This window comes from Ammospiza caudacuta, chromosome 13 (assembly GCF_027887145.1).
Source record: "Ammospiza caudacuta isolate bAmmCau1 chromosome 13, bAmmCau1.pri, whole genome shotgun sequence".
NCBI lineage: Eukaryota > Metazoa > Chordata > Aves > Passeriformes > Passerellidae > Ammospiza > Ammospiza caudacuta.
Window position 1 is genome coordinate 8,976,158 of NC_080605.1, and position 144,179 is coordinate 9,120,336.

The window sequence follows — 144,179 nt, forward strand, 5'->3', positions numbered from 1 at the left end:
GTAGTACTTCCATGAGGAGTACATATTGCACAGTTTATTTCAGGTTATTAGAGGCAAATCCAGCAGTAGAAGGAAAATACATCCCAAAGATGATTGTGCTTTGGAGAGCACATGGATTCAACCAAGGGCATGTTGGATCCTCAGGCTTCCACCTATGACAGGATTCTGACAGGCCACAAACTCACATCTGAAATAGACTTGACTGCAGCTAAACATGTGCTGCTCTGCAGAATTTTTAAGAAACATAAGTGTGTGAAAGAAATCCTGAGACACAAAGTAGGCTATGTTTGAAGACTTTTCTTCTTAGGGTTAATTTTATTAATAAATTCCTACGATAAGATTGTTCCTACAACACAGTTTTGGTTCTCTTCACTTAAAAAATTATAAGCAATTTGAAATCTAGTCTTTCTCTTTTATTTTTTCTCCCTTTTTCTTAAATGGCAGCATAATTGGATGCATTTTAGTATGAATTGTAATATTTCAGTTTTAGCTCCATGAGGAAGAATTTCCATACCTAACTCTAGGTTGTATATAGACCACATGATTGTATCAGAAAGTATGACTTCAGTATTTCTTATTTTTCCCCATCTGAATAAAATTTAGTGCATTTTTAATTGTAGTATGTGTGCTCTGAACCATACAGCTCCTTGACTAAGGTTCAGTCCTTCATCTTGCTTTGATGTGTTTTTTGTAAAATTGCAGCTGTTTCCTACTGTGAGACCTGTGGTATTCTCTTTAGTTCTAAAATTACAGATTGTATGAGAAGAGATAAATTGTTACACTTTCTAGCTTACATTTTGGACAAGCAGCACTCTTTGAAATTTTGAGCATTTACAAACCAGCAAGTTATTGACTTGACATAAGCTTTTACTTAGTATATACAAGGTACAGGATTTTTTTTCCTGTAATAAGCCAGTTTGCCCTAACAGTGGGGTTACAGATTTATCAGGTGGATTATTTGCCTTTTTCATCCCATTTTCACAGTCACTGTTGCCTTTAATAGTTATCTTAAGCCAACATGGGCATGGCAGCCAGTTCTATATGTCCCATAAAACTGGATCTCCTTATCTGTCTTTCTATCAGCATTTCAAGATTGATGCTTATTAGGGAAATTGGAATGAGTTTAAAAAACTGCATGAAAAGTTACTTGGATAATAAGGGAATAATTTATGAGAAAAGATTGAGTTAAATACGTGTGACTTAAAGAAAGATCTGAGTTTTTCATAAAGGTCTACATATCTTTAACAGCAAAGAGATTGTGAGTAGAATTATTAAGGCACTATCAGTCACTTCATTAGAATAAGGAAAAGGAGCAGATTTGGGAGTTTTATAAGTATCTCAAAATCAGAGAGAAAATAATGGTACAAATAATAAAAGTCTTTACAGACTTTAAAGGTCAGCACCTTTAGTATGCTCCAAGATCAGTTACAAAATTCAAAGTCTCTGAAGAACCATGTGATTTTGAGACTATTATTTGTGTGTCATGGTCGTTAAGACAGAGTCTGGATTTTAAAATGGTTGGAATTATGAATATAAAGAGTTTAGGTGCTTGGAACATTTGAACTGGATGTGAATCAGGTACCAGATGTCAGGGAAAAGCATGCACTGAGAATGCATTAGCAAAACTTGGTTTTCTTTTTAGGTATTGTTTGGTTTCATTTTGTTACAAAACTGTAACAGATTTTAAAAGGCCCCCAGTGATTTAGGAAAACTAAATTTGGAGGAATAGGACTGTGAAAAGAAATCTGAATCTCCAGATATGTTACAGAGGCCTTCTGTTCCACTGGGATGGAGCAAAAAAAATACTACACTCTTGAGATTATTTCTGATGTTTTGTTGTCTTTGTCTTTTATTAGGAAAAAGATCTCAGAAGAGGAATATATAAAGATCCTTCTTTATAAAATGTTTCAGAAACTACATTAATTCACCTTGTTTTTGTGAACTGATATTGGAAAAAACCCACAATTATAGTTGTGTTCACTATTTGAATCACAGTTTTTTATGCCTTAGGTGGTTGTTTCAAAAGCTGTTTCCCAATAGTACATTGTAATCAATTTAGTGCATGTTAAAATCTCATTCTTTATTTGGGTACACTTAGCAGTTAATGAAATTGCCACTCATTGAAATTCAATTGTGAATTTAGCCATCTTCATCTGCAATCAAGCTGTAAAAGCCTTATATCCTTATACTAAAATATCTGAGAAAAAATTAACATAAAAAAGATAATTGGTCATGAGTGTTACAAAGTAGAAATGTAATGAACCTTGTGTCACACTTTGAAAAGTGGTATTTGTGATACCTCATTTTACGCATATTTTTCCAAGCATATATGCTCTAAATTTAACCAATGAATATTTGTTTGCTACTGTGACTTCTATTACATTTTATTTTTTCTTACAGGTCAATTTTGCTCACTAAGAAATAGTCAAGTTTCCCTTTTTGTAATCATTGCAGTATGTAAGTGAAGGAACGTGGGGAAGAAAGCTTTAGGACGTAAAAAGTCTTGTTTATTGACAGAGCTGCATATTAATAACTACTTGTTGAGGAATATAAATGTAATTTATATATTTATGAAATATATTTAACATTCCTAAGATATATAGATATAGATATAGACAAACCTACAGAAAGAGAACTACTGAAATATGAAGGGATTATTTCCAATAAAAGTTCTGCTGTATGTTCTAGGATTTCCTTGGGATTTTATGCTACATGTTATGAGTTGTTAGGGACGGCAGCAATAGAGGCACTAGAAGGTGCCTGCAGGACTCTCAGGTCGGTGGATGGCAGGTGCTGCGTGCCCTGCCTGCAGCAGAGGCAGGGCCAAGGGCCATGGCCAGGCTGTGCCCTTGGGCTCCATGGCCAGGCTGTGCCGTTGGCTTCCATGGCCTGTGACATCACGGAGGCCAAGCCATGGAACCGTCGCCGGGAGCTCCAGGACAGCAGCCGGCAGCACTGACTCAGTGCGGCTCGAGGCAGCGGTGAGTGCGGCAGCAGGAGGAAGGCTCTGCTGGACAAGGCCTGGGCCGGCAGCAGCGGCTGCCATGGGGGGCTTTGGGGCTGGGCTGAGGGTGCAGGGGCCACCTTGGGCAGAGCGGGTGCCAGCTGCAGTGGGGCCGCAGGGACGTGGCCCAAGCTTTCCCTTGAGCTCCCTCTGCCATCCATTGCCAGGGCCCTGCATGTCCTGCCCGACTAGCCCAGGAGCCATGTCCCTGGCAGCCCTGCTGAGCCCCTTCTGTCCCTCTTCCTGCAGACCATGGCTGGGATCTTCACCCAAATCACGGCGCTGCTGAGCGTGTTCCAGTTCCTGGTGCAGACGAATGACCCGAGCATGCAGGTGACCGAGGAGCTCCTGCAGCAGCACGAGGTGCAGCACAGACAGGAGATGTCCCTGGTGCTGGAGCTCCTGCGGCAGCAAGAGGAGCAGCAAAGCCGGGAGATGGCCCTGGTGCTGGAGATGCTGCACCGCGAGGAGCAGCGCAGCCAGGAGATGGCCCTGCGGCTGGAGATGCTGCAGCGCAGCCAGGAGGAGCCCGAAAGCGCCCAGGAGAGCCTGTGGCTCTCGGCCTGCCAGCACTGGTGGTTCTGGGTTTCTGCAGAGATGCTGCTCGTGCTCTTTGCCGCCTACTGGCTGCCCAGGCACGGCGACCCTGGCTACGACGATGGCTCAGACGGCGGAGAAACTCCACCAGAGCCCGGAAGGAAGAGAAGGAGGAGGAGGAAGAGGAAGAGGAGGAGGAGGAGGAGGAGAAGAAGGAGGATGCAGACTACGGTGACAGGCTGGATGACGTTAGGCCTCCGGATCCGTGTCTCGTTCTGAAGGAGACGCAGAATTCAGAGGACACGGGATTGAAGGGACGGTCAATGCATCTGCCAAGCCCTTCCCACAAGAAACTTTGGGACAGAACTGCATCCAGGGAATGCACTGGATGTATTCATTCCCAGGCTTTATGTTTTTACCTTCCCAGAACCAGATTGTGTTTTAGACGTTTAGGAAGTTTTTATTTTATGTATAGAGAATAGGAATATAAGAAAAATAGTACAGGAATAGAAGTAAAATTTTTCGTAAATAGGAAGAAGTTCAATAAAAGTAGCAAATGTAATGCTGTGTCAAGGTGCACAGGTTTATTCTAGGCCATAGAGTAGTATTCATTGTTAGACTAGATATTTTACCTTTCCAAATGCAGATGGTATCTAGATGTTTAAGAAGTTTTCCTTTTAAGAATAGAATATAAGAATATTGTAAAGAATATTGTGAAGAATATCTTCATGAAATAAGAATATTAGTAAAGCTGTTCATCAATAGCATGTAGAACATGGAGCTATGAAAGTAGAAAATGTAATGCTATCTAAATGTGCTATGATATCCACTAAAGGTCTTGTTCTTTGTAATCTCCATAGTACTTTACTCAATTAAAATGTTTTTACTCAATTAAACCTTAGTTTTGTTTCAATGTTTGCAAGCTGTACTTTTTTAAGATGCTAGAATCTGTAAATAAATCAATAAAAAAGTTTTATTGATTTCAAAAGTAACATATTGATGGACTTTTCGGTGTAAGACATTTTTACAGGAAACAAATGAAGAAATAAAATGTATTTCTTGCACTGTCAGCTAGTTTATTGGAGGCCGTCTTTAGCAGTAACACGGAGAGCACATTTTCCCAGAGCCGCACGTTATGCACTGAGTGCCGATGCTCTCTCAGGCCCCAGGCTGCGCCCTCCCACCTTTGCCTGGTGGCGGCAGAGCCCTGGCTTCCCCCCTGGCCGGGGCTCGCTCTGGGCGTGCTTTGGATGGCAGCAGCGGCGGCCGAGCAGCGGCACTGCCGGCTGAATTTCACAAGGCCTGTGGGCAGGACGGGGCCCGAGCTGTCGGGGCCCTTTGGGTGCCTGCTGAGAGCCGTTCTTCCCCCCGCAGCCCAAGGGCCCGGGAACGGCCACAGCGGCAGCGATGGAGCCCGCGCGGGGCTGCAGGGGGCAGCGGGCGGCAGCACCGACCCCGCACAGACAGCGCCGTGGCTCCGGGCGAGCCCCACGCCGAGGGGCCGCAGCTCCCAGGCTGTGCCACAGATTCCCGCCTGCTGCTCCACAAGTGCTGCAGCAGCTCCGGCAGCTGCCCGGTTTTGTGTTCGGGCAAAGGTTGAGCCCAGGGGGGGTTTGTCCGCCATTGCCCCTCTGCCTCCCCACACGCGGGCGCCATTTTGGGAGGGCTTCGGCGCCGCTTTTGTTCCCCTGGGTCCTGGGCAGCCCGGCAGGGTTCAGCAACTTTGTAGCTCCTCATCATCAGTTAGTTTTTTGCCTCTTGCCGTCGGGCCTAAACATTTTCTTGGCAACACGCTGACCCACTTAAAAAAAAGCTAAGACATTTTCATAATATTGCAGCTAATGACATTTCATCTGTTTGTTTCTGCATTTAATTTTTCACTTACTGATGCAACTTAGTTTGCTTTGGTGGGGGTAGGAGTCACCGTTTTTAAACTAGGTTCATATTTCTGAAGAGCAGAGCCCTTACATGTCCATCTGCCTTACGTGGTGCTGAATTAGTCATTCTGTTAATATTCCATTTCCAGAGCTTCTTGCTCAGATTATTCTTTGGAGCAAAAATGGGAAAAACTTTAGAAGTACCTCTAAAGGGATTTTTTCCTGCCATGAAAATGTTATCTTTGGAGATAAATACAGAAAATGTTCCAACAGAATATATGCATGTGTGTGTATATTCATTGCACCTTGGCTTACATCAGGGGGTTAGAGGCCACAGTAAAGGGAATGTTTCTAGAGATTTCTGGTTTGGAGAGTGACAAGGCCACAGTAAAGGGAATGTTTCTAGATATTTCTGGTTTGGAGAACAACAAGGCTCCAGTAAAGGGAATGTTTCTAGAGATTTCTGGTTTGGAGAACAACAAGGCCCCAGTAAAGGGAATGTTTCTAGAGATTTCTGGTTTGGAGAACGATGATTGTAGCACAGGAGCATGGAATTATTCAGCTCAAAGTTGAGCTAACTCTGCAGTTCAAACGCTGCTGGGTCTGGGTCATGGTCTTTGAGTAGTTTGGAACATAAAATATCGTGGGGATTTTATGCTACATGTTATGAGTTGTTAGGGACGGCAGCAATAGAGGCACTAGAAGGTGCCTGCAGGACTCTCAGGTCGGTGGATGGCAGGTGCTGCGTGCCCTGCCTGCAGCAGAGGCAGGGCCAAGGGCCATGGCCAGGCTGTGCCCTTGGGCTCCATGGCCAGGCTGTGCCGTTGGCTTCCATGGCCTGTGACATCACGGAGGCCAAGCCATGGAACCGTCGCCGGGAGCTCCAGGACAGCAGCCGGCAGCACTGACTCTCAGTGCGGCTCGAGGCAGCGGTGAGTGCGGCAGCAGGAGGAAGGCTCTGCTGGACAAGGCCTGGGCCGGCAGCAGCGGCTGCCATGGGGGGCTTTGGGGCTGGGCTGAGGGTGCAGGGGCCACCTTGGGCAGAGCGGGTGCCAGCTGCAGTGGGGCCGCAGGGATGTGGCCCGAGCTTTCCCTTGAGCTCCCTCTGCCATCCATTGCCAGGGCCCTGCATGTCCTGCCTGACTAGCCCAGGAGCCATGTCCCTGGCAGCCCTGCTGAGCCCCTTCTGTCCCTCTTCCTGCAGACCATGGCTGGGATCTTCACCCAAATCACGGCGCTGCTGAGCGTGTTCCAGTTCCTGGTGCAGACGAATAACCAGGGCGTGCAGGTGACCGAGGAGCTCCTGCAGCAGCACGAGGTGCAGCACAGACAGGAGATGTCCCTGGTGCTGGAGCTCCTGTGGCGGAACGAGGAGCAGCACAGCCAGGAGATGGCCCTGGTGCTGGAGAGGCTGCACCGCGAGGAGCAGCGCAGCCAGGAGATGGCCCTGCGGCTGGAGATGCTGCAGCGCAGCCAGGAGGAGCCCGAAAGCGCCCAGGAGAGCCCGTGGCTCTCGGCCTGCCAGCACTGGTGGTTCTGGGTCCCTGCAGAGATGCTGCTCGTGCTCTTTGCTGCCTACTGGCTTTCCAGGCACGGCGACCCTGGCTACGACGATGGCTCAGACGGCGGAGAAACTCCACCAGAGCCCGGAAGGAGGAGGAGGAGGAGGAGGAAGAGGATGCAGACTACGGTGACAGGCTGGATGACGCCAGGCCTCCGGATCCGTGTCTCGTTCTGAAGGAGACGCAGAATTCAGAGGACACGGGATTGAAGGGATGGTCAATGCATCTGCCAAGCCCTTCCCACAAGAAACTTTGGGACAGAACTGCATCCAGGGGATACACTGGATGTATTCATTCCCAGGCTGGATGTTTTTACCATCCCAGAACCAGATTGTGTTTTAGACGTTTAGGAAGTTTTTATTTTATGTATAGAGAATAGGAATATAAGAAAAATAGTACAGGAATAGAAGTAAAATTTTTCGTAAATAGGAAGAAGTTCAATAAAAGTAGCAAATGTAATGCTGTGTCAAGGTGCACAGGTTTATTCTAGGCCATAGAGTAGTATTCATTGTTAGACTAGATATTTTACCTTTCCAAATGCAGATGGTATCTAGATGTTTAAGAAGTTTTCCATTTTAGAATAGAATATAAGAATATTGTAAAGAATATTGTAAAGAATATCTTCATGAAATAAGAATATTAGTAAAATTGTTTATCAATAGCACATAGAACTTGGAGCTATGAAAGTAGAAAATGTAATGCTATCTAAATGTGCTATGATATCCACTAAAGGTCTTGTTCTTTGTAATCTCCATAGTACTTTACTCAATTAAAATGTTTTTACTCAATTAAACCTTAGTTTTGTTTCAATGTTTGCAAGCTGTACTTTTTTAAGATGCTAGAATCTGTAAATAAATCAATAAAAAAGTTTTATTGATTTCAAAAGTAACATACTTGATGGACTTTTCGGTGTAAGACATTTTTGTAGGAAACAAATGAAGAAATAAAATGTATTTCTTGCACTGTCAGCTAGTTTATTGGAGGCCGTCTTTAGCAGTAACACGGAGAGCACATTTTCCCAGAGCCGCACGTTATGCACTGAGTGCCGATGCTCTCTCAGGCCCCAGGCTGCGCCCTCCCACCTTTGCCTGGTGGCGGCAGAGCCCTGGCTTCCCCCCTGGCCGGGGCTCGCTCTGGGCGTGCTTTGGATGGCAGCAGCGGCGGCCGAGCAGCGGCACTGCCGGCTGAATTTCACAAGGCCTGTGGGCAGGACGGGGCCCGAGCTGTCGGGGCCCTTTGGGTGCCTGCTGAGAGCCGTTCTTCCCCCCGCAGCCCAAGGGCCCGGGAACGGCCACAGCGGCAGCGATGGAGCCCGCGCGGGGCTGCAGGGGGCAGCGGGCGGCAGCACCGACCCCGCACAGACAGCGCCGTGGCTCCGGGCGAGCCCCACGCCGAGGGGCCGCAGCTCCCAGGCTGTGCCACAGATTCCCGCCTGCTGCTCCACAAGTGCTGCAGCAGCTCCGGCAGCTGCCCGGTTTTGTGTTCGGGCAAAGGTTGAGCCCAGGGGGGGTTTGTCCGCCATTGCCCCTCTGCCTCCCCACACGCGGGCGCCATTTTGGGAGGGCTTCGGCGCCGCTTTTGTTCCCCTGGGTCCTGGGCAGCCCGGCAGGGTTCAGCAACTTTGTAGCTCCTCATCATCAGTTAGTTTTTTGCCTCTTGCCGTCGGGCCTAAACATTTTCTTGGCAACACGCTGACCCACTTAAAAAAAAGCTAAGACATTTTCATAATATTGCAGCTAATGACATTTCATCTGTTTGTTTCTGCATTTAATTTTTCACTTACTGATGCAACTTAGTTTGCTTTGGTGGGGGTAGGAGTCACCGTTTTTAAACTAGGTTCATATTTCTGAAGAGCAGAGCCCTTACATGTCCATCTGCCTTACGTGGTGCTGAATTAGTCATTCTGTTAATATTCCATTTCCAGAGCTTCTTGCTCAGATTATTCTTTGGAGCAAAAATGGGAAAAACTTTAGAAGTACCTCTAAAGGGATTTTTTCCTGCCATGAAAATGTTATCTTTGGAGATAAATACAGAAAATGTTCCAACAGAATATATGCATGTGTGTGTATATTCATTGCACCTTGGCTTACATCAGGGGGTTAGAGGCCACAGTAAAGGGAATGTTTCTAGAGATTTCTGGTTTGGAGAGTGACAAGGCCACAGTAAAGGGAATGTTTCTAGATATTTCTGGTTTGGAGAACAACAAGGCTCCAGTAAAGGGAATGTTTCTAGAGATTTCTGGTTTGGAGAACAACAAGGCCCCAGTAAAGGGAATGTTTCTAGAGATTTCTGGTTTGGAGAACGATGATTGTAGCACAGGAGCATGGAATTATTCAGCTCAAAGCTGAGCTTACTCTGCAGTTCAAACGCTGCTCGGTTTGGATCATGGTCTTTGAGTAGTTTGGAACATAAAATATCGTGGGGATTTTATGCTACATGTTATGAGTTGTTAGGGACGGCAGCAATAGAGGCACTAGAAGGTGCCTGCAGGACTCTCAGGTCGGTGGATGGCAGGTGCTGCGTGCCCTGCCTGCAGCAGAGGCAGGGCCAAGGGCCATGGCCAGGCTGTGCCCTTGGGCTCCATGGCCAGGCTGTGCCGTTGGCTTCCATGGCCTGTGACATCACGGAGGCCAAGCCATGGAACCGTCGCCGGGAGCTCCAGGACAGCAGCCGGCAGCACTGACTCTCAGTGCGGCTCGAGGCAGCGGTGAGTGCGGCAGCAGGAGGAAGGCTCTGCTGGACAAGGCCTGGGCCGGCAGCAGCGGCTGCCATGGGGGGCTTTGGGGCTGGGCTGAGGGTGCAGGGGCCACCTTGGGCAGAGCGGGTGCCAGCTGCAGTGGGGCCGCAGGGATGTGGCCCGAGCTTTCCCTTGAGCTCCCTCTGCCATCCATTGCCAGGGCCCTGCATGTCCTGCCCGACTAGCCCAGGAGCCATGTCCCTGGCAGCCCTGCTGAGCCCCTTCTGTCCCTCTTCCTGCAGACCATGGCTGGGATCTTCACCCAAATCACGGCGCTGCTGAGCGTGTTCCAGTTCCTGGTGCAGACGAATGACCCGAGCATGCAGGTGACCGAGGAGCTCCTGCAGCAGCACGAGGTGCAGCACAGACAGGAGATGTCCCTGGTGCTGGAGCTCCTGCGGCAGCAAGAGGAGCAGCAAAGCCGGGAGATGGCCCTGGTGCTGGAGATGCTGCACCGCGAGGAGCAGCGCAGCCAGGAGATGGCCCTGCGGCTGGAGATGCTGCAGCGCAGCCTGGAGGAGCCCGAAAGCGCCCAGGAGAGCCTGTGGCTCTCGGCCTGCCAGCACTGGTGGTTCTGGGTTTCTGCAGAGATGCTGCTCGTGCTCTTTGCCGCCTACTGGCTGCCCAGGCACGGCGACCCTGGCTACGACGATGGCTCAGACGGCGGAGAAACTCCACCAGAGCCCGGAAGGAAGAGAAGGAGGAGGAGGAAGAGGAAGAGGAGGAGGAGGAGGAGGAGAAGAAGGAGGATGCAGACTACGGTGACAGGCTGGATGACGTTAGGCCTCCGGATCCGTGTCTCGTTCTGAAGGAGACGCAGAATTCAGAGGACACGGGATTGAAGGGACGGTCAATGCATCTGCCAAGCCCTTCCCACAAGAAACTTTGGGACAGAACTGCATCCAGGGAATGCACTGGATGTATTCATTCCCAGGCTTTATGTTTTTACCTTCCCAGAACCAGATTGTGTTTTAGACGTTTAGGAAGTTTTTATTTTATGTATAGAGAATAGGAATATAAGAAAAATAGTACAGGAATAGAAGTAAAATTTTTCGTAAATAGGAAGAAGTTCAATAAAAGTAGCAAATGTAATGCTGTGTCAAGGTGCACAGGTTTATTCTAGGCCATAGAGTAGTATTCATTGTTAGACTAGATATTTTACCTTTCCAAATGCAGATGGTATCTAGATGTTTAAGAAGTTTTCCTTTTAAGAATAGAATATAAGAATATTGTAAAGAATATTGTGAAGAATATCTTCATGAAATAAGAATATTAGTAAAGCTGTTCATCAATAGCATGTAGAACATGGAGCTATGAAAGTAGAAAATGTAATGCTATCTAAATGTGCTATGATATCCACCAAAGGTCTTGTTCTTTGTAATCTCCATAGTACTTTACTCAATTAAAATGTTTTTACTCAATTAAACCTTAGTTTTGTTTCAATGTTTGCAAGCTGTACTTTTTTAAGATGCTAGAATCTGTAAATAAATCAATAAAAAAGTTTTATTGATTTCAAAAGTAACATACTTGATGGACTTTTTGGTGTAAGACATTTTTACAGGGAACAAATGAAGAAATAAAATGTATTTCTTGCACTGTCAGCTAGTTTATTGGAGGCCGTCTTTAGCAGTAACACGGAGAGCACATTTTCCCAGAGCCGCACGTTATGCACTGAGTGCCGATGCTCTCTCAGGCCCCAGGCTGCGCCCTCCCACCTTTGCCTGGTGGCGGCAGAGCCCTGGCTTCCCCCCTGGCCGGGGCTCGCTCTGGGCGTGCTTTGGATGGCAGCAGCGGCGGCCGAGCAGCGGCACTGCCGGCTGAATTTCACAAGGCCTGTGGGCAGGACGGGGCCCGAGCTGTCGGGGCCCTTTGGGTGCCTGCTGAGAGCCGTTCTTCCCCCCGCAGCCCAAGGGCCCGGGAACGGCCACAGCGGCAGCGATGGAGCCCGCGCGGGGCTGCAGGGGGCAGCGGGCGGCAGCACCGACCCCGCACAGACAGCGCCGTGGCTCCGGGCGAGCCCCACGCCGAGGGGCCGCAGCTCCCAGGCTGTGCCACAGATTCCCGCCTGCTGCTCCACAAGTGCTGCAGCAGCCCCGGCAGCTGCCCGGTTTTGTGTTCGGGCAAAGGTTGAGCCCAGGGGGGGTTTGTCCGCCATTGCCCCTCTGCCTCCCCACACGCGGGCGCCATTTTGGGAGGGCTTCGGCGCCGCTTTTGTTCCCCTGGGTCCTGGGCAGCCCGGCAGGGTTCAGCAACTCTTGAAACAGATGAGGTTGAAGACAATATTCCCTGTATTTGCAATAAAACAGTCAGGCTTTTCTTCTATTTCTATGTGCAAGCTATTTTAAAAAAATCCAATATAAATTCTAGACATTTTGTACAAAAACTACAAACAATAAACAAGTGTTGGTAGGAAACAGAGATATTAATCTGTGTCTAAATTTTAAAAAACTAGCTATATGTCCATTATTCGACATTTCTATTTAGCAGCAATGTCTTGGTTCTCAGTGGCTGCTGCAAGGCAGGCAGTGCTGAGTGCGTTCTCAGTGCTGTGCCCCTTGCATTGCTGTGGAATGTGCATGGCACAGCCATTCCTGCTGCTATGGACTGGGTGCATGAGAACAAAGCCATTGCTGCCATTCATATTCGCATGCCCGAATTGAAGCTGCTGGGCTTTCTTCAGTGCAGTGGACAGATATGTGCTCCTCCCTTCTCAAACAGCTTCTAAATGAACACAAAAAGCCCAGCATTGCTCTTTCTTTTCTTCTGCATTTCCATAATTCAGGGGAAAATTCCTTAAGTGGAAAGGAACCTGCTTGACATATTTTCACTCTATCAATATTAATGCTTTCCAGAGGTGACTAGATAAATCAACAGAGATTGTTTGTCTCTCTGGCAAAAGTGGCCATAAAAGCAAATTACTGTGAGGAGAACAAAGTGGAGTAAAATGTCAAGTTTTATCCAGAGGTGAGGGGGAATCAAGACTGTTTTTTCATCTCCTAATTTGTAGTCCATTTTGAAATGCATCTAGTATTTTGTTTTCTTCTTCCTATCATGAAGAAATAATCCCAAAATAAATGATTGAATTAGAGACAGAAGTCATGTTGGTAACTTGTCTTGCTGTCTCGGATGGTACCAGAGAAACTGCTAATTAAATGGAAGGCTCTTCACTGAGGCCAGTTCTGAAGTGTGCTTCATCATGAAGCTGCAATATCTGTCCAGTTTAAGAATATTATACACATCACAGTGACTCAGTAAATCTCATATTTATAAATCACAAAACATTCTCAGCTATTTATTATAGACTTTATAATGTTGATGATTCCTGTCTTTCTTTTATCTCTATTTTTATTTACAGCAGTTTTTGGCAAGACTCCCGGGATTTTTGGAACTGATAAGGACTTTTAGTTTTTATAATATGTACTGAAAATAAGTTTGTACACATGAACGTTTTACAAAGAGGCAATAGGTAAAAACAAATGTACCTTTATCTGCCACGTTTTGTATTTTCTCTATCACAATATTCTACAAGAGGGTCAACAGGGGAAAAATGTTGAACTGTGGATGCTCTTGTGCTTAGCTAATGCAATAATTTCTATGAAAAATGTGGTTGGTTTAACTTGATTTATGTACATTAGAGGAATCAGCACAGAGCAGCAATGTTGTTGCCATGTACACATTAAACGTTTGTGCTCTGGAGATCTCAGAATTTCAGACAATGAGGTCAGTGGCTACGTGACCTGAATTTCCACAACTATATTAGAGAGGAAATTGGTTCTAGTACATAATTTCCTGGAACATCCTCAGGGAGTACACAGTTATGATTACTTAGTGGCTTTAAATCAATGCAGTGGCTGGAACAATATTTATAACATTTGGCATCTTAACAATATTTGTGAGATGAAATGATGGAAAGCATTTTGTCTAATGACTCCCTTCATTTGTATTGTGGTCAAACTGGCACTGAGGGGTTGGGTGACTGTGTAACACAGCCCTGCCAAAAGGCAGAGTGCAGGTACAACAGCAAAGAATGAGAAGGATTATTTTGCTAATTCAGACATAGGTAATTGCTTCTATTAACTTTAATTTTTAAGGGTTTCACCTCTGAACAATTGAGTAACGTTGATAAAATTTGTTTGAGTAACTGAAATCGGAGCAGGTCATGGTTCATGTAGAGAATCATTATCCTGCAGATTTGAAAGGAATCAGGTAGGAAAACATCCTTGAATTGATTGACCTACAGTCTGCAGTTAATATCCTCTCAAGCTGTTGGAAACTCAGAAGAGTAACTAAATTCAGACCAGGCAGCCTATTTCCCAAACTTTACTGTGCTTATGTCTATGGAATAATTCTGGGCTCCATCCCACAGTCTGTGTGGACTTTCTGTAAGGTCAAACCCTAAAATTACTTCAGAACATTTGCATGCATTTTTAGGTGTCAGTCAGCAAATTTCATTGGAATAATGGGAAAGAAAATGCTCCCTTGGGTAAGAAAGACATAAAAATGTGATTCTGCAGCTCCTTCAAACTGTTGCTTCACGAAAATATTGACTACAAATATGACTGAGTTTGACTTGGAAGAGTATTTATTTCAATAAGCTGTGGCAGTAACTCCACTATTTTCCATATTTCTCATCTTTGGTGGCAAAATTTTTTCCACTTTATGAGGTTAAAAAACCGGAGGGTTAGGCTTACAAAACCGTACCAAATATATCTGAGCCTCAAATGTAGCGTGTTCACCTCTTTCATTCAGTTGCATTATACTAAGGGAACATATTTTTATCTCTTACTAGCAGTTCTCTAAAAAGGCTGATTTGGCAGTATGCAGATTAAAGAGAAAAAAATAAATATATTCCGGGTAGTATGGTATTGTGTGCAGCAAAACTAAGTGTGAATGAAATTCCTTTTCAATTCCTTCAGCTGTATCCTCACCAGCACAGCTCTACTGATGGCATTGCTTTAATTTCCCATGGATATTTTCTGTCCTTTAGAAGTTCCTCTGATTCCTTATTTTTTTGTGGTATGGATATATCTGGTGTGAAAATCTGGTTAGGCAAGGCAGGTGAGAACTCTCTCTGCCCCATGCTATTCTAGCTCAAATTTCAATTTTTAACAGCAATTTGAATTCCTCTTCCTGTGTACCTCCCCCTGTCCCTTTCTTGGAGTTCACTCATACCTTTGAATAAAAGATTAAGCCTTTAAGTTCAGCTGCTCTGGTGAGGTCTGTTAGCACTTACTCCTAAAACACATTTTACAGTTGCCATAAAGAATCCTCCACAGAGCTCCAGCAATGCCTGAAAGGTCTCTCACTCTGTTAGTCAGTAAAGTGCTGCCAGCAGCTCCTGGTGTGTGCTCCATGTGCTGTTCTTACGTAACCAACTGGAGCTTTTTAATCAATCAGGATCTGAAAAAACCAAATTCTTTTGTGCAAAGGAGGAATGATTGAGGGTACAAATAATAACAAAGACTACATTTAAAAACCAAATTTTAAAAATTCCACTTCAACCTTACACTTAGAAAAGCTGGACATTAAAATAAATGCACTTTAAAATGCAGTTCAGTTACATCCTTTCAGTAGCCTTACATAAACCTCCTTCCTAATTATGTTATTTTAAAAATATTTGAGGTATTTGGGATGCAGGCCAAGATGGTAGGAAGCATCTGGGTTGGAGGAAATATTATTGAGGAAAATACTCTAATGAACAGAGAAGTTATGAAGTCCACCTGTGCACAGACCATGCATCCATATAATCTCTCACCTCAGAATTCACAAAATGCATGTTTTATCATAACAAGCATTTCAAAACCCTGACAGTTAATTCTTCATATTGCACCAAGCTTGTATAGTTCTTATTGGATATCTCATATTAACTGATGTATAGAAACAGACCTAGAGTCACTTCAAAGCATATTTTCACAGCATCTTTAAGAAATATTGTTTTGTTGGATTTAGAGCCAGATTATGTAATTGTTAAGAGAGGCTCTTAAGTTTTCACACAGTATAGAGAAAGAATTTGAAAAGAAAATGGGAAAACTTTTTTTTCTCTTTGATTTATAGATATAGCAGTTGAGACTGGAGAGAAGTAGTTCCTAAAGAACATCACTGCATCAAACAATTTGTGAGAATGAAATAGAAGCAGTATGAGAAAGGGAAAGTCTGATGACAGACTGAGAATCTTGTTTTATAAAATAGCTGCAGAGGGCTTGAGAGCTTTAAAGAGTGCCAGTGAGGGGGCAGAGGAGAAGTGTGTGCACATCTTAGGAGAAAATTACTGAGCTTTAATCTCAGACATATTAAGCTCAAGTCTTCACTGTGAGGCAGCTTGGTCTTGGTTTTTGGAAATACTGAGCTCTCTTTTCTGTTTGTGTAAACAGAAGAAATAATGCAGAGCTGGGGGGAGAGGAAAATGTATATGAGTTTTACAGGCATAAAATATAGATATCTGTGAATTGCAATCCTTTTTAAAGAACTAGGTCTTGAGAAGATCATTTTTGCAAAATCCTTAGTATGGTGTTCCAACGAGCTCAGGAAGAGCATGGCTGTGCTGTCAGTCTCTGGAGCACATGAAATGAATACCACTAGTTACATGCTTAACTGGGACCTAAACCAGAGCCCAGCTGTTCTACCAATGAAAATTCTGTGGGCTCCAGCTGTTGTGTCAGCCCAGCTTCAGAGAGAGGAAGCAGGGGACCCTGCAGGACACAGATTTATGAACTGGGGAGCACAGGTGCCCTGCAGCATCTGCTAGAGTGGTCCCTGTCACCCATCTCCTTCAGCCAGGCTTGTGCTGCACCCAGACCAAAGCAGGACCACCTGAGCTGTGTGAAATGGGGCTGCAGCCAAACAACCTTCACACAGGATTTCACAGGCAGGGAACATTGAATGCAAACACTAAGAGGGTATTATATGGCATTTATATAACATCTGCAAGATGATTGCTGCAGTTATAGGCTACCCACATTTTAAGGAGGATGAGACTTTATTTAAAAACTGAGAAAGAGAAGCTCAAAGTTAAGCCATGACTCAATCATGGAGCACTGGTTGTGGTCACTGAGGAATGATATTTATTATAGGAGGCAACTCTTCAGTCTGTTGGGTACAACAGAGGCCAGTCTCTGGAAGCCAGGAGTACAAGTAAAATTTGCAAGGTGCAGATTTTAACCAGGTAATCAACTACTGAACAGCACACCCATAGAGGTGGCAGGTGCTCTCTTGCAGTCACTCATAACCAAGGCTGAATGCCTTTGAGACACTGTGGAAGTCAAAAACCATGGACTTGATGCAGAAGTTGCTGGTGAGAGTTAGAGGAGGTCAGACCCTGTGGCAATTGTCCCTTTTAATCTTATATTCCCCAAGTTGGAGGCTTAACTTAATACTTACTGCTACACTGCTTCAGGTGTCAAGAAATGTTCAGCTAGCCTAGAAAAACATTCTGAAAGGTTGTTGCTCAAATGTGATCTATTTGTATTTAAGCAAAATACAATTTGGGGGATCCAGTACTATCTTGACATCATAATCAGGATGTGACCCTGTAGTATTGCTTAGTACACACAGTAAAACACAGCCCTGGGTTTAAGAGTTGCTCAGGAGAAACGGAAAGGAATTTAAAATTAATTATAATAATTGAGATTTTTTGATATAGCTCCAGAATTAATTAAGAAACTATTGTTAATGACAACAGTCATCTCTGAAGGAAGTAGAAAACGGTAGTCTGCAGAATAAACATGATACCATTTGTAGATTCTTTTTAATCAAAATACTCAAACTAAGAAAATGACTCAATAAACATGATGAGCAAATATTTAACCTTTAGGTTTAGTTTGTGTTTGTATTCCAAACAAATATAGTTAGAGATGCTTAAACATTTGTAAGTGTTGAACATATGTTTACAGAGTAATTATATGTAACATTGGGAAATTCACAAAACACTTTCCGCATGTGTTATGCGCCCTTTTATATTAATGTTTTCTAAATGTCATGTTGAATAGTACATTAAATTCCAGCTTCTTTCTAAGGTACCTGAGGTGGTAGCTTTAGAAGATATTTTTCTCAGCTGTAATAACTTCTTGCATTTAAATATATTGGTGGTATTTCCATATTACTGTGTATTTTCCAGTGAACCAACAGATGAAGGTTTTAATAAACCCCATGATTATAAGCAAGGTTTTAACTGCAGCTATCCTTTTGCATTTCAAATTGTCAGTTTGCTGCTGCTGTGATTTCCCCTCTGTACAGGATTACCTTTGTTCAGCAGGAGTCATGCAAGGCAGTGATTAACAAGAGATTGGCTAACCTAGTTCACTGCGTTATGCAATTTTGATATTGCACCTCATTTACCAACGGGGGGAAAATCAAAAAGGAAAGTTTCTAAACCCTACATTTTTGTCTGAACTCTCCATAGGGCCTCAGTGCTTGGAGCCCTTTCACCTGCGCACCTCAAACCCACCGGGGGCGTTCCTGTGCCAGCTGCGCCAGGTGAGCCTGCCTTGGCAGGGGCTGGGACTGGGTGATCTCCAGAGCTCCTTCCAGCCCGATCCAGGATGCTGAGCCCTTCGACCCGGAGCGCGGATGCAGGAGAGCAGATGTGTGTAAAAACCGACAAAAAGGGGGATTTCACCTCGTAGCCGTCCCACTTAAAAACCGATTTGTCACACGCTCCCTCTCCAGTGTCGGAGCCCTTAGCACTCCTCAGAGCGCTCAGCCCACAGCCATTGCCAGTGCCAGCCTGACACCTGCCGGCGGCCCAGCGGCCTCGGCGGGACTGAAGGGCACCTGTTCGGTTCGCTGTTTGCAAGGACACCGGACCCGAGAGGCCCCGAGAGCGGCAGTAGGAGCGGCGGGAGCGCCTCGGGAGCGGCCGGACCGATTCTGGAGCGATGGGGGCGATTCGAGGCCAGGCCCGGGCCGGGGGCAGCACGGCCGCCGCCACCAGAGGGCGCAGCGGGCGGGGCGGGAGCGGCCGGTCCCTGCCGGCGCCCGTAGGGGGCGGGGCCGCGGCGCGTGACGGGCCGGACTGCCATGGCGGCGGGGCCGGCGTGAGGGGCGCAGGCAGGGTGAGAGTGGCGAGCAGCCATGGCGGCGGGCAGCGCTATCCAGATCCCCAGCCGGCTGCCGCTGCTGCTCACGCACGAGAGCGTGCTGCTGCCCGGCTCCACCATGCGCACCAGCGTGGACTCGCCGCGCAACATGCAGCTGGTGCGCAGCCGGCTGCTGAAGGGCACCTCTCTCCGGAGCACCATCATCGGCGTCATCCCCAACACCAGCGACCCCACGTCCGACTGCGACGACCTGCCCAACCTGCACAGGTGCGCCTCGATCCGGCTCTCCTGCCGCCCTCGCGGCCTGCGGGACCCCGGAGCCCGGCCCGGCCTCCCCGGCCGGGGCTCGCCGTGGGGTCCTCCCGCGGGGCCGCCCCGCTCCGCCGGCCCCGGGAGACGCCTCTGCCCTCCCCGAAACCCGGTCACAAACCGACCCAGCGGGCGAGGTGCCGGGGACGGGCTGGCCGGAGGGGAACTTTGAAAAGAGGCTGAGGTGGCCGGGCAAAATAAGACGAAAGAACGCAGCTCTAGGGCTGTCGCAGTTGTTAACCATAGGATTTTTCACCTAATAGGTAACACAGCTGTTGGCTTAGTTCACATAAAATAAAAACAATTATATTTCTGTCTGGTGAAACTAACATGATGTAACCCTTACTCTCCGAACTTTATCGTATCATGGACTTAGGCAGATGTTGCAAGAAGATAACTTCTGTTGTAAATCTGCTTCAATAGGTCCGATGATCTAAAATATTGATTCAGTTCAAGGCTGGGAAGAGCTGTCATTTACAGACACTCCCATTTCCCAGTGTATATTGCTTCAGCAGAAATGTCAGTGTGCCTCTCCACAGCCAGATCCGTTATGAAAAACTTACATATGTTTCTAAATTGTGTAACTGATATTACAGTACCTTATTTTGTTTTTAACTCATTTGAGTTCAGGTTTTAGGGTTTGGTTTTGTAGTCTGTGTTACAAAGGGAATTGGATAATTTGATTTTATTTCACAATAGGAACTATGACCCATCAGGGTCTTGCAAACTACAGCTTGGTTGCTTCTGATAGGGAGCACTCAAAATGTTCTATGGAAGGTGGCAGATAATACAAGATCTGATCTGTTTCTAGGATTGGCACTGCTGCCCTGGCAGTTCAGGTGGTTGGTAGCAACTGGCCCAAGCCCCATTACACGTTGCTGGTGACAGGCCTGTGCCGGTTCCAGGTCCTGCAGCTGCTGAAGGAGAAGCCCTATCCCGTTGCTGAGGTGCAGCAGTTGGATCGACTGGAGCAGTTCACTAATGGCCATAAATCTGAGGAGGAGCTTGGAGAGCTGTCAGAGCAATTCTACAAGTATGCAGTACAGGTAATTTGTTTTATTCTTATGTGTCACATAACCTGTGGGTGTACTTGGGCTCTTTATTTCTTTCCTATCTGCCCTTCTGTTTCTCCAGTTCCTATATTTTTCAACAACTAGTAGAGTTTCAGTATTTCTGCTACAAAATAAATGCTGCTGTTACAGGTTGAGGTTTCTGTGCCAAGTTCCAGGGTGTCTGCCCAGCTCATTGCAGCTGAATCTTGTGCAACTGCTTGTGTTGGTGCTATGATAAGTTGGTGTTTCATATATAGCAACACTATAGATACATTCTAGTAAAAGATTTGATCAATTTTTACAGAGAGATAAGAAAATATATATGATAGAAGTATAGTGAATCAGAATTTAAAGGATGTATTGAAAAAGAGTGACGGGGAAGTTTTTAATCTGGGTATGTGGGGGAAATAGGAGATCTATATATTGAAAAAAATGCTGCAAACAACAATGATACTTTTGAACTTCTGAAACAAGCAGAAAGCTCAAAGTCTTGGCACTCTATGCTGAGTTAGTGCCTCATCTGTGAACCTTTGGTGAACTTCTTTCAGTAGCTTTTTGGCAAACTACCTGGACATGCTTCACGCTGAAAGACGCAGTTGTGTTTAGGTCAGAGAGGCACTGAGATCGTCCCAGAAGGAGCCCAGCAGCCATCAGTGTTGTTCCTTGTGTGTTGTAGCTGGTTGAGATGCTGGACATGTCCGTGCCTGCAGTGGCAAAGCTCCGGCGCCTCCTGGACAATCTGCCCAGGGAAGCTCTGCCAGATATCCTGACCTCCATCATCCGAACTACCAACCAGGAGAAGCTGCAGGTATTGTCTTCTGCTTCAGCACTTTCACTGCTAGTTAGGTGTGCTGCCTTTTAGAGTCACTCACTTTTAGGTAATTTTGGAATTGCTTACACTTGTGACTGTACAGTGATAACATTATGCCAGCGGGGTTTTGTGTTACAGCTGAGCATGAGTGCTTGCAAAATGGTTGGATGGTGTTGTTAAAGTGTTTATATGCATGTGGGAGAGCTCTCTTAAGGTAAATAGATCTAGTTGGGAAATCTTGGAAATTGTTCACTTTATTAAACTTAATTAAGTAGAGCATGAAGTTCTCATAGTAAAGGTGATAAATCTTTCTTCAGGTTGTGTTGAAACTTTTCTTATTTATCCCAGCTGACTGATCAGTATACGTATCTTAATACTAATAACTTCAGAATTAAAATACTTTTAGTATTAGATTTAAATATTTTAAAAAACATCTTGAAGTCTGGGTTTCTTTAAACACTGAGACAGTGGTTAAATTTATATCATATATCAAAATAAATCTGTGCAAAAATTATCTTTATGGCTTGGTGCTTATTCATCTGATTTCTGTATTTGCTTGCTGTGTTTTCGAAGTTGTTCCTTTTCTTCTATAACTACTTATGCTGGACCTGGAATTGAAAGTGTTTTAGGTTTTTTCAAAGCACCACAAGTAGAAATTAATGCAGTATAATGTGAAGGGAAGGTGTGTACTATAGCTGAATATCCTGCTGGAGGAAGGTATGTTAGGTATTGGTGTGTCACTTTTTAATTTTTAGAAGTTCTAAAGAAAAGAGCAGCTGGTGGAAGCTGTGGAAATACAGAGGAGCAGAATTCTACCCATTTCCACGCATTAACTTCATTTAATATGAAAATGAAATTGTGTACAAAATATTAAAAAGACAAAATAAACAAAAAAATCTCTGAATGAAAACCTTAAGGCACAAGGTGATTTTTTTCCCCTGGGTTACCCAAGGAGATGATGCTGTAACTTTTTTAACAGGGCCATCTCTTTGCTGAGGGCCAGTAATTGAAAAATAGAACATTGATAGATGTTTGCCACAGAAAATGCAACTGAAATATTAAGATGTTTTAAAACTAGGCAGCGTAAGAGAATTTTCTCTAGTTTGAAGTACTTTGTAGTTCAGGCATCCATACCCTCGAGGGCTAGATTTTGTGTGCTGTATTCTCCTTGCTTTTCTTGCTACCTGTTTTCCTCCATCCATCTTTTCTGTACCTCTGGCCAAAAGACAGTAGCAGTACCTCCCTTTCCCCAGAGTGAGGATCCATCACTGTGAACTTGTTGGCTGCTTACAATTCCCTGCTCTCAGATTTTAGATGCTGTTAGGCTGGAAGAGCGGTTCAAGATGACCATACCATTGCTTGTTAGACAGATTGAAGGCCTGAAGCTGCTTCAGAAAACAAGAAAGTCCAAACAGGATGATGATAAAAGGGTATGGAGCTTTAAATGTGGAATACTTAAACATTCTAAATAAGTACTAAGATGCACTTTTAAACAGGCTAATGAATGCATGATTTTAATCTGTGTATTTTTAATGTGTAGCCACAGCTGGCAACTTTGGCTATGTCGATACACAAAATACAGAATATTTGTTTAAAACTGCCTAGGCTTTATTTTAATGTTTTTTTAATTTAATTTTCATTTTAATCTGAGCACTTTGTGACATTAAATCAATGCTCAGATTCCTCAGTTCATGTGCATGGTATGCAGCCAGTGAGTTCTGGCCTGTGCAGTGAAAGGTGTATTGTTTACTGAGGGCATTGCAGATGAGTGGCAGCTTTTGAACTACAGATAAAGAATGGGTGTTATAAAATGGAGCAAGAGAGATTTACCCATTTTTCTGCTTAATATGATGGGCTGCAGTGCTTGAAATATCAAAATAGCTCCTTTCAGTTTTGTTCTTGTTTTGTGCTGTTTGAGAGTTTAGGCTCTACAATAAATTTACTTAGAAAATTTATAAAGAACTGTAACTTTTTAAAGTAGCACCAATAACACTTTTTGAAGTTAATTTCTGGAGTTAAAACTTTCTGGATTTCTGAATTCTTCTGTGCACCTTACCTGTTTTTGCCATGATTTTCATTCAGAGCCAAAGTCCATAGCTTATTTAAAACCCAAGACTGGTGCAATTCTGTGGCTCTGTTTCCATTGCACAGGTTGTAGCTATTCGTCCTAATAGAAGAATCAGTCATGGAAGCATTACAGAAGATGAGGAGGAAGAAGAAGATCATGATGATGTTGTCATGCTAGAAAAAAAGATTAGAACATCCAGTATGTCAGAACAAGCTCTTAAAGTTTGTCTTAAAGAAATCAAAAGGTAGGAGGCTTTTAAATGGTGGTTTCTTTAAAATTTAGAACAAATCCTGCAGACTTTTTCCTGTTTGGTATATGTTTGTGTTGGTTGTGTTCTTGAAGTGATTTTAAACCTCAGGCGGCAATTGCTGCCTTGCAGTGCAGTATAGGCTTCCTTTGCATTTAATTTCTGGTTGGCCTTTTGAATTCTGTACTTACATTTCCAGATTAAAGAAGATGCCTCAGTCAATGCCAGAATATGCTTTGACAAGAAATTACTTGGAACTGATGGTAGAATTGCCATGGAACAAGAGTACAAAAGGTAAACCCTTCTCTTAGTGGTGATTCTTGTGCACTAACGTTTTAGGACAAGTAAATATCGTGTAAACACCGTGAATTAGTTCAGTCTTGTGAAAACATTGTTGGTAAGTTACTGTAAGCCAGGTAAACCATTAGACTTCACTGAGGGCTGTACACTGAGTAGCCTGTGTAGTTCAGTTGTATATCTAAGAATGTTGATTTAAACAGTGTTAAGAATAGTTTCATTAAAAAATGAAGGTGTTACTAATTACAGTTTGTGCCAGTATGTATCAAAGAAATGAGCATCTAATTATTTTTTATATGTCAGACAAAAAGCCCCTTTGGGAATTTCTGTAACGTTGGTCTTTCTGAAGAAGATTCTGGTTTATCTTAAGCAAGTGTGGTAAGAAACCAAAGGATAAAAAAGCACAACTGTAGTTAATTTTAATAATTACAGCTTGGGGAGTAGTAAAAAACAGTGTCTGCTTCATACCATAATTTTTGGAGTTGTGAGTAGAGGGTGATACTGTTAATACAGATACAGTGTGCAAAAATGGAGAGTGAAGGAAGAGTAGGAAACCAAACATGACCAACAGACATCTGACCAGCACAAGTAGATTAAATGGGCAAAATTACTTTGCACAAGGTGGACTTAGCACATCTGCATGTCCATCTCTACCCTTCTGGTGGTACTTGTAGTGATGAATTGTTGCTGGTTTGAAATAGAGCCCTGAGTGTTTACAAATTTTGTAAATATTTTCTTTAATCATGAAATTATAAAAAGATCTGCCTACATGTACTTTGCAGTATTATTCAAAGAATCCCCAAACAAGTAAAATGTTTCTTGACAGCCATGTCCTAGCAGAATGTTTTTTTGGTGGAAGTTGCTCTTTGATCTTTTAAAATTATGCTGTGTCATGTGAAGATTGGTGTTTTTACTTTAAGCAATGTTGGTGAGTGTGACCCATGTGATTGCTACTTTGAACTCTGTAGCAACAGTGAATAAAAACACACATGAATACAGAAATAGAAAATCATGATAATGACATCCAAGGCTAAAATAATTATCAGTACTGTGTCATTTTCAGTACTATAATCTAGCTAAAAAGGAGATTAAAGAAGACTTTAGTACCTTGTTTTAGAGAAGCACCGTGTGTGAGCTGGGGGGTTGCCCTGCTGAGGGGATCTGTTCCTCTGTAGGATCAGTTGTCCCCATTTCCAAGGCAGACGTGCTGATTGATCCCTGTGCTGTGTCCGTCCCAGACCGCCTGGAGATCCGCGCCGCTCGCATCGTCCTGGACAACGACCATTACGCCATGGAGAAACTGAAGAAGAGAGTGTTGGAGTACTTGGCTGTGCGACAGCTGAAAAACAACCTCAAGGGACCCATTCTTTGTTTTGTGGGGCCCCCAGGAGTTGGTAAAACCAGTGTTGGAAGATCAATTGCAAAGACTCTGGGTCGAGAATTCCACAGGATTGCTTTAGGAGGAGTCTGTGATCAGTCTGATATTCGAGGCCACAGGTAATTACTTCTTCTTTTCCTAATTGCATTTTTTCTTTGCAGAATGTATTGATTGTTTTCACTGTTCAGCCAATACAGAGAATTTTTGCTTCTATGAAACAATGGTAGGTATTTATTGATTTTCCTTGGTATTCAGTGGTGTTACTTAGGAGAGAATGGATGTTTAGTGCTGTTGTACAGCCTTTATTCTTTCCTTTCGCTGCTGCTTTCTATTTTCGTAGGGAATGGATTTCATCTCCAGTTATTTTAGCACTTTGAAGTAAAATTCTGTAGGAAGTTTAATGCAAAGTCTTGATTTTTTTGCTTTTTAAGACAGATGTAAAGATTTAATTATCCAGTGTTACCTGTGGTAGCAATACGTTCCTTCATAACCATGTTTGCTGCTAAAAGTCAAGAGGAAACTTGGAGTGATACATGCAAGTTACTAGAGGATAGCAATGGACTTGTTTTTGCATTGTTTTCCTATATCAAAAGTATATTTATGCAAGAACACCTAAGCTGGCAGGTTTCAAAGGAGATTTTTTGGATGACATTCCTTAGGACTGTTTTTGATATTGGGCTCTTTATGTATCTACTGTTTAGTCTTTTAAATTTGTATTAGTCCATTCCTCCATCCTTGCACCTGGAGGCATAATGAATGGGTAGTAGACAAGTAACTGCCAAACATCACTGCAGCATTTTTGTTTCCATTACACATATTTTATGCTTATTGCATTCAGTGTAGAAAATCTGGAATAATGAATTTTAGTCACGTTTTCTTTAAGTCATGTTATTGAATAAAATTTCTCCTTACAGCAGTAGGTGAATACTGTAAATTAAAAGCTATCAGTTATTTTTTTGATGCCGTCTAACAGTTAATTTTGCCCATGGCTATGCAGCTACTCTCAGTAGGATACACCTAAAATAGAATGTCCTAAAAACAACTTAAAATGTGACTCAACAACATGTGCTATTTGAAGTGAAGCCACTAGAGGCTGTGGAATACTCAGCATTATGGAAAGTAACTTTTCCAGAGCAGAGCAGGACTCAATCCTTTGTAACAGGGAAACCACATCTTGAGCTTGAAGTCAAATTTCCTGTCTTGTGCTTAGACCTCATAAAGAGTAAAGACAGGGAGAGTCATATGAGAGAGCCTCTAAAAAACTTTTTAATTCTGGTGTTTGTGGCTGTCACACATTTTTGAGGGCATGATTAAGTTATTAATTCATCTTAGAGGCTAACTTATAAATTTCATATTTAAAAATGTATTAAATTAGCCAGTGCGAAATATTTGCTAAGAGATTTTATTTTTCACCAGCAAAGGAAAATGTAATCTAGAATTAGCAAGAATACTGTGTGGTTACTGTTCAACAAGCAAGTGTATAGTTTAAAGATGAACTTCAGAGCAGTTGGTAGCAAGAGTCCTTTGTAGCCAACTGCTTTTTCCAGTTTTTTTATAACTAAAATCAAGCCCACCTGTTGCATACTGGATTTTAAATTCTCCTTTGGTTGGTTTTCCTCTTTCTCAGAATAAGAAATAATCAGATTAGAACTACAGCTTTTCTGTAGAGCTCTGTAGTGTCCTTTTGTGTGAATAAATCCTTCAAGTTACTCGCAGTCAGGTGAATCCACGTTGGCAGTCTGGTGGCAGTCAGAGGGAGGTGGTCTGGAGGTGCAGCAGACACAGACTGCTGTTTTCTGAGTTTCACTGTTGAGCAGGCTGATTTTCTAATATTACACCTTAAAGACTTAAGTTTTTTTTCTTCTAAAAGCTCCTTATTAGGCTTTGGGGCTTAAGTTAAGGATTCCATTAACATTGCAGGAGAACAGTACTGTATGTGCCTACTGATGTACTGAACGTGTAGAAAAATGTACCCAATGTACTGGAACATTCAAAAGGAACTGCTGCAGCTTGACTTGCAAGCAAACAGTGCCTGAAATAGCTTTCACTTGTTCATGTTGGGGAAAGGTGCAGAGTGAGAGATTGAGCAGACCAGGCTGTGGGAGAGCAGCAGGCTGGGCTGTGCTGTGCCAGTAACTGTGCTGTCCCACCTGATGTGGCAGTGTGGCAATTGGAGCTGCCCAGGTTTGGCCATTTCACTGGGGATCCTGTGGGATCCAGCTTGGGAATCCTTCAGTGGTTGAGTGAAGAGTGGGCAGGCATTGCTCCGCATTCCCAGAATGAAATCATCCTCTTGGTACCAAACCAGAACTCCTTGATCAGACATCTTTCAGCTGTTGTCTGTATTTACCCCTCATCTATATCATGTGTTAAAGTATGTTGGTTTACATTTGTCATTTACTTGTATTAAAAAAAAAAAGAAAAAAAACCCACAAACCACTCTCCTCTGAAGAATGACAGAGAACTTTCTTCCAAGAAGCTCATTGCTTTTAAAATCTCCTGGGTATTGATATTTTGTATCACACAGGAAATGTATGATCTTCTCTGTTGTGTGTTTTTTCTGTTTCTGAAAAGGGAAGATGTAATTGTGCCATTTATTTATAGTGGTGCTGGTGAGGTAAGTGTGAAGCTCTGTTTCTCACCTTCATGTGGAGCACTCCTTCCTGTTTTACCACTGCTTTGCAGTTTCAGAAGCTTGGACAGTTCACTTCTGCCTTTGCTGAAGCCTTGTTCAGGTGCAGCTGTTTGAGCACAGATGGATTCCTCACCAGGACAGCTGTGCTGGCAGAACTTCCCTCACAGCCCTTCTTGCACCAGAGAGAAACAAACTTCAAACAGCTTCACCCAGGAGAGGAATGGGCTTTGTTAGACAAGTACAATCAGAGATAGATTTGTAAAACCCTTGAGTGGATGCAATCTCTGGCCTTGCACAAAAAAAACCAAAAAGGCTGTGACCTTGTGCAAGGACTTTCAGAAACAGTAATGTTACCTTTGTTATCCTTTTCTAGCCCTGCAGTTAAAAATTATTTAAAACTACTTGTCTTGAGATCACTATGAAGAAAGTGAGTCTTGTTTCTTTCTTTGAATAAATCTACCACTGCTTTAAGGCTTCTATTTCATAGGCTTTCCCAGTTTTCTTTGGGAGAACCAAGAAGGTTGGATTTCCCACCTGTTTTTTTACATTTGCTAGGATACACAGTGCCTGATGATATACTATACCACTCTAGTGTTTTGTTTAAAGGCACTTTTTCACTGTATATAAAAGATACTAAGTTGCAGACCTCTGCCTGGAGCTCTCAAGGGGTTGGGTTTTTTAAGTGTTGCTACACAAGTGAGGTAAGTAGGAAATCTGCTCTGTGCTTCCTGTTTTGAGTGAGGAAAGCTGACTGTCATCTGGGTTTAATGCAGGGAAAAAAACTGCATCAAAAAATGAACAAAGCAATGTAGGATATTGTTTAACCTCCTTTCAACCCCAGCAAAAATAATGAAATCAGCATCACATTCAGTGATAGTGTTCCTAAACATTAGCATTTAGTTTCACATCTTAGAAGGCAAAGGTTAACAGCCAGACAGATAAATGACCATATCTGCTTATAATATATTCTGGCTGGTTTTATATGTAAATACCTGCAGGGCCTGCCTTACCAAGGATTCTTTTGTTGAGGTGTGTTCCCCTAATAACTTTGGAGAGCTCAAGCATTTGATTATTAGTATAATAAAATAGCTATTGGTCCATGTCTAGTAAATGAAGAGGTACTACAGATTTAGACTATTGCATCTGTTTGCCTTCATTTAGTTTACAAACCAGCCTCTTCCATAAAACTCAATGGAACATGGATAGCTCAAATCTTTATGGGATTCAAAGGACCAAGTAAAACTGTGTATCTAAAAACACAAACATGCATTTAAAAAGTGTAATGTTTTAAAGCATGCACTTGAGAATAATTTAGCAAGCAAGAACAAAGAATGTTTGATGTTTACCTAATTAAGTTACCCTATTACTACCATAAGCAAAATACTGAAACAGTTGGGCTGCATTGTCTCTGAAGCATATAAAATTATTCTCAAGTGCAGGGAGTTTCTTGTGGTAAAAACAATCCAGAGGAGAACAAAATTACCACCATCAAACAAAACCCAAAACCACAAAAAGAAAAGAACCCAAACCCATAACTGAAAAAACCCCAAATCCCCCCAAAACCAAAGGAATTCCCAAACTGCTACAGTGACACATTTATTTACACTGGTAGGTGATTCACTTGTGTGACCTGCAGCTGTGACTGAGTCTCCTCATTCAGAATGCACTCTGTGGGATGCTTTCCCTGTCCTGGCAGGGCTGTGGGTGTGCACATGGAGGAGGAGGAGGAGGCTGGCTGTGTGAGAGCTGCCCATGCAGAGTGCTGATCTGTAATGAACGTTCCACAGCTCAGCCTCCTGACAGAATCCCCTCCTTTCTGCACACTGAGACTGCACAAAAGCACTGAGGGGAGGAACTCTTGCCTGCTGCCTGCTTCAGTCTTTAGCAGCTGCCTCAGGAAGGGGTAACAGGCAAACTGAATTTCTCCTGCACTGCTGGCTGTTTAGAAGATCTTAAAACCTTTTATTTTTTGTCAGATCTAGAATTAAATTAAAATTAAATTTTATTTACTGCAGTTTGTTTCCTCAGTGGTTAAATATTACATGGAACTGACATCATTGCTGTGTGGTTTGGATTCTGTTTTTGTTGGGTTTTGGGGTTTTTTATATATCTAAAGTCATCTCTAGTATTTTTTGAAATTAGTCCTGTGGTATTTTTGGTTTAATGTTTGTAAATGTCATCCTGTTTATTTTGGACAGTAGTGAACCAGATCGTATGGCAAAGCAGGCCTGTTCTGCTTGTCTGCTTTGGGAGGGTCATGAGCCAGATCTGTAATTCAGCACTTAGTGTATCTCTTTCTTCTCAGAATTACATGCTCTTAATTATAGTGCTTTGAGTAGTTATGGCACAGGCAGAAATGAGTGTATAAATGCAGCAAACAGGGGTTATATACATCTGTAAAATGTAGTTGTGCTCTGTGTGTGCTATGGAAAAAAAAAGTTACCGATTTGCTAAATAAATTCAAACTCATCATTTTTTGTTCCATTGCAGTGTTCAGCTTTTCATTTCATATTGAAATGACAGTAAATACTGTTCTTTTTGGTGGGTGTTTATTAAACCATAAACTGTCAAGGGGACATTGACAGTTCAGAATAATTGGAATTTTGCTCTCTTTTGTAACATGCTGTGTGAACTTGTTGTGATAACAAAATCCCAGCATTGTAATTATGAAAATGTTTTTATTAATAAGGTTCCCAAATCTGCTTCTGCTTGTTCTTACAGTACAATGATGCTGGTCCTGGAACTTGTTAAGATGTCCACAATCTATAAAGATTGAATACACTTTAATGCAAATTATAATCTTTGCAAACCAGCTCATTCACCATGGAACTCAAATTTTCATCTGCTATTACAATTGCTTGTATAGCACTGTTGTATATCCCATGTTTTTATCAAGTATTCTGCAAATTTTTGCAAAAAAAGCAAGAATTGTTGAAGTGCTCCTTGTTCTTCTATTTTGCCTGGAGTTTTATTTGTGATATCTTTGATGTTGCTGCTCCTGTTCCCTGTGTCACCCCTGTTCCCCATCCCCTTTTCTTTCCAGGCGCACCTACGTGGGCAGCATGCCTGGCAGGATCATCAATGGGCTGAAGACCGTGGGGGTGAACAATCCTGTTTTCCTCTTGGATGAGGTGGATAAGCTGGCAAAGAGCTTGCAGGGGGATCCTGCAGCAGCCTTGCTTGAGGTAAGAGGTGTTAAACTGCAAGCATTGTTTCATTTGATTTTAAAAGAATTAAACTGGACTCAGAAGATTCACTGGACAAAAGAAGGTCTAAGTGTGCCAGCTCTGTTATTCCAATATCAGCTGCTGAGTTCTGACATGGGTGGGTTTCTGTCAGTTCCTTGGGCACAGTGCAGATGCTGTTACACAGTGGCTAATTAACAGAAATCTCAGTGAGCTGTACTGGAACACAAGGATAGATTTTGGGGTGGTTTCTGTATTTAAATAGCGTTCAAGCCCTGAACATCACTATTTGGGGACTTCAAGACATTGATTTTTAATAATCTATATTGTTAGCTAAGAAAGACCTGTAGAGGACCTAGACTAGACTTCTTCAAGTTTTCCCTTTCTTTATTGGAACAACTTTAATATATTTTCGAAGCTTTTGATGGTACCAGCTTATATTGGAGTTAAGCAGTTTACCCAGTGCATAATATGGACTAGATGCATGTTCTTTTAGGAGCATTTCTTTAATTAGTGTTGCAATTAACTTTCTGAACTTGGATTTTTCATGTAAGTCACAGATTCCCACTCCTTGACTGATTATAGTGTGATGAGTGTTTGGCTGATTATGGTGTGGTGAGTGTTAGCTTTCCATCAGAGTCAGGTTTTCCATGAGTGCATTTTTTCTGAACTTCTGGCACTCAGATATGAATTCTCCTGATTTTGAAGCACATATTACAGTTATTTTATCACTAAGGTTTTAGAGTTGTCAAAGTTGATTGCCTAAAGACAGAACATTCCAGAGATTCAATTGATGACTTTCATGAATGAGATACTGTTGGAATATTTTGTAAATCTCATCAAGTGTTGAGATATTATTAATTAGGTTAGTTGGGCTTTCAGGAGGCCAAAACTGGAGTGATCATGAGGAAGATAAATTGAGACCTGTGCCTTGCAAGCTTCATTCATCATGTAGCAGACAGCAGTAAGGAGTTGTCAGAACCTTCATCCCAGTTTCCATTTTCTGGAGTGTGACGTGATATCCCATTACAATTCCCTTTTCCACTGATTCATGCACGTTCAGTGCTTTTATTCTGGCAGTTTGCAGGAGAGAGGAAGGAGCATGTCCTCAGGTGTGGGGAAGAGACAAAGCATTGCCCTTCCCTGGGCAGAAGAAGGCTGTGTCCATCTTCCTGTGCCAGCAGGGATGGCAGAGGAGAGAATGAGGGAGGTGCTGGCCCAGAGGGGCTGGGCCAGGCTGAATTGTTGAGGCTGCCAGGGCAGATGCAGCACTGGTGCATGTGATGGTTTTAGTATTGTGCATGCTTAGAGATTCCTTGTACTGCTGTAGTTTTACACTCTGCCTTCTCTTTTGTGTTCTCTCTGCCCCAGGGGCTGCCATGTTCCCTCTGTTGCAGCTGCACTGCTTCTGGCATGGCTCTGTACCTGTTTCAGCCTAAAGGAGAGGCATTAGTAAAGAATACCCACGTTATTTGAGCTAGCCTGGCTTGCTGTCACAGAAGTGACTGAGGGCATAATCCCAGCAGCATCTCACTTGTCAGACCTGAGGTGTGGTAGCTTTAGTAGGTGGGGGTGAAAGTGGTTCTGATAGTATTTGCCTACAGAGTCATTCTAATGACTCTCTTGACTGACAGTGCTTAATGCAGTGATTTAAATATGAAAAATGCTACTTAAATTAAGGTGTCATGAGCTCATCTGGATGCTGTATGACATTCTGCAAATGAAGTGTCAATTGACTTCCTACAAACGTCATTATTTTCTTCCTGCTAGATAGTGGAAAATTACTGTTTTGACAGGGCCAAGGAGTTCTTTGAAAATCAGTGTATGAACAGGCTGTGGTTTGAGAGCTCTGTTTTGATCTTTGCATGTTAACACGAACTAGTAGTAATTTAAATGTACTAGAAAATAGCGTGGCTTCACTTCTTTTAAAAATGACAGTTATGGTCTTTTACCTGTGCATTTACCAAGAGTGTAGTACACTTTTTTAGGGTGCATGAAGGGCCTCAAAGTGCAAAGAAAACAAGCAGAGAAGTGTAATAAATACATTGTTCCTTGTGCTGTTCCTCTGAGGGATTTTATTTACACTTTGTTGAAAGTGTAATGCTTTCTGTTTCTGAGTTTGCTGATACTGCTCCTGTCATTTGTCTTTTAGATACTTGAACTAAGCTGTCCTAATTCTAGTCAATGAATGGATAAAAATACCTGAAAATCAAATTTTTCTATTTAGCTGGCTGTTGTTTGCTATGCAGACACAATGATTTGGGATTTCTTGGAGTGTTCCAATCATGAATCTAGATCTGTATATTAATATTGGTAATTTTATTCAACCTTTGCTGGGTTTATAATTTTTTTTTCATTCCCTGCCCTTCACTAGAGAACAATTATGGTTTTCTCTTGTGTCATTTTTGAAGGCAAACAAATTTAATTAATACCTGTTTAATTGGTTGTGTTGGAATTCTGGTACTTTGTTACTGCTTTGAGATGTTTCTGTTTTCCATCTTTTAAAACCATATTCTCAGGGATATTCAGCTCTGCTCCTGTCATGGATTTTTCCAGCTAAACCTCATAAGGTTCACTTCCCACTGCCTGCCTGGGCTGCAGGGTTTATGTAAGCCCTGCTAATTGCCCATTAGTTGCATCTGGAGAAGTAATTGCTCTATTAACCATGGCTGGGCTGCTCCCCTGTGAGATCTTTGTATCTCACTACTGCTGGCTAAACATCCCGAAGCAGGTGCTTTACCTCTTCTAATGGACAGATGTCTCATGGCTGGACATAATAGCTTCATTTTCTTCTGCTTCTCGTGGTTTGTGTGGTTGGAAGGTCCATCTGGAGGGAGCAGAAGTGGGGTTATGCTGGAGAGCAAACAGTAGTCAGTGGTCACCTAACTGCTGCATCTGCTGTTCACACTGCTGCCTGTCTGCTAAGTGCCACCATTAAGTGTGAAAGGCACATCCTTTATTCCTTAATGTGTAGGTGTGTTAAATTCTTGCTGTCCACAACAGGCACATTCAGGAAGAAAATTGCCATCCCTGTGAGCTTGGGAGCAAAGCTTGGTGCTTTCTAATTGCTGCATATGTGCTTAGTTCTAATGCTTCTGCAGAGCTGTTGCTTCAGCAAGACAGAATGTCTTCATTTCCAGTTACTGTTCATTAACAAAGGAATATTTTAGTCTAAATTTAGATGACCTCTGTTAAAACCAGAAGAAAACAGAAATGGATCCAAGTGCCTGATACTGACTATTTGTATGCAGGGAAATTAGACCAGGAGCATAGCCAGGCAATTAAATGTTCGTGGAATTTATTCTGGATTTTGTGGTAATAAAAGACTGTTACAGAGAAGCCTTTGTATGCATGTGAGCTATCTGTCATAAATTAGCCAAGATATTTTGTGCACTGAATGTTCTTTTTGTACTTCATATTTCTGTATTAGTTGAGTATCTTGGAAAACTTTTGAGCTTGAACTTCAGCACAGATACCTCACTGAAGAACAGTTCTGTTTGCTTTGGAAAGTCTGTTTGAAATACAGAGGCAGGACATTGCTTTGTATCTTATTCTAAAAAACAGTTACCATGACAAGGAATTATGAGTCCAGAGGATCTCCAGCTCCTGTAAAAAACTCTCAGATAATTCACATTTTTAGATATAATCCGAGTTGGTTTGGATTACCGTTTCCATTATCTTTATTGGATGGTATTTTTTGCATCAATATTTTATATATCTTCATAAATAACATTCTCATCACCAGCTTGGCACTTAGCAGGTTTGTATGGATTTCTAGTTGCAGACTAGAAGGAGAGAGAAACATGCATGTAAATAAATGTGTCAAAATGCCAATTTGGTCTGTTAGAATACATTGTTTTTCAGCAGCTTTGGAATTGCAAACACTTCAGCAGATAGACTAGAATTCTGTGGAGATATTGGTATTAAAAAAAAAAAGTAAGTTGAATTAGGATTAGCTATTTAAAACAGTTTAGAAAAATTTGCAAGAGTAGACTTTGTGTGGGAAGCTAATATTTGGTATAGACCTGCTTGTTTTGAAGCCAGTTTGTGGCTGCTGTGCTTGCATTCCCTGCCTGTTGTTGTGTCTCCCTGTGGTTCAGGGCTGGGCTGGGGGCTGGCTGAGGTAAGGCACAGCTCTGAATTATGTATCAGTGGACTTGGCTTGTCAGGATTCTTCAAGGCCTTTGCCTTGGTTTGTAAAGAAGGGAGTAAATGACAGCAGCTTCTTGCTGAAGAGAAGCTTTTGAGTAGCTTAGAGCCAGTGCACAATGGCATTCACTGAGTTCAGCCCTAGGTTCAGAATTGGAGCATATGCTTCAGTATGTTTTAAGATTTCACTATTAAGGGGAATGTGTAACTGCTCTTAAATCTGTGCAGCACTTCAAAATAGAATCCAAATTTATTCTCTTTTTTAGGAAAGTCAGCTGTGAATCTGGCATTCTCTAATAGAAGAATTTTTTAAGTTTGTTCTGATCATTAATTTTTTGAAAAGATTTTTCATTTTTCAAAGCCTGAGGAGAATTGAAGAGTAATGAAAATTCAGAATTGTTTATTTTATAACTATCAAACAAGTCCCCAAATTCAGTTGTTTTTTTTTTAATTATCACCACTGTTCTTGGCTATAATTCAGGTTGTGTGCATTCATTTGAGTGTAGGCAGATAAGTTATTTTGACAGTGGAGTGCTGTTTCTCAGGAGATGCATGGGTCCCATTATTTGTGACATGAGAATTATTTGTGTGGGTGTAGCATTGATCATGTGGGAAGGAAGAGTGTGGCTGCACTTCAAGGGGATGTGAGGCAAAGGTGGTTCTCAGGTGATACAGGAGCCAGGAGTACATTGCTGTGTACAATGAACTTCCCATTTGTGGCACTGTTAAAAAATCTACAAGACAGCATCTTAACACCCTTGTGCTCCACATATGGATTGAATATTTATCACCTAATCTTAAATTTAGGCAGGTGTTGCATTAGCACACATAAGTTCTACTAAAACCAATAGGAAGACAACACAGTTATTGAAGCTCTATTGTAATCAGTAGATTTTTGAGCTTGGTCAGACTGTGCTTTTGGTCTGCAGTGCTTGTTCAGTTTTGTCTCAGTTGTTTTGGAACAAAAAGAAAAACAATTGTGTTGTGAAGGCCAAGGCTCACCAAGGGTCAGAGCTTGCCTGGCATGTTGTGGGCAGTAAGAACTTGTACTGCTCCTTTAGTAATAAACCTGGACAAAGCAGAAAGAGTGGGGCAGGTGATTTTGTGACAGCAGCTAAGGCTGGGATTGTGTTCTCCCCCATGGTCTCACAAGGGAGATCTCATGGGCTGGTGTAGGAGTAAGAGGTAAGCTTAGAGTAAGAGCTGCCAGCAGCAGGTGAGGGCTGGAGTCAGGGATTACTTGGGAGAATTCTCCTTGTTCTGTGGGACCACGTGGGCTGCTTTTCCAAGGTTGCTGTGAGTCCTTCAAGGGACACTGCCATGTGTGAAGGGTCATGGAGATGCAGCTTAGGGGAGGTGCTTGATGGCTGGGGAAACGCTGCAGCACCTCTAGAAAAGGGCAGCCACAACTCAGGGAAGTGGCTTTTTGAGCTGTACCTGTGATGTGACATGTAGTCAGAGAGTAATCCAGGCAAGGCCAGGGTTTAGTGATATCCATAATGTATTTCATTACTGTAAAGTCAGATGGGACAGATTCAAATGGAATATAATAAAAATGTGCATATTTTATTTACTTCTGAATAAACAATTGTGTAACTTTTTTGTGTTCACTCTTGTTAAGGTCTTGGATCCAGAACAAAATCACAGTTTCACTGATCACTACCTAAATGTAGCCTTTGACCTGTCCCAAGTGCTTTTCATAGCCACAGCCAACACCACAGCCACAATCCCACCTGCCCTGCTGGACAGAATGGAAGTTATCCAGGTGCCAGGTAACACTGCAGTGCCTCCACTGCATGGCTGCTGCAGGTCCTTAAACAAGTTTGGGGTGTTCTTGCTGAAATGAAAGGCAGCTCCTTAAGGAAAGCCTGCCAGGAATCTGGAGTGCATGGCTGGGGTCATTAAAAGGGACAAGGCAGGATGCCTCTGTCACAAGAATAGTATTTACCATTGCATTAGCACTCAAGAAAATGATTTTAAAGCATTTAGCACTCAGGAAAATTCAGTTCCAGGTCTGTGGTGATACATGGATACATTCTGTAATGATGTTTTCCTTCATTGATTAGTTTGTATTCTGATGGTCACTTGGCTGATGCATCTTTTTAAGATTCCAGTGGAGAAAAACGTCTTTGAAAAGCTAAAATTCTCTTCTTGTTTGCATGAAGTTATGAATAGCCACAAAAGATCATACCAACAGCCTTGTAAATTATAGCTGGGGGAGGTTTTTTCTTAAATTCAATCATTGTAAAAGATTTGTAAAAGATAAGAGATTTGATTATATTGTAGTATGTAAGCAAAAAGATCATAAATAAATAAATGCCTTTTTTTTTTTTTGAAGGATACACACAAGAAGAAAAAATTGAAATTGCACATAGACACTTAATTCCTAAACAGCTTGAACTACATGGGCTGACTCCACAGCAAATACAGATTCCCCAAGTAACCACTTTGGGCATAATTACCAGGTAAATCTGTTTATTGCTTTCAGTGTAAATACCTTCTTTTATAAATCAGTTTATAAAGTGGTAATACAAATATATCTTAATATGTATTGTCCTTAATAGCTTCAGCAGTTCAAGAGTTGGTAGCTTATGGAATTGCTCTTTCCCCAGCTCTTGCCTCCTCTAGAGAACATCCTTTCTGTAGACAATTCCTTGCTCCTGCTCTCCAGGTGTGGCTCGCAGTCACTTGTGCTGACACAATTGCCAAGGCCCTGAATAAACAGGGACACCTGAGGCTGGTGTGGCTGCACTGTGTGAAGCCATGGCCCTGGCAGCAGATAACATGTAGTTTAAAGAACCATGTTATATTTCTATCATTTTCATACAAAAAATGGAAATTAGGCTTCCTTTTTTCCCTTGTGACTTGATGGGTACATTTGTTTAGATTTTGAATTAGGTTTAAAAAACTAAAATACAGGGTTTTTAAATAGCTTCTATTCATTAGAACTGGGGTTTTTGTTAGACATGACAGCAAATGTATTGATCAAAACATCTTTGGAACTTGAAACCAGCTCATTTCCAATGGAAAAAGTGTACTGATTCAATGAATTGAAGTATTTTATGAGCAGTATTTTGGCTATTTTGTGTAGTGTTACTGCCTGGTGCTTCCTTTTAGTTCATAGACTAAAACAAAATGTTTTTTCATGGCCAGCTCCTCAACTTCCAGTGAGCTGTATATTTTAAGTTTTAAAATAATTCTTCCTTTCAATTTTTGTGCATCAGGAGGAGCTCATTGGTTAGCATTTCATGAATGTTTGGCACCAGCTGTTAGTCATGTCTTCCCGCTCAGTAATTTATTTACAACTTTATCAGCAACCACAATTATTTTGATAAAAACAAATTCTTTTTTACCTATGTACTGGAGTAGCCCAAGGTTTTGATCCATTTGCCATCCATTTGTGTGGCTGTGTGTTTGGTGAGGAGTGTGTTCCTTGCAGAGCTGTGTCCTGCAGAGCCCAGCCCAGCTGTTCTCTCCCGCAGGTACACGCGCGAGGCAGGAGTGCGCGCCCTGGATCGGAAGCTGGGAGCCATCTGCAGGGCAGTGGCTGTGAAGGTGGCAGAAGGGCAGCACAAAGAGGCAAAGCCAGATCGTGCTGAGCTGGGGGAAGGAGAAGGTGTGTATCTTTGGCATGTTTTGTTAAAAAGGGAACTTCTAATGTAGCAACTTTTTCTCCTGTTTTATTCTTCTTTAAGGACTCTTGTTTTCAAAAGCCTGGCAGATAGTGTGACAATATTATTATGTACAGTTTTAGTGCTGAATTATGACTTAGGACATAATTTGAGTAGTTTCAGCCTGCTGAGTTAGGTGATTGACGAGTTCAGTGCATCTGGTTTATGTCTTAGGGATGCAGCTATGATTTGTGTATGTCTTCCTAGGTTTTTTAATGCAAATCTTTCACTTCTTCTCTAAGCATGGCTGTAGTTCCTGCTAGCTCAGAACTCAATCTGGTTATTTGGTTGTACACTAAAAAAATTGTCTACATGAAGGGTTGTGAAATTAGGATTGTTTTATGTGCCAATTAAGACCATGCTTATTCAAAGTCTCTCAAAGCTTTGGTAACTTCTCAGCCACAGTTAGTCTGCTCTTGTTTCCCATGTGTACAGACAGTGTTTTATCATTTCCAGTCATCAAACAGACTGAAAGAAAACTAAGCACAAAACTCTCAAACAGCAAAAATACCCAGGTAACTGCTTCACCAGTAAAGGCAGGTCTCTTTCTAGTCTGGAAATAGGAGAGGGAAGGATGAAGTGAGTTGAGTGTTCTAGGATCACTGTAATGTCTGTGACAACTGTAATATAAGAACATTGAGTTTGGCAGTGTTTGCTGAAGCAGGTTCAGCTTGGTTTTCTCTGAGTGTTTGGCTTGAAGGCAGTGAGCTCTCACAGCAGCAGCACTGAATCCATGAGCCATCCTGCAGTTTAAATCATCCCATCTACACTAAAAGGCAGAGCTTTTAAGACATCTACCAATGCTTTCCTTTCAGTATTGTGTGTGTATTCTGTACCTTCTGTGCTCTGATGGACTTTGAAGTCAAACACTGATTTGTTGATGTTTCTGTGATTGTGAGTGCTGAGCCTTGGGCTGTGCTGGCCCAGCTCAGCAGCACCAGGCAGTGCCAGGTGTCCTGGCTGCTGCACCTTCTGGCTGGTAACTTTGACAAGTCATATTTGCAAAGTAGGTAGCTGTGTCTGAAATGTGCTTCAGAGTCTAATGCAGCTGCTGAATAAAAAGAGATGTTCTGCTCTTCAGGCATTCTGGTAAAATAGACAAGAGGTAAGTTCAGAGCACAACTCATGGTACTGTAAGGAGAAACACTTTATTATTAGGGCAAGTAACAAAAAGGAACTGTATTAGACATCTCAATCCAGTGAGAGAGTTATTTACCATGTTAAAATTAGCACTGTGCTTGCAACTGAGGTATTTACACTGTTAAAATTATACACTGTTAAAATTAGTTCTGGACTTGCAACTTACCAAAGCTAAGTGAAAATAGCAGCCCCAGTGCTTCAGAAGGGAGCAAAATGCTGGCATTTTTGGTTGACCCAGTTTGGAGTTAAGAAAGAAATGAGCTGTGAAGAGTTGCCTTGTACTTCTGAAGTGAAAACTGTCCATAAGAAAAAGCTGTATTAATAAAAGGCAGTCTGAGGGACAGGTATCTCTGCAGTGAAACTTTGTACAGAATGGTGCAATCTGCAGAGTGGTTTTATTTTGTACTCACACTGTGCTTACACCCTGGTGTGTTTTTGCAGTGTGTCATTTGCTGGGAGTATATGAGAATAGGAGCCTTTTAAAAAATATTTTTATTTTCATTCCGTAGGTTGGAAACAACTAAGTGTTCAAAACAAAGCTTGTAAATATCTCCAGATACTTGCAAGTTGATGCAAATAATGGGACTTGAAGTCTAAATTGATTTCTTTGGCCTTTTTTCCTCCTGTTGATTAGTGGACATTTGTGCAGTTCTGCATCATGATGATGAATTTTTATTTCATATAATGAATGTCTCTGGAAGATTAGTTAATCAAGTTCTCATCCCTTAATAGTTTCATTTAGAATAATTTCTGGAATTTTTTTTCTTTATCTCTCTAAAAATTCCTAGAAGTCATTTTTGCTTCCTGCATTTGTGTGTTGCTGATGTGAGACTGACACTCTGCAGTTAGTGCATTGGTGTGCCTTGAGCTGTGACTAGAAGAGGGCAGATGCAGGCTTGCTTTGCCTGCTGAAACAGAATTTATTCCTGAGCCAGAGCATGGCCAAATCCTCCCATGGTGTTGTGTTTGTTCAGCTGAGTGCCTCTGCCTGGGGTTGTAGTTAGAGTTCAGGACACTAGGTGGTAGAATCACAGGCTTTGCACCATTGCATGGATTCAGTCAGGGTGTTCCCTGCAGGGAGAGCAGCTGTTGTCAGGGCTGTGTGAAGGTGAGGGTTTTGCCCCTGTGTGGCAGTGGGCTCTGGGAAGGGAGGGCACTGCCCTGCACAGCTGGGGGCTCTCTCAGCCTGGGTTCTGCACTTCCAGAAATGCCCCCCTGAAATGCAGGGGCAGCTTGGAGTGCCTCCCTTGCTCCTGTGACTCCTGAGCTTTCTGGAGAGGTTGGTGAGTGCAGGGATGTTGGTCTGTGTCAGTTGTTGAGTGTGCACAGGGAACTGCAGCGTTTTTCAGAGCTCTCTGGGGAGTTGTCCCTGTGCACAGCAGTGCTGGCTGAAATTTCACTGAAACACTGGCTCAGATTTATGGGACACTCCTTGAGTCTTTTGACACTACTAGAAATTCTAGAAGTCACAAAAATATGTGAAACTCTCTTTCCTATTTTAGTGCAACTGCCTTGAGAATACAAGGCAGCAACTGTGCACTAAGGCATCAGATCATGATACAGCATTTGAAACCCAGAGTAAAAAACAATTTGTCTAATTCAGACCCAGAGGGAGATTTAGGACAGGTAATATTTCATAACTAAAAGAGATGAAATGAGGATTGTATTTATGTTGAATCCAAGGCTTTAAACGTACTCAAATATTTCCATAACCCAGCAATACAGAGCAGTTTGTTACACTCCTTGTGGATGAAACACTTGGTTTGAAATTAAATGCAAGTTTTACTGTAGTGGTCAATGTGAACTGCCACATGAAATCTGCTGAGCATCAGTCCAGGGTGGAGTGACTGCAGGTACTCAGGTCTGAGCTCTGCTGACCTTACAGAGCTTCCAGCTCTGCAGTGAGGGCCTTTTTCTGAAAATGGCTTGGAATGACTTCTCTGTAGGAAGTCAAAAAGTGTTCTGAGAAGTTTGGCTTCAGTACAAATTAGTTTTTCAAGTGTTATTTTTTCCATGTTAATTTATCTAAATATTCCTGCATGAGCACCTCACCTTCAAGTGTTTCACGTACACATTGTTATTGTAGGTCACTAATGATGGAATGCAATTATTTTGTGGAAAGAGAACTTTTCTGGTGCTGTGGGGAGAAATGCACATAGCATTAAATTTAAGCATGTAAGTAACTGCAAACAGGATTAGGGTCCCAGGAAAATGTTCCCTTCCTAAAGAAACACTTCCTAAAAGTTTGGTGCATAAGATTTAAGTTTGACAGTGGGATGTTGCTTTTAGGGAGCAGTTTCATGTTATGGCTGGCTTTGGATGTGAACTGTTGTCAGCAGAAGCAATCCCATCCTTCTCTACCTAAATGCAGTTTTGGGGGGTTTTTACTTTGGAGGGGCTAAAAGAATTCTGAGTCTGTCTGTTGTGTGCTGAAGCATCTGCTGCTAATTCAGATGAGAAAGAAAGAATGTTGTTATCCTTTTAATTGCCCACAGACTTGAAACCTTGTCCATCATGGTGATGCTCTTTTTTTATATCTCTGTAGCAATTCAGCAAATCAGTGTTGTGTTAAAAACTACTTTAAAATGTTAGGCTTCTCTTTTTCTATCTTGGTCAGTAAGTGTGGCTAGAAATCTTTGGGTTTAAGACTTGTGTTGCCAGTGCTTAATTTAAATCTGTTCTGTGAGGAGATGAGAAATTCCTACATGTTGAGGAGGTTTTAGACTTGTGTATTCTCTCATTTTCATTACATCTGTAGAAGGTAGCAGTCTTATTTTTTTAAAATCTTTGTGCCATGAAATGTCTATTAACATTAAATCTTTAATTACATTTAGTAGTTCATTGTCAGTATGTTTTTTTAGGAGTCCATTTTCTTACAAATCCGTTATTTACATGTGAGACTTTGTTTATTTTGGGAACTTGCAAAGACAGATTCCTGAAGAACATTGTGATCTTTGAGTAGCTGCAGATTCTGCTTGGAAAATTTTACAAACAATCTTTTTTTTGGTTGGTTGTTTTTTGAACTTATTTTTGGTTACTTGGGGAGGGTTATGTGTTGTTTATTTTTAGTATTACAATTTTAAATGGTAAAACAACTCAATACCATGCTGCTTTTGTGTAAGCAGACATGTAACAGCAGAGCAGCAAGTGGTTCCTCCAGTGCACTTTGGAGCTCTGCTGAGGGCACTTTTTGACCTTTCAGTTTATTTTGCCAACTTGTCTCAAACTGTAAGATGATTAAGCTGCTGTCCTAATGAGAAGTTCTGTTTCTGTAAACCTGAATTTAAGTGTCTTGTTTTAGATAAATATGCCATTTAGCTTGTGCTGTGGTTTATGGCTGTTAGTCTGGGGAAGGTAAGGAACACAATTTGTCATTGTTAGTGGAAATCTTAATTACTTTGTCTGCATAGATTCCTCATAGTCAGCACCTGTGTAAAGATGATAAAGGGAGATGGCTTTTTCCTTCAAAGAAAAAGTTAGAGTTTGTAATTACATTTTAGACATCACTGCTTTTACAGAAAATTAGATAGTGACAGAATTTAGTTTAACATTTTTCTAAAAAGTCTGGAGTTTGTTACTGTTACAGATCATAAAATGGGATCTACTCATTAGATCAGATAAAGAAAAGAGTTTGATTCCTTTAATCAGGTGGCCTCAACTTCCCTGATTTGTTTATGAGGAGTTTGACTCTTCTGCTGTAATACAGAGCTAGGTGAAATAAATACATTGGTGTTTGTTAGGCAGTAAAATCTTGGTGTAAAACAAAAGCAGCTGGTTTTAAACTCAGTTTTGGTTTGAAATATGGATTGCATCTCAGATTATCAAATAGAGTTGAAATTGCAGTCTGAATTGCAAGAATAGCATGCAGGGTCAAACTTCCTAGGCTTGCCAGTATTTATGTCTTTGAATTTATTATGTACAAAAATATCAGTTTAACAAAAGCAGAGAGACATGCTGGAACCACAGGAGGCATCTGACTGGGGCAGTGTTTGCAGCAGAGGAATGGGATTCAGCCATGGAGCAGTGAGTTGGCTGTTGAGTAAGAACTGTTAGATGGGAGTCCTGAATGAAAGCTGAGGTGCTGTCATGTTAATGGTGATGTGCAGTGTTTCCCTTGATGCTCTGTTAAGGCATTAGTGAGAATTGCACAGTCACAAAATTATCTGTGAAAAGGTCTTTATGTACAGGATTAATAACAGGAAAGTTTGGATCTTGTGAAAGGAGACATCCTCATTCATCTGTTCTGAGAATTGCTGCTGCACCACTGACCACCTCTTCATGTTATGGTAAATAGATCAGATCAGTGATTTGTGGTTTTCTCTACTTGTTTGGACTCTTGGATCTTCAGTTACTGTGCATGCATTGATGTGCAGAGGAAGAACCAGAAAGCTCCTTTTCAAACTAAAATTAGAAAGAGTCAAAGAAAGTAAACAACCCATATTTGGATCCAGAATCTGGTGCAGGAGTCCTGAAGCTCAGTGTACACTGCTGTGTAATGCAGACTTCAGCTGTGTGTTGGGTTGGGAACAAAAGTCCTCACTCTGTGTGTGCAGGACAGCCCCAGGCAGGGAGCACTGCCCTGAGAGAGCCACAGAGCCTCAGCAACAGCTGCATTGTCCAAGCATTCTTCATTTCTCTGAGATGTTTCACTAAAATACTGCTCAGGGCTCTTGAGAAATGCGGATAAGCCTCTTGCACCTGGATCAGATCTGTGGGGAGATGATTCCCTGCTTGCATTGTGCCTCTGCTCCCAGTTCCTGGGGACTGTGCAGTGTCAGGCCCTGCCAGGGGCTGCCAGTTCTGGAGCTCAGCCTTGCAAGCAGCTCCTCTGCAGGCTGGGTGAGGCTCTGGCACTCACATGGTTCCTTCCCATTGCAGTTCACTGGCACCACATTTCTCTTCACAGAGAAAAGCAAGGCACAGTTCTTCCCAAGAATATTTCTGGATTTCACATTCTCTGAACCTCAGAGAAAGAAAACACAATTCTTATCTCATTTGCTGTGCCTGTGTTTGTGCCAAAGTAGAATGCAATATGGAGATTGTTTACCCACAGTGATGGTGTTTTGTTTCCTTGGCCTGTCAGGGCCAGGTGTGTGTGTGTGTGAGGACTGTGGGCTGACAGTCACAAGATGCTGTGCAGTGTGTGCAGAGTTGAGTGCTTGGCAGATTCAGTTTAGATGTAATGTAATATAGTATAGAATAATATAGTATAATAAAATAATTAATTAGCCTTCTGATACCAATGGAGTCCTCCTCATCATTCCTCCCTTCCATGGGGCATTCCCTGTGAACACTATAGTTCACTTCTGTATAAAAAGAGAAGACAGAGATTTGAAGGCAATTCTGCTAAGGAAGCCACTGTACAGGTAAGAGATCCACTCCTGCTGTGAGTGAAGGAAGGGAAGAGCCCCTTGCTGAACCCATAACCGTTGCTGTAATTGTTGGTCCCTCCTGGGTGACACTTGAGTATATTGCATTCAGAAGTGTCAGGCTGCTGGGGGTTTATAGCCCTTCCTCAAGAGTATATCATGCCTGGAGGTGTTGCTGAAAATGTCTGGTAATTGGACCTTGGAGGAATTTTTTGCTGCTGCTGGTTATTGAGCATGGCACCTTAGCAATATCTCCTTCAACAAAGGAAAGAACAGAGCCCTCTGTGTGTGCAGTATTTCAAGACAAAAGCCACAGGCTGTTACACCAAAATGGAGATTTTTCACTGCACAAGGCCTGTAGGTGTTGTGTTCTGAGCTGGTGTTGAACAGACAGGAGATGTCAGTTTTGTGAGTTAAGCAGGTGGAAGGTGTCCCTGTGTGTGGTGGGGACTTGGGCTGATGATCTCTAGGGGTCCCTTCCAACCCAAAACCTTCTATGACTGAGAAAGCCTTAAAAGTCCTAGGAGACAAAAACCAATGTGGGAAATGTCACATCAGAGCCTGTGCTGCAGGGGCTGCCCTGCAGGGGCTCTGTGCTGGGGCACAGCTGGAAACACTCAGGAAAGGGCAGGAGTTCCTGCCCTGTCAGAGCTGCCCCCAGAACTGTTCAGCTGCACATTCTCTGTTACACCACCCTGCACCTGATCCCTCCTGCAGGAATTAACCCTTCCCTGTGAGGGTGGGCAGGCCCTGCCCAGGCTCCCAGAGAGGCTGAGGCTGCCCCATCCCTTGGAAGTGTCCAAGGCCAGCTTGGACAGGGCTCTGAGCATCCTGGCATGGTGGAAGGTGCCCTGCAAGACCCTAAAGCAAGATCAGCTTTAAGGTCCTTTACAGCCCAAACTGTTGTGATTCTGTGAAATACTGCTTTTCTGCACAAATCTACTGAAAAATGTAAGGTCTTAAATGAGCCTAATGTGTTTTGCTATTTGAATTAGTTTAAAATGCACTTAAGCTGATGAGTTGCATCTCTGTCAGTGCTCTAGATTTAATTTTATCTTTGATGAACACTTAGAACATATTTAGGCTTAATAATTACATTTCATGCTATATTATCTTTAATTTGACAAGGTTTTGTGAGAGATGGTTTGAGCACATTTTCCTGAACTTACTGAGCATTTCATTGCGTGTTTTATTTTTCTCTGTCACCATTTTTAAAAAATTCCTCTGTCTAGGAAAGACTATTACAAATGCTAAATTAGATTTTCTTCCCTTAGATTGCAAAGAACATGTCACAGAAGATGCCAAACCAGAATCCATCAGTGACACAGCTGACCTGGCTCTGCCACCTGAAATGCCAATTTTAATTGATTTCCATGCTCTGAAGGATATCCTGGGGCCCCCCATGTATGACATGGAGGTAACATGCTCATTTGTTTCTGTTTGATGCTGTTTGTGGCTGATAGGATTATTGCTGCTGACTGAGTCTGTACAATGGTAATAACTTCAAAATATGTCAATAACAGCACTGTGTTTCTTTATGTTGCACAAAGTGTGTTTTCACCTAAAGCTTTTCTTTTAATTCAGGGTACATAAATGACATAATGCCCTGACTTTTCTGTTAGCAAAGGTTCCTGCAGCAGTGCTGAAGAATGTGGTAGTGTTGTTTCAGTTTGAAACAATTTTGCTTTTGTGTGGGGGATGTTTTGTGGTCTTGGGAAAGAAGCCAAAAGTAGAGCCCAGGAATCCTGTCTCTGCAGCAGCTGTGCTAAGGACTGTTCCTCATACCTCCTTAAAGCCAGGCAGCATTTTTGGGTATTAAAACCACTTCAGTTTGCACCAGAAGTTCTCAGACATTCTTTAGGTTAATGTGACTTTTAGCTATTAAAATGTTTTATGATCAGTCAGGCACCCAGCTCTGCTCCTCAATAGGCATATTTCACATTTTTTGCTTTCCCCCATCTGTATTTTGCTCCTTTCTCTGGAAATGCCATCAGTTAAAGTAGTTTGTTAGTTTGGGATTCTCATTTCAGTGACAGTGACACTGACAGTTATTCTCTGTTCCTGAGAACTTTCCTCTTACAAGTATTTTCTCCTAAATCAGAGGACCAGACTTCCAGTGGGACTTAAAGAACAAAAAGGGGGCAAGGTGATTGGGATAGCAGGAGAAAGTGAATGATTGTTAAGGAATGGATCAGCTTTTAGACCTGAACTGATTCTTTTGGATATGAAGATTTTATCATGGCAGAGATTGTTAAGGAAGAGGCAGAAATGAGGAGGCAGACTGGCAGGAGGCAGTGCCACTGGGTGTGCCAGATGTGGTGGCAGCATGGGACAGTGGCAGGGAGGATAAATGACCAAGGGGCCTGGTGCCTCTGGGCTGAGGGCATTCCCAGGGGTTCTTTGGTGATCTGGTTTTTTACTTTCAGAAATTAGAAGAATTTACTCTTTAGGCAAATGACTGAATGGTCAGCAGCTTACATTTGTTCTTTCCAACTCTCAGAAGCCTCTGTACCCTGCAGGAAGATGACACAAATGTAGGAATTCAGTGCTAATATGGGACTTTTCTTAGGTCTCCCACCTGGTGTCACTTTTGTTTCTGGAGTTGATCATTCATTTAAATTTGGTAGTGTGGTTGTGTTGGAAAAGAATTTCTGCTATTTTGTCTTTTCTGTAGGATTAAGTAATTAAAGTGTGGTTCTTAATTTCAAGTGTACAAACACAGGAGTGCTAGCTGGGAGTTATCTTTGGTGGGTTTTTGTTTATTTCTTGTGGGATCCACAATAGATGCCATAAATTTGCAGATAAGCATTTCATGGATCTGCTGGCCTCTAAACTGAAATAAGATTGGTTGAAGCTTGTGACTTCTGTTTCAAAAGGTTTTTTTAACATTTCCATATTCAGAAGGCAAATTTAGTGCATAAATAGAAGAAGAAGAGAATCCACACAGATCAGTTCCCCAAGCCCAGGACTTCTTTTCATGTACTATTTGCTGTGTTGACTGAGTGAATATTTTTCAGTACACACTTCGGTTTTTTCCATGTAAATTGCTCAATAACAACATAACTCCTATTTTAAGGAATTTTCCCAGCTAATGTGTTACTCCTTAGAATTTTCTCAAGTCCCCCCAAGGATCTTTGGAGGAGCAGAGTTTCTGCTCTGAGCTTGGCTGCTCTGTAGGGTCAGGCTGGGTCTCCTCTCTGGGTCTGGCCTGAGAGCTTCACCCTGGGCCTGCATTTTGCCATTTCTCAGCAGCTGAAACAAAGACACAATGAGGCAGCCACTGTGTCAGTACCTGCATGAGGCTGAGCAAATGGAACTGAAAACATGACATGACTTCATTGATCTGTTGTCCTCCAGGGAATTCCTGAGCCAGGGATTCATCTTTCACCTTTCCAGGGCATTGCTTGGCTCTTGTCTGCACAGCTCTCCCAGCAGGAAGATGGGACAGAATATTCAGCTCCTGCTTGCTGGATTAATTCATTTATCACAAATAAATAATCTTATGTGTCTCCCTACAGAACAAATGTTGGAATTAATCACATAGTGAGGCTTTGAAAGAATAATGTCATCAGTTTAAAGTGCAGAAGATTTAATGAAATGTTTCAGCACAGCACACTTTGGGGGGAAAGGGTTTCTGAAATATCCAGTGGGTTTATAACAAACTATTTGTATTTTTGGCTTGGATTTTAGTTGATGTATGAGGAAATTTTTTAGCTTTTTTTTTTTTTTTTCCTTTCAAGCCTTAATTCTGCTTGAGTAACAAAGGTTGTTGGCACCACAGGAAGGCCCATCAGGATTGGTTTATATCCCCATAACTTGAGTGAAGTTGAAGGGACAGAAGCTGCAGGTCAGGGAGGTGGCCTGTTCTAGGAAATGGAAGTGCAGATGCCATAAAAGAATGGCTCTGTTTCAAGGGCCATGCACAATCTAATCAGGGAAAAACAGCAGGATGTCTTTCAGGAGCAAAACCTGTCCAAAGTACAGGTTTAGATTGGCATATTTGTCTTAGAACTGTCAGTCTTGTGGTGATATTTCTGGGAAATCCTCCTCCCTCAGAGGGAAGCCACTGTTAATGTGCTTTGCCAGCAGTGATTTGCCAGGGAATGAATCAGAGGAGAAGAAAAAACGTTGGTACAGTCGGGCTGGGAGAACCTGTGGAAGGAGAACAAATGTGCTCAAGGCCAGCAAGTGACTGAACTGGTTCTCATCTCCCATTGGGAATCAGGGACTTCCCAGGTTCTGTCCATTGCCCTGACTTGGTGTAGCTCCAAAACTGCAGCTGATAGCCTGAAATACTCCAAAATAAATCACTGTGCTGAATGTTAAGACTTAAATTTTGCAGTATCCAGGCAGCTAAAATGCATCTGACAGTATGTTCATGTACTCAGGGTACAGCTGGGTTGGTCTCATCTACAAACATTTTCAGATCTCAAGACTCCATTGCTCAGTGGCATCTTCATCACCTGACAGACATCAGCAGCCATCAGCTGATTCAAATGGTCATTTTTAATTTAGCTGATTAGAAAGTGTAAGAAAGGGTTTATTCTAATTTAAATTCATCTGACTTAGGGTGAGAAGAAATTATTCAGAGGTGCCAGGAGTGATTCAGTCTTGTGGGTCTCTCATGTGGTCCAGGGTGCTTTCCCCTGAGTGTTGGGGTTCTGTGGCTCTGGCTGTGTGTGGGGGTTTCCAGGGGGCTTTTCTGCAGCCACATCTCCAGGCTGCCAGGGCATTTGCCACGTGTGCCTGTCAGCAGGCTCAGAAAGGCTCAGCTTGCAGCAGGGGTGCTCCAGTCTCTCTCCAGGACAGCAGGAGGGGTTGCTTGGCTTTGGAGGCACCGGTAATGCACGGAACAATGGTCCAAAGGTGATCAACACCTACTGCACAGGCAGTTTCTCTTAGCAGATCTCAACTGACCTGTGAAAGGAGGAGGAGGGACCTGCCTAGTCTGAGGATAGAGGAGGGAGCCTGTGCTGAGTCTGTTAGAACCATTTGGGTTTAATTTGTTCTTCCATTTGCTGTGTTCTGCCCCTGAGCTCTCAAAGTCTCTAAACTGTTGCCAGTTGATGCAGAGCACAGTCTAAAAGAACTGAAACAAAACCCCCAGATCAATAAACCTTGTTGCTGGCTGCTTTGGGCTGAGAGAGGCTGTGGACAGTTGATTGTGTTCATCTCACCTTGAATGGTTTGCCAGAATAGCAGTGTGCAGTGCAAAGGGGAATGTTCCAGCCTTGTTGGACTGCAGTGTGACCAGGATGAGCTGACTTTGTTAACCTGAGCTACTGAGCAGTGACTGCAATAATCAGAGTTAATCACTGTAACTAATAACACACAGGGAATGGATAAAGGTACTGATGTTAGCAGGGATGAAAAAGCTTGGTGAGGTATTTTGATACCATAGCAGTGAAACACACAGTTCTAATGCTAGGAAAAGAAAGAGCCTTCTTAGCCAAATGATGCTAATGGAAGCAAAGGGCAGGGTGCTGCTGCCAGTGCTCAGGTAAGGAGAGCCCAGGGGAGGAGGAGGAGGGGCTGTGTGGGTTCCTTGCCTGTGGCTGCCAGTGGAGCTGCTGATTGATTGCTTGGCTGCTGTAACCCCTAAAGGGCTCTGTCAGGTGTCCCCTCACCTGGCCTGGGAACACAGTCACAGTTCTCCTGTTCCAAAGTGTTTGTAAAAGTCTGCAGGGAACAAATCAGGGGCTTGGCTGGCCACAGCTCAGTCAGTGCCACCACCTTCAAAAGGGCTTGTGGGGAACACAGGGGAGCAAAAGTGGCTTTGTCACAGGAGTAACAGGGCAAACACACTCCAGCAGATGGGTTAAGTCACATAAACATTGTCAGGATTGACTGAATACTTGAAGTCCTTTGAGGAAAAAGATTCTTAGGGTGTTTTGGGGGGGCAGGGAAAGTTTCAAGAATGACACACCTAGATGTTTGCCATGACCTTAAGCTAAGCTGCCACATACAGCTCCTCTTGTGTAATTACTGTTTACACATATCCAGAACTACTGCTGCATTAAATAATAAATTAAAATATAACAGACCAGACACTTGGCTTAACTTCAGTGTTTTGATGGGCACAGTTGTTTCAAAGCCAACTATTGAATTGTTTTTGCAATTTTTTTATGGCCGTTTCCTAAACTGCTTCCCGTGTTTCCCTTCAGGTGTCTGAGCGCCTGAACCAGCCCGGGGTGGCCATAGGGCTGGCCTGGACGCCCCTGGGAGGGGAGATCATGTTTGTGGAGGCCAGCAGGATGGAAGGGGAGGGGCAGCTGACGCTCACCGGGCAGCTGGGGGACGTCATGAAGGAGTCGGCTCACCTGGCCATCAGCTGGCTGCGCAGCAACGCCAAGAGATACCAGCTCACCAACGGTGAGGGACAGGGACCTGCTGTGCCACCTGCCCTGTCACCCTGGGCTGGGCACAGGGACAGAGAAAGGGTTCCAGCCAGCAGTGCTGCCCTGCAGATGACATCAGCCCCACAGGGCCTTTGTGTTGTTCTTTCCCAGCTGCTGCCAAGCCAAGGTGGCTGTGCCCTGGCAGAACATGAGCTGTGTCTCCCTGCCCAGCCTGGAATGCTGTGGGCAGCCGCAGTGCCACGGTGCTTCTCCTTGCTTGTGGCAGACACTGCCTGTGACTCATTTTTACACTCAAGCTTTCCAGCAGGATTATCATGATGGAGACAGATATGGAAGTCTGTAGCTTTTCTCTGACAGGTTCTGTTAAAAGGTTTTTTAGTCTAAGTTTTAGTATTTTGAGAGTGTTGGGTTTGTATGGCAGCTGTGGAACTGCAGTGCAATAGGACAAGAACATTTTAACTATTTTTTGTCTGAACTTCCCAGGACTTGTAGAAAAGTGCTTTCTAGATTGATCATCTGCTGATCAGGCAAATAATTGACCAGTATCTTCCACTATTTGTGTAAGTTAGATAGATTAAAAACCAAAATGTAATTAATGTATGAAATGCTGCAGGGATTACCTGTGTGCATGTTTACCTTTATTGTTTACACTCCATGTACTCCATCACAGGTGAAAGGACATAAATAAGAGTTCCACTTGATTATAAATGTGAGTTTCTGTGAAGTGTTCTCTGAACATTGACAGTGATGGTTTGGGACATAAAAATTCTATGTGGAAATTCCTTGGTTTCCACATTAATCCCTATTCTCAATTTCCCAATGCATGCAAATGCCAAGCTTATTGGTTATCATGTTACAGTTTTTTCTAGGAATCTGGATGTAGGAAAGCTCATTGGGATTTCTTTGTTGTTTTTTCCTGCAATATTGTGTTGTTTTTTTCAGCCTACTGTTAGTAAATAGTGCCAAGGCTTTTAGTTCTTGGTGGGCTTTTAGAATAAAGACCAGGAACAAAATGGGTTTAGATTTTTAACATTCAAACCATTCTTTTTTTCCTTAAGCTTCTGGAAGTTTTGATCTCCTTGACAACACTGACATCCATCTGCACTTCCCAGCTGGAGCTGTCACAAAAGATGGACCATCTGCTGGTGTTACCATAGTAACCTGCCTTGCTTCACTCTTCAGTGGGCGCCTGGTGTGCTCAGATGTAGCCATGACAGGAGAAATTACACTGAGAGGCCTCGTTCTTCCAGTAAGCATCATTGGAGAAAAGAGCTAAGTTCTATTCATGCTCCCTATTTTGGGTATAAAATCTGTTTATAGCCACTCAGAAAAGCGTGGATCCAGAGCCTTGCTGGATCATTCCTTTGCAGCAATGTGGTCTCTGCTGGTGCAGTTGGAGGAGGCCAGGCTGCTGCAGGACTGCCCCACTCCTGCTTTGCCTTTCAAGCTAAAGTCAGCCTTGGTCTGGCTTTTTGGGAACATACATTAAATGTCTACTTAGAAAGGAAACCTCAAAGTCTTAAAATGCAAGGTGGCTCTGCAGTTTCTAAATGTGCTTCCTCAGACTGTTGGTTCTGGTGTCTTTGAAAAGTTGTGACTTAGAGCTCTCACAGTGACTGCATACAGGTTACTCCTGAATCCATGGAGCTGCTTTTAGGTTTCTCTTGAATGTTGATCCTTGGGTGTAGCTGAGCCAGATGGGGTTTCCATAAAGCTTTGTCAAAGCATGAAGGCAGAGAAGGCATTCAGACAAACAGAGTTCAGTTCAAAGTGTCAGTGGGGCCTGGCATGGGGGCTGAAGCCAATATGGGAGTTACCATCTCTCCAAATGATGGAGAGGAGGAGGATGAAGCTGGAAATCAGGGGCAGGCTTTTGTTTCCTGCAGAGGAGACAGAAGCAGAGGTGCCATGGCAGGCCTGGGAGGCTGTGGGGACAGAGTGACAGGACAGGCCATTGTCCAGGGGTCTGGAGCACGCTGCAGTGACAGGTGGGAGCCAGCTTAGCCCTGCAGCCACCCTGTCCTGACTGTGCCTGCTGCTAAAGCTGTGTGCAGAGATAAGGGACCTGTAAATATTAACCCACATTCTCCTCCTTCCCCAAGGCAGTCTGCAATCTTGCTGTTCCCAGTGACTGAGGTGCCAGGGCTGTGCCAGGGGCTGCCTGGAGCTCTGGGGTCACGTGAGGATCCTGGGTCACCTCTGCCCCTGTCACAGCCGCCAGGCTTTGCCCTTTGTACTGCAATACAGGCCCTTCCTCTCTCTAAAGCCTTGTAAAATTACAAGTTTCTGCTCTAAGATGGTCTTTAGGAATAGGAAGGAGTTTGGGGGAAGAAGCCACAGCTGTAAGAAAAATGTAATTTAACCCCTGTTTGCATCTCATTAGCAACTCAACCAGGAGGCTCAGTGGAGCCTCTCCACTCCTGAACACAGGTTTGCTTTGCTGTGCATATTTTGTTGTACAGCTCAAGTTATTTTTCATGGGACATTGCTGCCTTAGGACTCTTTTCCCTCTAAATCTAACACTGCCTTTATCTGAAAAACCTTCTGTTCTAATGAAGGTGCTGGATTTCAGCACGTGATATTAAAAAAAACAGAGTGAACCCCACTTTTGTTATAGAAATTCCTGAAAAGCAATATTGATTCTCTCATACCTCACTCCTAAATATATTTTTCTCTGGTTATTAGCTGATACAGAAAGAATACTGTAGCATATTAACATACTTCCCTCATTAAGCACATGACGAGCTACAACTCTGACTGCATTTTAATTGCTTTCCTAAATGACTGAGGGAGGCAGAACCTTTCCTCAAAATTTAACTCCTGATGTGCTGCTACAATAATTATTTTATTCAATTAGTTCAGTTTTTACACATCTGTCTCTTCTCCTCCTTAGGTGGGGGGCATCAAAGACAAAGTGCTGGCAGCGCACCGCGCTGGCCTGAAGAGAATTATCCTCCCGCAGAGGAACGAGAAGGACCTGGAGGAGATCGCGGCGCCCGTGCGGCAGGAGCTGAGCTTCGTGCTGGCCTCCTGCCTGGACCAGGTGCTCAACGCCGCCTTCGACGGCGGCTTCGCGGTCAAGGCCAGCCTGGAGCACCTCAACTCCAAACTCTAGGCAGCCAGGCTGGGGGCACTGCTCTCTCCAGTTCCACAGTCCTTGATCTCTTTCAGCTACATTTAGGTATCAGGTACAACTATGAGCTAAATGGCTTTGAATGGGGGTGTCGGTGCCATCAAAAGGGAGATGCTGCTGCAGTTATGAACCTGGAATTGCACTTTAGGGGCATTTGCTGCTTTTTATCAGCAAAGAATCTTGAATCTCATTTCCTGATGGATTTGAGCGTGAGAAAGAATTCCTTAGCCTGTCTGGCACCTAGGTGTGTACATGGCAGCAGCTGGTCACATCCTTAAAGAGGGAATAATGTGCAGCAGGAGGGGGGTCATAGGTGGGGTTGTTACAAAAAGCAAACTGATTTAGTGCAGGTTTACTTATCTACAAAATATCTGTAATAATAATGAATAATGATGTGCTAAGGAGCAGCAGTATCTGGGGAAAATAAGGTTTTTGAAATCTAAAAAAAATATGCTTGACGCATCTGAAGAGAAGCACTGTGGCCTAATAAATGAAGTTAGGAAGTTCTTTTAGCACTTGGTTCTAGTTTGTTCTATTTTTCAAATCCAGGAAGCAATGCCGGAACTGAAGTGTAGGAATTGTTGTGTAGGAAGGGAGAGAACACATCAGTTCCATCTGCACAGCTGTCCCTGCAGCAGCAGCAGCAGCAGCGGGGGGGTGGAGTGTGCATGAGGCCTTAATGAAAACCCAGGAATGTTGGAGGGGCACAGTGCATGTCCTTCATTCCTACCCACCACAAAGCCACTTGGTTCTGGGATCCCCATGCTTGGAGGTTCACCTATGGAAATTAAATCCATTGGAACAATGCCAAGAAAATTCTGAATCTTTATTCAGTGTAATTAAGGTTCAAGAAGTCTGGCAGCCTCCCTGTCCTGTGATAGCTTTGTCTCTTATCTCCCCTTGAACCTCAGTGAGGAATGTGCTTCAGTGAGTGATTCTTTATTCCAAGGGCAGCCCCACAAGCAAATCCTGGGTGTTGTTACATCCTTCTCTTGCTCACTGGTTCTGAAACAACCCCCAAAGTGCTTATGAAACACAAGCTGTACCAGTCACAACAGCCTATTCTAGAAGCTGCCTAAAAATCAAAAGTAAAGAGTTTGCTTTGCTTTCATTTTTGTAGATAACAAAGCTGATTTACCTGGAATAGAACAGCACTGATTGAAATCAATTCAGTGGGAATTTCAACACCTATTTTACAAGATTTTACAACTTTGACAAAAGACCTAATCTAATAAAATGATAAAAATAAAACCTGCTTCTGTGTCAGTATTTTAAGAGCTGCACTCTTAGTCACTCACAAGTAAGTTCTGAGACTACAGCCAACAGCCCCAGCCTCAGAACATGTTCTGCCTCATGAGAAATGTGCAGGGAAGAAGTGCAAAGACATTTTCCCCTGGGTAAAACCCCAGCCTGGTAACTCTGTGCTGCTGCTTTGTTTTTCATCAAACCAGGAGGGAAAAATCCTTTACCAAACAGATGGAGAAACAATCCTGCACTGCTCTGCACTGTGAGAGCAATGACATGCTTGGAATTCCAACACAGTCTGTTTACACATGGACAAAACAAATCTGCATTTTTTTAGAAGAGAATAAGGACAACAAAAAAAAAAAGTTTCCAGCATGGTCAACAGGGAGCTGCTCCCCAGAAAGTTAAAGGATGACTTTCAGTCTGACACATCACCCCAATTCCTAAGCCTCATCCCCATGGACTCCACCTGAAGGTGAGGGGTGTAATGGCACCCTGAGGACAATGCCAGGCATTCAGTGCCAGCTCTTCCTGTCCCTGCTGCCAGAGCTGGGGAGGTTCTGTTACTGAGCTGAGATTCCTTTGAGCCAACATAAGCATGACCCATTACAGCAGCCACTACAGCCACACTTTGGTGCCTTTTGTTTTGCTTCCACTGAGCACAGTAATTCCGTGCAGCAGTGAGCCAGAGCAGTGCAGAGTGAAGGGATGCCAATACTCTGGGGAGTATCTGCTTAGGAACAGTTAGATGGAGCAGAGATTCAACTTGTGTCCCTCAGAAAAATACCCCAAAACAGCTGAAGCTTATCAAAGTCCTTCCCTCTATCCACACTGTAAACTGCTACAGACAGTAACTATCCCACTGCAACACTTCCTGCTTTAATCACAGCAGCTTGGAAAAGATTCTGGGTAAAACAACAGGACAGGCAGCAATACAAAACCATTCACCTGCTTTAATTTTAAACCACTACTGCAAACAAGAACTAGCAGGAACTGTCACAACAGAATCAAAACATTTACATCCACATTTGTCAAACATTTTAAGGCCTTTTTTTTCCAAAAGGGCAATGAAAAACCATGGAGGTAGTGCTAGCAGACAAATGCAAGATTTACTGTGTTTCATCTTTTAGAGACAAATTTGAATACTCCTCCCAATACAGCAAAGTAAAACAGCACTTTCTAAAATAAACAGCTAATGTTAAGACAATGCCAGGCTTTAATACACCATTTATTTTAGATAAGGTAGTAAACTGTACAGACTTCTAGTATGGTTTCTTTTTTTCATATATAACAGTGTAGTTGACTTACCAGATCCTCACTCTTTAGGCTTTTAATACTGTTGAGGATCTGGGCCCAAGGGTGATTTCATAATTCCATCTGATGATGGATATTAAAGGTTTTACACAATTATTTAACACCAAATGGAGCAATACTAATTTACATTACAGTAAGTCAGCATACAGTAGTTATGCTATAGCTCTTGTCCTCTGTGAAACATGAACAAACCTGTCTGAGCACAGCTTCTAAAGCTCACTGCAAAGGCCATTCCTGAAGGCCCCTTCCAGGGCACAGCCCTGACCTTCAGCCCACTGTGGCTCAGTGAAACCCCTGCAGCTCAGCACAAGGGCTCAGGGGTGCCACAGCCCCAGCTGAAGCCTCCCCAGCTCAGCAGTGACCAGCCCTGCACAGCCCTGGCCTCTCAGGGCCCACACGCATTCCCCACCACGTTCCCTCAGCACAGCCAGGCAGGCACCAGGGAGGCAAGGGAGATAGATGGGGGCTCCTCTAAAGAGTATTTAGCCAACTTGCTGCTGAAGACACACTGGAGGTAAATATAGACAAGCTTACTTAGGTGAGAATAATGACTGAATTTAGAAAACTGCAAACAGTTGGCTGTATATTCAAAAAGAAAAAAAATGCTAAATTGCAGGAGTTTTGGAAGCATTTATCTACTGTCACAAGGTACCAGTACATCTTTTAAATTACATCTGTGCACAGTTCAAACAGTCTTAAGTATCAAATTTTCAGAGTGAAACCTTACTACATGAAGCCAACTATTTCTGTAGTATTTTTAATCCAACCCAATGGATTTTATGTTCCTTACCTGTAGAACTACTTACCTCATCATGCATCAAAAACAGTAAGAACAAGAGTTGTCCTAACAGATCAACTTCTGATAAGAAAGTTAAGACAGTGCACAGTAAATAAACTGTATTTTAATGTGTTACAAAAGTAGCCAACAGCCAGACCAGCTCCCCGACACGGCTGCCACCTCTCACTCTGACAAAGGTTTCCTTCCTGCTGAGGTGGAACAGCTTTCCCTGCTCCCGTCTGGGTCTGCTTTGTAACACAAATCCCATTTACATTCGTGGTTCAGGTTTGCACATACAGGCAGTCTGCATAAAGCCCAGTATCCTTCCAAAGCCTTTAGGGCTGGTCAGTCACACCTGGAAGAGATTTATCTGCATTGTCATGTGGATCATGTCACCAAAATGAGATACAAAAGTCAGTTCCAGACAGTTGCTTTAGTAACAACCAAAAGACATGAAGACAAGAAACTGAGCAAGAGCATCAATGTGTCAAACTTTGAGCTAAAGCAAAAAGCAGAAGTTGGCTGTGGTTTTTTTTTCATTTGCCAGGTAATCTTTTAATGACAAATATAAAAAGACTGAAAACATCTCACTCTGACTGCCTTTTTTTTTTAGACAAATGGTCTGCTTTTATAATTACAATAGTGTGTAATACAGTACTTCCTTTGTACTGCAAACCAACAAATACGAGGATGCAATCAATTTTCTAAGCATCTCTAAATTTGAAATGTGAATTGCTTTTTTTTTTCCAAATTCGGAAAGTTCTTAATAATTGTTTCATTTTTGTTAGAAGATAACTCAAAGTACAACAACATCTAGACCTGTTTTTAAAGGAGCTGTCTTTCCTGACACATCTTTGAACATAAGCACTCCTTTCGAGTTCAGTACATTCACAAATAGCTCAATTAAGAACAGTATCACCAATGAATTGACTACTGGAAAGAGACAAAATTTACCAAACATACAGAAATATAAGTTTTACCATAGCAATTATGCATATCAAAAGATGACACCTGTAATTAATCTTAAAAAGATACAAAAAAGAGAAAAACCTGAATTACAGAAAAGAAAGTCATATTTATTTAATGAAAAACTAGAAGTTAATAAAAATTAGCAAATACACAAAAAATATACACAAACAGCAGCAATACTATGTAGTGACTTACAAAGGGGGGGTGGGGAGGAGGAGGGGAAGCAGCGGCCAGGACCAGACCGCTCAACATGGCTTGTCAGTCAAAGGGGGAGGAAAAAACACAAACAAAAACACGAAACAGTATCCTTTTCAACAGTACAATCAATCTACAAACAAGTTTTAGAATTATTTTACAACATTTCCTGTAGAATCAATTCTTAATACAAAAGATGCCCATTTTGGGTGTATATATATTTTCAGTGGTTTACTGTTGACTTATTTTAAATATATTAGTTACTACATGCAACTGCTTCCTGTAATTTAACAGCCTTTCCTTTTATTTACCTTCATTTATGTCTACCCTCCATCTACCAAATAATTTGTCTGACAGTCAAAGATGGTTACCCTATTTCTGCTAAATTAAATGCAACGGTTTTAAACACTGGCCTGAAGAGGTTCGATTGCCATTTCAACACATGGATATAGTTACGTTGATGCCTAAATTGCCATTTTCTGCAAAGAGCTGTGCAATGCTGGTGTCAAAGACTAGACAGTCACTATTCATAATGGCTGTTGCAATGCCCTCATGAATGGATCGAGGAGTTGCTTCCCAAGTCAATCGCCGCCTATGCCCGTTTAGCTCGAGTCGATAAGCAAAGTTTTCCGCTTGCTTGCGCGTTCCTATCAGCTGTACAATTGCAAAGAACTGCTGGTGACCATCATACTTTTCCTGTTTCTCCAACACTAGCATGAAATGAAAGCCAAAACAAGACTGCATCATAACCCAGTCAACAGCACCAGGAAGATTAATGTCCGTGGCCAGGAACACTATATCTTCTCCCTGCAGCGTCGTAATTGACTTGTGCTGATGCATCAGGTGCGGCATGACAGCATCCAGAGAGCCTTGCCATTTACACGAAGCACCGGGACAGGGACAGGAGTAAGGCCTAAACTCACACAGCTCCTCGTGGTCTGCTTTCTCTGTGTGTGGCAAAGTTATCTCGCAGCCGGAAGAGGCGTATTTACACGGGAATAGTACGGAATTGGCAACTTTCTCCATGGCCAGGTTCCGGATGGAGCCCAGCGGGCCGCGGCAGGTGGGGCAGCACGTGAGCTTGGGCCGACAGTTGCTACAGACCAGGTGGCCACTCTGACACTGCAGGATGGGTGGCAGCACATAGTCAAAGCACACGGGACACTCAAAGAGACTGGCCAAGTCATTGTTGGAGGCGGTGGTGCCCGTCAGCGCGGGCACCCTCTGCGATGGCGTGCACTTGGAGGTACCTGTGGGTAGGGCTGTAGCGGTCTGACGGCTCATTTCTGCAACAGAGCACACAACACACAGTTCAGATCTCACCACACTTCACTGCCATGCACACAGCGTTTCCTGACTCACAAAGCTTCAAGAGACAGTAAGACAGCAATGAAAGCAACCCCCTCGCAGGTACTACAAACTGCACTTGGTATGTGTAGATCAGCTGTGCACATACGGCACAGACACTCGCGTGACATCTAAACAACAAGTGAAGAAGTTCTGCTCATTGCTCTAAAGTGGCATTTACCTACTGGAAGCTGCAAGGGAGGGGAGTAAAAACATGCTAAAAATAAAATGCTTGTTATTGTTGGTTTGTTTTTTTAATATTGCATTTATGAAATGCTTCACCCAGATCACTTGTACGTATCAACTCTGTGTATGGAACAATTCTAAGCTGTTGTGTATGAGAAATGAGGCATTTTTAATGGAAAAAACCCATCTTCTGGATGTGACCTTCTTACATGGATGTAACCATGCTTACAGTGTAATTTATTTTTAAAAAGTTGAAAAACACAGCTCAGACAACTACTACCCTACTTTTTTCCCCAGGATAGGACAGTGACTCTTCATTTTCATTACTTTGCTACAGAGGCCCACAGCTTGTAAAGCACAGCCACTGCTTCAGCTTCCTTTACTAAACCATTCGGGAGGATACCAGAAAAAAAAAACCCAAAGCAATTACTTTATCTAATTTCCCAAATAAGATTAAAAATTCAAACTTGCTAAATTTGAGAATTCATTGTACCATGTAAATACTCAGACATTTTCAGTCCCTCTTGATGAAGTTCTATGTTCAGTGGAGCTCCTACTGAACTTCTGCCCTCTCCAATGTCCCCAGACAAAGGTGACAGCTGTCTGACCAAACAGCCTGCTCAAGCATTCCACAGATGTGGAACAAGTACCAATCACATTTCTTAACATGTTACGTTTTCCTGCACTCCAAACTCTCCTCCTAATTGTGGAAAAGAAATTACTAGCACTATCTGAAAAAATAAACACAGTTTTGAAAAAACAAACCATACCTTTGTAGGTAAAGGGCAGTTAAATAAAATGCTATCCAAAATTGGCTTCTGTTACACAGTACAATTCTCAGCCACCCTAAGTGCCTCTCTGTGAGTACAACCAGCTCTGGATCTGTCACGTACGTATAAAGCTCTCAAAATAAACCTCATCTTTAATCTCCTTGCTATTTGACATGGGAATATTAGGCAATAGGCAAGCTTCCCATATTTAGCATCATTTCACCCACAAACTTACTCATACTTGGACCAGACAGCTCAGAGCAGCATACTGTGCATGCTTTTGCAAGACATGCACTGTTCAGGGCACAAAGCAGAAGAACTAAGAGATTCCTCCTTGCAAAATGACTTAGTCCTTGACATTTAAAAAGTAACAAGAGACAGACAAGTCCAAATTCCTCTACAGAAGTACCTCTCCCCAGAGCTGGAGAAGTATGAGTGTCTAAGATACAATTCTCAGACACTGATTTTATGAGTCTCACAAGTCCCACTGACAGCATCTTCCTAACCCACCAAACTCTTCCTCCATCTCAGTCTTGGTGGTCTAGAAATACTTAGGAAAAACACCCATGCAGCAGTTTTCAGTGCTGGGCCATAGCTGATCCTGTAGAGACATGACAAGGATGTTTGTGTCTTTGGGCTGTGTCTTCCCACCATGAGGCATTCCAGCTTAGATGAGAAGTTTAGGATGTCTGTGACAAATCCAGCATGTGTCCTGGGGCAGTGATGCTGCAGCAGCCGGGGGACTGGAGCAGCAAGGCCCCTGCCAGCTGCCCTGCTCTGTGTCCCAGCAGCTGCAGGTGGGGGCACCCTGCAGTTCTGTGCTCCAGAACAAGCCATGGACACGGGACAACCAGTGCTGATCACACTGATCGCTCGGGAAGAGCTCAGAAATAACAAGCATATTCAGATGCAAAATTCTAGGAGAAGCTTCCCTTCAAATACTGCAAACACACACATTTCAGAAAAGCTGTGTGCGCTTCCTCTTGCCTGACCCTGCACATCCTGATGCGGGGATCCTCCATAACCTGCAGATAACGCTGGTGAAAGCCACTGTGTCAGACCAGTTCCCTGGGCAGCCTGACAAGCTGGGTGAGCTCTACTGCCTTTAATTACACCTCGCTGAGCCCATGCAACAGTTAAATGAAGCAACCTAAAACTTTGTGAAAGACCTTGTGCACAGATGCACTTCCCACCTGAGCTTTCTAAGGTACAGAGGCACTGGAGAACAGAACTGTGTCAGCAGTGCTCCTGTGTGAGCAGCCTTCACACACACCTTCCACAGCACTCACAGGAGCGGCACTGGAAGCGAGGAGCAATCTCTGAACCAGACCACTGGGATTAGCATGCAGGAAAGACACTGCATAATGCTATAAACTGTAATTTACCAAGCCTAAACCTGCCCAAAGCCTACATTTTCATCACTCTTGTTAACACACAAGATGAATAATACATCTTTTATGGCTATCTCAAAAGTTACAAGTTAATCACAAGCAGAAGTTTTAACAGTGGAATACATTTAACGCACCAAACTATGAAAACAATACAATTACAAACCCAGGAAAAACAACTACAGAACTGGAGATAAAGTTTAAATATATTTTTAGTTACAAACCCCTTAGTACAGGTAAAAACACTTATATGCAATATTTGCTATTTCATTATCTTTATTTGCACACGTTAGGAACAAGCTTCTAAGCAACAGGGACAAACTAAGGAACACTAAGGTGTCATTTTCAAGAGTATTAGGTCCTTTAACTCCAGTTATCAAAAGGGACTACACGTATTCAAAAAGATTTACACAACAGTAAGAGTGAAAAGGGAAAAACGCATCTGAAGATCTCCTAGCTCTAAATCAAGGAAAGCTGCTCCTGGTAACATCTAGAAAGCACCGACCTGTTGCTAAAAGCATTCTCAACACTGTTCTGGGAAAGGTGACATGCACAGGCTACCGAGACCTCCCGCGGGACATAACTCCACATCTCCTACAAGCCCAGCGTTAAATACTGCGCACAAGGCAATGCAAACGGCGCTACCTTTCCCCTTGCAGGCTTTACTCCCCGGCAAGCACGCAGACCAGACGCCCTTCCAGGAGTACGGCCCGCTGGAGGCGGATCTGCCCGTCATGGGGCGCGGAGGAGCTCATGGCGCGTCCGCGCAGCACAGGCGGGCTGGGGCCGCGGGCCGGGCGGTGACGGCGCCCGCAGCCCCCGCGGCAGCCGGGGGGCCCCGCGCGGCGCCCGGATGTCACCGCCCCGGGCGGGGCCCAGCGCCCCCATGCGCCGCCGCGCTCCGGCCCCGCGCCCCAAAATGGTTCCCCGAGCTTCCCCCGGCACTGCCGGCCGGGACGGCCCCGCCCCGCCCGCCACCGCCTCCGGGGAGGACGCGGCCCGGCCCCGCCCGCTGAACCGGCAGCCGGCCCCGCCCCGCCGTGGCACCGAGATCCGGCCCGGCCCAGCCGCCCCACGCACCCCGCATGCCCGCGGCCCGGCCCAGCCTCACACGTGCGCACGGAGAAAGCCCGCCGCCTCCCCCGAAATAACTGCTAGGAAAAGCTACAGCTTCCATTCAAAACTCTGCTAAGACATGAAAATCACTTCCTACTATTTCAAGGACATTCCTGAGATGAGCATCTTTCACTATGGATCTGTAAAGTCCTGTTCAACAGGAATTTTCTCCACCTGTATAAATATTACTCAATTAAGCAAAAGCATAATCTCAAGGAAAAGATGACCAATAGAACTAAAACAATGTGGTGTATTTGATTATCAGCTTGGACTATTAAAAAAACTAGAGCAGGTACAAGGATAAAGCCGTTGGAAGCCAAGTCAACACACTTGTGATACACACACTTTGCTCAGAAAAGCTTAGACATTATGGAACGCTGATGTAAGGATGGTAAGGTCACAGAAGTAACAAATTTCAGTGGAGGCAACAGAACAAAAACACAGAGATAAACTGTTGTGGTCACATAAAAAGTAAGGCCACTAAATCTGAGTAAAGATAATTATCTTTTAAAATGCTTTCCTACTATTTGAAATCCAAGTCCTTTTCCAGAAGACTTTTATCAGCACTGCAAATAATGCCAATTGATACAAGGCTTCCTTCAGTCTCACCCGCAAACCTGCAATATACAGCATCCCACTGGGTAAGAGTCAAGAGAGTTTACAAGCAGAACAGAAAAGCTGAAGTAAAACTGCACAGAAACAGCTTCTGAGGAACTAAGAGCATGTGGCCAGGAGCCACCCCTCGTGTGGCAGCGTCCCCAGAGCACAGCCACCGGCTGCACAGTGCCTGGGGACAAAGCCATTGGGACCCGGACACAGAACCAAAATCCCGGGGGAATGGGAAGCGCAACCAAACCACTGGTTAAAAAGCTCTGCTGAGACATAGGTGCACAGAAAGTAGTTTGAAAAAGCTGAAAAAGATCGTGTGCCTCATGTGCCAGGGAGTTATCAATGATAAACAGGACCAGACTGATACTCTTCCACCTTCTCACCTTATCAAGGTGCTAGCTCCAGACACATTTTAAAAATCACATCTGTGCTTCACTGGAATGCAGGGCACCTCTGACAAATTCAACTTAGCATCATCCACTTCTCTCACATCAAATAGCACATCTTCTCTCATATCCTCACCCACATCACTTAGATTAGACTTGAGTTTAGCATTTTGGCTAGCTTTTGAAAGCGTAACTGAATATTAGTTTGGGGAAAAAAACACACACCAAAGTTCTGTGTAGTCATCTTAATGGCTGGAAGGGAAAAAGTCTCATATAAGAGTAATAAAAGGACAGAAAAAATTAATTACAATTGTCTGTATGTGATGCAACAACATAATTTTTTCTACAACATTTCAAAACTAACTCCATTCAGGAACTCCCATTCAAAGTGCACCCTTAATGCATTACAGCCACCAACAAAGTGATAGAAAATCTTTCATCTTTTTTAACAGTACATTCATATTTGAGAATAAGACTTTTTTACACACAATACTGCTAGAGAGCACTGGATATGAGAATAGGATGAAGTTGTGAAAAACACAAGTTACTTTTTTCAAGACATAACACAAGCCAAAGAATGTCAAAACCCAAAAGCTAAATGAAAGGTTGAAAATAATCATTAAACATAAAACATATCACAGAAAACATTGGCAATATTTTTGAAGAAACTAGTATTTTTAAATTTATTTAATTTCAAAGACATTTTAGGGCCCAGGGCTTTGCCTTTTGCAATGTATCAGTTTCTCTTTCCCAGCTCTTGGGAGATGTTGGATCCCAAGGGCCTGGGATGGTCAGGATCAAATGCAGGCTGGACAGACGTGCACCCCTGCTCAGACCCAGCCTCTGGACCTGCTGCCCTACTTCAGAATTTTTAGAAGACAGTTCATGACATAAATTATTAATCAACTATATAATACAATTTATTCTCTATACATTCTGGTTTTGACTAATGAATTAGGATTTTTTTCAACCCTTGCAGACACTCTCCTCTTTGGTGCCCTTAACTATGCTATTTGTTATTTCAGACACCTCAGGGCTTCTCTTTTCCTGCATAACAAGCAAAAGCTAGATCAATCTAATGTAACTGACAATTATAAAATGAGACCAAAATAAACAAAATTGAGTCAAGACTTGATGATTTCCTTTGCCAAAATATCATCTGTCCAGTTTATCTCTCTTTCATACACAATTAGACCATTTCCCTCTACCTTGCAGTGACCCAGTCTGCCTGAAACTGCAGGCAGCTTTTTCCTTGCACCTCAAGACATTCCCTACCAACCCCATTTTCCAACCACCAGGAAGGGAAATCCCAACAGATTTATAGAACCATGGAATTGTCTTTGTGGCCAGCACTGCAGTGAGTCCCCAGTCCCTGACACCCCCGTTTCTGGAGTGTCCCACACGCGTTCCCTCACGATCCCCAGTGGAGCCATGGCAGTGCCTGTCCTGCCCCTCTCCGAGCTCAGCACACCCCACTGGCAGATGCAGACACAAACACAGCCATGGAAACACCAACAGCATTGTGACACCCTCCAAATCTGGGACCTATTTCTAACTCAGTGCAAACACCTGACTTAGGTCAGTGCTGTTTGACTTCTGCCTCACTGCTGTTGCTCACCATTTCTCCTGTGAAGACATGCTGCAATATTCAGCATCAGCCCAGGAGAGGTTTTTCCCTAGCTCTTAAACATTTTCTTTCCAACAACTTTATAAGGTAAAATTAGGAAGGAACTGTATGCTGTAGAAGACATAGAATGACCACATCAAAATCACAGTAACTAACTACTATGACTGAAGTGTTCAATTTTAAATGCAACAAAGAACTTCAATTCCAACAAGTGAATAACCTTCTCCATTCAAACAGAGCTTCAACATCCACCTTTGCACAGAACACTGGAGCCCACGCTGCTATGGTACCTCAATCTTGTGAGGGAAGGAAAGCTGAGGAACAACACTCTGCCAAAAAACCTGATGAATCCCCAAATTTCATTCTAAAACTATATACAGCTAAACAAAAATACAGGGAAAAACCACTCTTTAAATACAAATCAAAACCAAACCCCTGCATTAAAAAGATCATGGACCACTTCCATATTGGACTTGACCATATTTTTTCTTTTTAAAAACAGGCAAATAACTTGTCTTGCTGTGACACTGCCAAATCCCACCGAGCAGAGAGGTATGAAGCCGGTGATAGAGAAACACTGCTCCAGGCTGTGTCCTGCACTGCACCTGGTGGTGCTGTCTGACAAGAGCCCTCTCTTCCCTGCTTCCCCAGCTCTGTATCCCCAGTGCAGCCAGTGGCCAGAGCTCTCCTTGTCACAGGACAGCCAGAGCTGCTCCCAGGGACCCCATAGCTCCATAACCATGGGATGGACCCAACCTGGCACCTGTGCCCCCGGAGCCCTCTCAGAAACCCAACAGGGCGTGTCTGCCTGCAGCCTGCTGTCTCAAAATAAGGATGGCAGAAACCAGAGAATCTAAGAAACTAAAGAAAACTTCATATGAAAAATACAGATAACTCTATGCAAACTAAGTAACAGGGAAAAGATTTTTATTTTATTTTTAGTAGTATCTAGTTTCTGTTCACTGTGCACAGAACACACTGAATTGAGCTGTGTCAGAATCATCCTTCAACAGTTCAGCCCAGTACTATCTATAAACACAGGGAGACAGCTACTTTTTTAAAAGTTCTGGACATACAATGCTGCAATAGAAAGTAAGGCAGGCACACAGAAGGATCAGCTACAGAGTGAACTAGTAAGAGCAACAGAAAAGAGGAAAGCCAGGTATTTTTCATGCTCTGACACATACTGCCATTCAGAAGTCTCTAAACAGGAAGCACTCAATTGTTCTACAAGGCATCATAGATGGGCTCTGTATACAATTACACTCTGTTAGAATTTTTTTAAAAAGGAAAGAAAAAAAAAATAACCAACCCCCTCTATAAACAGTAACAGCAAATCCTACCATGTGTGACAATTTGGGGGCTGTGTTTCTTCCCTCAGTCTGATTTTGCAAACCCTGCACTCCTCAGTGCATGCTGTAATTGCCATGCAATATTGCATCACCATTGCTGTGTCTGTGGCACACACAGGGAGGAGGGTGTGGCATGGGAGCTCTCACCTGAATTCAGTAAGGCTCAGCTAAAAGAAGTACCTGGACTCTGATGTGCCTTCACTTACCAAGGCCTTCTGTGATAACTATTCCAACTCAAATTCAAGACCTATTTTATGCTCAATATTTTTCCTGCATAACTCAACAGTAGTAGGGAGCAGACCATCAAAATAACTAGACCTAATCAAAGAGAGCTACAAATAAAGGCTGCCCTACAGGAGACTGACCCATGACACAGAAAGCCCCTCTGTAGGAAGCCAGGACAGGATGACATACATTGACTGCTTTTATAAAGATGCCTCCATCTTGTTCATTCCTTAGGTTTGTACATACTTCCACTTTAAATAATCACTTCTTCTTGGGATCCTTCACTTGTTCTGTATTCCTGTATGCAGCCCTGGTGACAGTGGAGCCTGTGTAAAGTATGGCAATCTAAACCCAGGAGGGCAAATGTGTAGGGGAGGGCTTGGAGAATGAAGATACTGCAGAGTACAGAGCATGGCGCCACAAGGTGTGTCAGCTATGGATCCTACACAAATACATCCAGCACCACAGAACACACTCTAGTGGACTGGAAGCCTAACTTTTAACACCTCAGAAATTACTCATTTTTCAGAATCTCTGGTACTAAACTACAGAATCCCTAGTCTGAGTGACACTTTTTACAAATCTGTTTTTTTAAAATAATCTTCAAAAGTAAGAACTATTAGAAGAATGTCTGATAAAGATAATGCATTCATTTTATCAGAGACACACACCACAAGGAGAATAAAACACACAACTTTTAAAAGTAAAGGAACAAGTCTGTATTTTTAAAACAGACTTTTCCAAATTTTGGAACTAAAATTTTCCCACTATGCATATTAATTCAAAATGAAAGCTGTGGCAATGTAAGGTGGGCCACAGGTTTTTGTACTTTGTTGATGCACCACAGGTAGAAAACAGAAAGGACTGAGCTTAGACTATGTAAGACTTTAGTAAAGGTAGTACAAAACTACAGTGGGACTTTTGCATTTCTGATGGTTCCACACTTTTCAGTACCTCATTTCTTTAACCTCCCATTTTCTGCCTGCCTTGTGTTTCTGGAACCTATTCTTTGAAGCCCATGTGCCTCCATTAGAACCAATTCTGTTTTATTGCAGTGACTTAGCTTTTCCCCACTCATCAATTCTGAATCAACTTTTCCTATAATATTATTGCATGAAAATTCAATTGCCGCAGTAATTAATATTTTTAAAATCATTATTAAAATGTTAATCAAATTCTCACACTCGGCTACTGACAGCTCTGCAGCCAAGGCTGGTTACACTGCTGCAGAGAGCAACAGCTCTACAGCTTCTCTCTCATCAAACCCTCAGCTCTGAAATGCAGCTTTAACTCCGAATAAGAGCAGTCCCAGGAAATGTCCAACCTGAGCACGGAGCAGAGCTGGGTGCAGCAGCTGATGGCACAGCCCACCATGGTGCATGAAAACATTGAGCATTCCTTGAAACCTTTAAACAAAAACCACCCAAACCCACGATTAGTGGTGCAGAGCACAAGTCTGTGGCAAGGCAGACCTGGGGCTAGTTCCTGTTTTGTCACGAGTTTCTGAGTCACCACAACAAGTACTTCCCTGCCTTTTACAGGTTTTAAACTACCACAAGTAGCTGTGAGTCTGACACATTAATGCAAAAAGGAATGAAATTACTTGATAAGGATACCAAGTTAACCCTGTTAGACCCTATTCAAATTTACTTCAGTAATAACTGAATACCATTACACACTAAAAGACACTGTTAAATTATTTAACATCTCAGTTTTTGTAGTCCACCATCATCAGACTTCAATCACAGTTTACTTTCAAACTCCTGCTCACATATGGATAACTGCTCTCTACTCATTCCAGTATTTTGTACATCAAAGACACAAATGATGAAAACATTGGCAACACCCTTCTCACCACCTCTATTGTATCTAATCTGAAGGCCCCCCTGATTTAATGAAAAGTTAAGTAACCTTTCTTTGGAGGGATCCTTGAATTATCAAAAAAAATTCCCTCAGTGTCTTTTGTGAAGCTCCAAGTACCCAGATTGTCAAGCAAGTTATTTAAATTCAGAAGAAAAAAAAGCTCTTGGGCAAGAGAATTATATGTTCTTTTATTGCCATTAAATTCTGATCAGGTACATCTCAAATGTCAAGTAAAATGTACACACTATCTCACTTATTTGTATTGCTTGGGAATTGCTTCATAGCATACAAAATTAAAATTCTGTCATAATCACTCTGAAGTCAGGCCTGAGTCTGCACCAGAAGTTAAACACAAGATATTATAAATGGTTTGGAAATGACAGGAGTAGACATATTTTTCTGCTACTTCATGTTCTCTTTATCTGCACTTTCTAAATTCAAGACCTATCACTGTCTTTCTCTGCAAAAAACTGTCCTCTCTTCTGTTATGTATTCAAAACCAAAACTTGAGTCTGTTGCAGTGCTGAATCTCTAACATCAACTCTTAGCCAAGAATCACTGTCTAAAGCAGAATAGAAAATTCTGTCTAAAACCAGAACAGGCTGGAAGATCAAGCATTCAAAAAAATGAGAAATAAAAAAATTAAAGTTTCATAGACAACCTTACATCTACTTCCCCATATGCACATTATAGAACAGCTTTCAATGAAATCCTCTTTTTCCCTACACTCAACTCCATAACTACATGAGCACCTTTGCATGCATGGGAGAACTATGACTGTACAAGGAACAACAACTTTTGTTTAAGCAGAACACATTACTTTCAAACAAAACTGTTTAGGTCAGCAGCTGTTTTCAATACGAGCAAAAGTGCTCTTAAAATTACTGTTTTACAGGTGCTGCTTTGGAAGAATGTCCATCTTAGCTTCTATTATAGAATGCGTATTTTTTTATCTGTAAAATTTCCTTTCTAAATAATTTGACTTGACCCAGCACAAAGCCACACTAAAATTTCATAGTACACCATCAACATCTGCCAGCCAAATGATTCCCTAGTCACACCTGTGCAACCAGTCTCCAAATTACATCCTTAGGGCACTTGTGCAATCACACAGATATCGACCATGGAGAGATGAACCCTATACAAATTAACTCCCAACTGTGCTGATGCCTTCATGCACAAAAAGGGGGAAAGTTCCTGTGAATGAAAGCAGTTTTATGACTCTAAAGACTTCTATATAAATACACGTGCATATATATTTCAAAATAAACAGTCATTCAGAAACCAAAATGTTCGTTGAGCAGAGCATTTTTACAACATTTACAAGAAGACAATTGCACATGCACCTTGTGAGACAGAAAGGAGCAAGACTTAAGGCTCAAATATAGGCAAAAGTGATCAGCTTTAAACTGAGAAGGCTCAAATATAGGCAAAAGTGATCAGCTTTAAACTGAGAAGTTTCTCTTTTACACCTTAAACTGGGGTCATACAGGTATCACAAAAAAATGCAAATCAAAGCATGTTTACCACATGATTTTCAAAACAACATTAGGTAATTTAAGAAGATTAAAATATAAAAACTGTAGCAGACCCCTGTTGGTAAAAAAAAAAGACAGAAGGTAATGAGGTTTCAAAAAAAAAATCAAGAGTCCATTTTTACAGAAAGGAGTTACAGTCACTACCTTTCAAAGTAGCAACATGCCATATTTTAAAGGTTCTTAAATATTTTAATAGCACTTCTAAGAAAACTGCTCAGTTACAACATTTCTTAAGAGCTTTCACACAGCACTACAAGAAAATGGTTTATCTATAGCATGAAGAATGACCCACCAGATGCAGGCTCCATGACACCAGGCACACACACAGGGGATGCTGGAGTGTAATTCCACCATTTCCACAACAAACAAAAGCAGGCTGCCACCAAACAGAGTGGTTGTGCTGCCTGCTTTTTACCCTCTGGTTTTCTTTCTCTTTAAGGTAATGTGTTGAACAAGACCAGTCTTGCACAAGCACCTGAGCAGTCCCCTGGCAGCCCAGGAAGCACCAAAGCATGAGGCAATGGAGGCCCAGCCATCCTTTCCCAGCTCTGAGCCGTGACAGCGCAGCCGCGGTGACACAGGGTGGCACCTCCTGCAGGGACAAACTCAGGTCCCACGGTGCCAGCTGCCCTGGGAAGGGCACTGGGAACATCACCCTCTCCTCACAGGTTCACTTTTCAGCTGAACTTGGCACTGAAACTGCTCCATTTCACACTGCCATGGGAGCAGCCACACTGCAAGGTACCGCTGGCAGCCCAGCAGAACAGAACTGTCCCAGGCTGTGCCACAGCCTGTGGGTGCTACACCTGCCATGATTTCTCCTCCTAACAACAACTAACCACAGTTTTTAGGACTAACAGACTTTTGAAAAAAATCATAGGGAAAAAAAAATCTTTTAAACCCCACTTCAAACTAATACCTGCATCACACTTCAGCATAAAGCAACTTGTACCAAGATTTACAAAACTGATGCCTTGTATTGCAGTTGTCATCCCCTTGTAAAATATATAAGACATGTAACTTTCCCTCATGAAAGATCTGTAACACAGAGCAAACAACAAAGATAAGCCTTTTAACACATGCACATTTCTAAGCTAGACACCAATTCTAGAAATTTTTATGCAATTTATTTTCAAGCTTTCCTTCTTGCAGTTTAACACCAAATTGCTTTAAAATACCCCTACTCCAGTTAAAACCTTCACACAATCCATACATTAGCAAAATTTTAAGAATAATTTTCCTTCAACATACTTCATCTGAACGTGTATTTGAAAGTAACTCTTACAAGCAGTGGCATTCTAACGCTCCTCCTTGACAGCATTAAAAAAAAATCTTGAAAAGTGACTGTTGTCTTTCTTAAAAGACTAAATTACTTTTTCCTCTGTTCAATACTATGTGCAAGAATTTTAGAAAAGAACTTTAGAATATTTAAGGACTTCATGCCACTGTGCTGCTTTTGCTTTGGGGAGAGTTCACTTTCTTTGCAGTGCCTGGGACACGGCTGTTTTGGGTTTGTGCTGGAAGCAGAGCTGATAAATAGAGATGGTTTTGCTATTGCTGAGCAGCTCCTGCACAGTCAAGGCCTTTCCTGCTTCTCACACCAGCCCAGCAGTGGGGAGGCTGAGCACAACACCCTGGGAGGGGACACAGGCAGGACAGGTGAGCCAGCTGAGCAGAGAGATGTTCCACACCATCTGCATCACAGCCAGCAGATAAAGCTGGGGGAAGGAGAGGAAGGGGGGATGTCTGCAGTGATGGCATTTGTCTCCCCAGGTAACCACCAGCATGATGGAGCCCTGCTCTGCTGGGGATGGCTGAACACCTGCCTTGCTCATGGGAAGTGCTGAAGGAATTCCTTGATTTGCTTTGTTTGGGTGTGCAGCTCCTCCTTCACCTACTACACTGTCTTTATCTCAATCCAAGAGGTTTTTTTGCTCTTACTCTTGCAATTCTCTCCTTGATCCCGCAGGTGGGGAAGTGAAGAGAGAGGCAGTGTGGTACTGAGCTGCCAGCTGGGGTTAAACCACCCCAGCCACACAAACCACACTTCAAAGAACTTCTCTTTCACTTTTAAGGGGTGGATGAGTAATTTTTTAAGCAGCCAAGTTATCACTACACTCTCCTTGTTTTTCTTCACGTCCAGCAAGGTCATCTATTGGCACGAGAAGAGATAAAAACGTGTTTCTGGATAAGGCAGACCAAAAAGGGGAAAAGGTCATCAACTGTCTATAGAGCAATTTACTGCTCTTCTTATATCAATTGTCCTGGAATATATCCATGCTAATTTTATACTTATTTTTTCCAGGTGCAAGAGGACGAATACAGATTTTATCATTTAAGTAACATTTTACTTCCTCCCTGAACACACAGACAACCTCACTTTTCATACTCAGCTTCTATAAAGAACAAGTGAAAATCAGAAGTGGACCATTTGGTTAGCTGTAATTATCTAGCACTTTATCTGATTAAAGTATTGTGGAATTAGTAACCAAATCTCTCATTATTCCTATGATAACACAAAGAATCATCATTTTATACAGTCATTCAAACAGGCATGTATGTATAACAGTTGTCCTGGCCATCACAGAAACATGGCATGCAGTTTGATCAGAATTAGAATATCTCTCTCTGTAGTGGTACAGAACTTAAATTCAATTAAATGGGGCATTAATGCTGGCTTCTGTGTTCCCTAACTCCACTGTAAAGTTAACAGCTGAATGTACCCTGGCATGTCAAACACCCCCAGGTCACTGACACAGGAAGATTTTTGCTTAGATGCAATAAAGTGCTAACAGCAAAATCTCAGGTACACCTGAAGTAACACCTCATGATAACAACTCAGCACTTATTCATATCTTCCAATTTCTAGCCCACAATGTGATAATGTACACAGAAAACACACATCAAAATTACATTTTTACCATGCCATTGAACATTTAGGAAAGGAAGAGTATGTACACTTTCAAAAAGAGTAACCTGCTTACAACAAATTTTTCTTACTAATGAAAAATTCTTATTAATGAAAGCATTTTATTAAGGCAACAATTTGTCTCTGTTGTGTATTTTGTCAAAGTAAAAAAAAAAAACAAAAAAACCCACAAAAACCCACAAAAACCTCTTACTATTTTTTTTAAATCACAACTAGTTTTCCCTTTTTAAAATGCTGATTTCCATTCAAAAATCAAAGCAACAGAAAAGAAAAGAAATCTGCATCTACAATGCTCATGACATTTAAGACTGCAAACTCTGGAGCTGAGATCCTGAGCTTCAGGCACCACGTGATGGCTGAGATGAACTCGAGCCTGCCAACATCCCCGCTCCGGTGCTTTCTGCAGCAGGTAGCACCGACAGCTCTGAGCAGGAATTCAGGTGACCACAGGCAGCAGCTGCAAACACAGCACACTCTGCCTGCTGCAGACTGCCTACATGCACCACAACGGCAGAACTGAGTTCTTTATGTGGCAAGAATTTCAAATATCACTCATTTACCTTGACTATTCTGCTTCAGTTTAGCTCCTGAAAATAAGACAAGTATTAAAGCAAAAAAGACACTAAAAATCCATTTGGCAAAACAGTCCAGCTTTTAGAGCTGACAGTTACAAGACTAAAAGCACGACTACAGATGAAAAATAAAGCAAAGTGATTCTAAATTAAAATTAGGAACATCCTATTTCTGATAGCAGCTGCATGCACAGCCCTCCAGAATGGTTCATCTGAAGACCACAGTTCATAAAACTGTCCTATTGGATTTCTCTGAATTTTCTGACCAAAGAGTTGCTTCTCACATGAATATGGGCACATGCTCCCCTTTTCCACATTAGAGGCAGGTGTCTGACATTTGAGCAGGATTTCTTTCTCAATTCACACAAAGCAAAGAGCAGCAACTCTACTCAAACCTAAGTATGAAAAGTACTCTTGTTATTTAAAGTATTCACTTTCCTTAGTTCACACCTACTTAGCTGGAGCTGCTGAATTTCTGAGCTAACTCCTCTACTACAGTCTAACTGGACTATGGCATTAAAACCTTATCAAGAGAAATGGCACAGTAACAGTTCAGCTACTTCAGCTGGACATGCACTCTCAGGTCAAAAACGCCACCATTTCATCAGGTTCAGAATTCTTAGGTGACAACAGATTTCTAAAATTGTATCACTGATGGATAGGTTTTATTCTTGTGCTTTCCTCTATGTTTTTCACTGCTGTGAAGAGGGCAAAGGTTACTTAAGAACATTAGTCTCCATTGAAAAGAACCTAATTTCTAGCACTCGATTTTTACTTCAGGTATACTCCTCAAAGTAATTTCGTGCAACAAACAGTCCAGAGATCCAAGCTTTACCCTAAAAACCTCTGTATTAGTGTACCTGCACTCCAATAACTCAAATCTTCTTGCAGACCAGCTTGATTAAATCAGGGTTGAGAAGAGTCCCTTCCATTTCCCTCCCCCTCTGGAATGCACCGTGCTAGTCTCAGTTTAGAAGGGAGATAAACAGACAACTGAAACTATGTCCCGAGCGTGGAATATCCCGTGTCCTTCACGACCTAGTCCAATTAGCCATGAGCTTCCTAACAGACAGCCATGTGCCACCTTAAACAAATCAAATCATTTTAACTATTTATTTAGACTATGAGTAGGCTGCTCATTAGAAAGACAAGGCAATATTCACCCAGACTGGCTGAAAAGGAGGGCGCAAGGAGAATACTGGAGAAATATTGTATTAATGTAAGCATAAAATAAAAGTGCCACCAGCTCACCACAGGAAAATAAACTTGGTTCTCCTCCTGAAGAAATACGTGAGATGCTTTGCCTTTCCCTACAAACGCTGTTTTCTCCCATCCTTTTAAAACCGTGGAGAAGGGGAAGGCACGAAGGTCCCCGGCCTTTTCATCTTTTAAGGGGAAGCCGTAGGATGGGCAAAAATCTCCCTCCCTCGTTGCCCTCACGGGATTAGGTAAGAGCGAGCAACCCTGTCGGTAATGCCGGCGAGGGGCACCCAGCGGCACATTTACCCCGGCAGCCAGCCCGTTCCTGCGGCGGCCGGGCCCGCCGGGAGCTCGCAGGGGCCAGGCCGCCTCCCCGGGCCGCGCCGAGCCCGCGGCGCTCCCCGAGCACAAAGCGCGGCGGGGCCGAGGCCGAGCCCACAAAGGGGCAGCCCCGGCCCGGGCGGCGCAGGCCCGGCCCGGCCCGCCGACTCCGCCTGCACACAATGGCCCGGCGGAAGGGCTCGGGGCCGCCGCTCCGGCAGGCCCCGCCGCGCCCCGCTCCCCCGAGCCGCGGCCGCCACACAGCACCGCCCGCCCGGGCCGCGCTTAGGCCGCGCAGGGGCCTCGTCCCGAGGCAGCCCCGCGGCCGCGCCGGGGCCTCCCGCGGGCGGCGGCGGGGCCCGGGCGGGGGCTGAGGGCCGCGCGGGGCCGGCCGCTCCCGCTGCCCCTCGCTCTACCCACGCCGCTCACCTGTGGGCGCCGGGCAGGGCGGGACCCGCTGAGGCGGCCTTGGCTCCCCCGATGGCGGCTCCGTGCGGGCCGACTGCGCTGCGCCGCTCCGGCCGAGACGCTCCGTGCGCGGCCCGAGCCCACCGCGCGCTCCCCGCCTCCCTCCCTGCCTCGCTCGCTCGCTCGCTCGCTCCCTGCGCCGCGGGCACGCGCCGGCTGCGCCCGAGCGATCCTGCCGCCGCCGCCTCCGCGCGCGCGCGCACCACGGGCGCGCTCCCGCCGGCGCCCCCCCTCCCGCGCACGCGCGGGCCGCGCTCTGCCCCGCGCCCGGCCGGGAACAAAGGCCGCGCTGCCCTCCGCGCCCCCGGCACCGCCGCCCGCCCCGGCCCGGCACCGCCGCCCCTCACCTGCGCCGCCCCGGGGCCGCTCGGGCCCCCCTCAGCCCCCACGGGCCCCGGGCGCTGCCGCGGCCCCGCGGTCGTGGCGGCCCCGCCGTGCCTGGGCAGCGAGGGTCGGGCACCGCGGGCTCCGCGTCGCCGGGACCACGCGGGGACTGTCACAAGGGCTCGGGATTGTGTGGTAGAAAATGAAAGAGCCCGCAGAGGGGCCTCTCGCAGAGAGGCCGGGAACGTCCGGCACGGGGGCATTCTGGTGCTTTTAATGCACTGCTAAAAACAAACCCCTCCTTCAGTCTCTGTTCAAAGACTGCATAATTCAGGTTAGGTCCCCATGCAGCAGTGCCCTAAATACAAATGTAACTTTCAACACGTAAGGTGGATGAAATAAATGTAGTTACCATTGTGCTTGCATATGCTTTGTTGGATTAGGACCATGCTCATTTACTGAAGCTATTCAGAGGTTTGCCAGAGGAGAGACACTGTTTGTTTTATTTTCAGTAAAATATTTAAAAATATGTATTTGCTGTCTTATTTCCATTTTCTGAATGACTGAAGCATTTTCTTGGCCAGTTTAATTGATTATCCAGATGGTTCTCACTATCATCCTCATTCCTTTTGATGACCAGTAAAGCACTTCTTTTTGTATAACATTCCCGTGTTGAATCTGCCAAGTCTGCTCCTATTCAGATAATTTTGTGATTAATTTTAAGGCAGATTCTCAGAAATACATCACTGTAGCGATGCAGTGCAGTACGTACCAGATGCACTCTTTAAGAATCCTCACAAGTATAGATAATATCAATTTTTTATTGTCAAAGGATGGCCAACTACAAGAGTTTAACTTCTTTGCACATAATTTCTCCCTGCACACCTTGTAGCTATGCAGTGGTTATTAAGCCTTTTGCTTTAAGTATTCATGAGGGGTGATACACATGGCAATGACTGCCAACTCATAGTTGGGCTGACTTATTGAATACTTAAAGAGATATGATGAAGTAAAATATTATTTTTGTCCTGAATAGAAAGGATACAATCCTGAAGCAACATATTTTCAATATCAAAGTTTTTTTCCCCACCTTCAATTTCAGTACAGAGTAGGGCTAATCATTTGATGTATTTTTAAACATATGGAGGTCTATTCACCAGTGGAAGCTTCTAAAAAAGGTACCATCCTACAGAGAGCAAGGTAAAAAGCAGCTATTATAGTAGCAATTGGTATTTTTAGAGATGACAACCACAATGCTTATCAGTTCCGGTAATCTGTGTGGTTTGTACAAAGTATCTCTGTGGTTAACACTCCGATCCTGGAAACACACACTTTTGCTAAAAAAAGACAAGTCCTGTACCAGATCGATGCGTTGCTGGTTGGTCACTATGAAACAATAGCATCCAAACAAACACTTGCTTTTCCCTGAGCGAAACTCGTTTCTTGAGCAGTGAAAGTAATTAACCCCGTTTCTAATGGGATTTTCTTCTCTTTTCTTGCCCAATTCATTCCCATGTTCCTGCAGTGCTACCAGCTTGCCCCCCTGCCCTAACCCAGGTGGCACCGGGGCTCAGGTGCCTGTGGCTGCAGGTGCCTCAGAGGGACAGCCAAGGCAGCTGCTGTGTCCCAGCACTGCTCCCTCACCCAGCCCTCACTGCCAGCCCTTCCAGCACACCAGAGGCAGCAGCAGCACCACCACTTAGCTCAGCTTTCCCTCCACATTTAGCGAGGAAGCTACAGGAACTTCAGAGTGTTTGGGACTCATTCCTCCCTGGAACTGGGCCGTCGTTGCCCACAGGGTCAGAGTGAGTAGTGAGGGAAGGCTGGAACAGACCCCATGGCGAGGTGGCACAGCCTTCATCACTGTAGGAAATGAGGGCTCAAAGATGCATCATCCACTCCGTGCTGCTGCTGCCAGGTAGGATCAGCCATGCCTTTGTTGTTCCTACCAGGTGTTTGTTTAAGCAGCTCATAAAAGTCCTCCCACAGCAGAAATGTTTAAACCTCTTCTGATGTTTGCCTGTCCTTACCATTACTTGGTTCTCCCTGTGATATATAATCTAAATCTCCCATTATAATTTCAGCTCATTCTTGAAACACTTCAGTGAACACTGAAGCTTTTTTTTCACTTTCCTGTTTTTGAATACTTTCCTCTCCAGTACATTACATCAATTCCTTTCCATCTGTAGATGACCACTGCAAGGCCTCTGATCATTCTTGGTTTTGCTCTCTGCATACTCTGTAGCTGCTTCCTTCATTATTTTTGACCATAGTTCTGGCAACTGGACACTCCATCTGAAGCCCTTCTAAATGCTGAGTAATAAAGGCTGACTCTATGGGGAAGCCATTAAATTAGCAGTTAATATAATAATTTCTGTTAGTACAATAATTTCAAACTGAAGTCAGTAGTTTTAACATCAAATTTTACTAATTTATTGACATTACTTTTGTGTGCATTATTTACTAGAAATGTAGCTGCTGTCAGTGTGGAAGTGTATAATACCACTGTCCTTGAAGTTCTAGGGGTATGCTGTCCCATAGTTGAATGGCCTTACTGTGTCTTCTTATTTGACAATAATGTCTGTAATTCTTAATTTCATTTTATATAATAAAATACACTTTCTCTCCTTTAAACTTTGGATAGTGTCCTCATTCTGAAAAGCCCTGTTACTTCACATCCATTGAGTAAAAGGGATAAACTTGTTCACACTGCTAATATGAGTTACTGTAGCATTTTACTAAGTTCACAAATTATTATAGGATATATGAATTTTTATGTGAAAAGTCATTGGTGATTACTTTATGTTTCTTTAAAACCCATTTTTGCTTCACAAATGAAGAAAGTAAGAGCAACACATAGCATCTTTCTCTTGAGATGAAACATGATTATCAGAGGATAAACTGGCTACTCAAATGCTTGTCTGGATTTGATTTCTTAGGCAGAAAGACTGTTTCTGATCAGTCAGAGTAACACAGTTCTGGGAGCTAAATGCCTCCACCCTGAACAAAGCACCCAAACATAAACTCATTTCTAAGCCTGTCTGTAACAACACTGAAGCAAGGAAATATACACATGCTTAAGTGATTTTCTACTGACAGCTTATCAAAGTCTCTAAAAGTAATGAATTCATTTTTACCCAGTGTCCTATCCTAAGTATTTTTTTATTATATATCAAATTGAGAATATTGGGCCATTAAGACAACCGAGTACAGAGTGTCCAACAAAACACACTTATTTTTGAGGCTTGCCAAATTGAAGTACCCAAAGGCAACAGTACACTAATTAAAAATTAGTGATTACACATATTACAAAAGGACATCTAAGATCTCTACTGATCTCTTCATTCTGCAGTGGGATGAGTTTGGGAGTGTTAATTTATTTTCTTCACTGCCCTGCCTGCTAAACATCAGTATTCCCAAACACTTTATTTAAGGACCTTCTGGCAGCAAGAAAGTGAAAGAATGGTATGACTACTTAAAGCAGCTAATTAAAAAAGAAACTTATTTTTACAGAGAGACATCAATAGCTGTTTCATATGTGTCCTTGAACTGCACATTTTGCATAGCAATAAAATTCTGAGCTAAGAAGAACTCTACAAAAAAGCAATTTTGTATACATTGAATACCTAGTTTGTAAGAAGGTAGTGATATCCCACTCTTGACCTGCACAGCCTTGGGCATGCATTAATTTTATTGGTAAATACTCATGTGACAGAAGTCTTGGGGATTTTTTCCTGTAAGGCTGCCTCTAATATTTGCAGTATGCAAGCAATTCCCTCAAATTTGGATTCCCCTAAAATAAGGGAACAAACGAAACTATGAGAAGACCTAAAGTTTCAGAAGGCAAATCGAATCCCACTCTTAGTATCTTAAATGTTTCATTTGGAAGCTCATGTTATGTTAGACTGTTGGATTTGATGGTCCTGATGTACCAGCTGAGGTCATCGAGCTCCACAGAAATATCTGTGATCAGCTCATTTCTAGGCAATTATTACCTTCCAGTTTTAGGAGGGAAGCAAGTGACTGAGTGCCTGTATAATTAATCTAAATAATGTTTTTAAACAAGCTCTGATTTTCAAGGCAGCAGGAGTACACTCTCAGCCACACAAAGAGCCAGCCCTCCTGAGGATCAGTATGAATCCAAGGAGAGGCTGAGGACCATCAAGTTATTTTGCAAAAATCTATAACTAGTCATTAGAAAAAATAAAATTCCAATCAGTCCTGACCTATTTTACATTCCAAATAATTAAATTTAAAAGCCTTTAAAACCAATTAAAATCTCCTGAATCATGCAGGTCGTACTATGTAAATATGCAGGCTTCATTTAAATTCTTCTGAGTGAAAAATGAGATGTGTAATTATAAAGCATTAAATAGCATTGGAGAAATTGTGGTCACATGATCCTATGTAGAAATTGGTTCATAACTACAGGCCAATTCATTAAGCCAACTATGGGATAAAAAATTTATTTTAAAATAATGAAAAACATATATAATAACTTTTCCACTTTTGAAATTTCCATGTCTGTAAGACTGAACAAGGGCTTTTTGAGGATTTTCTTTTGGTAAGCTTCTTAGGAGGTTATGGCTGGATGGAAGAAATTAGTATTGCACCATGACATGAAGAACAACAATAGTGGCTAGTCATATGTAATTAGAAACAATAGAAAGTAATGTCATCCATTAAACAGGTTGTTTTTTTGGTGGATATTTTTTGTTGTTTTGTTTTAAATCTGGGACTATTACCAGATGTAAATTACTTTGACAGATGATCTCTATATGCAAATAATCAGGTGCCAGCTAAAGCTAAACATTATATTTTAAAAAGTCCTCCACCAGACTCAACATATCTTTAGTTTAATACAGAAGCAAACAACAAATAGTGTATGGAAACACCTGTAGCTGGCATAAATAAGTTAATTTGCTGAGGTATAGTCCCATACCAAGCACATTAAAGGTACTTTTTCTCTAAATTCATAAAGGTTGTTTCATTATACTGTTGCTCATTGCTCAGGCAAAAACCAACATTTTGAGCCTTCCTAAAATGAGAGACCTGTATAGGATTTAGGTATGTCTTTGTCATAAGCCTATTTATGAAATATGCAATGAACATGTTAGAGAAAAAGAAAGTGGCATCACTTTCCTTGCTTGCAAATCCCATTTTTGCTTTTGTGAAATGCCTCTGACAGAGGCCAATGGCTTCTCTTCAAGTTTGCTGATGAGAAAACAGGCACTAATCCCCATTTCTGTACTTGCAAGGAGTCTCCCAAGGCACATGATTAACACCTTGCTGAGATCCTGCCACGTCTACCAGCTCCTGCTGGTTCCAGCTCCCTCAGTGCACATAAATGTTTCATTGTTCTCCTGTTCTGCCTTTACTCATTGACTGCACTCAGGCCCGTGACTGAGCACAGGCACAAACATTTGCCAGAAAAGGAGCATTTTCAGAACACCTCCAAAGAAAATGGTCATGCTTCCACTCTTTTTCCCTCTTTTCTTCCTCTGTCCATACAGACAGGAACAAAAAGTCTCCTGGTTTTCATTTTCTGCATGAATCAGTAAGAATGGGAGCACTACCATGGGAAGCCTGGACAAAGAAGAAAGGTTTGCTTTCAGCTTTCATTGATGGGTGACTGGAGAGTTCTGAATTTTCCTCTTGTTAGTAATTTTTCAGCAGAGTTCTCATGGTCACCAAGGTGCAAATGCAGCAAGATTATACAGTGCAGTAAGGGTCAACTTTATTCCCATTCCCATTTCTGTTTAAAATAGGTTTTAAAAACATTATCAATGTCAATGAAGACTTATCACCAGAAATACACCAGCAAATTATAATTTATAAGTGTTATAAATATAACACTTTACATGAGGTGATTTGGGAACAGTGCAATGTAAGGATATTTATTGCCAGGTATCCTTTGTCATTCAACATTCCTGTTAATTTTACTGGGAGATAGTTCAAGCAGACACCACAGAGTGTAATGAGGATTATAAAATCAGTGTGGGTGAAGCACTGAGGAAGCTGTCAGCCTCAAAGAAATCTGATTACATGCATTATCCCTGACACTTCTGATTTACCAGAGAAGGGGGAAAATTACAAGAGATAACATTCTGTTTTTCACACCTGAGTACAGAGGAAGCTTGAGGCGTTATAATGTTCTTTGATATAAATGCCTAATTCATACTGCACACATCTTTTTTCCTGCCTACTGTCATATCATTTACCACTGTGGCACCTCTGTTTCCAGCCTCCCCATGGATTGCTGGTGCTGCACATGAAAGATTTTGAGGCACAGGCTTCTTTTTATTCAACAGGGCTGTTTTAACAGTGTTGTAAGAAAAAGGGAAAAAATAATTAAAACAGTCTGGTTTGCAACAGAATGATTAAAAAAATGTCATATGACAAGAAAAGGTTCACCATCCTAATTAGAATGGTGACACTAACCATCAATAATGTCTTCCCTACTAAATGTTGGGTTTTTAATTCCTGTTACTGCTTTTTGGTTTGGATTTTGAGGGTGGGTTTTTTCTCTCAGTTCTATGGAGAGGACAGCTCCCTGGCCAAAGTGAAAAGCTTTTGTAAAATTATTAGACTTGATCATTTAAAATTAGGCATTTACACCAAAGTAAGCCCAAAATTGAATGTAAAATCTCTTAGGTAGTTATAAATAAATCCATACTTCTTTTGATTATTTTGCACATTTGCTTAAAATGAAAAGCTCTTGGGAAGATCACACATTTGCAGAGCTGCCTGAGAGAAAATTTATAGCTTGTCAGCTGCAGAAAGATATCATCTTCCAAAGTATTTTTGGGTGACATGGTAACAACATTCAATAAGATATTAAACAGAAATCCTTTGCAAGCTGTGCCTGTGCTCACTGTGATACTGCTAAAAAGTTTCTTTCTCTCTAAATGGAAGAAAGCAAGTACATCATTTGAACATCTGCACAGTGAAACACACATCCTTTTTCATAATTATGGAGCAAACTCTGTGCTGGCTGGCCCAGTGGGGATAAGGAGAAGCATTGCTCAGTGCATTTGTTACCACGGGGATCCTGCAGACAGGATTGCATTCCAGCAGGCCCACCCCAGGGAGGCACTTGGAGACATGATAAAATACTACAGCCCTGGCTGCCTGCTCAGCCTGATGCACAGCACCTGGGAACCTGCAGTAACACCATCTCCTTATTTTGAATAATATGCCACTGGAGCTGTATCATATCAAGCAGAGATTTGCACAGTCTCAATCTTTCCATTTCTTAATTTATTATTGTAACACACGCTACCTTAAAAATTCTGTATAGAGTGCTAATGCAAAAATCCCTGATTTGTTTAGAAGAGCTTAAGCTCCAGGACATGGGAATTTCTTGCTGCAGAGCTGTTCTTACTGTTAGCCATCCTACACATTCAGAAAGTTTGGATGTGTGGTAGGGAAATCTACTGCCATAAAATAAATGGCAATAAAATCATTCTCTCTGTATGTATTCTAAACTACACTATTCAGGGACAAATCTCAAACAAAGTGACTCCAATAGTTTCAGCAAACATGTCCCTTCAGTCATCACATTACAGACAATAATTTTCACAATCAATAAATTTCATCCATGGGCTTCCAATAAATGGTCCTTAGAAGAGTATTACAATGGGAAGGTCTGGAATGTGACCTATCCTGGTAACTAACCACAGCAGAATCTTCTCCAGCTGCACATCAAAGCAGCTGTAAAACTGCTTTTAGCAAGGAGTTAGAGTTCATTCAGAAAATCCAACTATTTTACCCTATCAAATTTCTTGTCATTGTTGACTGTAGAGTTCCTACAGAGCTGCATTCAAAGTTTTGGGGTTTTGTTGTGAAATTTTTTTTGAGGCAGAGATAAATTTCAGCATATTCCTGGAAAACAGGAATGAACTTCTTGATTACAACTCCTTAATCTGCCACCTCTCCTTTCTGATTTCATTTTGACAATTTAGTATCTTTTACAATGGCTGCTCTCTCTGCAATTGTTTTATTCCACTATCCAGGTTCAAATTTTTGAATTGGCCATTGTGTTTTTCACAGTTTCAAATCTTCCTTTTTCATTTTAGTTGTGCAGTCCATTAAGAAACTACTTTAAGCCATGTCCACTTCAACTCTTTCCTCCTTTTTTAACTGGTGTTTACTATAAGCTCAGTTTTATTGTCACCTCCCTGATTGCTGTCTACCAATTAGACACTGAAAAGCAAAAGGGAGTTTCCATCAAGGAGAAGGTACCCCCTGGGAATGAAAAACAACCCCTGGCTGCTGCATCTGCTGAATTCTAATGGAAATGAATTTAATCTAGTTAGAGGATAGGCACTGGGGTTTATTAGTGCCAGAGGCCTTCTGAACTGTGTACATGCTCACATAAATCCTCACAAAGTATTTTAAATTTCATTTATCTCTGTAGCTTTCTAGTTCTGTAATTTTGTTATAACATGGTGCTTAATGAAACCATAACAAAACCCTTCTTACTATGCAAAACCTTTTCCAACATGATTTTATACAATATAAACTAAAACCAGCACAAATAGGGACAGGGTGGTAGGGAGGTACCTTTTTATGTCAGTACCACTAAATACATGGTCCCAGCAGCCTAAGCTTGTGTGTCAAGCCCATAACCATATTTAAAATACTGCCCCAAAAGCCACTTACCCCAAAGAGGATGGTGGCAGGACTGATCCTAGGAAGGAGATAAATGTCTGCACGTTATCAATACAAATTAAGGACAGAGGTTATCAATTGCATCTCTTGTGCTGATGGAGAAAAAAGTAACCAATTCTTGGTCTGAGACCCTTTGCTAAGCCATTCCCAGTTTTTCACGTTTTTGCCTTGACTTTTGAACTGCCATTGCAGTGACATCAAGATGTAAAGATGTGTTCTGTCTTAACACAGTTAAAACACTAAACAACTAACTAATTTCAGCCAGTAGGCAAAGAAATGCTGTTTCTGTGCCTTTGAAATGAGTTCCTGAGTGATGGGGTTTTTTTGGTTCACCAGCAGAGACTAGCTTAGACCAAGTGCTGAAATACACATTATTACTCATACAGAGAAGTTACAAGGCTAATCTAAAAAAATATCATTGTCTGTTTTGGAGATCTGACAGATGTTATTTCCTACATCAAAAGGATTATGTTATCTACAACATAAACTATGAGTAATGTATGCATTACACTGTTTTAGCAGTCTGAAAAACCAAGTTTCACCAAGACAAACATAATCTGTGAATGCTCTGATACATCTCCTTTTGCACATATTTAATAAAACATTACCAGTCTTCCATATTCTAGGATAGCCCAAATTCAGACAGTTAACAAGAAAAGCAAAATAGGACATGAAATCCTGTGTCTCTGTTTCCATCAGCAGATTCTGTGTTGGCCTGGGGGATGTTGGAACAGCCACTGCACTTCCCAATTGCAATTTTTGCCTTCATGTGTGCATAAAAAAAAGAGACTGGTTTGTTTGATGTGCACTCCTTGCATTTCCTACAAAAGGACTATGAAAAATCCAAGTCCTCATGACCATAATTTATGGAGTAACCCTTTTGAACAACCAGGACATTAGAATGCTGATGGACACTTACCCTTCTGATGTCACAGAAGTTCCTTACAAGCAAACCCCCTGACTAAGATGTACATGCTAAGCCCACACCACCTTCAGTTTTTGTGATGAAAGACTCAATTTTATTCTTTCAACTATCCAGACTGCAACTGGGCACTTCTTCAAATTACAAGACAAAAAAATGTTTTAGGTAAAATATGCAATTGGATATTCAGATGTCTTTAGTCATAGATCTCTTTACAGAGCCTTAACAGTATCAATTCCAGTTTCACACCAGCCTAAATTATATAGGTTTTTATATTTTTTAATTTATTTTGGTTTTTTTTTTTTTTTTACATGTACCATGCCTATGAATCCTAATCACAAGCCAGGGCTTCAGTGCCAGTTGTTCAATGAATATAAAGTTAGGAGGACACTCCTGTCCCACACATACTTTTGTATAAAATGGGAGAGTGAAAAGAGAATACAGACAAAAGAAAGTGGCAGGACCACAAAAGCAAGCAATATAGGAAGTAGCACAGTATGTGACATCCTGATATTTATCTTTTGTTTGTAGGTATGACTAAAAATTACGAGGGACAAAATGTTTGCTGGTGTTTGAATGAAAACAACAGATTTTTGGATTTGCAAAAACTCATTCAAAGCATGAGGAGAGGCATAAGAAAAACATGAACATTTGAATTAAGTAACTAAAAGGCATTGATCATACTGTGTTGAGGTTATTGGGTAAAAGATTTAACCATTCAGGACCATTGAGAGTTGACAGACATTGGCAGAGGGGCTGTGAATGGATCTGAGAAGGAGCATGGTTTATTGTGCAGAACAGAAGCAGATGATCTCAGAAAGGGATCATGTTCTCCAAGTCACTGTCTAGGGAGAAAATCCCAATTTTAGCAAGACAGGCATCAGCAGAGGGAAGTATCAGAATGTTTATATATATGAACATTTACTCTGTGCATACATGTTCATTTACTATCAAGCATAGATATAGAATCTTAGAAATACAGCTTTTATTTTTTTTTCTCTTTTTCTTCCTTTGTGTATTTGTTGAGAAGTCTGCACTAATTACAGTACTAAGAATCAATCCTCAGTGTGGTTTTGGAAACCATTTCACATTTGACAGCTACAAGTTCAAACAGAAGAATCCCTTGGCATCACCACTGGCTTACACACAGATTCACTTACAAACTCTCCATTTTTCATGAGGTGCCCACATCAGCCATATTACATCTCTTACAGAGAAACCCTACTGGATCTTATTCACTGTTTTTTACTAAGATAAAGCTTCTGTTTCCTCTGGGTTCTACCACTTCCTCTCTGTTACTTTCTATCCAGAGGCACAGAAGAGTATCTGCTGCCTTTGCTGTATTCCTTTGCTGAAAAGGAGTAATTTTCATGCTTGATGTCTGAAAGACCTTCCTTAAGAAAGGCCTGTTTTATCAGGAAGATCTCTGTCTGGTTTGGGAAAAGATTAGGACATTTCTTCTGGTGTATCTCTGGTCTCATGGAGAAACTGTGAGGCCTTGTCCGTTCCCTGAGTGTCTTAGGCCAAGTTCCATCTTCCAAAGAAGCAGAACTTTATGTGCCTCATGCTTCTCTATAAACAGAGTTAAATGCATGAAGAATGTATATAACTTATAAAAGCTTATAAAACTTATAACAGGCCCCAAATCCCCATGCTATCAGAATTATGTGAATGGCAGGAAAGATTTGTACCCTGTTTGTGCTGGGGGAGCACAGCTCTTTACTGTCTACACACCACATAAGCAGAAAGATTTGGGGACTGAGCATGAAGAGCTGAGCTATAGCTAGCTGGATCTCCCAGGCTAATGCATACAATGCATTTAAATTTAATAGTTTTGTCCCTCCCATGGTAGTACATTGGTAGAGAAAAAACTGCATGGATATTCTGCATCCTATTTATAGTTTCATGGAGGGAGTGGAAAATGCTGCCATAATTATTTTGCACATATCTGCCAGCATTCTGAGCTATAATTAATGAAAAATCTCCCATAGGTTTCAATAGTTGCTAGAGGAGGGCTGAAAGTGGTAAGCTATTTTACAATTTTCCTCAGTAGTTTTGGGCACTGACCCTGTTTGTCCTCCATCAACACAGGTGCAATTTGCCAGGCCTCAGATCTTCAAGGAACTCCCCTGGTACTTGTTGACAGTCTTCAGGAAAAATTGAATTGTATTGTATTCCTTCAGAAACATGGGCAAGGTGACTGCTTCAAACCTTTTCCATTAGCAGGAGAATTTCTAGCAAAGCCTGTGTTAGTGTCTCCCTAGCTTGAGTGATTTGAGCCTAACAGGCAGACTAATTGCTCAAGCCTTCGAATTTCTCAGCTGGAAAGAGATTGCTACCTGTAATTTAATTGATTCACTGTGCACATACTCTTAATTCTCTACAGGAATGAAGTAAAGGATAAGAAAGGGAATAATATAATTTAAAGCTATGCATTTAAGTGGCTATGAATTAACTCACTCAGTTACTGCATAATCCATCATATTTGTCTTTTCTTTCCCTCAGCATTTTACTGAAGAGCCTGACTAAATAAAAGGGAAACAAAGAGAACTTGTGAAGAAATAGAAAGGACCATTAACACATATATCTGGATATCACAGCAGGAACTGAAATTCATTATCAACATCCAGCTATTCACTTTACCTGACTAACCTTAATATGACAAGTTCCAGTTTGGAGAATTGTGTATGAGAGTCTACACAATCAGAAGGGACTTTCTAAACTGAAGCAAGACATGGAACAGAACATAACAGAGAGAGTGCCTGGTCTGAGGCCTCTGTTCAAGGTGATGCAAATCTGCATTAGGTTCATCTCTTGAGGAGCAGAGAACAGTGAAAGCATCTGCACCTCTTGCCTAGGGGATAACTTAAACAGGAAAGTAATACCCTTAAAAACACAACTGAAAAACTTGCAAATGATTAAATAATAAGCTTTTGGACTTCATATGACCAGAATGTGGTCTTCTTTCCAGTGACCACAATCTAATTTCATCCACAGTAAGATCTGAAATAATTTCATTATTAGAGACATAAAATACACTGCACATCTGCAAATTAATCATAGGGAATGTTTTTATATAGCTCACACAGGAAGATGAGATTATGGTAAATGTAATAACTTCCCACTCTAGTGAATAGATTCTCCATTTTAACAGATCCAGAGCTTTCTGATTCCATTGTGGAACAATGGAACAGCTCACAATACAAGTGAGTAACTTCTTGGGTAGCAGCTCAGTGATGTTTCAAAGAACACGTCTGTCATACCAACAAATTCATCCCACACAATGACCATAAGATGAATCTTTAAATGTAAGTCAGAGTTTTCCGTACAAGAATGAAATCCTCTCTTAAGCCTTCAAGGGAACATGGGGGCAGCATCTATCCTGACAAAGACTATGTGAGCACTATATTCCTTGCTGTCCTCTTTATTTATCTGTCTGCATTGATTTGTTACAATCAACATTCTTCTCTCTCTCTCAGTAGTTGAGTGATATGTGAACATCTTATGTCCTGTAATTAATATAACTGCTGCATAGTAGAAATTTATAAGATTGCCCATGCTTGTATTACAATCCAGAGTACAAAAATGCCTACAAGTGAACTTGCTGTGCCCATCTCTCATCAAAATCTCTGGACCACTTCTCATAGTTCTGATTCCCCCCCAAAATACAACTTGTACATATCCTGTATTTTTCCAGCATTCATTTCTAATGGGGCAGGGGGTGTCAAGGGTTCAAACTGTGAGCCAGGAGAGATTCAAGTCTGCCATGCAGGAACACCTAATCTCACAGCATTGGACAAAGCGGAAATATTCAGCTGTGTTATGATACAGATAACCTTTCCCATTGTTTCCCACAGAAAGTACAAAGGCTTGATTAACCCAAATATAACAATATCAAAAACATATTTCTATATTTTACATGTCAGAATGAAGAATATTGAAATAATAACAATCAAAATGTTCGAGATAAAAGGTAATATAATTTTTAAATGTATTTCATGTACTTTGACATGATCTGGGAAACTAACCATAATAAAAGAACTAAGCAGGTTTATTTATACAGTGATATGCTGCCAAAAATTGTTGGATATGAAGGCCAGAAGTCAAGTTCCAATCTTCTGAGTCAAATCCACAATGGAAAACAATGTCACCACATCACATTTTCTGGAAACACTGCCTGTCATTTTTGCAACCCATTTGTCAGCACTCCATCAAGCTCCTGCCACACCATAATGAACTGCTAGCTACCTCAGATTATTCACTATTATTTATGTAAGATCTTGCACTATTTGGCTAGGTATTTTTGAAGCCACATGAGCAAAGATTACATCATTAGTGAAGATTTAGCCCTGGCAAGGCTAAGTCCATTAAGAAAGAGAGGCTGAGCTGTAACACCATATGGTAATTTGCTGCTTATATTAGCTATACTTCCACACTTAGTGCAGTAAGATTGGCTATTTCAGTGGTATGACAAGAAAACACGATTACTAACAAACATGAACTCTGTGTGCAGTGAAACCAATAAGGTCCAGCCACTGGACTGGATTGGAATTTAAGCACTTGTGCCATCTGATTACTTATGCCACAAATACAATAAGAAAACATCCTACCCTCACCACTTTGCTAGAAACTGGACAGTGGTGAGAAAGCTGACAATTTGAGCAGCTGGTGAAAGAGGGCAGGATCTCATCAAACCCCTTTAGTTGTAAAGGGAAGCAAAATAAATATCAGGTCCTAATGTAAGTTATTATGCCATCAAGATTTTGTATTGTGAATCAGGATTTAAGAAGAGCAATATGTATCAATCTGGATATTAAATGCTTCTAGCAAGTATGAAGACAATATAAGCTAAAAGTTAGTGATAATATCGAAGATTTTAACATTAAATGCTTCATAAATAAATGTATTCAATATGTTCTGCTCATATCACCAACTACAGACAGCTGTATAATGTGATACAGGATAAAAATGAGAACGATGACAATGCCTGCTATCTTTAACACACTGTGCTTCTACAGGCCACTGCAGAGGGAGCTTAAAGCCTAGAGTTTACTTAGATTTATTTTTCAGAGATTTTAGGACTTCCAGGTGTTGCCAGAGCACCTTTAATTTCTCTTGAAAAGTATATGCCAATTGTGCTTAAATGTTCCACCATTCTCCCCTGCTGGCCTTTCACTCCCCTCAGAGAACCTGAGCTTAGCCTGCTGCAGCCATTGAACTGATCTTGACCCATTCCAGGGCCAGAAAAGCTCAATACACAGCCTGGTTTAATTTCTTTACATCCAGCTTGTGCAAAGGTCAGGATGCAGAGTGTGGGGGGGTCAAAGCCCACTGACACAGAAATGGTGTGCAGGTGCATGGGGATGGAACTGTGCACATGAAGATGCAATTGCAGTTTATGCATCAGGGAAAGGTCACACACAGCACAAGTCCCTCCCATTGGTTTGGTTGACCCTAAGGAGTGGACTGGTTTAAAGGTGGTGGAACCACACTTGCTTTCTTCCTCCACTTTGCTTTCAAGAGCAACACAGTGCTGGAACAGAGAGACCCTGGGCATGGGGATCACTTGTGTGTCAGCTGCCTCCTGCCTTAAGCTAAATTGTCCCAAATCACAGCAAAAGCTCTGTCCATCCCACTTACCATCTTGTCTGAGTACATCCTGCTCTGTACATTTTACCTTCAGAACTTTAAAATTGTTTATTTCAGCCACATTCCTTCTCCTCAGCATTTGTTCCAGGGAGTATCAGTACAGTTTGCTTCAAAGAAGGGGTATTTATATGATGCCTAATAAATGACATATAACATTATTCCCAATACATTCTTTCTCAGGAACTGATAGATCTCCCTTTACTTTTCATTTTGCAGAACTGCAAAGAATATGTCCTCCGCTCTCAGTATTCACATTTATTAATATTTCCTTTTGAACTCACATACTCAGGAGGGAGTTTCCCAAAGGAAGGCTTTCCAAATAGTGTTCCACATCAACTTATGACCCTGAAGCAAACTAGTTGACATGCCAATATCTTCCAAGGGTGACATATCTATTCCCCTGATATATGAGCACCTTGAACTCAATGTCATGTAGTCCAAATTGCAGAGGTAACTAGATCATGATGCAATTCTGCTGATTTACTGGGATTGCATAGAGGGGCATTTGGTTTATGGAACTCTGTGATGTGTTCATCTCTATTTTGAAATTGTATAGAAGAAAGACAAACCCCCCAAGACTTGATTTGTTTCCTTTTTTCCCCACTCCCAGTACTCAGAGATGTTAGTTTTAAAACAAAAAACCTGCAGCATGCCATGTAGATGCCACCACTTCAAAGGGATATATTTCTTGTACTCTCATTTTTAATACTACTGCCATCTTCTAAATACCTGCCTTATTCAGAAGTGATGACCCTTTCCTCCTCCTTCTGTTTCTACCCCATACTGACTTCCTAAGTTACACAGATAAGGACAGAGAATAATTACAGTACAAGTGTTAGAATCCAGGCTTTTATATATTCAGCACTTCTGGATAGCACCAATATTCAGTCATCTTATCCTGAGGAGCTCAGTAGCACACTGGCAGTCCCACCAAGGTCAGTGAACATGTAGGAAAACAGTATTTGTCCCATAGCAGAAATGTCCCCACTATGTATAATCAATTATTCTTACAAAAGCCACTCAGTTTTCTTCAAATAAACTTTAGTAGGATTTGCTGATTGTCCAGAAGTCTTACAGATACTGTACAAAACTTTGCCTCCTGCCAAGTGGTAGAAAAAGTGAAGAAAATTCTTATACCAGAGAAGAATTAAAAGGAGTGCTTTATAGCAAGGAAGTAGGAGCCATTAATCTTTCATTTCAGAAAGCAAAAGCTATAATGGTTTAGACTTGAAGAATTTTTTCCCTCTAGCATGAGTTGAAAACATAATGCAGTCAGTGGGGAGGACCATCAGTATCCCAGCTTTGCTTCTCACAGGAGGAAATAACTGATTTTGACTGGTGAGTGGATAAAACTAGGAGCACAGGGATCAGAATGTTGAATTTCTTTTCCTTTGTATTCACTTTCATTTTTTGAATTAAGTCTCTGCTCCAGCAACAATTTAAAACATTGTTGAGATTAAACTTGGCAAAATAAGTGTGTATGTGCGTATTTATATTTCTGAGCAATTTTTACAGGGTAATATAAAACAGCTGAAAGTAGGAATTTCTGTGTGAGGCACACATTCCTATCATTGGTGGTTAAAAACTCAAATCTCATTGGAGCTTTCCTCTGCTGAATTCAAAACACTGTCACTCATGACCCCACTGTTCCTCAGCATGGACCAAAAGTCACACACAAATAGGGTTTTAACACGCTCTGCTGGCCAGGTCAAACCCTTTGCAAAGGCATTGTGGCATTAGCCTGTTGATTGTTCCTGTATTATTTGCCCAATCTCTGTTAATGCTGCATGAGTACAGAGAAGGCAGAGCACAAGAAAGTGTGACCAGAGCTGGTGCATCTGGAGCTCCCCATTTTCACAGCAACTCTAAAAATGTTTAAGCTTTTATACAAAAGACATGGTGCCTTATTCTTGTGACAAAACCAACACCAAATGCTTTGCTCAGTCATAGAAAGAAAACAACTTGGGTCCAACCCCCTTTTCAAAGCAGGTGCAATTAGATCTGGTGGAACTGGGTTTTATCCCATCCAGCTCTCCATGGACAAAGATCCCATGACTTCTCTGGTCACCTGTTCCAGTGTTTGAGCACCCTCACAATGAGAACATTTCCTGTGTGACTGAAATTTACTGTGATCCAGTTTACATGCTTTGTCTCTCATCCTACAGCTCTGCACCCCTGGGAGGAGTCACCCTCTGCACTTTCCTATTAAACAGATGAAGAGAACAATAAGGTTTCCCCTTTACTTTCTCTCCTTCAGGCTCAAATAACCAGATTTTCTCAGCCTCTCTTTGTGTACCATGTACTTCAATCCCCTGGTTATCTTAGTGGTCTTTTGCTGAATTAACTCCAGTATGAAAATGTCTTTCTGGTGCTAGAGAGCCATTCAGAAGTGCTCACATACCAGACAGTTGCATCTCAGTTAAATTAATGTGAAGGTTTGAAACTCTCACAAAAGTAGCCATAAAATATTTTACAAGCGATCATAAACTGTCATGGTTTTGCATTTCATCTGCTCCATATTGCACAATGCTTTTACACACACACAATATATATGATTTAATATACAGCAATACCAGAAGCTGTCAAACTTCTGTTTTTCTGAAGTTTTTCTGCTGGAATTAGGAACTGGAAACTAGGACACTTCCTGCATAAGCTTTACCTTCACTCACAGCACAAAGAAATATTAACAAGGACATTGAGACTTTGAAAAGTGTCACAGCTTCACTGTCCTAGATTTGAAAAGGAAATAGCAGTGAAGTGTCTGCTACATCGAGACTGGCTCCTGGGAGCCAGGGGGAAAGCAGATGAAAAGCAACTTTTTTTTTTTTAATGACAGCACAGGTTTCTAAATTTAAACTTCCAAACAGAGAGATCTTGCAAAGATCTTAAAGTGATACCTTAACCCACTTTTAGAAACAATGATTCTTTCAAAGTGCTGTTCATTTATAGAAAAATAACAGCATAGGGATTACGTCACCCCAAAAATACATCAGAGGATAGAGGATAAATGAGGATTCTGTGCTTGAAAAAGAAAGTTGGTGCAAAGATCAGCCTTCTCTGGGTTAATATTGACAGAAGACATATGAACCAAACTTTCCCCTGCTCCCAGCAAACCTGGAAAAGCACAGTTCCAAAGAGGCACGTGCCAACAGAGGGGTGAGCCAGTGGCTGGAGCAAGCACTGCTCCATCCCAGGAAAACAGTGCACAGATCCCTGTGTAATCCTGCACCTGCATCTGTCTGAGACCAGCAGAATGCCTGACATTTTCTGCAGCTGATTTCCTGCAGCACTCAGAGTATCTCCATAGCTCCAGCAGCCAGCCAGGTCAAACACAATAAATAAATCAGGAGCCTGCTAAAATGTGCACTCAGCCAGAAATAAAGCTTTCAAACAGTTTTGTGGCTTTCTTAGTTTTGTTGTTTTTTGTTTTGTTGGTTTGTTTTTTTTTTTGTTTTGTTTTTTTTTTTTGGTTTTTTTTTGGTTTTTTTTTTTTTTTTTACCCAGTGGACGCCTGGAGGCAAAATGGGGACTGAAGACCTCTCCTAAATCCCTTATCAAATTGATGCCTGGATTACTGAGATATATTAGCCTGCATTGTACAAAAGGCACGAAGACTTTGACCTCATTTAAGCTACTGAAAAAAACATAGACACAAAAATGGCATTGAAAAACATATTTAAAATTAGACACTGAGCTATTCAGACATGGTGTGCTAAATACTGTTTTATTCACTGTCAGGGAGGGAGTGCTGTAATCAGGAAGTTCCATAGGGCCTGAAAATGACAGTGGCTTGTGGAGTGAGAAGGAAGTGAGAACTAATCCACTGAGCTCCTCGGTATGTCTGCAGGCAACAAAATGCTTTGTTTGATTTTTGCAAGGTTCTGCACAGGGTTTAAGCTCACACATGAGAGTCCCAGCCCCTGGCAGAGCACCAAGTTCACAGTGACAAGGCTCACAGAACTCCTGCAAACTCCGTGCATGAAAAGGTACGGCTTGGTGGGAGCAGCTGACCTTTGCTGCAAGTCAAAGCAGTGTAAACACAAATGTCGTCTTTCCATAACAAGTACTTGCATGACTCGGGCAATCCCCTGAACTGAGGAATTCAAGTACCTTTACAAAATACAGGGAAGCAAGACTATAGCTGGAAATGACTTGACTTGCAAAGAATCTCTGACTGTTTGTTCTTTTTCCATTTGTACTTAAGGAAACATCAGAAAGGTTTTAATTTCCACCATTTTGTGCAGTGGTTCAACAACCAGCACTCCTGATTTTCTTTGTCACCGGTAATGTTGTAGAGTTTTCTGCCATGGTATTGCCAGGCAGCTGTCACATTCAAATCTCACTATTATAGCAGTTGGCCTTGTTTCCTTTAGCTTAGATTTAGTGCTTGTTTGCATTCTTATTTTCTGCCCATAACTTTTGGGGAATAAAATGTTAGTGGCACATGTAATACTCCACACTTTTGCTATGGATGCTGATAAATATGATTGGTGGAGCTTCTATACCATATAATTGGAAAATCAGTGAAAAAATGGTTATACTACTTTGGAAACTTAGCCCATTATACCTCTGAATAACCTGAAAAAAGCTTAGAAATAAAAATACTGAAATGAATTCATAGGAGGAAATGGGCAGGGAAGAATCTGTTCCTTTTCAATTCAACATTTAGGAAGAGACAAAATAAATACAGCACAATCTCAGTCATTTAGATGCCAAGAAAAAGGACCAACTATGTTTAAAATAAGTGATTTATTATGGTTTATATAGTCCATGTATGCACCCACATCCCCCCCCAAGGACCTGGATACCAAAGTTCCATGGACCTTCACCTACTGCAAACTGGGAAGGAGGCCAAGAACAACCTTTCACTTGCTTTGATGGCTGTGTTTTCTATCAAGCCATGGAAAATTGCAGAGGGACAGTCAAAAAGTGAGTGTATTTCTATTCTTCAAAACTCTGGACTGATCATTTTTGTAAACAGAATCTCAAGGAAAACCCCTCATAAGGTCCATGGCAAGGGATATTCAGACAGTTGATGCACATGGAATGAATATTGTATCCATGTTCTGCACATCCCAATTGCTATACCATAAAATTTAAGAAGCTATTGCAAAAAACCCCAATATGGAGTCCTTTGCATTCATATTTACTGTTTGATTTCTGAGCATTTTTATATTTTCCCTTTCTTGCCAGTTAGCAAATATTCTACAATTCCCCCTAATGTTGGACTTTTGAAGTGAAAGTCAGAGAGCACATCTGAGCCAATGTGTCAGAGGTTGGCCTGATCCACCAGCTGGCTCTGAAGGATCTCCCTGGCCTTAGGACCACACCTATAGCATTTAGTGTTTAGCAAGATTGTGGATCATATACTGATTCAAATTATTTTAAAAATTTATTTCGATCTAACAGAGAACATCTGTGAGAATATCTGCGCGTGATGAATGGGAAGCCAAAGCAGAAGTGAAATATCTTGAATCATCACAATGGTAGTGGACAGTTATGTTTTGACAACTGATTAGTGCCAAAAATGCAGTTCCAAAACCCAGGGGAAGTAGGTGAGAGCATGCAGGATTGGTGCCCCAAGCCAAAGCAGCTGCACAGTAGGAACTGCACACCTTACAAGGATGTGACAGTGCTTAATCAAACATGAGGTAACACCTTCCACAAGTGGGAAATTTACTGAGTTAATCTTTATAACCTGTAAGATATTGGCATGTGGTAATTTTACAAATTGAAATGCAATTATTTGATTTCCTTAATACCAAGTACTGCAAAATTGCATGGAATCCAGGACAGAAAATTTCTGCTGAAAGCCAGAGAGGGTGAATGCAGGCTGGAGTGCATGTGCTCAGTTCAAGCTCTCCCCACCCAGCTCCTTGCTCCCCCAAAGGCTTTCACTGCATCTGGGAACAGCCTCCCAGGTTGTTATAAATTGCAAAATAAATGTGACTTGACCATGAAACTTAAATTCAATCAAGAAGGCCCATCACTTTGAAGTTACAGCTATAGCTCAGGAATTAAATTTGTTCACTAACTAATCAACAGTATTGATGTCTTTCATGGTTACTGGTGCTCAGAGCCAAAACCATCAATATTATGGTTATCAAGGGATGTTTTTCTTCATGGATCCATGACAGTGTTGATGTGGTATTTGGTACCTCAAAAGGAGATGCTTGGTACTGCCTTGGCTTGGTCATAAAGGCCCAAATTCATTTACTCTTGAAGAAAATAAATCAGCCATTTGTGAAAGGGTAGCAAAGCAGCTTAACATTATTTCTGTTATGATATCAAATGGCAAAACTCAAAAATCAATTCTGAGTGAAAACTTCCACTAGTCTGAATTAGAAATTATTTTATTGCCATATCTGTGCAAAGTGATTCCTGAAAAGGTTTTGTACACCTCTCCTGTAAATCCTATGATTATTACACTGCAGCAACATTCTGCATGTGAACTTGAATTTAATTTTCAATTTTTTCTTATGACTCTTAGTATTAAAGGGCACTTACTGGGTCTCAATTAGTTGGATTGATGGTAATTTTTATCTCATAAGAGTAATGCAAACGAAGTATTCAAGCCTCCAGACACCTATTGCAGTGCATTGGAGAGAGGCCAGCTTTCACTCACAATGTCCTTTGACTAAATTGAATCCATATGTTTACATGGAATAAAATATTACAAATGTCTCCCAGGGGCAGCCAATCATTATTGAGTGCTTTAATAACCTAAACCAAAAATTCTTTAAGGTGACAACTAACCTTTAGCCAGAAAGATACTTTTGTTTATTTTACTTTTTTTTTTAATAATGCAGGGTGTATTATCCTAATTTAATTCCAACTTGTCATCAACAGAATACTTATCTGGGATAATTCTGAAAAAAGCTGTACAACAAACCGTTTGTGAAAGGAGTAATAACTTAGTTCTGAACATATGGTTCCAATTTTGTTTCTCTTTGCCCCCCCATAAATGTAACTTAGTTGTTGTAGCTTTATTTTTGCAACACATAAATCTGATATCTTTGAGAGAGAGATCTGGACATAAAAGAAAAGCTACATTTACATTTTAAAGCTGCTTCAGTTGCCCACCATTTTGTCCCCATAACAATACAGCCCTATTCAACAGGGTGCCAGCTCTTGAAGTTTAAATTCATAGAGAGGCTACTATTTAACAGGAAATTCCTAGAAAGGCATTTCTTCTTTACATTTCTTGGGAAAATTACCTGACTCTGTCTAAACAGAGTTTACTTGTGACTGCAGCTTGTACTCATCCAAATCTAAATTCTAGATTTCATAGAAATCAGTGTGAAGTTGACCTGTGAGAACTCAACAGCAGGTCAAGAAACTCTATTAATTTTCAATAAATTCAAGCATACAGCAAGGTAGTGTGAGATTCCCACCTGGGTTTCAGCTTCCTTCTTGATTTACTTTATTAGGAACTTAGAACATGCAGAAAGTAAACTTATTGTCCATTTCAGTACTAGAAAGTATTTTGGTGATCAGAAATGTATGTTAAATACTTATTCTTTTTTATTTCCATTTCTTAAATGGCACTTACCAACTTGCATCTGCCCTGGTCCAAATACAGCCTGATTCCTGTTTTTGAAGGCTGAGAATGCCCATTCCTCTCCTAGGTAGAAGTCTTATCCTGAAGTACCACTGGGTGTTTCGTGAGGAAAACTGCTTCATTACTAAGATTCCATGCACAAATTTCTTTCTTCCTCAAAACTTCTCTCTGACAAAACTCTTGTCCCTTCTCTGTCTCAGTTGTTGCAACCATTTTGCATGCAATGAATCTCCTGCCTCTTGATTTACCAGGCATACTTACCAAATAAAAAATGGTTAAATGTGGCTTTATCATAGAATAGAAGCATGTCCCAAGACTTCAAGAGAAGTCTTGAAGAGATTTCTTCAAGACAAGTTTGTAACCAGGACACCTGGTTTTGTACAGTTTTGTGACCAGGAAAGCTGTTTATGTTACATATCTGTTAAAATGCAATATATAGATAGAAAAGCTGAAATTCTACATAAGGCACAGAGGGTTCTGGAGCATTTTGTCTGTCCATGAATGCAGTGTGGAGTTACTACTAAGTTCAAAGAATGCTCAGCAACATCAGATAGACTGGAGAGTTTTACCATCCTGTTTTAGACCTCCCTAAAGCAAGAGATGGAAATGTCTGGGACTTGTTAAAGGCTTTCAGTGCATTTGCTATGTGAAGAGGCAATGGAACATGCAAAAATGCATCAGCTAAGGCTCTTAAGAAAAATCCACAGAGAAATACTTGTGGGACTAACCCACCAGACATGCAAAGACCAAGCCAACACAAACACAGATGGTGAAGCCCTTTTCAGACCCTATCTGGTGTCAAAGGCAGCAGAAGGTATCAAATTAATTTTGCAACCTGAAAGTACGTGAGGAATCCAAATTCCTCGATCTCCTTTGCAGCAGCACTTGACTCTAAAACAGGCACTGATGAAAGGGGGAGAGTTTCTAGTCTTGCTTTTGGGTTTGCTACCAGGGACTTTCCTCAGAACTCCCCTGGGAAAGAGGCTGACAGACCTGCTGGCCCATAGACACACACATGGCTGCTCCCTTCCCTTCTCCTTGAATTTCATATCAGTTACTGAAACGAGATCCTGAGCATGTCAGTACAAAAATGTCCAGAGCTGGACTAACACATGGAAGAGATGGCACGCAGAGGATTCTTTCCTGCCCTCCACTGATGGATGGAGTCACTCAAAATATTCCACCTTTATTGCATTTGGAGAACAAGATTTAGGCCCACATTTTATTTTGAAGGCAGACTTGTGCCACTCCCTGCTGACAGAAAAGCAGCAGCTTGCAGGAGGGTATTCTGACACTGCAGAGAGAACTGCAGTAACAGATCTATAAAAACTGGATTACAGTTCACCCCCTCCAGGCCCCTCTCCTCCCCTGAGGACCCTAGCCCATTAGTTTAAGGGGGTTATGCACTCAGGTTCCCAATGTATTTCCATGGAAGCTTCTAGTTATTTTAGATCTGTTGCAAAACTGTAGTAATAGATAATACCACTCCCTTTAAATTGCAGCTATTGCTTGCTTCCAAATTACCAAATCTGGTTTCAAATGCCTTATCATTTAAATAAAGCAACAGTATCTTTCCTATCATTTTTTCCCCAATAGCTTCACATTGTAAAGCAATCAAAGAAAGGATGCTTAAAGCTCGAGGTAGCCATGCCAAACCTTGGTGTTTAGATAATTTTCATTCATATTTAGTTCCAGAGAATAATTCATAGCATCTTTGAAATGTTTCACTTTGGAACTTAGATAATGGACTGAGAATTGCAGAGAAACAAGGTATTGACTATACTTAAAGTCTGCAAGTGGTACAGAATAAAAGCAACAGGATTGTAGCACACACATTCCCACACTTTCACACATGAGAAGTTTTTACAGCTACTCACAACTGAACTGAAAATATGTAATAAATAGTTAAAAAGGCAAAACTGACAATTTCTGACTTTGCTAGTAATGACACTTTTCTATATGACAGACAAAAGTAGTTAGAATTAAAGTATTCACCTATGATCTGACATCTGTGCTTTTGCTGAGTCACACCATGTAACATTCATATCATCTGTTGAGTCTGGATTTGGCTGTATTTATGCAGGTGCTTTAGTAGGAAAAAGAGCTTCATCTTTTTAGACCAAAATATCCTGACCATTAATTCTTGGTACCTTTTATACTGAAGGAGACAACAGAAAAGAGTTTATTTTAGCTTTTAAGTCTAGATAAGCACTTGCAGCCTGTAAACAGAACAAGAACAGTAAATGCCCCAGTAATTTTAAATTAATTTTTAAGGAACAGACATTAAACAAAAATCCTGGCCATTTCAGAGGTTCTTGATCTGTGCAAGTAGGAAAAAAGGAATTCCCAGCCATCCCTTCACTCTGTGCTCAGGCCACAACAATTAACCAGCAAGGATGACCCAGGGCCAGCCCCTGAATCTGGGCCTGCTCTGCCTTAGTTTGCTTGGGCAGACTAAAACCCAGTCTATTTTCTTTCCTCCTGTAGCCTATATTTTCTTTTACATATTTTAGGACATTTTCAGTCCACTCAGACACCTCCCTTCTGCCATGGAAATTTACTTCACAAAAAAAGCAACAGTTGGTAGCCTCCTACTTAGATTGCACTTGAAAACATGCTTGTAGCTGTAAGCTTCTACATTCCTTTTAGCTGGAGCTCTTTTGGGTTATTGTTATGCCCAGTACTTCTTGGAGAGCACATTTTCCAGGAAATGTCACTAAGGAAAAATATCTGGAGGTTAGACCATCTAGCAGTGTTTTCATTACCACACAGAAACTAGGGGGGGAAAGCAAAGCATTTATGTTAAAAAAAAAAAAAAAAAAAAAAAAAAAAAGATGGCAGATTTGGGCACTTGCAGGCAAATTAAATATGAAAATGCTGATACCACCAGAAAATCAGCTTTACCACTAGGACCCTTAGGCTTAGATAAAAAATTAAGAATATCAGATTGATTTGGCTGTAAAACCCAAAGTTCTGATTTCCAGAATGGTTTGCAATCTTTTCTGGGTCAGATCCTGAAACAACCAACCAGCTGTGATTTTCTTAGGACCTCTGAGCATATTTGCCCTGATTTCATCTACCATGGCACTGTCTGAATATTTTCTATGTCAGAATTAGTAAAGTCCAAAGCATATTCCATAAAAATCTTTGCCATGTGTCTTTCTTGAGAAATCAAATATTTGAGACACCTTTACTTTAAAAATATATCTATTTTTTCCCCTTAAAATAGTTATTTGGTGCTGTCTGGGTTTCCTTGGGGCAAAGCTGGTATCCAGATGTAATTCCAACAGTAAGAAGACTTTTTCCATAAAGATAATTTGCAGAAGTTCCCAAAGATGTTCAGTGTCTGGGTTTAATCAGCCCTGGAAGCATGTTTCTAAGCCAGAACCACTTAAATGAAAAAAACTTTATCCAGGACTTTGTGATCTACATTGTCCCATGGGAGCACAGCTGTTGTCTTAGCATTTCAGAGACTGAAATTCCATCCTCAGTGTAGCTGTGGTTTGATCTATTAACTACTGTGCCTTGTCACCAAATGAATGAAAAAACCTCGGAAGACAAGATGTTATGTAAATTTAATCCATGGAACAGCAAGACCATTTAGCCAAGCATTACCAGAGGAGAAAGCTCTATTTCACTGAGCATGGCTCCCACAATACATGGAGCTCTGGACTGGGCTCAGACACACTCTGAAAGCCCCATCAGTTACATGAGACACGATAAAGAACAATTCAAGCACAGGACTGATGACAGAAGACACATCCAGAGAAGATGTTTAGTGTACACAGCCCTCTTGAGAAGGAAATCCTGCTGGTGGGTAACAACCACACAAGAGGCAAACTTCCTGTTGGTAAGGAGCAGAGCTGCCACCAGGGAGGAATCAATGTCACAGCCAGTTTGAACTTCAAATGACAGAGTGTGTTAAAAAGAGGAGGAAACGAGCTCGGATGCAATTAGCCCTGCCCAGTGAGTGCTGAACAAAGAGCATCGCTGCAGGGTCCTCCCAGTCCCTAATCCAAGCACTGCAGGCACCTGCACAGCTCTCCCAGATGCTCCCTCCCAGCCTGGCAGGCAGTGGCTGCTCAGTGACAGCACTGATAAGGCTCAGCCATGGTGTTCAGATCACTGGGCAGCTAAGGCAGCATGGTGGGAATCCCCTGGAGGATTTCCCTGGGCCAGTTCCATGTCAGATACCATCAGTGTGCAGAAAGGACCAGCTCACCCTCTTGCAGATGTGCTGGGATAAGGACAGGGCCTTCCTGGAGACACAGGCACTGGAACTCCTCCTGGTGCCACAAACAAAGAGGAAGCAGGTAGATACAGAAAAAACATTATTTTCACAATGTGCATCCTTATTTGTGGTCCTTTATATAAAGCCTTATGAACAAAACCAGAGACTCAATCAGTGTGAGAGCTCAAGTAAAACATACACTCTACATCCTCTCTTTTCAGAGACGAAACAAAAAATCCCCCTAAACCTGGGCCAATAAATAACACCCTGTTTCCCTAAACTAAGCACTTGAAATGGCTATAAAAGGTTTATGAGTATCATTTTTTAGTGAGGAAAGACCTCAGACTTTCCTCAGAACCTCCCCTTCTGCCTGTTACCACTTCTCCCAGTGTTAATTTTGTGTTAGGCTCCCTGAAGGCATGGTCTGTCCCTATCACACACTGTTTAGTCCCCAGTGGGCTGCTGTGGATCAGTGCTGGCACACTCCTGAAACACCCCAAAAATCTCATCCCCATAGTGATCACATGAGGATTTCCTACTCATGAACAGACTGTTCATAAATAGAAACTTTATCCAACCATCTGGTAAGAATTTGAGAGTCAAATTCAAATGAATATTGTCTTTTACAGAATTTCAGAGACAGAATTATGCAATTTTAAAGTTTCATTCAAATGAGGTATTGATTACTCAAACGAGGAAATGGTGTAAATGCATATTGAGGGGAAACTAATACCTAACACCAAGATTGTGTGGTAGAAGCAAAAACTCCAGAACTTTCATCTATCCAAATCAAAATGTTTAGCAATAGCATAATTATCAATGTGTATTTGCTACTACCACATCATTTAATAGGTTGTATTTTGAATTTCAAAACTTGGAGCTAAACTGAAGCTACTTCATCATTAAAACCAAAACTGAATTTGCCCAGGTAGAAGTAAGTTTTAGAATTTAACCCATGAAGGATAACGTGTTTGATTGCATAAGGGGAAAAAATCTGAGTAAATGTAATACATCTTGCAGAAAGATTCTTTCAAAGGCTTCCTAATTGAACTGGCTTCAGCTTACAAGTATTTTTTTAATAGCATGGAAACACTTGAAAGCCAACAGGAACAAGGTGTCTCTGTACATTTTACTTCACAATTAACAACAATACCTATTGAAAAGACAGGGTTTTTTTCTGATTTAGAAGTAGGTCCTTTTTAAATAGTACTCTTACAAAAGCTAAACCAAACCACAACTTGATTTCTTGTTCAACCACTTTCAGAAAGCCTGCAGAGCCAACACAGAGAAGGTTCTAAGTCTGAAGAGAAGGTGGTTTTAATCCTTTTAATGAGGCAGCAGTAATTGCCTTCGGGGCTCCCTGCGCATCAGCAATATGCTGCCACGCTCGCTGCTCTGCTGGGAAGCTGTGAAGTGCATCCCTCCCTCTGTCATTATTGCTTCCTCGGGTGGGCACAGCCCCTGTGATCTGCACTGGAGCCCTGCAGGGCGGGTCCTGCTCCACACACTGCAGCTGGAGTGCCTGGCTGTGCTGGGGAGGGCTTGGGAGCCTTCCCTGGGCCCTTGGAGCTGTGCAGGACAGTGACTGCTGCGGGCACAAAAGCTTAAACCATCACTGCAAATTCAGCAACAGTTCCACACACCCAAAGCTGAACTATCACTAACTATTCAGAGAACACAAACATATTCAGAGCCTGTAAGTCCTTGCTAAAATTCCCTGATGTTTTCTCTGCCCTGGCTCCACAAGCACAGAATTAGAAAGACAGGAGGTCAGTTTTGAGTGAGCCAACTCCTGCTGCAGCTTTTTCTCATTCATAACTAGGCCATCTACTTGCTCTGGACGAGAATTTTTAAAATAAGCCCATTCTTGTGCAACTCTAGACACTTGTGTTGAGTCCTAAACATTTCTAAACAGTAAGAACTGCATCCTAAATCCTGTTTCAAAATGAAGCAGATCAGTTTGACCCCCTGAACTGACAATGCTGTGCACAGTGTCAGCTAGATCTGAACTTTCCTAGAACAGAGAGATCTTTGAAATCACTTTTGGCATTTGTCTCACAAATGAGAATATTTGCATGAACAATTGTTTTGGAGCTGCCTCTGCAATGTATTAACTGGAGAAACTGCTCTTACCATGTCCAACTCTGCAACCCTTCACAGTGACCTTTCCAGCAGAGAAATAATACAGAAAGCAGAAAACCAGACTGACCAAAGTTGCACAGAAGTGTATTCAGAAACTCACAACTTCTGTCATCTCTGACAACCAAGCACTGTGCAAGTTACTGAGCAGACTCAGAACCTGATGTGCTTGTGCAGTCCAGCCCTCTCACGGAGTTTTCTCCTTCCTCAGGCTAGGAATGTGACTTTAAACAAAACTACATAGCTGAGTTGTGCTCCCCCATCACCATTTAAAAATAAACTTTTAACTGACTTTTGGCAAACTAATTTTCAAAACTTTTCTGTTGATTGGTATATGTTAATCTCTCAGATAAGTACTATTCTGAGATTATAACCATTTACATAATTATTCATAATTAGCAGGGCTATCTGTGTACTACTTGTTATCTAGGACTACTTTTTATCTAGGATTACATGTATGCTACAAAGCAGATCTCAAAAATAGAAGCTTCCATTTAATCTCTTCTGCATTACACAGAAATATTTGGCACTTGTTCATAATACATTAGCTTCTAAGTAACATAATAATAGAGCTAGCTGTCTGACTCAGGGCTATTTCTGAAGCTGCTAATTTGATTTTTTTCCAATAAACAGAAAACTTTCCCCATTATGTTGCTTTTCTGCTTGCAATGAATTATCCCAGATTGCTACATAACTAGATAACCTGATAAGACAAATTTTGTTTGTTTCATGGAACCTTCATTCAAAGCATCCACTACATACCATGACAAATATAAAGTGATTTTTTTAATAAACATAGTTTATGCTTTTGACTGATTTATGCAGCAGCAATACATCTTAGGTAGCAAAGGAGGAGGTGTTTGTGCTCAGGGGGCTGCACTGACAAATCTACAGACAGGGCACACTGACAGCTGGGCAGCTGAACACCCAGGGACGTGATGTGAGCTCCTGGTAAGGCTGGAGCTGTTCTAGATTAACATTGCCCTCACAGATATATTTACTGAATCTATGGAAAGGGTTTTACCCCATAGCTAAAGAAAAAAAAAATTCCTGTTTTGCAGTTATTAATATTGGTGTCCATAAAAAATGCTGGCATAGAGTATGAATATTGTAATATCAATCACATGATTCTAGTTTAATTCACAGCTGTAATTCTAGAGCTGCACACTCTCTCTTCCCCTCTGGCTTTGCTCCTGAGCTCAATGGAACAATTTCAAGGAGAGATGAGTGGAAATTTTTTCATTTTGTGCCTAAAAAGCCAGACAAACTGAGCTGAAGGAGAAAAACTCAAAGTTCCCTTGTTCAGTAAGTCTTGTCCATGGAAACTTATTTGATATTTCACAGTTTCAGATATAGGTTTTGGTTTCATGATTAGCTTTTCCAGACTCCTTCAGAACATAAAAATTGAATTGAATATATATTTAATTCATATAACTTTACTTGTTTTTACTGTAAGAACTGGACTAGCAATCATATACAATTTAGTGAATGTGTTGGTATACAACAGTGTAGACCTCACATTTCTCTCAGTTAAAAACTCTGAAATTAATACAGATTTTTCCAGTGAGAATGCAACTTTTCTCCCATCCCCACCCCTAAACTGCCAAAGATCAAATAACTCCAGAGTGAGTAGCTAATTAAATAACATAGATTGCATAAACAGAATGTTTGATACCAGTTTCTCACAGATGAAACTCTAGGACTGATAAGTGGAGAGCAGCCAGGTTGCGTGCAGGGACTCATATTTTGTCTTTTAGGTAGCCCCAAATTATAAATGTGCAGTTCCTCATAAAAGATTTAACTGTCATGAATAACCTCTAAACATACTTCCTGATTTATATGCAACTGATGTTACAAATGTATTTCAATAATAAAATCCAAAATAATCTCAGAATCTACTTCAATTTGCCCATGCCTCATCTCAGAGGATTTCTTTTGCTACAACTAAAATGACTTTTCAAAATATGTATCTGAACAATTCCTGCTGGAGATTTAGTGTTATTTTTGTCAGCCCCTTAGGGAATTGAAAGAAGTGGGCACTGAAGGATAATTTTCCTGCCATTCACATCCAAACTGACCATGCTTAGTGAATCCAAGAGACATAAATGAAAATATCCTGGTACTGTGATTGATCCAACAATCATCTCCTTGGGTGTCAGAGAATCCACTAGACAAAAACCAGCAGCCCCTCTGATTACCACCTCGCTGAGGACAATCCAGATATTAGGAAAGGAAATTCATTTGTGTGATGAAACAGCAGAATAATGGTGACAATGGTAGTGGCAGCAGAGGAACAATGGAGAGTTGAGAAACAATTTTCCTGCAGTGAATGCTTTCCAGTAAAAACCTTTTCCTGTTAATCTTGCTGGCAGAGTCCAGCTCCTCAGGACAGTGGGTTAAAAATGCATAAATGCATGACAACTCATATTTGTGCAATAGTTATAAAGCCTCCAGTTCTGCTGTCCATACTGCTTCTATGGTGAATAAGGACTTCAGCAACCAGATTTAGAATTCTCAGTGATTTCATCAAAGAACTTAAACTAGTAATATTTAAATAAACACCTTTCTTAGTTTCATCTTTCATATCTGCTTTCATGGAAGGAAAGCGAGTAATGACTGCTACAGACATCTTAATAACAGATTTCATGGGATGTCATGTAAGTCATTCTGATTGCTGTTGTCTGAAATAGCAGTACCACATCTTCATCCCCAAAGTTATTTTCAGCAAGACCAGTCATCTGCAATTACAGTTGACAATGATGTGAGATGTAACTTCAGCTCTTTCCAAGGCACCAGTTCATAGCTGATGAGTACCCTGAGAACCTCCTCGTTTGTAACAAGCTGAGAACATTTCTCTTGCTGGGCATGAGGATTCAGTGGGGCAGTTCAGTGTCATGAGGGAAATGATAATAGATTTCCCACTTCCAATTCCCAAAGACTTTATTTACACATTTTTTCCTACATTTCTCCTTTTTGTCCTAGAACCTGCAAGACAAAGTAGTAATATGGATGTTTAGGTCAGTTTATGCTGCATGGGTCCTCATGCTGACACATAAAGTTGCCCAGACAGGCCATGGAGCAGGGAGGACCTAGGTGGTGACACACAACCCCCATCAGCTGCCCTGGAATCCTCACCGGGCTGCCAGGGAGATCCATACATTCCTGTGAGGACAGAAACATGCACACAGCAATCAAGCATCTGGAGATGGGCAGTGCATGTTATAAAGGAAGGAGAAGAATAATAGATGGAAGTTTCTTGTTAGAGGAAGAAGAATGCGTGCCCCTAGGCTGCAATAAAGAACAAGACATCCCAATTGCCATTGTCCTTAAGTAACCACTGCAGCCATCTCCACAGACATCTTTGTGGCATTAATGTCATGCTATGCAGGCTTCCCTCTCCCAGCTACACAGACAGAACCTCCTAGATGCAGGTTTGGTCACCTTTGATTTCAAATGTAGGTCATGTAAGAAAAATGAAGCTCTCAGAAACCAGCCTATTTGTGTTAAGGCCTCCAAGTGCTTAGTTGGCATAATTCAATTTCTCCAGTGTTGTATCAACAAGAATTCTGCTAATAAAATACAAAGTAGCCTTCATGGTAGGAAAAAAAAAGAGAACTTCTAAAAAAAAAATGAATCCTTTATAAGTGCCTACATACAAAGAGATCAAGTAAAAAAAAAATCTCTTGTAGAATTTTTTTTTTTTTAAGAGTCAGGGTACCATTATTTCAGTAATTGTGTAGGAATGTGGAAGAAGTTTTTTGTTGTAGAAAATGTCTTATGAAAAAGGTCCTTTCAGGCTGGGAAGGGAGTGCTGGATTATAAACCCTGTTATGCAAGCCTGCTGCTCCAGAAGCCAAAACCCTGCCCCATCAATTGCATAACCAGCTCCAAGGGAGATCTTAAACGAGAAGCCTCGATGGAAAGTCAGCAAGTTACCAGCCTTCCCCAGGCAATAAACAAGGCATTTACTGTCTCTTGGCATTTACTGGAGCCAATTGTGCACAATTTGATTTTTTCCCCCCTTCTCATTTCACAGCGTAAACAAAGAAACAACTTACAAAAAACCTGACACTGGGCAGACTGTCTCCTGTTGACACCATTCTAGGCTGGAATCATATTGCCCCTTTGAAATGCTGAACAAGCCTGTAGGCTGCTGGTACAATTCTGAAAGGAAGTGGGAGAGGCAAAAGCAAAACAAGATGCTCTGCAATGGAATGCACTAAAGAAAACCAAATATTTCAACGAATATTTAAATTCCTCAAATGTGGGACAAAACCTACTGATCTCACTCTTAACAACTGAAGCCACTAGAAAAAAAAAAAAATTAGGGCTGATCTATACAGACATGAAAAAGTGTTGTGGTCCCCTAGAGATCAAGAGACACCTCACACATTTGTTTACCATGTTTCTGCTGTACTCTCTCTAGATTGTAGCTCAGTCCCCTTACAGGGCATGCCAAACTTTTGCCAGGTTACACAGAATAATAGAGCTGAAAAATGGCACACCTTCCATTTCCCATGTAAACCTGCTTTGTCTTGAGCATTAATGTTTTTCTTCCTCATTTGTCAGTGCTGCACTCCCAGAGCCTTCTGCACATGTGTTGTTCTCAGCTTTACTGGTCTGTGCTCTGATTCAACATGCAGGATGCTGCACTGTTGCTTTTCCTAACAGTAAAAGGCAAAAGGAGAAGGAAAGATCCCAAGTCTAAGTCTTGAGAACCCATTGGGCAAGTCTGCTCAGGGATTACATTTTCCATAGCCAAAACCATGCAAAGGACACATATGAACGTTGTAGTTTCTGAGCACTTCCCCCTCTTCCTTATTTCTTTTTGTTTGTCCTTTCAGTACCATTCAGCTTGGAAAGGATTGGAGGTTTCACTCAGACCTCAGGCTGAGGCTATTCTTAAGAAATACAGTTTTGTCAATAATTTTCCTTCAAATCATTCAGCAGAGCTGAAACAGCTCAAAAAAGACCTGAGCTACAATTCCTTTATAAAAAGCCTAAAGCAAAATATCACACCCATATCTGAAGAAAGCAGCTGCAGTAATCCAAAAGAAAAATTTGCACAATTATGTGTCACATTTGACATGACACAATCAGCCACCATCCAAAAGACCCTACCCAGAGACTCATTCTAAGTCTCTGTAAGCAACTGTAAAAAGCAAAGCAATGTTGTTGAAGTTTGTAATATAGAACTCAGCAATCAAAGACCCATGCGCTAACAGGAAAAACTAAAACAAAAGTCCTTTATGGTTTTGGTTTCTAGGATTCCTTAGATGTATAACATTAAAACTGATGAAGTTCACAATCAGCACAAATCCCCTTTTCTCCCTTCTGTCAGATTGCACAACAAAAGTGATTGAGCAACCCATCATAGACATCTTTAAGATTCCTTCAATTATCCTGGTCATAGCTCAGTGTGGTTTTTACTATAAACAACTAGATAACCAAATGCAAAGATAAAAATGATGAGATTAATGATGAATTAGAAGAAGCAATATTACATGTTATACACAAGGCACAAACCAACTGTAGGAACTGTCATTTCTGACTATCTATAATGCAAACCAGCTCTGGGTAAGTAACTTTTTCCCCTTCACAATTAGTTTTTCTATTAAATTAATAATCACTAGTCAGAGCATTGTGATCTTACCTTGGGCACACAGAGAATTCCCTTTACTTTCCAATTTTATTGACTACTGTCATTTCTTCCCAGTTGTTTAAAATCCAGCTGCTTTGTTTTGAGATGCTAAAATTCCCCCTGAAAACCATTTTGACCATACATGTTTCCACAGTGTTCTAAAAGTCTCTTTAAACACTGACAAAATTAGGTAATGCATAGTGGAGCTTAGCAAAGTAAGGCCTTTTCAGCCATCACCTTGGCCCTCACATTGTTTTGTAATTAGTGCCTGTTTGAACCTGTGCCAAACAACACGCCCTTTGCTAAGCACCCGTTAAAACAGTAAATTACTCAGGTTGTGCAATCCCTTTTAACTCTGTCAAGCCAAATAAATATTGCCTGGACATTATGGAGACACTTCGGGAAGCCAAACTGAAATGTGCTCATAATATATAACCTGAGCTGTTTTCAATTAATAATAAAAACTTCTGGCAGAAGGGTAGTGCTCCAAAAGCACTTGTTTTCCTTTGACATCAATGGGAAGGAGCCAGTTAGGCACTTCTGAAAATTCCATTAGGTATATATCTGAATATTCAGTTACCAGAAATATATTTATAGCCAGAATTTTCAATGAGCTAGAGTGGTCTGGATAAATTGCATATTTACAATCCATTGTGGTAGCTAATGCTGTGGATTGTACTTTCAAGAAAAGACACAGATCTCCTGAAGCAAAGGATACCCAGATGTATTCTCTGCATGACTTTAAAGAAGTCAATGGAGATTGTCCTGGTGTAACATATAAATTACTCATGTTTTTGATAAAAAGGATTGTATTCCCAGGAAACAAAAATACATTAGGGCAGGTGTATACAGATACAGCCAGGCTACATTAGACATAAGGAACCTGTGGGTCTTATTTTTAATCAGCAATATGACTTTCAACCTAATTATCTCCACAAGCTCCACTACATAGCCTGAGTTTATTTTCCATCCAGACACTTTCAGTGAAACAAAAGAAGTTACAGCTGCATCTACTTACAGACAGGATTTTCTTAATGGTTACAGTCCAGGTCAACTCCCCAAGGTTTAGTTATTTATTATTAAATAGAGATTAATAAATTATTGCAGATACAGGGTTTTTTAAGCTTAAGTATGTTTTTAATGAACTCTGGCAGTGATTAAGGAGCAATTTGAATTAGGTAGATTAATCATAGTTATAAACTCCTAGGAGCAGATAGCAGGTAGATTTGTGAGAGAATACTGTGTGCTTGTCACCAACTACAACTTATTTTGGTGCAAGTACTGCCAGTCTTCACACCCTGGCAGTGTCAGATTTCCATTCAGTTAGAAAGATTAGGCCGGGACAAATAGGGGACAATACCAGTGGTTAAGGCAACTGTATTTCACCTGTGTGTAGAAGAGCTTTTCATTTATTATATATACAAATGCATATGACATATCTAGATGTGAGATATATGTATATAACATATTCTGTTTGGAATAGGAGCAATACTATTAAATACTAATAAAAGGACTAAAAGCAGGCTGGCAATAAATTTTAAACATAACACCCAACACCTGCAGGTTGCCAGGTGATCCATGCTAGACCCTGCTGTTTATACTCATGGAGGCAATCTAAAGAGTTGTACAAAATCTTTACTGCCAATAACTTCATAGGATAGCAAGTTCCAATAATGATGTTAAATACGTGGTTTGGTGGTTATATTGAATATTCCTAACACTGACTGCATTACAAGATATGTAGGAAGGAAGAAGGAAGGACACAAACATGTATGGTTAAGACAGAAGCCATCCTGAAAAGCAGCAAGTGACAGGAAGACCTGAGGGTCATTGCAATGAGCACAGCTCAGCTCTTTGTGCAGCCTTGTAATACAAAGGGTCTGCAATACCCACACGAATAATTGGATTATTTAATCAGGTCTTTACAATGGATTTTTGCATATTTCTACACAAGAATATCAACTGGAAACAACACTCGACATCTGCAAATGTTTGGAAAGACAGCTTCTCTTCAACTATAAAAATATTTTGGAAAGCTTATGGTACAAAAGTGACACAGCAGGAAGAAGGTTAACAAACCTCAGTTTTGTCAAACAAAATTTTGATAGGTGACAATTTCTAAGCATAGGTATTTACAGATTAGAAAAAGTGCTTTTCAGTTCTTCTGAAAACCAGAAATGGATGCAAGAAAAAGCCAGTATTTCCTACCAGTGGGGTTCCACTGGTTTTAATAAACATTTTTGTCATGGGATTTTTTTTTATGGGTGGCAGAAGGATCCTCACCTAGCCACTTACTCATCATTAAATGGGTCATCATGGCATCCTCTCTCCTAATTCTTTATCTGCAACATTTCATTCCCAGGATGTAAAAAGCTGAGCCCTAGGACAAGCATCCAGATTAGTAGGTGAACTACAATTGCCTGTCATCCACATGTCAGGCTATACAATCTACTGCTTGGCTATAAACTCTCTTGAAGTGCAATATAATTCTATTTATTAACAACACAGCAGCATGAGGCTAATCATGAACATGGTAGAATGCTTGTGGCTTCTGCAGGAGCAGGCACAGGGATTCCTTGAATAATAAACATTAAGTATTTTAAAATGTACTTCTGATTTACAATTAAGTATATGTAATGAAGAAACCAGAGTTAAAAATAAGTCAGAAATTTGCTCGGGATTCAATATTAACAATTACTCTTCAAAGCTGCAAAATTCAAGCCCATTCATGCTTTCAGTGGGATTATTTATATTTCTTAACATGATCTACATAGAAAAGCTGGTGTGATCAAGATTATTCTGTTAAATTTAATGTTTTGCATAATGAATGCATGGCATACCATTTCCTATAAATCTCAAATGTGGAGAACTATAGATAAAATAGGTTAAGATATGTGACATCACCTGCACAATGAGGATATTTACAAGATATATTCACCTTAAATTCTCTTTGTTTTGACCAACAGTAGCACATTCAAGCACAATTTTTAAATAAAGCAACTCATTATATTATTAAACTGCCAGACCAGACTTCCAGCAGATGGAGTTAATTAACAAATGTAGTGCACTTCAACAGGCAAAGAACATCTTAAAAAGTCAGAGTTAAAAGCAAAATGGTGACACACAGAGCATTGATCAATTCCATACCATTTGCTAATTGTGTAAGTGTTAAGAGATCTTGTCTCCCCCAGATTTACCGTGATGACTGAACAAGCGTATAATCTGTGAAATTTGTACCCGCTCTGCTGAGAAACCCCAATGGCTTTCTGCTGGAAACCTTTCCATGGGCTATTTCCTGTTGACTTGTTCTGCTTAGGTATCCAGCTAGTTTTCCTTGGCAGGGTTTTCTGTTGCCAAAAGACTGGAATGTTGAGGCTCTTACACTGCCATGCAGGTTTTCTATGTGTGTGATCTCCCCGTTTACACGTCCTGGCCGTTCTGAAAATGCCAGATGAAATTGAAATGCTGCAGAGGGAGATTATTTCCTTCCCACAAAATATATGAGAGATATTTTGTGTCTGCAGCTCTGTGTACCAACTAATGTACACACAGGAAAACAACATGCAAAGATGATCCTACCAAAACTCGCTGGGATTTAATTGTTCCTGCACGGGAACACGTCACACTTCTCAACCCAAGTTTTGCTGCACTAACTTTAACTTCCTTTCCATAAGAGCCTGGACTAGGTAATGTCCTGAGGTCCTTTCTGACTCAAATTGATCTGAGATTATATTGCCTTAGTAAGCAAATTTGGGCCCTACTTTGCACTAGTTGTTAACCAAATGTAACAGCAGGGACAATAAAAAAAATTTAAGATCTTTTATTTAAACATGCTTAGAATTCACAAAAGCATTCACTGCAGAGCATGTAAGGAACATGAGTACTGAAAAAGCCAAAGAAAATTAAAAAGTCCGCACTAATATTAATATTCATGGAAACAAGAATTTTCATATCCAAATTCTTGTATCTACACATGAGGACTTAATTTTCTTCTACACCTTTTATCAAAAGAGTGTTCTGGAAAATTATCTTGGGGTCTGCCACACAAGCTTGGAGCCTTATTTTTGCTTCAATAACAGTGGATTTTCACAGTTATTGTGTTTATGGGGAGTCTTGAATCCTAATTTGCATATATACAGCTATAAAATCTACCAATAGAGGAGGATCTCTAAGGCCATGCTGCATTTTGTTTACATAGATACATCACTATTCAAGGACTCTGCAAAAGCATTTGAAGAGATGTAAGTTACTGTAGATGGGAACAAAAAATATCCAAGTAATTTGTGTTTATGCTTAGAACTTTACAAGCACTGGAAAACCATGGATCTTTAGATTGCTGCCTCAATTCTACAAATGAAATTCTATTCTATTTTCTTTTTCAAAACCTTATGTTTGCCATTGAGTAGGCAAACAATGGGCCAAACAGAACTAATGTACACAGCAAACATCATCAGCCTCTTCAATAATACATTTAGTGGGAAAAGTTCAGCCATTGAGACAATCTTCTCCAAACTTTAAAAAACCAAACAAGCATGCAATCCTGTTAAGGTCAGCTGAATAACATCTGTTGAACTGGAAAGATGGTCTATGATATTCAAGTATAATTTTAGAGTATTTAATAGACATTGTTAATGAAATTCATGAGGCTATAAGCTTCCTAAATAGCAATTTCACTGTTACATGGACTATTTCCAAAGACAGTCTCTGTGCCAAGATTTTTTTTTAATTCCTGAGCTATTTTTTGAGGGAAAAGTTCCAGTAAATAGATTACAATGGGAACTGTGCATCCTGGCTCAGATAATGAAATCTGATCCTGCCTCCCCAGGTAATGTGCAGTTTGCCCCAGTGAACACTTCAGTCACCCCATGGACAAACCAGCTGGGAAGGTTCTGGGGCACTACAATGGATGAGTTCTTGCACACCATATGCTCCCTGTGAGACCATATGCCCTCTATGGCAGTCCCAGATTAACCCAGTTTGTGTGAACTCAAACCCCACACATGGCACTTTTGTAGGCAGCAGCAATAACTAAGAGTCTCTTCTCTCTCAAAGAAACCCCTCACTATGATAACAAAAATCACCCCCCAAAAAACCCTACTTTCTCCAAAATACACCTTCCACCAAAACATAAGATGCGCCCACCCAAAAAGCAAGCTCAAACAAAACTTTTTTTTTTTTTAAGTATAGCATACTTTCATTGCAAAGAGAAAGGAAGAAATTTGCATTTTTTTTGGTCCGGATGAAGCAAAGTCAAGAGTGGATTTGCTAGAAGGATTTACTTTATTAAACTAGTTAACACACAAACCCCCACTTTAGGGCATTTACAAATTAAACCCAAACTGTAGATCAGTTATGATACCTCTAGAATTCAGAGAAACATGCCTGCCTGCAAGTCTTTTCATTTTCAGATCCACAAGCAGTTTTGTTCCATGAATGAAATAAGTGGTATGTTCAATATTCCATTTGTGAGTGCATTGGCTCTTGCAACTTAATTAAATGACTCACTAACTTCACACATCCAAGCATTTCTGCATGGCTGCCTCATATTAAACAATTCACAAGAAACAGAAAATATCACCAAACACTTGTGTAATCAGATATGGCATTGTACTATAAATTATTCTCACGTTATAGAATCTGTGCTAATAAATACAGAGGCAGCTGGTAGAGAGGCCTTTATGGTTAAATGGACCATCATCTCTTTATCACTGGTTGAGCAGAGGGGAATTCCTAAGGAGACAAACACTTGTAAGGAGCTTTCCTCCCCCTGCCAGGCCGGGCAGATTAACAGCACTGTCAGGCTGCTCCCCTGCTGGCCATTGAGGAGACAGGGGCTCCGTGATTTTTGCATGCATGGAGCCATTTATTGATCCACACAGCTCAGTTTTTGTACCTTTTCAGGTGTAGCTAAAAATGGCACAGCCATAACATTTATGTAACTAAGTTACATTGCTTAATCCAAGCCTCCCACAGAGCTGTGCAGGCGTGCAGGGTCCTGCATGGTTCCTGCATGGTTCCTGCATGGTTCCTGCATGGTTCCTGCATGCTAAGCACATCATACCAAGTGAACTTCTTCATTCCTCCTTCAGAGCTCTGCTTTCCTTTGCCAAGGCTTATGGCTGCTGTGGCTAACACAGCCACTCCTATCACAGAGGTAAGCTGTGCTCTCAGTCCTCCTCTCAAGCTGTATTTCCACATTCCCTCGCTTTTATGCAAGATTTCTGTTGCTTGCTGGTTTTGTGTTTTAAACCCACAACAGTTTATTCTAATGGGAGGGGTTCCCATCCATGGCAGGGGGCTGGAAGTGGATGATCTTTGTGGCCCTTCCAACCCTAATCATTCTATGATATATTTAACAAAAACCCAAACAAAACAAACCCAGAAACTCAAAAAAATCCACCAAAACACCTGCTTGTGCACCAATGCTTCAAGTAAGCAATGCAAACATTTATGCTAATTGTTGTATTGAACAGCAGGTGCACGAGTTATGGTGGAGGATGAACTATGAGCCTGGAAACCACCAGCAAAAAAAACAAAAAACAAAACTCATGAGGGAGAAGGAGATGGATCTTCTTGACAAGCTCAGGCCAAGAGGATTCTGACTTCACATTAATGTGAGATCAAAGCATCAACAAATTTAATGTGCCAAAGACATTCAGAATGACTCTGGAATACTTCAGATGAAAATGCACTTTCTGCTTTGGAAAGGTAACATCCTGTGCCAGGTTTTGGACAAAAGCAGACACTTTGATGCACATTGAAGTTCCTATGAAAGCATTTCAAGGTTGGTTTCTGCACCAAGACCCTGAACTCACTCCTTTAATGCCAGCAAGTGACAACTACTGGTCCTGATGCTCAGTACCTCAGGACTCACAATTTTCTTACGTGCTCCTTTATTTAAGCACCAAACACAGGGTGGAACCTCTAAATAACCTCTGCCTGCATCAACAGCTGTAATGAAAGCAGTGCAGCCTCCCCACATACTCCAAAATTCCAACTGCTCATTCCCTTGCAGCTCCTTCATGTTTATACCTCTACTTTGAGCTTCTTTCCTGAGACCCTTTCCAGCTTCATGGAAGCAATGATCAGAACTGGAGCTGCCCCCAGCTTAGCAAGCCCACAGTTTCACTGGTGTTTTCTTCCTTCTCAGAGTTTCATGGATCTTGCAACAAACTGTAGCCACTTTTGGGGCAGTTTACATGGAAATGCTGCACAGCCACGTGGCTGCAGTTGTGCATTTCCTGTGGCATATGACACACTGCTCCAGATGGTGCTAATGGCATGGGATCTAAAATACATTTACCTCCCACTGCAAATCTACATCTGATTTCCTTTCTGGGGATATCACATTTTAGTGATATTCTATGAAGACAAAATATGAGGTTATCAAAAATGTAAGTGCTTATGTGCTGAAGTAACACTTCACCTGAAGCACTGTGGTCCTTCAGAAGTATTTATGTACCTATGTATTTCTGAAAATGCCACAGAGATCCCTTCTGTATCCTTAGGCCCCTAAGTGCCATGAGCTCTGAGTACCTTCTTGAACTAAACCTGCCCTGTTAAGACAAGAAAAACCCCCAAAACATGACTCTTTTTCACTGTGGATTTACAGAACATGTGCATAGAAAAACCTTAATTCAGATTGCTCTGTCAGGTGTTTCCATAATATCAGTTACATATCATTCCAGTAGCTATTCTAGTCAGCTGGGAGCTAAATTACCTTGTCTGCAGAGCCTTGCTTTGGGAGTCCAGGGGCAGTGGGCTATCACAGATCTCTTCAACGTGGTGTTTGCTGAGAGCTTCAGGGAGCAACCTGGTCAAAAAGGAACACAAAGAAGGCTGCAGCCACCACAGTGTGTGCCCTGTACACACACACATATATACATACATATACCTTATTTCTACCAAGATACACATAACAGAAAATGTGCACCTGTTTCCAAGACTGTTCAGTAGCCTAGAGTGTGAAATCACTTAGTAGAACACAGAACACTCAGAAAGGCTCTTTAATCAGATCAAAGTCAGTGTAAAATTTTATGCCTGTTGAACTTGTGCTTTACAGTAGGATATGACTCAATACCCAGCCCTTTCACAGCTGCAGTCTGTGCAGTGAGACAGTAACACTGCCTGTGGTACTTTAATAAGTTGTTACAGAGTCTTTTCTGAATATAAACACAGTTTTCAAACAGACTGTCAGATTTTTACTCGTGGTATAGAACTTGCTCCCTACACCCACCCCATGTGTTTCAGAGGCACTGAATGTTTCTGATCATATTCCCCACCCTTCTGCACATTGATATCTGATCAGCCCCCCTGCATTCACTGACCATGCGATAGCCTGAAACAAGACTCTAATGCACAGATTTTGTGCTTGTTTCACCCAGCAAGAAACTGGAAACCAATGTTCATAACTTCAATTTTTCATACTTAGAAAAAGCCCCACTTTCATAGCAGGGTGTAGGACTATTGACTTTGTTGTGTCACAAGAGCACACAGCCTCTGTTTGTTTGGTGCCAAACAAGGCTCCTCCTTGCCCACTGGCCTGCCTGCTTTAATTGAGCTGAGTTCCTCTTGCCTGTGTTTCTGTATGTTTACAGCTTTAGGAGATATGCTAATCAATGTACACCTACCCCTTGTTTTATGGGTGAAAGAGAATATCTGCATGCAGCACTAGTATTTAATCCAAAACCACCACAGCAGTCTGAAGAAGAAGGTGTCACATACACCTTAGCTGGGGGGAAAAAAGAAGCAGAGTATTTCTGTCTCTGCCCCTGCAACACTGACTAAACACTGATCAGATACTTCAATATTAGGCAGAGTCCCATTAAATCCTTTTCACAATGCATCACTCACCATTGGTGCATTATGAGACAAATAAAAGACAAGCAAGAGCCCATCAGTGAGGAAAGAAAGAAAGGGTTATAATAGTTCTACAGAAACATTACAAACTTACTTAAGCTGCTTTATTATTTGTATATAATTAAATATTATATTAAAAGAAATCATAGCCTCTCTTCCCAAATAGCTCCTCAAGCAGCAATTACATTCACCTCCTACCAGAAACATTTGAATAATGTCCCTGAAAGGCCCTGAGACTAAATCCACCAGATGGGATAGATGAGATATCCTGGGCTTTTGCATGAATTATTTCAATCCATCATCATTTGGAAGACTCATAGCTGCTGTAATATTGGAAAGCTTAATTTGATTTCCATTTACAAAGTAGGGCTTTGATGGATGCTATAAAACAAAGGATAACAATCTAGCTACTATATCTTTATCTTCTCTGCATTTTTGTTGACAGCAGAGAACAGAGGGCTCAGACTCATGACCGACCAGAGTTTAAACCACTGTGCCAGCTGTGACAGCAGAGAAACCAGCACACAGCACCCAGCAAGGGCAGCTGCAGTCAACCTCCTGCAATCACCCCAACAGCATTTTAGGCCACTATAGCATCTACTGCTTATGAATCACAGACCTAAATAATTTTTATTCAAAATCAATGCATTGAAGGGTTTTATACAAAAAAATAATCATGTGCACACACTGACTTGATAGAGACTTTGCAAATTATTTTCATGATCACCCTGATCACCACGATTCTTTTCTTACACTGTTTCATTTCTAGTGCTATCTTATTCATATACTCAAAAGTCTGTTTCTGGCTCAAGTCTGGAAGGGAAACAAGTTTGGACACTGGGAGGCTGTGTGTTGATGGTATATGTTTCACAATAAGTTATATTCAGCCCAGGAAACTTCTCTTCAGATTAGGTGTGAGCAGCTGATCGGCACACAGGCCAAGAGAATAAAAATTTTGTTAAAAGTTAAAATATGGCAAGTTCTGTTTTCCTAATGTATAGAATCCGTGGATAGCTACAACTATGACAGAAAACATTAATTTATTCCCAATGAATGCCAAATATTACTATTTTAATGCCCCTTCACTTCAGAATGTCAAGAATGCCCTTATCCATATTTTTGGTGTTCTGCCAGTAGATCTGGCAAAAGACTCTGATGTGCCTCTTTCAATTCAAGGCCCTCTGCTGTGAAGATCTCCCACACAAAGTATTTATAAACTACAGTGTACCTCCTCCTTCTCCTCACAGAAAATAATCCCAGACATTCACACTCTGCCTTTTAGATATTCCCAATCTCCCTGTCTGCAAAACCCCTCGTTGAGCTGCGTGTGTTTGGGTTCGCGTTGCAGGGGTGCTGCTCACAAAAAGGAGGAATCGCCCTGCAGTGCCTCCAGCCTGGCCAGGGCTGTGTGCTCCAGGTCACTGCCCCAGCAAAGGGCGGCTCCGGCCTCTGGCTCCTGCTCTGCCCCTCACCAAGGCTCGCCAGCCAGCTCTGCCCTCACGATGTTAATGCAATACTTCTGAATCTCGGAATTAATTTATTTTTCTTTGTTTTCCTTTTTTTTTTTTTTTTAATTTAAGAATATAATTTCTCATGCGCCGATATCTTAAACTCCTGGCAATCAGAATTGTTCAAACAGCAGACTCCTGGCCGCACTTCTGAATTCAAGGAACTCGTATCAAAGGTAAATATATTAAATATATTACCACCAATTTCATGTGCCTGTCAAACATAAACCGTCAGCAAACCAGAGCACGGTCCCTGAGCCGGAGGCAGACAGAGCCTGCCCCGCAGCAGCCGTGAGGACACCGCGAAAGCGCCGGGATGCAAAACCCGGACCCAGCGCTGCCCTCAGGCGGGGCCCGGCTCTCCCGGGGCGGGGCGGGGCGGGCGAGGCGCGGGACGGCGGCGCCACCTCCTGTCCCCTCCTGCCCTTTCCCTCCTGTGCCTTTTCTCTCCTGTCCCTTCCCTCCTGTCTCTTGCCTCCTGTGCCTTCTCTCCTGTCCCCTCCTGCTCCTTCCCTCCTGTGCCTTCTCTCCTGTCCCCTCCGGTGCCTTCTCTCCTGTCCCCTCCCTCCTGTCCCTTCTCTCCTGTCCCTTCCTGTCCCCGCGGGACGCCCGCACAACCCCCTGCAGTCCAACAGCTGGAGCGCCCGCCTTGGATTCACCTTCTTACTGAGAAGGACGTGCGTTTCTGTATAAAACACATGCAAGCCAGCCTTTTATTTTTGATGAATAGACTCTTAATATTTTGCTCAGTAAAGATTTATCTTAAAATTATCAATACTAAGAATCAATACTTTTAATATCGCATGCTCATTCAGCAACCAGGGAGAAAAATTATACTTGACTTTGGACTTGAATCACAGTGAAAAATGATAATAAAACTCAATTGATATATTTCAGAATTCTGATGTCTTTGGACTGTTGTTTCTGTTTAATTAAAAATATGTAATATTTTATTTCTCTTATGTACACTTAAAATATCATTCCTGAAACAGTTAAAAATACTCAAGTGGAGACTGAAAAGGGGATCCAGTGCATTCAAACCCAGTTTCTTCTTAAAAAAATGCTTCCTTTGAATTAGTCATTTAAAAATTATACAATGCAATCTGACAGAACTTGGTGAGCCACAAGGCAGACAAGAAAAATTTGAGATTGTCATATGCACCTCAGCAGAGTTTGAACAGTGCAATGGAACCACATTCTAAACATAAATGCACACAATACATAGATAAAAAATGTACAAATCTAAAATCCATCTGTTCTTTAAAAGTTATCATCTACATCATCTACTTGAGCACTGCAGTATTTCCACTGTATGCAAAGAATTACATACCAACATATCCAAAACTGGTAGATTTATGTACAAAATCGAGCACAAACAGTAGCAGTCAGGAAGGTAGGAATAGTCTGGACACCATGAGTTACACTGTTGTAAGGCACTTGGGTTTCCATTCTGTGATAAAAAAGAGAAACTGAACACATCAGAGAAACACCTGCTTACATAACCAGACCCCTCCAAATACCAGACAGCAGATTAGGTCTCAGAATCTGCAAAGTCATTATTATTCTAAACTGTATTTGTGAAAATAACAGGTCTTATACATGAATTATAGCAGAGCTACTCCTTTCCAATAAAACAGAGCCATCCAGAACATAATCCAGCCCCAGATCTAAAAATAGAATTTAATGCAGCTACACAGAATTCTAGCAGGAAAGGCATTCATATCAAACGTAGCCGGCAAGCTTGCAAAACAGAAGGAAACACTGCCAGCGTTAGAAAGACACTGTGAGTCACTGTTTGTCATGGAACTTTCACAGGCACTCTCTCTGGTTCAGAAATGCTCTTCCAAAACACAAGCTACCCCAAAAAGGCACTGAGACAGGAAGGAAAACAGCAGCACTAGCACCGACTACTGGGGCTCATCTGAACTTTGCTTGTTGACAACTGCAATGAAATTGTTTACATTACATGCTCTTAAGACATAAGAGAAAACACTCCTTTTGGCAGTAAACTCTTGTGTTTGTCACAGAAATCCTGCACTTGGCCCCACACCAGGAATCAGTCTCGGGACTTTACCCCTTTAAAGGGAGGGAGGGGAAATGCCAGGTCACTCACACGTAAGGGAAAGTCCCTGGTATTTTCCACTCCAAACACTGCTTCTCGCTGAGTTTTTGCAGCAACCAAGGTTGAATAGCACGAGGCATGCTTCAGAAACAGACTTTGGAGAACGAAACAGAGAAAGGAGAAAGAGAACCAATCTCTTTGCTCTCGTGACAGGACTTGAGGCTTGAAGCTGAGTGGGGGGATTTAGGTTAGATCAGGAAAAAGCTCCTCACCAAGAGGGTGGCTGGGCACTGAACAGCCTCCCCAGGGAAGTGGCCACAGCCCCAAGCCTGACAGAACTCGAGAAGTATTTGGACAATGCTCTCAGGCATGGGGTGGGAATGTTGAAGTGTGGGGGGCTAGGAGTTGAGATGGATGATCCTTGTGGGTCTCTTCCAACTCCATGAAGCAATTCTCTATGAAATAAAGATTACAATATATTTATATCCCCACACTAGCACCTATAAAGTGGAAACAACATATGCAACCAAGGATATATCTAATGAAAAGAAGGCAAGTTCTTCAAGGAACATGTTCACACATGTACACAGGCCCCCCAGGCAGTTTGAGGGAGCTGGTGATTATTCTCTTACTATTTATTAAAAGTATACCAACTATATTCAGTGAAACAGGCTTTAAGAACCTGCCTAAGTTTTTATGGGGTTAGAACTCAGAGATTACATAACACTTCACAGGTGAGAACTAGTTCTTGGCAAAAATGTGCTGGTCAGGACTCTCCCACCTGAATAGCAAATCTCCCACTCACTTATACAGAAAAAAGAATAATTTAGATTTGTCTATTAGGATGCAGAAACATTAAGGGCCTCTCTTTATCACCACCTGTATTTTTGAGAAGCTGTAACTACTGCTCATAAAACTTTTTTGTTCTTGCTGCAATTCTCATCCAGGTTGCTTGTGCTCAGGGAAGAGCAAGACTGCCTTCTGTTTCTGACTTCACAAAATGTGAAAGGGCCATGCAAAAAAGTCTTTCAAACAGTCTTTCAAAACGCCCAATTCCTGAAGTATATTTCAGTTCTTTTGCATATAAACAAAGGCTGACTTCAGACCCCATGGAACTGGAGAGAAAGCCACTAATGCTTTAGGGTAAGGCTCAGTACATCAGAAGTTGAATGTAGGCTCTGGAGCCCAAGTTGTCTTTCCAGGCTAATTTGATTTTACTCACTTGAACACTTGGCACCAGAGACTGGTTAAAAGGAAGGAGTAACAGACTTAAGTGTGTACAGAGATACAGACAATCTTAACTTTGCTCTGCTCTAGAAAGTGGTCCTATTGGTCAGCTTTTATAAATTATCTTTCTTTTTGCCCCTTACTTTTTGGGATAAATCCCAGAACAGATCTAAAGAGGTGACTACAGCTGTAGGTCTGCACAAAAAAGCCATTTCTATACATACAGTGTCTCATTCTTTAACATCACACCATTCACACTTAGAACAGACAAGGAATCAGTGCAATTGTTAGATATTAAAAATACCCTGAAAGATAGTCAAGATAATTTCCAATTTAAAAACAAGTGTAGATTTCAGATCTTTTAAAGAATTCAAAACACCTTCTCCCGATGAGAGCTGTGAACTCACAATTTCTCTTTTAACTGCCCCACACAGCGCTCCCAGCCTGAAGGAGCAAATGCATTTCCTTGGATTGTCACGCCCTTCGCGGGGCTCCTCACGGACCCACAGCCGCCACCTGCTGGCAGCTGCTCCCACGCACGGGTCTCCAAACGACGGGAATTCTGCCTTCAGGAAAAGGGTTCTGCAAAAAGTACTAACACTGCTCAAAAGGGAGTACTGCAACTGCTTTAACAAGCAGCTCCAGTGAAGCAGAAGACTTTTTTTTCCATAGAAAATATTACTAAAAATCTGTAGTAGCAGCAGTTTTTAATTTACCAAAACCTGGCATCTATTAGCAACAGAACATACACAAAAATATCTTTGTTTATACAAATAAAATTAGGTTTTTAATATTCACAAAGTAACATAAAAGAGCAACATTTTTCTTCACATTGATAATCGTTAGTCAGAGCAGTTGTGATATAAAGCTGTGGAAGCATTCAGTCAAGCACCATGGCAGACAGTGCATTAAGATCTCTCATGAATGGATGATTAGATAGTATTTGATCAATCTTCTGCCTTTGATCATAGTCAGGAAAAATTTTGATCAGGGCTTCTCTTAGCTGGGCTGTTTCTGAGGGAGATCTCTGTGGTGGAATTGCTGGACAAGGCCCTGTGTTTTCTTCCCATGGAAGCAATGGGGATGAACGATCATCATACACTCTGCCTCCAGGCTGTTGACTGCTACTGCTCACTCTGGGGAGGAAAGAGGGTGTCTCAGAATAATATTGTCCACTGTTCTGTAAAGCCTTGTGGGTTGACCAGGAATCTCTGTGGAACAAAATAAAAATTTTAATTAAGCTAAAGGACATTCTAGCTGCAATTCTCTCTGTACATGAGAGAGAAGAGACAAATGTGTATAATTTAAATATCCCTGCTGCTCAGCCAGTTACTGACTGGAATCAAATGACAAGCATTCTTTCAAAGTGAAACAAAACAGGGTATAACAGTTCTCAATATGAATCCAGCACAATTAACATTAATATCACCCAGGAATAGCATCAGTATGCTGTGAGTCCTTTACTTGTCACATTATAGCAAATTTTATGAAGGTATAGATAAAAAGATAAATTGAATACATGTACACTGACATGGAGCATGTGAAAATGCTGACAGACCAGTTCCAAGAGTGCTTCACAAGACAATTCCTCATGTACTTTTGCTCTGGACTGAGCTGTGCTCATATTTAGATCAAGGCCTTGTTTCCCTTGTATGGTATCCTTAACACGGCAATGAAGTTGTTTTAGCAGTCTCAGGACTTGAATACTCTTAATTATTGCAATTTCATTTCAAAATTTAAAAAGTTATGCTAATCTATGCACTGCTAGCACTACAAAATATAAAGGTCAGTCTACTTCAGACGCCAGCAGATATCAGAGAAATGTGAAGTGGAACTCATGTTACAGTCTAGTTTCCTACCACCAAGGGAAACAGTACCTAAATTACAGAGCTCTATTTTAAAAGCATTTGGGTTATGACACCTCTAGTTACTCAGTGTGGAAAGATTTTCTAATTGCTGAAGATTCTGCCAGTTTCTGATGTTGCTCCTGGTGCCATTTATGCTTTCTGCATCATTTAAATCGTGTAGAAAAGTCACAAGGAAGGAATAAAATTAACTCTTTTTTACTGGCAGCTTTTCTCTGCTCTTTCTGGTCCCCCCCCCCCCCCCCAGCCCAACCCCAAAACAAACACTCAAACCCAGTTCCAGTTCCAAATTTACAGATATGAAACCAAGCTTTTCTGTGGTCTTTTCAAAAGACACTCACCATTTCTACAATCATCACATTCACCTACCTCAGAACACTCTGTTTTCATTTTATTTCTCTCAGACACAGGCAGGTAAAACACAGTGTTCTTCTCAAAGGTTTTGTACAAGAGCTTGAACACTCAGCATTTCCTTCTGGAGTCCTAGCACTGCACTTTGTTTTTTAATGTGAATACACTTATTTTCAAATCAGCTTGCAATCTATAGTATAACAATGTTCTACTTTCCTCAAATGATTACAATAGATGAGATTCTTGCTTATTCTTTGTATTAATCCTTAAGAATAGCTTGCCTTTTCTATTGATAATTTTTAAGTTACCTCACTTGTTTTTAAAAGACCTCTCACTACGCCTCAGAATTCTTAGCATTTCTAATTCCCAAACTGGTGAAAGAACAGAATGCTATTTTCTTTTGCTAAAGAGCAAACTAATCCTCAAATCTTGGCAGTTCATGCAAAGCAAATTCATAGTTTGAATACATGCACATTTAAAAAGTACATTAATCTTAAACAATTTATGTTCATTAACATTTATAATTATTACTCAAATACAAAGATTTAATAACAATGCCTCAAAAATTGTTTTGACAACAGCAAGGTACCCTCAGCCTTGAGGTGAAGTGTGTCCCCATGACAGAAAACCTGAGTGTTTGTAGCACCTACTGTCCCACGATGAAGAAGTGACCAACCAAGGTGTCGTAGATAACATCAGGGTAATTAACACCACACACCCACATCTCTGGCACCTCTGGGTGCTGCTAACACACCCGTGCATGAAAGCCACCAGAAACAAATCTCAGAAGAAGCTTTTGTCATACTTATCTCAGTTCTCAGAGAGCTCTCAGAGGCAAATGTCATCAGCAGTTTCTGAATGAACTGAAGTAACAGGAAAAATGTGTTTTTTTTTTTGTTAAACTGCTACATGCTACAGTGTTCCTGCTTAACTTTACTCTGCTCTACAGGTGTGTGAGTGAAGCAGGAGAACAGTTTATTTCAAATGTGAAACAACTGCGTCAAACAAAAGTGAAAACAGTGTTTATACCTAGAACAGCCTTCACTTCGAAGGAAGTCATCTAATCTGGGTCCATTTCTTCCCAAAGGATCATCAGGAACCATAAATATGTCACCAGCAAAAGTGTACTGGAGCAACCTGCAAGAGAGTTCTTTTAAATAACAAGGTATTTCACCCTTGTTGTCCTTCACCTTTGTAGCACAGGATGAATTTCCTTAGAGTAGACACCACATCAGGAGTCCCTAAAGACTAATTAGTAAACCCAGCTAAGACACAACCAGCATTCCCTGTCAAAATAATTCCATGGGAGCTGTGAATTCTCCCTATTACACTGCAGAACACAGCTTTTCCTCCTTTCTTTTTTTACAGCAACTGTTTTATGACTGAAGATTTGCAACAAGACTATGGTGGAATTTTCCAGGTGATCAGAATTTTTTTGGTTGTTTTAACTCCTTTTCCTTGCAAGGATCTTCAGTCATGTAGCTGAAATGCCTGTGTTGGCAGAAAGCCACACAACTAGCAAATACAGCATTAAATGCTTACAGTTAAGACACAAAACCTTTTCTCTGGAGTCACTTTGGGACAGGTAGAAATCTGTATTAAAAAAAAAACCAAATTGAGTTCAAGTGAAATTTGTCTGTAAGGAGATGATTTGGTACAGTGGAATTTCCCCAGAAGTAAAACTAATAGCAGATGTTAACATAAGCTCTTTAAAAACCGTAGACTCAAGATGCCACATCAAGTATTCTTGCTAAAGTTCTGTGGAAGAACAGAACCTGACTTGGGTAGAATTCACTCAAGAAATGATGTAAATGCATACATGATTAGCCAGCATCAACTCCATGGTCTCACAGCCATACTTTGAGAATCCAGGACAAGTTTTTAGTTCCTTATTTCATTAGAGCTATACTGACCCCAGCCACTGTAACATATGTACCTTCAGAAAATGTCAGGGACACTGAGGGATTAGTGGGGAATTTTACTAACAGATCACACCTCAGCAGTAAAATAACCTGATTTAACTGAAACTGGGGAAAAAAAATCCCAAACACCCAAACCCAATAAACAAGAAGAAACAAGCAGAAACAAAGTCCACAAGATGAAGAAGGGATATTTGACAACTAAGTGAACTCATCTAAACTCAAAGAACAACACTTGCAGGGAAATGGCTACATGGATATGCTACAAGTGTTAATTTTGTTTAGCTGTGACAGTCTGTCCCACTTGAGTAAAGAGTGATTGATTCTGAATAATTAAAGTGACACTACATCCTCATCAGCTATCATGGGTCCCTGAAAAAAATGAGCTTTCAGACAAGAGAGGCTGTGGAAGTGGACTGCTCAAACAAGACTCAACACTGACCTTCAGAAGTGACACACATGCTGTTACACCAAGCTACTGCTTATGAGAGCAATTAGCACTCATACATGACAGAATGTATGAATAACAAGGGTATTGGACTACTCAACACATGACTGTAAGGCCATGAATCACCACAGTGAGTCACAGAGTACTTTATTTGGATCTAGCAGAACTGCATGACAGATTAATTACAGATAGCAAAATCCCACATGTAGGTAGAATGCCTACAACTGCAAGGACAGACATCCTTTTAAGACTTGACAAAAATTCAATAATTACCTTTTTTGAATAATTTCTCTCCAGGCAAATGATTCTGTCACAAATTCTCTGAAGTTATCATTAGTCACAATAACACCTCCAGTTTTAGCAGCAAGGTGTAACAAAAATCTGTAAAATTAATTTCAAAGATCACTAAGATAGCTTGCTTTGCTGAAAACAATCCAAAGGCTTAAAAAAACCTAAACATTTCATCATCCCAAAGTAATCTACTTGCATAAAAACAAGCACCTTCATTACCAGGAAATGACTCTGATTTTACCCACCTTAAACTTACAACAATGTTTTGGGTAGCATGCACTTATTTAGTGCAGCAGAGTTTTCATGGGATGTTTTCTTCCCCATCAAAAACCCAAACAAACCATCCCACACAAACAAAAGCCCCCAAACCCCATGATCTAAATATTTACACAAGTAAATGGCATGCTTTATGCAGTACAGTATTTATTACACAATCCAACACAAACTCATTGCCATAAACTTTTTTGCTTAGCATTAATGACTGTGTTCTGCAAGTCAGTGTTCTGCACATTAGTTGTTTGCTCTGTCAACCTCTTAAAAACCCTTCTGTTAAACTATGACAAAACAACTACTGATTTATTAAGGAAAAAATGTTTGCTTTCTTTTATAATGTCTCTGAAAATACATTTTTTGCCATTTGAATCAATTTTAGCCACAAGATAACGGATGGTGTCCTTTTAAAGGAAAGTGCATGCTTTTAACAAAAGTGCAAATATGTTATTATACCATTTATTTCCACAGTAATCTCAACTGCACTGCCAGAGCATTTCTTATGAAAGGCTGGGTATATATAAAACATTAATGAAGTACTAGGAAACTGCCACAGACTGCTAAAGCTTACTGTGTCTTGTTCACTGACAGATGATCCCCACATTTTAAAGTTGATCTTTGGTGGTCAAATTAACTTGGAGGTTCAATGGCTTATGCATTGTTACAAATACACTGCTCCAAACACACAGCAAGGTCTGTGTACCAACGTGGCATCAAGAAGAAAATGGAGCTAAATGCTCTCTGATCAGCAGCTGATTTATGCCCCAAGAATAAAAGGCAGATCAGGGATAGAATGATGACTAGGAAAGCATAAAAACATTACTGGAGGATTAATTTCTTCAGATAGCCTTTTTTTTTTAATTGCCATGAAAATTTGTAGTTCTCCATGACTTTCTGAATACATCATAGTATTTCCTACAACAGTGAAATAATGCAACAGATGTAAAATTCACTCTTAAGTTGGATGCTTAGCTCTGTCTAGAAAGGTTGCAGAACAAGCTAACAGAACTGCTCATGAAATATAGAGCTTTTACAACCATTATTCAGATGTTCAAAAAGACTTTAAAACTACACATATTCTGTACCTGTCATCATGAGCAGCAATTCTTGCTCCTAAAACCATCCTTGCAGGGGTTAAAGACAATATTCCAACATCCTCAAGCTGCGTTAAGAAATTCTGCTCTGTTAAAACATGATTTGACAATTAGTTTGAGATAAAATTACCAGAGAGAAGATGGGCTATTTTTGTACCAATTAAGCTAGAGAAATGTCATTGATAGGTGATGAATTGCTCATATAAAAAAGGAGAAAAGGGAGGTCAAAACTAGAAATTAAAGAGCAAAAAAAACCAACCCAAAAAGGCCTCCACTGATGGCACACCTGCTAGCCTAAAGAGCATTTCAGGATCTCTCACACTGGGTATGCAAACCCAATTATTCACGCTGAGCAGCCAGATTGCTCCTGCTCAACATTTGATGAATCATTTCTTCTCCATTTATTCTTCACAGAAGTCCCAAAGAAAAAGTTACAGCCTGCTTTAATTAAGGAAACATTAGGAAACGTCCCTCACCTGTAATGGAAGGGTCACGTCTTGTTCTCCACTGTGGAACAAACACAGTAATATTTCTGTGGCCACGTTTCCAAAAGTAGTCAACAGCTATTGCAATTCCTCGACAGGAGAAGAATTTCCTCAGACCATGACTGAGAGTGAAACAAAAAGAAGGGAGATTAAATTCACTAGGGTTTTACTACCAGGAAAACAAAGAAAATGGAACAAAACCTTGCAAAGTGAAGCTGAAAGTCTCACACAGAGCCTCAGGAAAAGAAAAGGCAGATGGTGTTAAAGATAAGGAATGTTCTAAATGGAAAGAGCTCTTCAGCAGAAGATAACAAATACATCACTTGGCAACTTCATAGCTCAGTCTCCTTTCAGTTTCCTGGGCACAACAACAATGGAGTAATCAGAAGCGGGTTTAGCTTTAAAAAAAGAGGCCCATAGTGATGGTTTCTGAACTCTATTGAGTATAGATTAAAACGATAATAATCCAATATTGTACTAGTTCCAAATACAGTCCTACTACAAAATAGAACACCTTTGGTTCGACTGATTACCGAGGATTGCATCTGAACAGCTCTCTGAAAACCACTAGGGCCTCCTCTCTCTTCATTTCAACAGTCTGAACAATTGCTCTGAAGCAAAATAATTAAATTTCTTTGGAGAAACATTTTCAAAACATTGTATTTTGGCATTAATCTTTTTCTCAATTAAAAAAGATATTCATTATCTGTTTTTACAACTCCCTTAAGTGACTTTCCAGAAAAACCAGCAACTGCCTAAAATGAGGGGACACAAAGATTTGAATTGATGACCTTGTGAGGCCCTTCCCAACTGGAATTATCCCACTGACCCTATTTGCCTGTTGAACACATGACACAATTAACTGTCTAACCAGGCTCCAGCATTTCCAGAGAGGCTACACTTAGACAAAACAAAGATATGATTCCCTAGAAAAGACACACCGATTGAGCACTGATGGCATGAACAGCCAAAGCATGTCTTGCAAAATAGTGTATAATCTATGTTTTGAATTAGATGCCAAATCACTACAAAGTACTTATAACAATAAGTGAGCAAGTGGTATTCCTTTTTTAAACCAGTCTCCCAAATAATAGGCAAGTGCTTATTATTAACCCTAATAGTAAGCCCTGTCAGTTTTGAACAGAATCCTATCTTTAAACCCTAATTTAACCTACCAAGAAATCTTCCCAACATAATGGTTATTAAAGGATTTCCATGGAAATATTTTACTCAGCCTTCAGTAGCATTCATTTATCCTTTTCCAGTTTTGTCAATTCTGTAAAAAATATGCTTATCAAAATGTAAATCTATTAAGGTTCTCTGAATTTCAAGAGGAATTCTTTATGTAGAAAGGCAGAAAAATGAATTAGCCATATCTGAAATACAAAAGGCAAAAAAATCTGACTTACTAACAGAATTTCCAGAGGAAAAAAAATATTATGCCACAGTTGCCCTTAATAAAATTAAGCATTCTTGGTGTCAAGAACAGTCAAAAACAAAAGGCAATTTTCATAGAAGAGTTACTCTTTGTATACCTTATGGGACATAAGGTATACAAAGAGCTGCCAATTTGTCCTGAATGTTCACAAAATTCTGCTCTGCTACAACTTAAAAGAGTATGCAAATAGAAGCAACTTCATCAAATAACATGTAGAATTAATGTAAGCTATAATATGAAAAAATATGTCACTGTGAAACTACATTAAATTAGAAGTGTTTTAACTGAGTTAGATAAACACCTGAAGGGACAGCAAATCACCACAGCAAGATGATCTTTTCAAGATATCCATCTCAAAGACTGCATCTATTCTCCAAATGCCACTGCAAATACTGCCTTTGCCTGTCTCAGTTCTTTAAAATCCTGTGAAGACCCTACAAAGGTATTTCCTAAATTAAACAAAAGATGATCACAAGCAGCACAAAGCAGCAAAGAGCAGGTTGCCTTCTGGGTCATGTAACACTTTCCCTTTGGTTTGTGACTAAAGTAAATACTGTCACAAATGAGTGGTTTGGCTACTTAAAGAAACACTGTCAAAGGTATCGCCAAAGGCAAGGTTTGATGTGAATTTGTGAAAATATGGCTTCACACAGTTTGGAGGCAACATTCACTCTTGTGAACTTGTGAAGAGTAAGTTCATTATTTACTGCACAGGTTAAGGCATACAAAGATCAAATTAGAATCAGTTTGCACTGATTTACACAGAAGCCAGGAATGCAGAAGGGGGTGAGGGTGCAAAGCAAATGGATGCCAAGATAAGGGTGCAAAAGGGTTTAGCAGCACTTAGTCATGGAGTACTTTGACATTGACAAAGCAATTCCATAGGGCTGGCTCTAGTGGTAACAATGACTTAATGGTAGATTTGAGGCAGTACCATTCATACCATGATCAGTACACACACACAGGTACACAATGTGAACATCTAATTCCCGGTGCCTAAAGGAACTCATCAACAAATTCCACTCAGCGTGAGATGCTCCCAGAAGTCCCTTTGCACTTCCCAACAGACAAGGGTCACACCTCAGGAAATGTGGAGAGGTGTGTGGGAGCTCTGACACCAGGAACAGTCCTCTGAGTATGACAAAGGTGAGGATTTGGCAGCTCTGAGCAGCGTCCCCCACTCCAGGGAGGTGCTGGCACAGCTGCTGAGCCCCAGGAGAGCTCACAGGGCCTCACTCAGGACTGCTGCTACAGGGCCACAGGAGGACCGACTTTGGCCAGCAGGAAGGGTCCCCCTGGCCACAACCCAACCCAGTAACTCCTGGGCTTTCTTTCCCAAAGTGTAGGAGCAATGGTGCCCCTCCACCTGGGCTATGATTCAGGTAAACAGTTTACCAAGGCTTCAAAGGATAATTGTTTACCCTTTGCTTCCCACCTTGTTGGGGTACCTGATGTTTCTGATTGGATGCACCACCACAAGTACATATTATTTACGAACTATTCTAGGAAGATATAATTCCATTCAATTATTCTTTCATTCTGAGTTTCTTCCACATTTTAATAAAATTCAATGATCCAACAACTGGATATTGCAGTCTGCCTTCAAAAGGCCTGTTTTCAGCATACAAAACCAGGCAATTAAAAAAAATTACTTGTTAGTAGCTAGGGTAAACTCTGGACATTCTCTCATCCCACAGGCACCCTGAGACAATGTGATAACAGATCAATGTGCTGCACGTGTCAAACGAAAATATTCTACAGCTTTTGCAGCTTTCTAGACTTATGAGGCAAGCACTGATTCAGGAACCCATACAGCATTAGTCTATGCATGTGGGTAATGCATTGATACCCACAGCCCCATCAAAAAAGGGGGCCAAAAGAACCCTGAACCAGCACAGGCATGGAAGCAGTTCTCAAGGTATTGAGCAGTAAAACTGAGAACAATTCAAAGCAATTTTGCAAACAACTCTTCACTTTATGAAATGCAAGAAACAAATGAGGCATTATTTAGCCAGAGGGAAGCTGCAGAATTACCTCCAGGATCAAACTAACAGCCCCCCAAGCACTGGTTATTTAGTAGGACATTTGAATATCTCAATGGTTCTGCTGTTTTGAGGCAGCTCTGTCCTTTATGTGTCATAACCAGTTTTCATTTGGTTGGGTAGGAGACACCAGATGTTATATAGCCTTTTTGGGGACTCTATGTCAGTAGCACCCAGCTACTATGCCCAACTGCAATGTGGGGTGTGTGCAGCCAATCAACCTGCGTGCATGAAGGAAATATTGGAACCTCAGGAATGCACATTCAGAGTTGGTAAATATAAATATACACATTTGCAAAGCATAACAGGATCCAAGCAATGCTGTTGGATGAGAAATATGTCACTATTAGATACGAACCTCCACTTTAAGACTACAAGATGTTAAGAGCACAAAAAATTCCCCCAAACCACTTAAGTTGACAATAATTTAGCCTCGTTGTTAGGCACTGGCAAAGCAAATTAAACTTCATGATAACACTGATTGCAACAGAGCAAAGCTTGCCCTGAGATTACTTCTGACTGAAGTGTTACATTGAGCTGAACACTGGTGATTCAAATCAGGTTACACTGAAATGGCACAACTGTGTACATGCACACAAAAACCTAGCTAGCAAAACCTTAACACATGCCACTGCAACCTCTTAGCCCCCATTTCATCTGAAAGTTCAGTGAACTGTTAATAAAAAGATAGCTGAAAAGAAAAATACTTACGAAATTGCAACATTGCTTCCATCAATAATTATATGTTTTAGATATGGTTTTCCAGGCTCATTTATCAACTCCAGTTTGTATGGCTTCTTCAGAGAGTCCAAAAATCTTTGAACTCCAGTAACTGAATGATCTGGATGCGGTCCCATTGTGTGTCTGTCTGGATTTGAAGGGTGTTTTTGTGAAGACAGTAACCGGTCTGGGACAGGATTGTCACAATGCGAGGTTTGGGAAAGGCGCTGGTGGAGAGGCCTGGCTTGGGAAGAGCTGCAGTGTCCCAGCTGCTCCTCAGAACCAGGCTGGCTGTTCTGTACAGTTGAGGGCCCTGAAGTTTTTTGCTGAAATGCAGTTTTACTCTTACTTGAGATATGCTGCACATCTGAGCTCCCCCTGGCTACAAAGCCAACATCTTTTAGAGCTCCGGCGTGCACAGTGCTGGAAGTCACCCCACTGTCAGTTTCTACACTGCTTAACCTTGGGTTGTGATTCTTACCAGGGCCATAAACATCTCTCTGTTTATAGCACAGAACTGAATTTTTGCTGGGAGGAGAAGATTTGCATACCAATCTATGCATTTTATCTTCTGCACCAACTTGTGTGTCTGAAGCACCTCTCACTTGGTGATATTCATTTTTTGTCTCCTTTGAAGTATGGCTGGATTTAAGTGGACTTTTATTCCCAGAAATGCCTTTGTCTTCTAGCTTTTGTGAATTATTTACATTATTTCCTAAAGGAACACTGACAGTTCTAGGCTTTTGAGACAACTGTTCATGTTCTTTTTTAAACTTCAAATTTTCCTTTTCAATTTCTTCTAGCAATAGTAACGGTTCCGCAGATTGTCCTAGGATACCGATAACCTTTTCTACAATATTTTGGGAATATCCCATTGTTCTGAAAAAGTTCACAAGAATCTTATATTCCATTTCCTCAGTAAGAGCATCACCTTCTTTAAGGCAGTAAGTAGGACCATCTGATTCAATGCAGCTATCCAAAACCAGATCAATAACTGCATCAGGGTCCGAAGGATTCTTGTGTAAAGCAGATTTCACTTGTGGATCCTTTTCCAAAGAGAAATGCTTTTTAGGGAGCCTTTCCTCCTCATCAGAGGACCTTCTTTTACATGACTGCCTCTCTTTAAAGGCCACTGCCTCTAACAGAGGGTCCTTTATGGGAACAAATCTTGTTTCAGAAGCATCAGAAAGCACAGTGTCCATTTGTTTTGTCAGCTCAGTTACAGGTGTGCCAGCATTGCTTCTTGCTTCCTCCCCACCTGCCCTTCCGTCTCTGTTTGCAGCAATGACTCTGGAGGTGCTGTTCTGTCCAAGTTGCTGTGGGCTGTCAGAGCCTGTGAGGTCTATTATATCAGTCTTCCCTTCAGAAACAGCAATTTGGGTGAGAGCTAGGAGCTCTCTTTTTAGTGCACTAGGCAAAATCAGTAAATCCATTGTATACTTATCTGCATGTGCTTCCACAAATTGTCTGAACTGCTTTTTAACCTCTGATTCACTGTCATTTAATAAACTTTCATTATTCTCAAAAAGCTTCACAAACTGCTGCACATGACTTTGTGCCATAACAACAGCTTCTGCACCCCCCTTAATACTGAGCAATCCCATTTCCAGCACTGTTACATCAGCACAGGTATCCTGAATAAGGCTGTTGAGAAACAGGCTCTGTGCACCAACGAAGATGCAGTGCATGTCCTTTGGGTAGTACTCCTTTTCTTCTAGCTCAGGTTCACACACTCCCTTGATGTACTCCTAAGGGGAGAAAGAGAGCAGAGTGAATAGTTGTGAAATCCCAACATATCCCATTGGTTTTTACTAGGTCAGTAATGGACAGAAACATTAGAAAACAAAGCAAACTTAGCATAAGTCATGTGAGAAAGTAAACACTACCAGTAAACAGGACAATAGAAATAAAACACCAATATCTAAAATAATTTTTAAATAGTTCTCACAGAAGGCTCTTTTATATTTTCTTGTTTATACCTGATAGTAACAGGTAACAAAATTTGTAGATCAAACAGTTTAAGAGACTGTCAGAAGAGATTTATTTTCCTATCCCTATTCTTTGGTCAAAGAGAACTCTTTGTGAATAAATGCCTTTCACTAGGGTTCTACCTAGTCCATAAACCTGAACTTCTAAAAAGTTTCAAAGTACATTTCCTAAGGCTTACAATGCTAGCATCCATCCTATATTTTTGTTACTGACTGAGAAAACTCCAGGCTCCAGATACTTCTGTGTTTGTGAAGTTCAAGATTTTCAAACACAAAAGAAAAAAAAAAACAAAACAAACAAACAAAAAATCATCCCAATGCTATTTCTGCCATCTGTAAACTACTACAGGTAAAGGTAAATTCACTATACTACCTTATAGTAGTTTTAAACGTGTCAAGAGTTCAAAACTCGGTCAATACAGTATACTATTTATTCTTTCAGATAGTATTATTTTTCCCAAACTGCCTCCTTCTGTTGAAGGAACACGTTGAGGAACACGTGTATGACACAGGTAAGGAATCAAGTTTTTGTCTGAAATCAGTCACAAAACACACGCTCCGGATGGATCCGCCCAACGCCCATACATCGAGATTTTGGGTTGGAAAGGCACCCTCAGCCTAGCTACTGCTCACATCAAACTTCTCATCACAACAGCTGTACTTGCCAGGCTCATTATGAGTAATATCAATTTCAGCATCACTGCTGAGAAACTCCCCCCAAAGTTTAGTTGTGCAAGACATTTAACACGCGAGAAGATACTCCACAGCAACTGCTGCCCCCTCTGAGACACAACCCGCACAGACAGTTCTCTTAACTCATCACAGCTGGGCTGAAAAGAGAACTATCTGCTCCAGCCTGGTGAAACTGTTCAGATCTGACAACTTTTACACGAAGGAAATAATAAATGCGTTAAGCTTTAGCGAGAGCTTTGCCAACGAGCCGCTAAATGCCACAGAATAAGCGAAGTCCGTAAGGCAAAACATGGCAACGCCCAAACAACTCCGAGGAATTTCTTGTCTCCGGGAGGAAGAAGGAAAGCGAAACATTTTAATCTCGCTTTAAAACAAACCTCGGCCCATCCCCAGCGCTGCTCCCCCTCAGCTGCGGGCCGGGCTATTTCATAACGCGCTGCCCGTGAACTTCGCTCTTCCCAGCTGAGTTGTTTCGCTTTATTCCCTGCGCTTATGTCAACACGGCGGGAGACTCCCTGGCACCGGGCACACACCCACCTGCCAAGGCAGCGCCGTTTCTGTTTCCTCCTGGGGCACTCGGCTTTTCCCCACCCCTTCTTCCTCCAAGCCGCGGTCCCGGCAGTGCCGGTCCGGCGGGCCCCTCCGCACGCCAGCCCCGCTGCCCCCGGCCCCAGCGCCCCGCCGGGCCCCGTACCTTGGCGCTGCTCACGGCCTTCGTGCAGCCCGCCAGCTGCACCCAGATCCTGGCGCTGGCGTTGGGCGGCTGCAGCGCGGGCCGCCAGTCCCCCTGCGCCCCCAGCACGGCCAGCCGCACCTCGAACAAGCCCTCGATGCGGTCCCGGCTGCGCTCCAGGAGGCGGCTCTTCTCGGCGGGGACGGTGAACTCATCCACCCTGGGCTCCGGCGCGGAGCCGTGCGGTGTCCGGCGGGCCGCCATCAGCGCGGGGCGCGCAATCCCATCGCACCGGGAACAGCGACACCGGGAAACGCCGCACCGACCGCCCGCGTCATCGGCCCGCGACGGCGCCGGGCAGCGCCCGCCCGCAGCCGCGCCGCCATGGTTAGCACCGGCGGCCTGGCCCCGCCCCGCCGCCGTGTGGGCGGGGCCGAACCGCCCCCTGAGGGCCGCGGGGCGGGGCCACGGCGGGACCGGATGGCCGCTCGGGCCGTCCCGGGGCACGCGGCACAGCACCGCGCCCAGGCCGGGCTGTCCCGGGACATGCAGCACAGCACCGCGCCCAGGCCGTGCTGGGGCAGCTCCACACTGCACAGCCTGTCTGGGCAACTGTTCCAGTGCGCAGCCACTGCACAGGACAGAAATTCTTGCTCATATTCAGGCGGAACTTCCTGTGCATCAGTTTCACCACCGAGCAGAGCCTGGTCCGTCCTCCTGGCTTCCCCTCTTTAGATATTTATACACATTAATCAGGTCCCCTCTCAGTCGCCTCTTCCCGAGGCTGAACAGGCCCAGCTCCCTCAGCCCTTCCCCGTAAGAGAGATGCTCCAGTCCCTTGAGCAGCTTTGTCACCCTCTGCAGGACCGCTCCAGGAGGTGCTTTGCCTTCGGCCTCCATTCTCCACCGGCTCCCGCCTCGGCTGCTGAGGGGCCCGGAACTGCACAGAGCCCTCACGGCACGGCCTCGCTGTCCCCGCCTCACGGCCTCCCTGTCCCCGCCTCCCGGACAATCTCTCCCCGCCTCCCGGGCCCCTCGTCCCCGCCTCCCGGTCGTTCCCCGCCCCACGGCTCCTCTCGTCCCCGTCTGTGTGTCCCGGGAGAATGCGAGCGCTCCCTGCAGCCCTCATCGCCCTTGTCGCCCGGCACAGCCCCACGGAGGGGCCGCTCCCCGCCCCGCGGCCACAGCCAGAGGGTCCCGCCCGCCCGGCGGGGAAACTTTGGTGTAACACACTCTTGGCACAGGCAGCTCTGGTATTGTCTACTTGGATTTAATTTAAAAATAAATGCAAACTTTATCCCTTCTGATGGCAGGGGACAGAAGTGTAGCTCCCATCCCCAAATCTTTAACTCTGATAGCTGGGAAAATATAGAGGGCACATTTTTACTTAGCGCCCCCCACCCTATCCCCAAGCCGTAAAAGAGACCTGAAGGATAACATTAGGTCTTAAAAAGTATTTCTGGGACTGCTGTTGACTTTTAAGTGCCTGGAGCTGACAATTCAGACCAGCTGTTGTATAAAGGAGTAAATGTCTCCTTTCATACCGTCCCAGACACAGGTTAGTGTCTTCCAAGTTCCCCTTGGAACTATTTGATTCCTGAATGTTTTGGCCATCTCTTTAGCATCACTGTGAAGTTAGACTTTAGCAGCTGTTCATTGAAGAAATGTTTTATTCTTGTGCAATTAAATGTACATTTATTGTTTTAATCTACTTGTATGTTTAACCAGGAAAGGCTTAATACAGAAATATGAAATATCATTTTTATAAAGCCACTTGTGTCCCCATTAGAACTTAAGCAAATGACAGTTTGCAGTTCTTAGTCCATAGGAAAATCTCACTAAAAGCTTATGTCCAAATATTGCTATATACACTTTCCGATCTGAATTTGAAGTCATTCTTTGAGCCAAATAAAATATTTGTCTGTGACAGTGGTAAAATGAAAAAAAAAAAAAATCTGTGTACACAGGCTGCATTTGCACACTAACACTCATTCTGCACAGGATGGTTTTGACAGAGAGTGTCATATTTAAGAAAGATGCTTCCCTGAAGTACTTTCCTGAAGACAATATTTTTGTTGTTGTTGTTGTTGTTTAGACATTTGCTATTTGCTTTCCCGTAGAATTATGCTACAAAGTTCAAACATAATGCAATCTACCATTTAGGGAGGCAATTTCTGAGGTGATTGGTGCCATCCACTGTTAAAACGCAGACACTGCAGCCAACGTTTCTTTTAGCTATTATTACTTAAAAACGATATTTTAAGCAAGGAACTTCATAATAAAAATGAAATTGCCAGCATTTTGAGACACAAAATATCATTCAAAAGCAGAAAGAAAATTTATTTTCATCAACACAGCCTTTTGGAATCTCTCATATAAAAGAAGGCTGACTGACTTATGAATGATGTGGATAATGCTTGGTGCTGTGGGTTTTTTCTTGCCTGTTGTGTCATGCTGTATGTTGTAAAACACAGTTTCACTGCTGAATTTATTGTATGAGTATAATTCTAGATATATTCCTGATAAATCTCTATTAAAATGCATTACAGTGCTCTGAGGCTGCTCTCAGGGACGTCACTGTATGAGCGTTTGTGGCTGTATGACCCACCCTGCTGAGATTAGGTAGCACCCGACATTGTGACATTCAAGACAAATAAAGCCCTTTTGAGGTGGAAAAAAAGATGCTATGGAAAAGGTTTACTAATGATTATATACCTGGGACAATTATTAAAACAAGTAGGAACTTTCTCCCTGCATTGTTGTGATACAGACTAGAAAAAATATAATATTTTTACCTATTTTTTTTTTGTTTCGGAACTGCAGCCTCAATCTTCCTCATACTTTGGAGAAATTTCAAGCCTCTTGCCATAAGCACAAATGCAGGTGTACAAACCCTATATGTGAGCTAGGATGAGGACACTGGAAATTCTCTGACATCTTACATTAGGCTGCTTACCAAGTGGATTTGTTGAGAAAGAATGATTTTGTTTTCCTCCTGTGGGAGGAATTTATTTTGCAGTAAATTATCCAAAGGGGCAGACTCTGTTTAATTGCAGAGGAAGTTTCACTTTCCTGGATCTTTGCTTGTATCTTGTAAGTTTATTTTAGAGATGGAAAAGTGCAATATTTTGCTGGTAGCAGTTGAAGGAATTTGACACACCCAATGCCTGGTCTTGCTTTTTTGCTTGGCACACCTGCAGGATATATTAGAGATTTTCCTGAATGTGAGCTGATGCCAAGTTTATTATTTGCATTACTGTTGAGGAAATACTGTAATGGTCATATGTAAGTAGGTGTGGGGTTTTTTTGATGTTTCACAATAGCTTGCTTCAGCTGTCTGGTGCAACTGCTTGCTCTTTATTAGAATTTCTGCAATTGAAAATTGGTTGTGTGAGTGATTTTATGAAACTGGACCTTCCTGAGTAGTTTGGTTTTGGGCTGCATGCTTGAAACAGGAGCTGGACTGGTTGAAACAATGAGGAGAACAAATTTCCAAACTGTTTTTCAGACCTGTGCTGGGTAAATGAGCTATGGAGTCTATGAATGCACTTTACAGATGGTGCTCTGATCCTCAGTATTATGGTCTTCAGTGGGCTTATTTGCATGCATAAATTTAAATATTTGTTTGATTGCAGGATGTGGGCTTAAAATACTAGGGTATAGGAAGTGTTCTGCATTAATATGAATAGCAAAAGCTTTAATTTGCAGTCTTAGCACAAATAGTAGCATATTCCAAGAGAGATACCTCAAATAAATTCTATGTGTTTCAGAAAGAAATATACAGAAATTATGTGACTAGAGCCCTCAAGTTTTGTGTATAATATAGCCTTAAAACTTAAGGCAACCCCAAATTCTCATTAGGAAATTGTGTATTTTTAAACTAAATTTCTTTTGGGTTTTTTTGTTGTTTACAGAACTACAGAGAAAAAAGCCAAAAATGGTTTGAAATGGAATTATTTAAGATGCTTCATAGAGACAAACTTTTACATCTTGTTCAAGTCCCCAGTTATAGTTATGGTGTGACAGACATTAATGTGTGCTTGAAGCCCTGGTGACTAAGAAGGTGATGAAGGTTTCCCTTTTGGAGAATTTATTGCAATGCTGCCATCTTAATGAACCTTTAGATCATCAAGTTTCGTCTCAAGAGGCCAAC

General features: G+C 41.8%; 3 protein-coding genes across 5 annotated transcripts; 1 reads left to right on the top strand and 2 right to left on the bottom strand.

Annotated features, from left to right (window-relative positions):
• The first annotated feature begins 18,744 nt into the window (after positions 1-18,744).
• On the top strand, positions 18,745-55,806 carry LONP2 (lon peptidase 2, peroxisomal). The gene is made up of 15 exons (XM_058813281.1): positions 18,745-19,019; positions 19,873-20,107; positions 20,790-20,921; positions 22,232-22,354; positions 23,076-23,236; positions 23,439-23,533; positions 24,775-25,033; positions 30,593-30,734; positions 36,505-36,655; positions 37,222-37,348; positions 38,366-38,499; positions 46,338-46,480; positions 51,228-51,435; positions 52,481-52,671; positions 54,316-55,806. The coding sequence occupies exons 1-15, from the start codon at positions 18,787-18,789 to the stop codon at positions 54,535-54,537; spliced, it is 2,556 nt and encodes an 851-aa protein (XP_058669264.1). The 5' UTR covers positions 18,745-18,786; the 3' UTR covers positions 54,538-55,806.
• Positions 55,807-58,456: 2,650 nt separating this feature from the next.
• SIAH1 (siah E3 ubiquitin protein ligase 1) lies at positions 58,457-77,106 on the bottom strand. Of its 3 annotated transcripts, none has more exons than XM_058813405.1 (2): positions 76,915-77,106; positions 58,457-60,342 (listed from the first exon to the last, which is right to left on the bottom strand). In XM_058813405.1, exon 2 carries the CDS (start codon positions 60,338-60,340, stop codon positions 59,492-59,494), a length of 849 nt encoding a protein of 282 aa, XP_058669388.1. In that variant the 5' UTR covers positions 60,341-60,342; positions 76,915-77,106; the 3' UTR covers positions 58,457-59,491. The 3 variants fall into 3 exon arrangements, with proteins under 3 accessions (XP_058669388.1, XP_058669386.1, XP_058669387.1); XM_058813403.1 differs by lacking the exon at positions 76,915-77,106 and adding an exon at positions 63,393-63,581; XM_058813404.1 differs by lacking the exon at positions 76,915-77,106 and adding an exon at positions 63,253-63,390.
• A 46,219-nt stretch (positions 77,107-123,325) lies between these two features.
• N4BP1 (NEDD4 binding protein 1) lies at positions 123,326-140,290 on the bottom strand. Its single transcript, XM_058813364.1, has 7 exons — positions 140,048-140,290; positions 136,664-138,420; positions 132,464-132,594; positions 131,979-132,075; positions 130,606-130,713; positions 128,995-129,102; positions 123,326-126,960 (listed from the first exon to the last, which is right to left on the bottom strand). The coding sequence occupies exons 1-7, from the start codon at positions 140,288-140,290 to the stop codon at positions 126,630-126,632; spliced, it is 2,775 nt and encodes a 924-aa protein (XP_058669347.1). The 3' UTR covers positions 123,326-126,629.
• Between the last annotated feature and the right edge of the window lie 3,889 nt (positions 140,291-144,179).

Excerpts from the sequence above, each read along its gene's own strand:
- LONP2 (XM_058813281.1), top strand. The coding sequence starts at position 18,787 with ATGGCGGCGGGCAGCGCTATCCAGATCCCCAGCCGGCTGCCGCTGCTG. Across the intron at positions 20,922-22,231 it reads CCAACCAGGAGAAGCTGCAG|ATTTTAGATGCTGTTAGGCT; the intron begins GTATTGTCTTCT and ends CCCTGCTCTCAG. Across the intron at positions 52,672-54,315 it reads TGAGAGGCCTCGTTCTTCCA|GTGGGGGGCATCAAAGACAA; the intron begins GTAAGCATCATT and ends TCTCCTCCTTAG.
- SIAH1 (XM_058813403.1), bottom strand. The coding sequence starts at position 63,483 with ATGACGGGCAGATCCGCCTCCAGCGGGCCGTACTCCTGGAAGGGCGTC. Across the intron at positions 60,343-63,392 it reads TAAAGCCTGCAAGGGGAAAG|AAATGAGCCGTCAGACCGCT; the intron begins GTAGCGCCGTTT and ends GCTCTGTTGCAG.
- N4BP1 (XM_058813364.1), bottom strand. The coding sequence starts at position 140,290 with ATGGCGGCCCGCCGGACACCGCACGGCTCCGCGCCGGAGCCCAGGGTG. Across the intron at positions 138,421-140,047 it reads AGGCCGTGAGCAGCGCCAAG|GAGTACATCAAGGGAGTGTG; the intron begins GTACGGGGCCCG and ends TTCTCCCCTTAG. Across the intron at positions 126,961-128,994 it reads CGAAGTGAAGGCTGTTCTAG|AGATTCCTGGTCAACCCACA; the intron begins GTATAAACACTG and ends TTTGTTCCACAG.